The sequence below is a fragment of the Plectropomus leopardus genome, chromosome 17 (genome assembly GCF_026936395.1).
Source record: "Plectropomus leopardus strain MGB_pleo_1.0 chromosome 17, ASM2693639v1, whole genome shotgun sequence".
Lineage (NCBI taxonomy): Eukaryota > Metazoa > Chordata > Actinopteri > Perciformes > Serranidae > Plectropomus > Plectropomus leopardus.
This window is the reverse complement of record NC_142192.1, coordinates 4,395,723-4,512,672: the sequence shown is the minus strand read 5'-3', so window position 1 is coordinate 4,512,672 and position 116,950 is coordinate 4,395,723. Positions and strand designations below refer to the sequence as shown.

Genomic DNA, 116,950 nt, shown 5'->3' with positions numbered 1-116,950 from the left:
TAAACTGGCCCAAAGGAATGTATACTGTAATTCGTCCATTCTGTGAGAACTGACCTTGGCCTGAGAGATTTCGTAGTTTACAGCATTTCATTTGGAATGGGGTCAGTTTCCACAAATCATTGTAAATATACACAAACATACAAGTTACTGGTAAAGATACAAATGCAGAACGCAGATAATTAGTGCATTTACATAAGTAATATAGACACTGCTGTCCTCCAGGATTTTTAAACTAAGTAATAAGGAAATATAAAAAAAAGAGGCAAACAAACAAAGCAGAAAAAGCTCTGGGGATTTCTTCAACTTGGATTTCTTTTGTTCGTTTGTTTTTTTGTAACATAGGTTTTGACTGTGACTTTATCTAGCTGCTGCTTTAACATTGCATTATAGAGTGTTACAGCATTGTGTTGTAAATTCACAAGTACTGTTATCGACACCATGCAAGGTAAAGAAGTTCATCATGCATGGTCAGATTGTTTTCAGCTGCCCTATTTATTTTTTTAGGGAAAGGGAGGACGAGAGAGAAACTGATTCAGGAGCAGTTCTGGAGAGACGGGTAGGTTTACCCAACCTTTATTTGACCACAACAACCTTAACCCTTTGAAACCTCGATCAACAGTTTGTGTTTGTGTTTGTGTTTGTGTGTGTGTGTGTGTGTGTGTGTGTGTGAGAGAGAGAGAGAGTGTGTTGCGTTCCTTGACGATCATATGAACCTGAAACTCTTGTTTTTAAAACATGGAAAAAAAAGACTGAGCAACTTTGTGAGAAATGTCCCACAAATGGCAATAAATTAGTAAAAGGTACGAGAAAAAATGCAATCAAAAGAGAAAAGAGAGAGACAATTTATTAGAAAATGAAGAATGAAAAAAAATAAGAAAAAAAATGTCAGAAAAGGGTTTTTTTGTGATTATAATTATGCATTTAAGGGTGTTATTGGAAAAAAAAACTGTTTTTAGCTCTTCTTTTCATTATATTTTTGTTTTTTCCTTGTAATTTTCCTTTAATTTTAACTAATTTCTTGCCAATATTTAGAGTAATTTCTTTCAAAGTTACTCATTACTACTAATCCTTAACCAACTTTTACATGTTGCATTTTACCTGGATGACACTTAACTTGTACAGCTGCAGTGTTTGTTTTTTTTTTTAACTCTACCTTTCGGTCAGATTATTTAGGCCTCCTCAGCAGATCTGAGACATGGTGGTCCTGATGAAGAGATAAATCAGCACTCCTCTGTTGTTTTGGCGATTTAAGTGTCAAATGCTTTTTTGATCAAAAGAATATGAAAGCACTAATGTTTGTCACAGCTGCTACTGTCTATAATACTGCAGCTTTGTCTCTGAAATCACATGCTCACACTGTTTACAACAATCTATGAAAAACAGCTCGCAGCACACAGTCGCCTTGACTAAAGTCATAGATCATCTTGGATAGCACAAGTTTTCATCGAAAAGGAATAATTTTATCATAAAATTAATGACTTATTCTCTCTAGGCTCATCCTAGCTTTGTTGTGTGTGTGTGTGTGTGTGTGTGTGTTTGTGTGTGTGTGTGTTTGTGTGTGTGTGTGTGTGTGTGTGTGTATAGAGGTGTAATTTTGTGATGGTATTGTATTCGGCGTATAGAAGGGTTGTTTTTATTGATGGAGCAGCAGCTGCAGTCTCAGCAGTTCTACTGGCTCTAAAATCTGTCGGGACAGCTCTTCCGGCCGGGACACTGGTGCTACTCAGCTACTGTGTCTGTACAGATTCTTGTTCAGATAGCTCATGTTTTCTTTTTCAGCACAGGGACCAGTGTTTGGGGAATTTATTGGAATATAAGCCTAAGGGCCCGCTTTAATATTATACACACACTCACATAACTCTGTGCCCAAAATGCCCTTTTCAAAATCAAGCTTTAAGAAATATTATACATAAATATGATTTCCTACTTTCATTGAGTTATTTTTTTTTAAATCAGCATCAATCCTAATCATAAATATCAAACTTTTATTCTTTTTTTTTTTTTTTTTTTAGAATTTCAACCCTTTAAATGCCAGGTTTTTGTCTTTATGCCACTATGTTTTTAGATGGGGAAAAAAATACAAAAACTGAATTATTTTCAGTATGCATGCAGAGTAGATTTATTATTTATTATCGCAGGGATATGTCAGTGATTGTGAATCTAGTGGAAATGACACAGATTTTCTCCGTATGCCAAATATGGTAAAAATGATGTCATCAGGTGGAAGACTGAGAGAGAAAAATTACAAAAAATTACAAATTCCAAGACAAAAGTCTAGAATGATACCCAGAAATAAAACATTGCATGTTTTTATGCTTTGATGGCTGTGGGATAAAAAATTGCAGTTTGAATGGGTTTCAGTGGAGCATTTTTTGCACTTAACAGTCTGAATGTTACAATATTGTTTCCACGGTGTATTTTAGACTTATTGTAGGAGCTGAGCTGGAAACTCCAAGATTAAACAAAAATGCACTATCTTGCCAAAATGTATGCCATATGCATGAACACAGCCAAACTGATAAAAAAAAAAAGAAAGAATGAAAAGCATGTAAAATGCACCAAACAGTCTGTAAGGGTTAAATAGTGGTGGTGTGTTGTTGCAAAGACAGAGGACACAGAGTGTGTGCTGCAGAGTGAACTGAATGTGAGAATGCAGCTACAGTAAAAAAGTCTGAATTCTGTCTACAGTTGTGTCTTTCAGTCGAGGGTATTTAGGAACGTCTTTCAGCACACCTCTGGTATCAGAAGCTGCTGCCAGCTGCTAAAACAAACAGATTGAGGCTCAACTTTGTAAGAGGATTTGAGGAAGAGACTCACAGAGTGTTCAGAATCGTCACCAAACTTTCCTCCCTTGTTTGGGTAAACCTCTCCGCTATCTGACAGCCTGTGAATAATTATCTCCCTGAGAAAACTGAGCAGGAAACATGAAAGTAAAACTCTAGTCTTTCAAAGCAGGTACAGTTCAGAATGAGAATGATCTAGGTTTGGGTGTACCATAGATTGTAATTACACATATCTAAAGGTTTAAGTGTTGCAGTTAGATTTAACCAATTACTGATTTAAAACCATAATTACTGCTGTCATGGAAATTGTTTGGTTTACACAGTGAAAGAAGGCAATTATGGATAAAAGTTGGAATTGGTTTTGATGTTTGGAAAGACATGAACTGATTGAATGCTTTGGTCTTATAATGAAAATGTGTACAAGTAACACTGTAAAAAAAAAAACGGGGGGAGAAATAAAAGGGAAACGCAGTTGAAATGTTTCTTTGCAGCAGACGCAGCAAACATTTCTTAATTGTTTGATTTATTCATGAATGGGGAAAAGTGGGGTAGGTTAGGTCACTTTTGTTTTAACACAGAATGAGCCTTCCATGACTTACAGACTCCTTGAACATAAAAATAATATCTGCTAACAATGTATCATGAGGTTTTCAAAGTTCAACCCAAACCTGAAAGGCACTCTTTTGGTTAAATGTACAAGAAGCAAGGATCCAAATTATGTAATTTTGAGCATCAAACATAATTCCTTGCATTCTGGAGAATTTTTATGCACCACTTTGGCCGTTTCTCAAACAATTTATGCAGTTTAAGTCTTTTATTTTGTCAAAATAAGCTACATGCCTTTTTCTTTGCTTCTGAATGTGTTTTCTTTTGCAAAAAAAAAAAAAATATGCTTTTGAAATATTCAAATAGTTAAGCTGCACATTCTGACAAAATGATCAGTGGATGAACTTGGGACCTATAAGAAGCTCATACACACTTTAACATGCCATTTTAATTCAGCTCAGCAGTTTAAATCTCTTAATAGGATCAACAAACCTTAAAACAGCAACCATGAGCTTTAACTTAAAGCAAGTTCAGTGGAGACATTGTATTAATTTTAGCTGTCTAAATCTCTGGCTAAACATGACTCAAAGCATAGTGAACATGAGCTATAGAACAAGTTACTTGAATTATCTAATTAGGAAAAGCCTTTTTCCTAATTTTGTCTACTGTTTGTTTGCCTCTTTTGCCTAAAACTAACCATCTGTGACTTTGTTACCTATTCCCAACCGTCGTGACATTTCACACTGTTGAGTAAACATAAGGACTGTGCTGTGACATTGCAGTAATGGGGAGCGTCATCCCACCATGAAGTCATCCAACCACGTGCATTTGTTGACATCACTGTAACGGCATCCTGGAGCGTAAACAGCTGCCGCAGAAGGATACCTAAAACATCATAGGTCAGGTCCTGACAGCGCAACACCGTGTGACGAGTTTGGAGTGGCTGAGCATAAGCATGGTGAAAGGCTTGGCTGCTTACGAGAAGCTTAAAAGGCGCTTTCCCTCTGTCCCAACTGACCCTGCCACCCCTACCTCTCTCGTCAATAGACGTTCTCATCAGTCTTCATGGGACTAAATAAAGTCTACATAAGCTACTGCCATATGGTCAATACGAGAGAGTCTCTACTGGAGTTTGATATCACCCAATTTTTCAGTGATCAGAAGCATCAACCAAATCAGAGAGCTTCAGTCTAATTATTTCCCAACTGTAAACGTGACAGATTTTTGGAAAAGTGTTTACAACAAAACAGTGACTACATCACAACATGAACATCACAGACCTGATGATGTGTAGTCTTTTCTTTTAACGTGCAGAGTTATGCAGCTCATATCAGAGGAGCCCTCAGCCTCGTCTTTCTTCAGTCACTCACCTGGTTTCTGTCTCTCGCCGTGTTTGCTTTTCAGCGCGTGTTTGGATATCGAGCTCACATCTGTGCTGTCTGAAGCGCTAAATGATGATCAAGCTGTGAAAAAAGAACAAGAGCTGAAGGCACAGTGGACACTTTAATTACATCAACTTAATTATAAGGGATTTTCAGAGAATAATTACAGTGAAATATGTCGACAGCCCTCTCGCTCAGACCTTTATCATTTTGCATCTCAGGATATTAATGTGTACGTCTGTGAAAACTGGGTCAGTTTGGCTAGATTTCCAAGGTAACATAGGTCATACTTGCTTACTTCATCAATATCTCTTTGGCAGCCATCCCAGAATATATCAGCTTGTGTACGTCAGGCTTTATGGACCAAAAGGTTTTCGTCTTTTTCACCATCATTTTAGCCATCAAGCGTATGAGGCACAGAGGAGCAATTAAAAGCTGCAGGCTTCATTTAAAGTGTGCCGCATGTGCAGGGTTTTTTTTTGCCATTGAGTCCACTTCCAGATAAAATGGACTGATAGACTTTAGTTTAAGGAAGATTTCAGTCATGACATATTCCTGCTGTAAACTGTGGATCAGAATAAATGAATCTGTTTACCATCTTTTACACAATTTATAGCTGTGCAGCGCAGGCAGAGTGGGTGTTTAACAGCACAAATCAGGATAGATCTCAGCTCTGGGCGTTCTTCATCTCCGTACAAACAGGCTGTAATAAACTTTAAATCTCATTAACGCTGTCGACTGAAGTTAGGGTCATTTATTTACAGCATACAATTAAAACAAACTAAGTGCCTTTACAGAGAAACATTTTTGAAATAATCTTAAATTATAATCAGATAAATACAAGAAGGAATAGGCAAAAAAAATCACTGGATAATACAATTTGGCCAATCAAGTAGTGATAACATTATTCATAAAGCCGAAGAAAAAAATAGGATAAAGCTTCAGATATCCTGTTTGTCACATTCAGCCTGGAGCCCGTTCCTACTTCATACTGAAAATATTCATCTTTAAATACAGTAAAATCCGAAGACAGCTGGTCACTGAAGTTTTCAAATGTTGCTCATACATTAAGAAATTCTGCAGTTCTGAGGGACTGTTTTTAATTGATGACTAAGACGTGCTAATAAGCAGCAGGGCGGTGAACACTGTGTCATATGCTGCATTCATGTGATGTTGGAAGGTCGTAGTTTTTGAGTCGGAAGTTGTTCTTCTGGCTTTGTTTTGTTCATGAGCTTTGAGGTGGTAAAGTGGGAACAACATGAAAGCTGCAGAGAAGATGGGTTGCATTTTAATGCTTCAAGAGCTTGATAGCTACTTTCAATTTATTTTTATTTTTATGTATAATTTAATTTTTTATGTATGTTATATGTGAGGGGTTCCCAAACTTTGCCATGCCAAGGACCCTAAAATCCCATTTGCCGTTCGTGGGGACCCACTGCTGCAATTTTTTTTAAAAATTACATGTACATTATGATGGCAATTATCAAAAATCAAACATAAGCTTCTTATCATATTTTTACTTATTTTAATAATAATAATAATAAATAAATAAATAATATAGTTTAATAATTATCATTCTTTCTTCTGTTATAAACATTTCTTGTCATTTTATTTAACAGTAAGCATATTTTCTCATAATTTTTTTCTCTTTTGTTAGGCCTTTTTATTCATTACATTCAGTGTCATCTGTTATAAACATCCTGTCACTCTGTCTTAACAGTAACTTTAATCATTTTTAGAAGGATTTTTCTCTTGTTTTTCATTCAGCAGCAGTTAGCATTAATACCATATTACACTTCACATGTGATCAAAAATTGAAATTTAATTCATGTACATATTTATTTAATCATTATTTAATCATTTCTATATGACAAACTGACTGAATGACTGACTTATTGACTGAATATGATTAACTGAAACAGAGTGTTTATTTTGAGGTCAGCTCTTACTGGCTCTTACCATAATGCCTGTCATGTACACAAACCACCAAACAAGGTGGTGGTCTTTTTTTAGCGTGGAGGCTGGCTTGACTGCAGTAAAAACACTTACATTAGCTCATTTAACAACACTAGTGACAGAAAGCTAACTAAAGTCAGGTAAGTCACACACTGCATCCAAACAATTGCGTCCATCTGTGTGCATCACTATTAAGTGTCCTCTGGAAATACTTGTGTTGTGATATATTGTGGCACGTAACCCTTAAGAAATATGTGCATTTTATGTGCTTTTCATTCTTTTTTTCTTTTTTTTTTTTGATGTGACGCTTTGTGGACTTTGACATAAATATCGACTGTATCTATGTCAAGCTTTGGATGCTCACGTTTTTCCCTGTCCTTGTGATATGTTGATAATAAGATAAATGTAGACAAGCCCACACCAGGTCTGGTTCCTTAAAAAAAAACATCCTTGATACAGGAAAAGAATATGTATATGACTCTGCAGGTACAGGTGAAAATAGCGTGCGCAGGCTCCGGGTGAAATAAACAGGGAAAAATATGAATGAAAAAATCTTGTTGTATTGTTGTAGTCTTTTTGTTTTAATCTTTATCATCAAAATGTTATTAATCATGAAAGTCAGCGAGGAAAGCAATTGTCTGGACATTTACATCTCAAAATAAGTTTGGAGTTTTGCTATGAAGGAGCGCTGCAGAGTTTTCTTGTAAACAAAGTTTCTGTTTACATTCAGTATATCTTACCAAAACTCATTATGTGTATCCTCGAGGCTTAAAGAATGTGTCGAATGCATTTCTGTCCTCATGAAACATTTGCAAAGCTCATTTTTTCAGAACATTTTATCATGCATTCATGATGTAACAATGTTGTCCTTGCATATATAATGCAGTAATTAAAGCTAAAAGCTGTACACCAAAGATATCAGGAGATAAAAGGTTCTGGAAGAATCATGGAATTTCAAAATCACATTTTCCAGGCCTGTAAAAGTCATGGGATTAGTAAAAATCATTGAAAGTTTTGTAAAAGTCATGGAATTTTGTTGTGCGTAATAAAATTGTTACAGTACTCTTTCATAGATAACTGTCCAGGTAATGTAACCTAATGGCAATTTTATTTTCTGTGGCTGTCAATGTAATATAGCTCTAATATGTGATGATGTGTGAAAACCTTTTGTTACATACATTTCTACATTTTCTCCTTGTGTTCCATGTCCCTCTCTGCGAAAGCTAACTGAAATTACAATTACTGGCAAGTAGAGCAAGAAAAATACATATATTATGGGTTCTCAAAAAGTCATGGAAAAGTTTTGGAATTTTGTCCATGAAAATGTGTGGGAATACTGTATTTACTTACATGCAATGTGGATATAACAGAAACATGGACTGTGGAGAGTGTTTTGACTCCAGAAACAAAGTTATTATGTGTTGAGTTTATGGGAAATATGTGAAATAGAAAATGTACAAATATGGAGGACATATGTGTAAAAATGAACGGTGCTGCAGAAGTGAGAGAAGGAAACGCACTACCTGTGTGCTGCTTCATTATTTCTCTGTTCTTTACAGGACAACGCTATTATCCTTCTTCGAGCTTCACGTCCTGGGCCTGTTACGTCTGGAACCATGTGAACTTTGAGTCAATTTATGGTACGTCATCCCCATGTTTCTTGTTTACTTGCCTAAGCCTAACCTCCTTAACTTTAGGCTAAGTATGTAACATTGCATTAACCCTTTGGGCTAGCTTTAATATTACACACACTCATATTGCTCTGTGCACAAAATGCGCTTTTCAAAGTCAAGCTTTAAAAAATATTAGAAATTAATTATTTAATTACTTTTTTTCCCCCACCACCATCAGTCTTAATCATAAATATCAAATATTCATTAATATACTGGTTTTTTACACTTTAAATTCCAGGTTTTTTATAATGCCACTGTGTTTTTAGATGAGAAAAAGGTTATATATTTTACGTGCAAAGTAGATTTTTTTTTTGGGGGGTGAGATCACAGTCTGGGATATACTAATGATTTGCAGCAACATTGATGTGATTGTGATGTGATAGCATTAATTTTCTACATATGCCAAATATGCAAAAAAAAAAAAAAAAAATGCCATCATCAGGTGGAAAATAGTAATAAAAAAAAATAGTACAAACGTCAAATTCTAAGACAAGGACACCCAGAAATAATATAAAGCGTGTTTTTTGCAGGGATGGCTGTGGGATCAAAACTTGCAATTTGAATGGTTTTCAACAGCACATTTTTTGTTCAAATATTAAACAGCTTTTTGGGTGTTTTTTAGGCACCTGTTTACTGTATTTACAGAGCCTTTTTTTAGCCCCAGAACATGCTTTTTTTAGCCACCTATTGCTGTGTTTTAAGCAGGGATTGTGCGACAAAAAGTAATTGCTTTTTACTCAGACATTGCTTCCTTTCCAGTGGGGATTGTGCCCCAAAACTGGGGGCAAAGTAAGTCAAAAAGTGATCTTTCCTAACCATAACAAAGTGGTATTTGTGTCATGACCTAACCATAGGTTAACCAGAGTGTTGGTAAAACGTCAAATTTCAATGTAAAATCGTCATAATAACATGCAGATGTAATGTGTCTGTATCTAAATGTTACATTCCAAGATTTTTTTTTCTGGCAATTTGGCTGAAATGGGTAACCACTAGTGAAAACGTCACTCTGTGCACTCATGGTAAAGTGAAATGTGTTGTAACTGTCATTTTTATTATAATAATCCCATTTATTTTAGCTACGCCTAGATTTCCCCACCTCCAATGTAAAGTAAATCATGTCATTTCAATATGTACATGCTGGAATATATTTTTAACCGATTACAGATGATGCAAACGGATGATTGCAGCCAATCAAGTTTAAAATGACATTTCATATCTACCATATTAAAAAAAAAAGTACATTTATTTTCTTTTCCAAGCAGTTTTCACATATTAAACAGGGAGCCACAGCAGCTCTATTTTGGATCACTTGTGCCCGATGTAGCAGCTTGATGAATCGATGAATTTGCATCAGCTCCAAATAACATTAACCTTATTTCACCTGAGAAACTCCAATCTCACCTCTGTCTGACCTGTAATTTAACAAGTCATTCTGCTGCTGCTGTCTCTCTCTCTCTCTCCCTCCCCCTCCCCCTCCCCTTTTCTTTCTCACTCTTTCATTCACCCAAACACAGCACCCTCTCTCCTTTCTCTAAATGGCTGTCATGAGTCATGCAGTACATTTAAATGTTAAATACTAAGGTGGAGGTCATGAGCCATTTCCCAACACATTACCGGCTAATGGTTCATATCTTAATAACCTTACCAGTCTGGTCATATTCTCTTGGGTGGATATTAAGACCACAGAGTTTGAATGGAAAGCTCTGGAGCTGTATGACTCAGGCTTTCAGTGCCAAGATTGATCGTCAAAGTGCGAGTTGTTTGTTGGGGGAGACGGATTAGCTCTGCTGAGAAGAGGAAAAGCTTTTCTTTGGAAAAAGAGAAAATATTCTGACACCGTATAATAGAAGGAACAACAATCTGGAAGAAGTTTTACTCGGCTGTGCGGTGTGTGTGGTACACACTGAAACACACACACTCACACATACCACCTGGGGAGATGATGATCTTTGTCCCTGCATGGATTGTCTCGGGATGTTAGACAGCTTAGTTAAAAAAAATCTATTAAGCTGTAACAGTAAACAGTCATGACAGTCTGAAGTCGTGTAAAACATAAAAATATAATGCATTCCATAAACATGAGAATGTATTTTTTATGCTATAGTATGCATGTGTATGTGCTGTGAGTGTGTTGGTATGTATAAATCAGTGTGTGTACATATACTGTGTAGTCAGCTTATACGTGTGTGCGTGCGTGTGTTGCTGTGTGTCCCGACAGAGATTGTGGTGGAAAAAGCATTATTGGAAAAGCAGCATTGCCTGTCTCAGACTCACCCACACTGCCTTTAGCAAGCCATCAATTTACTGGCTTGTACTGTGCGAGCCTGAGTGTGACAGGCCCGCTGTTACACACTGCTCCAGTGCTTACTTAGGCTATTATAGATTAATCAATACATACATAAAAAACTCAATGTGTTTCTTGAAATTCACGATTCAGGGGTTTAATCATTATCTCTATCCACTTATATCTAATTAGGCCGACATATTGTGCACGTTATCAAGCACAGGTAAAGCTAATGACATGAACTGTGGCTTAATTCTGCTTATGTGTTCCAGTGTCAGAGCCCTTGTTGTCTGTGATAACTACTTCCTGGCACACATAAGTAAAATTAAGTCATTGTTAGGCCTCATGTTTTTTGATGCACCCCCACTTTGTTGTTGTGGAAAGTGCCTGCTACACAATTAAAGACTACATGGTCATGGAAAACAAACAGGGGTGTTTGTTCAAAAGTTTGTTTCTCTGATGTGATTGGTAGAGGTGTGGAAATTTCTCGATTCTAAGATGCATCGCTTCGGCATTGATACAGTGACAGAACTTAATCGGAATAACAGCCGACACAAAATTACAGCCTCGGACAATAAAGTTGTTAAGTTACAGTTACGTCGCTCACGCAGTTACGCAGCAACGTCACTCCCTTGCATTGAATTGTGGGAAACGTTAGGCTGTCTTTACTTTTAAATGTTGAGAGATATGGCAGAGGGAGGCACAGAAAAGCAGCCAGTGATAAAAAAAAACACACCCAATATTTTGAAAGCGGACATCTGGGCACATTTCGGATTTTATGAATTTACTAGGAAGCAGGAATTAGAAAAGATGCATTCTGTGTGTAAAATCTGCCGCACAAAAATTTAATACAACCAATTTGAAGAACCACATTAGCTGTTTTCTACTGTTAAATGTCGTGGAAGAATGGCAGCTAACAGATAAAGATGTATTGCTGGTGACTGACAGCGCATCTAACATGGTAGTTGCAGCTCAAGTCGGGAAATTCACAATTCAGATAAAGTGCTCCGCTCATACGTTGAATCTCGCATCACAGCGGGCACTTAAACTACCCATGGTCTGCCGGCTTCTGGGCAGAATCAGACGGTTTTGTTTTTGTAATGTTTATGTACTGAGGTGGGTCACACAGATACTGCTATCGAAAATATACAGCTTTTTATAATATAGACTGTAAGATTTTTTAATTGAAAACCTTATATAAATCACTGCAGAAGGATTTTTTTGTTTTGTTTTTGCACTGTATAAAGAAAAAGAGAGTTCAGATTTATCTGACTACTTGTATTAATTGATGAAAAAGTAGCCATGTGCAGTAATAAAGAAAACTGAGGATGTGATACATTGAGATGCATCAAGAAGATGCATCAAGATGCATCGAGAATGAGGATTCACTGGCCTCACGTTTGGTTTCAATCAGTTTTGGGTTTGAAAAAGGGTTTGACATGATGATTGGCAGCTGTGTGAGTCAGTGGATGTGCTCACAATCAATGGCGCTGAATGCAATTTGTCGGAAGGGTGTATGGGCGTGAACTTGATACCAGAGATAGCTATGGGGCAGACTCTGGCTCCAAGTGATGTCACCAGTACAAAGAGTGCAGTGGATATTTTGGCTTCATTTTTGTACAGCGGGAGGAAGTGGAGACGTGTCGTCCATTTTTATTTACAATCTGATTAAATCTGTCAGAATTTTATTTCAGCATTGGAAATTTGTCTGCAGCAAAACTGCTTGAAAAGTCTTTTGGTGTAAGTCCAGCATAAAAAATGTCTGTTGTGAGAACGTCTAACTCCTGGATGCAATATGAATAAAGATATATTATAAATATTTATATAAACTCCCTACAGACTGCTTCAGGAAATGACAGATTAATAAATAGATATGCTAGATAAAAAATTCAGATAACCTCCAAAGTTAATAAATTTCCTTCTGCCATTGATATGAGTTTATCGTAACAACTCTCATAGTAATGCATGCTGTTGAGATATTTGATATATGATGGAACAACAGACTGCTGTTACCATCCCTAGAGTCATGGTGCCTGTGTTGTCACATTCTGTCTCTCTGTCCCCTCCTCAAGCCACATCTCTACCTCCCCTCTTCTTGGCACTCTCTACCGATCCACCAGATGTCCTCAGTCTTTTCCACCTGCTACAGTCACCCGACTCCCTCAACCACATTCAATCTGAAAACACTGTGCAGCGTTTTGCTACAGATTACAGGTTGAACGACGTTTGCTTAAAAGAGTGTTTTACGGGCTGTGAGGCCTATTTTCTCTTGTTTGGTGGATGCATCAGAGGTGATACCCGATCAGCAGTGATGTGTATACAAACCAAATTGTAGTAGATCTTTACTAGCTGCAAGGTTTTTACTTTTATTTCAAACTTGTGCTGGTAATGCAAAAATATGTAAGAATGATATTGTTCATACTAAGAAACTGAGGCAAATTGGCTTGATTTCTTTCAAAAACATGGGAAGAATGCAATGAGCAACAAAACAAGAAATGACCCAAGCAATTAGTGAAAAGTGCAAGAAACATACCTGAAAATTTGTACAAATAAAGGTTTAAGAAAAAAAAGACAAGGAATTGACCTGGAACAATATGTAATGCTGATAATTATAAATATAATAGATTTATATTATAAATATAGATTTTCCCCAGCTTTTTTCCCTTTCCCCTAATTTTCCCCAGTTTAAAAAAAAAATCTAAATCTACTAATTTCTTGCAATTTCTGGTAATTACCAAGTTGCTCATTGCCCTTATCCCCAAGTTTTTGAATAAAATCGTACTAATTTGCTCAGGTTCAAAGGTTTAAAAAACTGGTGAAAAAGATCTTAAAGCAGCACACGAAAAGTGATTTCATTCCAGCTTTAATAGGGTTAAACCCCTCCATATTAAAAGACCGTGTGCCTGTGTAACACTGCAGAATGTTTGACTCACCACTGTTTCTGTTTTAATAAATGTTTTGCATCCTTTTGTCTGGATTGAACGCAGCTCTGTTTTCACCTCTCATTCTTCACTGCAGCAGCACCTTTCCCTCCAGTCTGAGTCACCTGACCCTCTCTGCTCACCTGTTTCCATTTTCCATTATCAGCCCTGCAGGAGGACCAGTACTTCTCCCTCCCTGCAGGATCATCTCAGTTGCTGTGTGCTTCTTTCCTTTGTTTCATGCTTCTAGAATCTGAAATTTGTTCTTTTCCTGTTTTGAAGCTCTGCCTGATCTTTTGGACTTTGGACTTCCTGCTTGGCCCTCTGGATCTGATGGGACTGCCGGCCTCCTGGATTCCTGTACCTGCCTGTAAGTCTTTGTATTCAGTATGCTTTCACTTTGGTAATAGTTTCCTAAAGTGTATCAATCTGTGGGTCGTATGTTCACTGCTCACACCAGCTGTGATAAACATGTCTTAAAAATTCACAGATATCAATTAAAAGGACAGTTAGGATATTTTGATTTTCTGGGGTAGTATGGGTTTATTTTTTTTTAATTTCATGTTAAAACATAAAACTGATGCCATACCACAGCATTAATAGCCTAAGCTAATTTGCAAATCCCATCCCTAGATGGGCCTTTAAAAAATTACATAAGACTCAACAACTACATAAAATACTGCACAAGCATGAGTTGACACAATATGAAACACTATAAAACTATAACACCAAATATTAATAGTACAAATAAATATCATAAACACAAATCACCAGCTAATTCATGACTACTTCCTCTTCAAAAACTTTCAGTTTGAGTTTATTCATAGTCACTGTATCACCTACATACATACATACATACACATACATACATACTTCTGCCTCTGTCAGTTTTGTTTAAGTTGTTGTGTAACTTTGGTGGGTCTAAACTGACAGCTTTAAACATCAAAGTCACACAATAACAAAAACTAGCTGTTTGAGGCAGTGGTAGACCAGCAGCTATTGTGTTCAGCAATGTTAAATCACTGTTTTTCTCAATGGAGTCTTGCTTTGAAGAGAGTAGGGCTGGGCAATATGGCTTTTAAATAATCACAGTATTTGAAGGCTATATTGCAATACACAATATATATCTCGGTATTCTTAAATGTCCTTTAAACTAATGCTAACTACTAGAATACAAAATTATTGAATGAACTGCAGTTATAATAAAATTAAATTAAGTAGATACTGTCATATAATAGAGTAAAATACACTACTGTTATAATAATGTTTAATAAAATACGGTTATAAGGGAGTTAAAGTACATTTTTTAATGAACATTTTAAAATTTTTGTTATAATTGAATAAATCAAAGCCATGGTACTTTTTTTTGAAAGACCTTGCTTGTCTCAGGCTGGAAATGTTGATGTTTTTGCTGTGGACTTAAGGCTTCCGGTCAATAGTTGGATGTTAGCATTAGCAAATAGATATCACAGTATTTTAACTGTGAGGATTTATTCACTGTGAGCGGGTAACAAACTAACAGCTCTCCAGTTCATATATTACTCATATTTGCAAGTTGCACTGGTGTTCGAGGTCGAAAAATGTGATTGAATAGTTGCATTCAGAGCTCTGCAAATACAAACACATGCCTCACCTGCTCACACTACTGCCACTACCACTCATTTAGTTAGACTGTTACCACAGGGCTTTTAAACTTGATGATCTATTCTCTGTAAGCTGGAAACAAAGTAACAGCTCTCCAATTCATATATATATATATATATATATATATATATAAGTATTTTCAAATCGCAGTAGTGCACTGTGTTTTTAAAATGTGAGTAAATAGTTGTGGTCTGGAGCTCTACAAAAGCCCTGCTCTGGGTGTGTGTCTGTGGGAGGCAATAATAGAGGAGAGCAAGAGAACCAAAATGCTGGTGGCTTTTGAAAACGATGTGACAGTCAGGGCGTATGGTGGCTCAGTGGATAAAGGCAGGCTCCATATATGAGGGCATTCTCCCTGCCACGATGGGGTTCGATTCCAGCTCACGGCCCTTTGGTGCATGTCATCCCCTCTCTCTCCCCCTTTCATGCTATCAGTCTTCTTCCCTATCTAATAATGGCAAAAATGCCCAAAAAATTATCTTTAAAAAAACAAAACAAAAAAAACCAACAAAAAACGCTGTGATAGATGCCAGTTATATAGTCATTTTATGTATCTCGTGGAACGAGCAGCGATACATTGAGTATATTCGACATATCAACCACCCCCAGAAGTGAGCCATACAATGACTTAATTTTCCCTTTGGAAATCACTGTCTGGCCTTAAGGTAAAGCGGTGAAAATACCCTTAATAAAGAATACACGGAAACTGATATTGATTTTTAAAGGTGGGACATTTTTTAAGTGGCTTTAATATGTATTGTTGCTGACCCTTCTGCAGTAGCAGCAGATTGCTTAGCTTCCTAGATGGACTCCAGTGTGCTTCTCCAAACTGAAGACCAGTCTATAGATAAGTACCTTATACAGCTCTGCTTGAAAAAATCTGAACAATCCCTTTAAATTGGCATGACAACATTGAATTTTCAAAATTATCTCAAAATGATTGTTGGACTCATACTACTTTTGACTTTTGTAACGGCCAACATCACAGTGTGATGTGTCATCACAGGTTCCATTTAGTTTCCACTGTCAGGGCCCAGCTTGCTCCAGATGAACCATTGTTAGAGTCATTATCTACATCTTTGCTTTGCTGCTAAGACGAGTTACATGTCTGCTGTGAGAAAGTTGGATTTGTCAATGCAAAGAAGGAAAAAAAACAATGCGGATACAAGAGAACAGCTGACCCGCTACTGAGTCAATGTTTACTGTCTGTAACCAAACATGAGTCATAATGTTATCTTATAGCAGAAACAGTAAATATATTGCAGGCCATTCATTGCATTTTCTGACTTTATCATAACATTATACAAACTTTGCATAATCCATAACTCTGGATAAAAAATTCTGAAACTCCTGTAGGAAGGAAAAACTTTTTGGGCAGCTGTGGCTCAGAGGTAGAGTGGGTTGTTCTCTAATTGGAAGGTCAGCAGTTTGATCCCTGGCACCTCCAGGCAACATGTTGAAGTATCCTTGGGCAAGATACTGAACCCCCAATTGCTCCCAATGCTGTGCCATCTGAGTGTGAGTGTGTGTGAATGCTTACTGAGTAGCAGGTGCCAACATGTACGGTAGCCTTGGCCACCAGTGTGTGAATGTGTGTGTGAATGGGTGAATGTGACATGCAGTGTGAAAGGGCATTGAGTGGTGCAGTCAATTCACCATTTACATGCACACTCATCTAATTATCTCTGTCTGTCACACAGCACCTGCATTTATTAATTAAGTTGTCCCGTGTGACAGCACAAAATAAAGATTCATTTTTATTTCACAATTTAGAGCACATTTTTTTATGTCACTAGACACAAGTAACAAACCAAAAAATAAAATATGATTAAACATCTATAGGAATAACACAAAGTTCAGTTTAGATTTTGACAGTAACATTATAAATCTAGTATATGTGAGAAATGTGTTCAGGTAGAATAATAAATGTAACAGACATAAAAAAAACATTAAAGACACAATACTGGAGCATTTTGTTAGTTCAGGCAGAGCACTGAAGCCACACTTTCATTAGTTACATCAGGTTTCACTATGGGTGGCTCATTCATCAGCTGCTCAGATACCAGTTCACCAGTAATGTCCAATGGTATTCATGCAGGTAAACAAGACAGCCTCTATAAAAACCCTATTCCAATCCTGCTCTTATGGTATACTTTACTAATATCTGTGGTTGATAGTCTTCTTTGTTTTGTCGGGGGATTAGCTCTCCTTGCAGACAAGCAAATCTAACTAAAGGCATTTGCTCATGGTACTGTTATCTTCAGGCACATAGTAATGGATGTAGCCACCGTGATGACACCCATGAACCTTTTTCACAGCACACATTATGACTTGTCATAGTAGGGAAAGCACAGGTGAAACTAATAATATTAACAGTGGCTCAGTGTCATCAACTGTGCCAGTAAGCTATTCCACTGAGCCTGCATATATCCCATAGATGGCATGCAGCTATCAGTGATGATATTAAATAAACCTGTTTTGTTTACCTACTGTAACAAGTCAAAACGTTTGAGGTGATAATGTCCATTGGTTTGTGGACTCCTTTTCTTAAGCATTGAGTTTGGCATTTTAACTGTCACCATCCTGGTTTTTTGGATCCAGAAATGATCATATTTGGATGTGAGGGTAAAGTTAACACTAATACTAGCTGCTAGCTTTATTAGCAAGTGCTTTTACAGCTATGATTAACTGCGATAATGCTGATGAATATTTTGCTTGCAGAAAAAGGGTTAAAACCATTAAAACAAAATGTTCTTACCGTAAAAACTGGTAAAGGATCTTTTAATACAGCCAAACACTGAGCAACACCTTTTTAAGCAACCAAAATGTTACAATTAACTCTCATCTGAGCTGAAAATACACTGAAATAGCAACAACTACAGCAGCATCTATACTGTGTGAATCTGGGGTTATGCCCTTGTTAGGTTGTTGGTTAGGTAATGGGCGACGAGTTCCCAGATTATCACCGAGTCACTGTTGAAGTGTTGCTCATACACTTGTTAAGAAAGTTACATCGTCATGGGTTTTGTGTCTACTACTTGCCAAAAAACATATCATCTGAACGTCATCTAAAATTTGTATTTGGTCAAAAAATATCTGTGTTTATGAGCCTCATTTTAACAGCTCATTTCACCGCCCCATTGCATCCCTATGTGCACCACAATTTACAGGAGGCTAGCATAGCATCAGCTAACTAAGCTATCACACAGAGTACCACAGCTAAAAAAATAGCATATGATTGGTTGATGCTTCAGTGTGTCATCGCAGCACTGAAAAAGTTGAGGCCAGCTTAGCTTTTGTTTCGTCAGTTTGTGGCTTCACAAAGCTGGTCAGCAGCTTCCATTGAAAATGAATTGTAGCCTGTTGCTGTGTTCCTCATTGTGTGAACACAGTATAAGTCATAGGCTAACTTTAAGCATTAATAACTGTTTGACAACCTGTACAGTTGTCATGAATGTTGAAATTGGCTAAAGAGACCAAAACATTTTTTTTGTTTGTTTGTTTGTTTTTCTAACTAGGCTGTAAATATGTTTATTTTTGCTGTAAAGTTGGGCATTTTCACGTGGGAGTCCATGGGGATTGACTGTGATTTGGAGCCAGCCTTAAGTGGCCATTAGAAGAACTGCAGTTTTTGGCATGATTGTATGTTTTATCCCAATTTCTGTCTCTCTATAATGTAATGTCTCTCTCTCTGCTATAAATGCAGCACAGTATCGTAAAGTGTAATTTGTTAGCAGGGAGTCTTTGAATTGGCTTTAGGCTGCTGTCAGAATGCAGCTTACTGATGCTCACAGAACTAAAAGCCACCGACAAGACAGCGTGTGTGTATGGGAGTGAGAGAGAGTTTCCCAGCATGCCTTGACAGCCCCGCTCTAATGGATGGCATCTTCAGATGTGAAAAGGTGAACAGAAGTCCGACTGCAGTTTGTCACTACAAATTGGTGTGTCCGTGTGTCCTTGTGTGCGCGTGACCATACTCTGTGTGTGTGCGCGTGTTTGTGTGTGCGCGTGTTAGTGTGTAAATATATAGTGTGGGCTTCTCAGAGTGTCTGCTCAACACTCCAAAGCTTTGCTCAGCGTTATAGACTGCTGTGTTACTGTATGTACATGTGCGTGTAATTTTTTCCTGCATTTGTGCTGAAAACAGAAGAGCCAGCTTAACTTCAGCCTCCAGTTGGGCTCATGGCCTTTGAAGAAATGAAGTGTCTACTCGCTTCTACTCACGCTGTGCCTCTAATCTGTTGTCTCTAAAAATACACATAAACAAAAAGCCACACAGCCCTTAAAAACATTTTTAAAGGGGTCTGTACTAAGAAGAAAGTTCTACATTTCCAGGAAATCTTTATTTTAATGATCTGTCTTGATTAATACCGTTTTTCCACCGCAATTAACACATACTGTATATGCAGGTTTTTCAAACAAGCAAAAAGCAGCTGAAATAGACAACAGACTCCTTTCCCCTAACCAGTCGACCAGGGTCATGTAGAAAACTGTGCTTTTCAGGGTTTTTTTAACCGATGTGACACATTAGGTGTCATTGATGTGCCATAAAACAGATTATTAAACAGTAGCATGCAGCCCAGTAAAAATGTCACAGAGGTTACTTCTTTTTTATATTGCTTACTAATTCAGTCTGCCTTTCACACTTGGTGCAGACTAATTTTGAATGGTATTTGAGAACTGCTTAGATGGAGACAGTTGTCTATGTGGGGGCGAATAGTTGAATTGTGCCAGAAAAAGCGCAAAAATTTGCGCTTTGACCCTGGTGTAGTATTTCCATCCCTGCTGATTGGAACTGATACAGATAAACTGACTACTGCAGAGTCACTTGACCTGAAAATGAATGCAATTACAACTTTTACCAGTAAATACAGATGTTATTCTGTGTTCATAGGTTTTTTTTATCCAATGGGAAAGAGGCTAAAGCCTAAAAAACTCAAGCATGCTAAGCAGCCACATGACAGCAGTTATCAACTCAGTGAGTCAACCCAGGTTTTTCCAATCTAGCCATGAGTGTGTTCACATAAAACAGGCGGTTTCAGGGGTGTACTGACCCATCGATCTGTGATCAACGATGCAATGTGATTGATGCCAGTTGTAAACTACATGTCATCATCTTAAGGACATGCCTTTATTCTGAAATTCTGTGTCAGTGTCAAACAGCAGCAGGTATATGATGATGAGCTGCTAAGAGAAAGATGATGGTGATTGTTTACATTGCAGGACCTTGCACGAACGAGTGGAATTTGTTCTTACAAATGTGGAAATAGCGTAGTCATAGCAGCAGGCAGCCTTGCAGAAGCGTCGCAGCCACAACGCTGTCAATGTACACACCACGAGTGTGAAACACCTGCAATTCAGCCAGGTGGCCTTCACACACTGCTTCCGCGTGCTATTTGAATCGGGCCTAAGAAAAAGTATAAATAATATGTGTTAATTGGTAAGCTAAACTCTGCTAGCTGCTAGTCTGATTAATGCAGTGTGCTTAAGCTAATATTGTGTGACTACCAAAAAACAGCAGTTTTATCTGTGAACCCTGATAGTTATTTTTAAGGCAAACTTTATACTTTTGTTCAATGGTTTTGTGGTTTATCTATGTTCAATGGCTGTTGGGGGAAGTTTGCCTTCAGGACTTTAAGCCAGAAAGTTTTAGGAAAAAGAACTAAATTTGTGATATAATGAAAACATTTCTTTCTTTCCTGAGGGAAAATCTTTCCAGAAGGTTAACTTTTCTCATGTGCTGTTTGATCTGTGTTAGTGCTTTCAGTTTAAAGTAAACTTTACTGCATGTAACCGGTTACACTTAATAACATTATTTATGTGATGTTTTTATCTTTTATGGCCAAAAGCAAAACAGACAGGGGTGGCAGCTTCTTCTGTAACAGATTGTGTAAAATGGGCATATGTTATCAATTTTATCATACCATGACAAAATTGATGATTTACACCCCTAGTTTGCAGCATTTAACCAAGTTGCAAACACAGACAAGTCTACTGGCGACAGATCGGCATATTTTACAAAGAAAGAGCAAACTATAAGACAAATGCAAAGAGTTTTAACACATAATCCAGGCTAAAAGCAGCACACTTGCAGTTGCCAAATGCAGAAAGGACAGCTGGCAAGAAATCACCACAGTGTGAATGTGTTAATTAATAAGCTAATGATACCCTGCCCATCAAAAGGGCATGAATTGATCTGAATGTAATTACATTTGTGTATTCCATCAAAATAATGTGTTGCTTAGATGTATTCTTATGGCTTTTGTGACAATTTAAGCCTAAATCTTTCAGCTGCAACTCCAGAAGTGTCAAATGGAGGAGGGAGAAAATGAAAAATAGCCTATAAAAGCATAATTCAAAGCAACACAAGGCTATGCATAGAGTCTCTGGGGCTGAAATCGCATAATTCCTAAGTGCTATACTGGCAACATACGGCTCAAAAAGCTGGCACGGATAAGAGAATCTGTATCTATCATAAAAAAAAATTGTAAAGGAAAGCCAAAGGGGTTTGTCTGTCTCTGAAAACCCTTGCCCTCTAAGGCACCCTTTAATGATCTGTGCATTGAGCTCCAATTCCAAAAGAATGGATCAGTCACACATATGTAACTTACTCTGGAGCCAGTTACATGTGGCATAGGTTACCAAAGCAGTGTAGCCGGTACGAAGTGAACCACCACTGGAATCAGTATTGGGTATTGTTAAAGAAATTGAGATACCAGTACCAATAACAGTACCGATACTGATACAAACAGAGAGCTTCAATTGATTTTTATTCCCTGTTATAGGGTTTTTTGGGGGGAATTTTTCTTAAGTCAATGTGAGGGTCTGAGGACAAAGGGATGTTGTGTGCTGTAAAACCCTCTGAGGCAAATTATGATTTCTGATAAAAGAAATTGGCTTGACTTGACTTGATACCATCAATGTGAATAGGGTGGCATGTAGTATGGCTATACTTTCTATCTTTTGGTGGCAACTTGGTCTCTCATCCCACACATGACCTTACCACACCACAGACTGTATTGCAGCTGAGTTGCAGCTACTGCTGCAGGAGTGTGAGCTCTGCAGTGGGCACACTTGTGATACTTTGTTTTGCTGCACACACAGTGATGGGCAAACTGTTAACATTAAATGGCAAATGTTTTGGAATAGTTACTAATGAGTTAAACAACAGAGTTGAACCAATTCTGTGTTTGTGTGAGTTTTTATGGAGGGTTTATTGGCTTGGTGTTGGATTTATTACAGTGTGCTGATCTGGCAGTGAGTTGGGACAATCAGGATCACACCCCTATGCAAAAAGGATTTGAATTAGGTATTGACCGGAAACATTTTGATACTATTTGGTACTGGTTTATTATGGTTGATACCTTAAAGGTATCAAGTACCAACACTCAGCCCTACTTGAATTAAACTTTTGAGTTACCTCAATAACCCTAAATCCAGCTTTGTGGTACAGGCCTCAGATAAACGTTGTGCTCTTATCATCTTATATTTTTCAGGGAACAAACTTCTTAAATTAGCAACTTGCTGAAATTCTCAAAGGTGCCAGTGCTGGATGTCTCCACTTCATAAAGAAAACTCTTTGTGCAGCTCCCTTTGGGTGTGAGTGAAAAATGTCAGGGAGTTGAATCTTCTCACTGTAGGCAAAAGGCAAATACCAAGGATAATGTAGATACTGTAGAAGATTTTTACACACTATATTATTGTATGTCCCAGTGATTCTAAAAGTTATGGATGCCTGATACAGTAAGACAATAAGCCTCCTGCATGAATGTTTTCTTATTTTCTCTCATATTTGTTCTTGCACAAAGTATTGACGGCCAGGTCTATTCCTACCCACTTGAGTGTGTCGATGAATTACTTTTGATCATAAATTGGATGATGTGCTGCACAATTAGCAGACAATTTATTGCAATTAGCACATGAAAACTCCCCAGTAAACCAATATAAGGGCAGCAGACATAAGTGCCGTTCTCAAACCACAAACAAGACTTAATCATGTTTGTACACTTGTAAACATTGAAAATGATTAATAAATACTCACTGAACATTTTATTCTTTGTTTTTTAAAGTAAACTTCTGTTTTCTTCATTATCATCATATTTAAAAACACAAAACTCAAGTTCACATTTGCCCATACTGGCTTATGTATGGTCTTGGGCACTTAAATTTTGATCTCATCCAGGAACAAGCAGGAAGTACTGGGGTCGTATCACAAACATTCTGAGAACTCTACCACTCTCAGAGAGCTCCGAACTTAGCCTAAACATTTCTAGCAAGGAGCCAAAGATTAGGAGTGATTTAGGAAAACACTAAGAGCACCTCTGAGCAAGGAAGGGATTGAAACTTTTATCTTAGTGAACAAGTGTTGTTGACCCTGTTAGCAGGTATGACAAATTCTTTTAACAGATGTGATAAGTTGTCACAGACATGTCGTTTTGTGAGCCTGCAAGGTGCAGACACCCAGTGGAAATTAAATGAACTGCATCACAACATGAGACCGTGAAAGCGCTTTTTGTGTGATCACACTGCTGCACTGTAACATTACACAAAAAACAACACAAATACAAATATCAACACAAATATCTTAGTGTTGTGATTACTTGATTTCTGGTGTTAAATAGTATATCGTTGGGTGGGAAATGTGTATGCATCTCTTGAAATCTCATGAAATCGACCGCAAACGATGTAATCTGTTGCATTTCATTACCTCTAAGGCTCTACCCAACACAGAAAACCAGTTGAATGGGATTTAGCTGTTCCATACAAATATTCAACAAGTAGTTTTGTTTTCCATGCGAAGTTTTAATGTCTGAACAGGCTCAGCAGGACATTCAGTTTGACAACAGCATTCACATCATAGTCAACAAGCTAACGAAAGACTGCAAATCAATAACAAACATTTTGCAGACACCAGATATCAGCAAAAGCCAGACTGTATTGTATTAACTTGATGTGAGTAAGTAATTTCCCCACTTCTTTGCCTTCACATTCTCAGTCAACTGAGGCTCTCTGTCTGATGATTTGAGCCAACGACTTTCAAGGGGCTGCCATAATTAACTCAGTGTCATTGAGTGTTTGGAGAATATTTCTCTGGCCTTTTTGTCTTTCCAACATTTTTTCCCCCTGCTTAAGAAACTTTTAAGCCTCTTTATAGTCGTCCTCCCTACTCCTATCAGATTTTCATCGTAGGAGGTCTCTTAAAGACTAAGATGCTTTTTGAATAACCTTTATCTTTGCCAGGATCTTAACTTTAAGGGGAAATTCTTAGAAAAAGTCAGAATCCAAAGGATTTTCTTAGAATTTGTATAAAATTTGTATTGTATTTGTATTTGTATAAAAAAAAAAGATGTGTGATGACAGCACCTAATTATTAAATGCCACAAAATTATCCACCCAAAATTTACGATCAAATCTGCACTTACACACAATTCATATGTGAGGCCCAGTGTTCACCGTAGCACAGACCACAAATGTTTCTCAGTAATAGAAAAGAAAGAAAACATGAAATGAAATGCCTTGGACGCAAAGTAATTATTAATCATAGTAAAAATTATAAACATTTCAGAATATAGACTTTAGTGCATAAATAATCAGTTTTGTGCAATTTTCCACAGTTGTAGTTTTAAATCAGAATTGATTCTAAATAAACACAATCAATTTTTGTATCACATTTCACCCCAATTTTCTTTGTTTATGCCCAAACAAAAAAGTAAATACAGAATAGTAACAGTTTCCTGTTCATCTTTCTCACTTGAAAGAAAAAAAAATTAAAAATTGCAGCCTTGATGTTAATACTCTCTGTTCAGAACTTACAAGACAAAATCCGAATAATAAAAATGATAATGTCAGTAGTCATTATTCTTTTTAATGTGCAGTACAAAACAAACAGTTTTTGATTTGTGGATTAATGTTGTAAATATTTAGCCTGGATACAACATTGATTGTTTTAAATATGTTAGTTCCACTCCAATGCATCAGATTATATTTATGTTAATAGGTCCACCATGGGAAGACAGCTTATGCTAATTCAGATGTTTTGTGTTTAAAATGCAGCACTCCTTGCAAACAATAAATAATTTGGGTCTGTTGTTGTCTGCTGCTGGGGTTTTTCTTTTCTGAGTTTGCATGTTCTCTCTGTGTGGGTTTCCTCCCACAGATCAGAGACACACAGGTCAGGTAAAAAGGAAATTCACTGGCTAAATAAAAGAAAATGATCATATTAAATAAGAAAAGAGATCCACGACCTATATTTATGAGGCGTCACATTTGCTCCTACAGTAATCAGTGAAACCTAAAACGTTCCCTTAATTTTCTCTTCCTCAACCCACCACCACCTCGTCTGCTCAGTAGGACTGTAATTCATTTAAAAAATAAGTAAACTGTATTATCAAACAAATTACATGTTTTAATTAAGGCAATACATGTTGTGTACTTTTCACCCAAATTCATCATAGATTAACTCTTAGGGAGTGTTAGGCGTTTTTTTTTCATTCTGCTTTTTGTTTAGCTTTGGTTTTTTTTGCATTTGGCTGTGTTCATGCATATGGCATACATTTTGGCAAGATTGTGTATTTTTGGTTAATCCTGGGATTTCCAGCTCAGCTCCTACATTAAATCTGAAATGCACTGTGAAAACAAAATTGTTTTATTCATATATCTAAGTGCAAACTGCAATTTTTGATCTTACAGCCATAAAAACACACATTCTATTGTTTCTGGGTGTTATTCTGGGCTTTTGCGTTGGAATTTGTCATTTTTACTATTTTCCACCTGATGATGTCATTTTTACCATATTTGGCATATGAAGAAAATATATGCTATTTTTACTAGGTGCACTATCACAATGCTGCAAATCACTGACATATCGATTGATTTTTTTTTATGAAGATTTTTTGGGGGGCATTTTTGCCTTTATTGGATAGGACAGAGTGACAGATGAAAGTAGGAGAGAAAGATATGACATGCAGCAAAAGGCTGTGAGCTGGAGTCGAACCCACAGCCGCTGCGGCAAGGAGGTTTTGGTTTTTTTTCATTTAAATTCTTCAGATTATGAAAAATCAATGATTATTTGATACTTGATTATGAAAAATGCGTTTTGTGTGCAGTGATACAAGTGTGTGTCATATTAAAGCGGGCCCTGAGGGTTAATGACAACACAATGCTTTGTGTTACATTTAGGATGATTTAAAGCTACAGGAATCAGTATGATTGTTTCAAAATTTGGTCAAATGGGTGTGAAAGTGAAAAAAGGTCAATTGTAGTAACAACACAAATGATCACCTACCTCCAGTTCTCCTCTATTATTTCTAGTGTTTTATCATCTTTCTGCTTCTTGGCTTGGCTTTATAGCCCGCAATTTTCATGTTTCTGTTCAGTCTTGCTGCCCTCCATTAACCTTGATTTCAGCAAAAAGGCTTCAATAAGTAAACTGTAGAGCACCTACCCAGCACAAACCAGCTACAGTAACAAAAAAAGTTAGCACCTAGCTTGTGAGAATATTTGTCAAGAATAAAGGGTAACTTTCGTATTCTTCATCCGAACCTATACATTTTTTTTGTGTCTAAGTAACTAATAAGGACAATTTTTGAAATTGGTCCAGTATCAAATGTGACTACTGCAGCCAGCAGCATTGAAACTGGCTGTAATGCAGTCCCAGTGGACAAGAGTGCACCGTCATTTACACCCGCTAAAAGTTTTGCCACTGATAGGTTCAGTTTCTAAGTGTCTGAGAACTTAAGTAAAGGATAAATACAGAGGTTAAAGTCTTTGTTGGAGACAAAAAATATTTTTGTTTAACCAGAAACAACCCTGGAATAGCCATTTCAAAACCCACCATCTTTAAGTAAACAGCAAGTGTATCATCTTAAGCCTTTAAAACCTGAGCAAATTGGGAAGAAAGTAATAAGCAGCTTAACAAGACATGGCTCAAAACTTAGCAAAGGAGTAAAAAAGAAAATTACCTGAAAACACGCTAAAAAAAACACACAAAACACCACACACAAAAGAAAAAACACAAAGAATGTGCCAAGAAGTGCTGAAAAACCCCCAAAAACACATGCATATTTTTTTTTCTGAAACATAATATAAGATATATACAATTTGAATAATTATAAATGTATTTTCTGGACATTTCCCCAGTTTTTTAATATCATTTTCCTGTATCCTTTAACACCTTTAAAAAGTTCAGGTAATTTTTCTTGTCACTTTACAGTAATTTCTTGAAATTTGTGGAAAATATCTTGCTAGCTGAATCGTTGCCCTTTTCTCCATGTATTTTCAAAGAAATTGAATCAATTTTCCCAGGTTTTATAGGCTTAAAACACACTTCATTTAAAGTCGACAGAAGCAAAAAGCAAGCTGTCAACTGTGGTTTGGTTAAAATAAACCCTTTAATAAAAGGTGCCACTATACACGCTGAAATTACTGTTTATTGAAATAGAGTTTGATTGGTTTGGCATTTTGCAATTTTCTAGTCCATTTCTGGTTAATCAAAAAGCATCTTACTCTTTAACTAAAAGGTCAACATCTGTATGGATCCTTTCCATTATATTGTTAGACTTTTACTTTTATTGGACGTAAATTGGCGATGCCCGACTGCCTGCAGGGTTTACATTGCAGCCTGTTATGGGGCTACTAGCTGCAGCATAGACCACTTTCATAAGTTGTTGTTACTCTTCTGTCACTTTAACACAAAATCATGAGAAAATAGGCTCCAGGTTGGAAAATACAGAGGTTATTCATAAAAAGACAGACTTATCTTAATTTTTTTAAGACCAAAACAAAATAAAGGGGAGAGAATATTGGATTATAAATGGTTCATCTGGTGGCCAGAAACAAGACTCAAAATGAAGACTAATATTGCTTTTTGTCTGCTTGCTATGTAAATAGGCAGCTGTTTAGCTAGCCAGTGTACTGCTTTAAAAAGTTTAACAGCCTTCACTTACTACTTCATTATTCTTTAACATTTGCATACAATTTGTTTCACATTTATTTCTGAAGATAGGAAACCAATCCCCACATTTCCATTTCATCTGGCTCTTAATTTACTCTCAAGCCAAAATAATCACCATTACATGAAATTAAAAGGAAGAGTCCTTTTATTCCCCTAATTCTGGTGGGTAGGAGTACTCACGTCCTTCCTCAGGCCCCATGTTGAATGTACTTGATCTTTCTCACTGGTGGTGGTGTCGTGTGAGCGTCTGGCCTCCCCTGCTCTGTGTCCAAAAGAAACCTGCTGCTCTGCAAAGCAGATGGATGCACACAGTCGTAGCTTCAGGTGTGAGCTGCCAGCAAATCAGCAGCATTTGACCCATTTAGCAGCAGCACTTCAGAGGCGTTCTCTCTGGCCTCTCTCCATCTTCTAACAGGACTCAACTCTTTGTACAGCTGTTGTTGGGCTCACTTCATATGTTTTCCTTGAGTCAGATATGGTCATTTAAACCTACAGTCTGCAGCTAACTTTTATTCTGGTGTGAAAAAAATGCTGACACTGATTTATTTCACAGATTAGCATTAATAAGAATAAATCAACAGAGTGAGACAGCAGAAACGTTCTCTCTTTAAACTCTTATTTCTATACAAGGGCAAAAAAACCAAAAATCTATATAATAATTATTTTATGGCATCAGAGCATAAACTGGCCATAATGTATTTTATTATGTAGAACTTTGCAAGGGTTGTTGATAATTAGCTCTGAAATTTCTTCAAATTCACTTTGAACCCAGTTTATTTCTATAAAACATGTAGTTTAAAACTATAAATTATGACTGGAGAACAGACATTTCATGAGACTTTTAATCAGAACATTTTATTTCTGATCATCAGCTAAATTCCAGTCAGCACACTAACTGCAAATATACACAAGAGGCATTCAGCTGTGCTATACGCATTTAAGAGTGACTTGGGAGCTTATTACAAAAAAGATGTTATGGATTTTTAGTATTACAAAAACCAAACTGCATTTGGGAAAAACATCCTCTTCTATCATAGGACAGGAATTAAGCTATTACCGAACTATTCTTAGGAAATTCCCAAGTTAGGAATCCTAAATTAGGATGGCCTGGACGAGGGACCCTCAACTTCCTTTGCCCAGGCACCAGATAATAAACAAACATTAATAATTATATCTAAATAATTAGCCTGGACTCTGTTGATGGGTCTGTTGTTTTTTTTGATAGTTAATTTTAGGGCTGCCCCTTGAAAGTTTGAGGCTCAAATGAACAGTCGGAGACCCTCAGTCGACTGAGATTGCTCAACTTTCATGCTATTCTTTGCAGCTGCAGACATGCTGCAGCTGGACAGAGGAAGAGAAAGATGCACCATAAGGTGAAAAAGTGGTGATTTCACAGCTCATAGTAAGTTAATATGATACTAGATCATAAATTCAAAATAACTTCCAAAAATGTGTCTGTAACACAGTGATAGTGAAGATGGGCAACAACACAAAATAACAAAATATAAAGACTTAAAGGTTATTCAAATTGTGAATTTCAATTATTCTAATTATTTTGATAATTTGATATAATTATAAAAAAATTACGAAGAAAACTTCTTGGAAAGGTGTGGTTTCCTCTCCTCCACAAACACCTTGTAGCTAAGAAGCCACAACCTCTGTGGCTGAAAATAAAGCCAACATTAAGTGCCAAAAACTGCATTTCCTCTAATGGCCACGTGAGGCTGGCTTCAAAATGGCAATGAGTAAATCCTCATAGACCCCCATGTTAAAATGCCCAACTTTACAGCAGAAATAAACAAGTTTACAGCCTGGTACAAAAACTGTTTTGGTCTCTTTAGCTAATTTTTATGTTCATGACAACTGTACAGGGGTGAATTGTTTTAAGTCACCCAAATACATTTCATTAAGGCTTTGAATTCTGCATAATTAAGGGCAGATCTCTTTGAGTGATAGGCTGTTTGCCAATAGTGTCCTCTTCTTCTTAGTAGGATCCACCCCTCGCTTTACCTCGGCTCCAGCCTTTGGCCTAAATATGGTCATTTCAGGCTCCAGAAAGCCAAAATGGTGACGACGTCTAGTGAGAGCTGTTGATATTCAGGCTTGTCTATCTCAAGGGCCCACTGGTACACTCAAATCAAAGATATGGGCAGGCTGTGTACATTCTAAACATAGATACCGCCATGACAGGACGAGTGGCGATTGGAAAAATCTAATTTAACCTTATAGTTGGGGTTTGTTATGTCCAGATGAGATAGGAGGTCTCAGTAGGACACAGCAACTGGTTTTATAATAGAGAGGATTTTTCTGATGTTTGAGGGTTGAGGTAGAAAAAGCAGGTGGGTATTTTTTCTGAAATGATGCTCCTGAAGTGTATTTTTGCACTGAAATTATATTTTTCTCCCATTTTATGCACAAAACTGGAACTTTGTTATACTTTGAGCCACAATACAGGTGACTGACAATAAAAGAAGTACCTGAACACACCCTTTGCTTAAAGATGTAAATTTTTGGTCTGAATTTAAACATTTTAAATGATTAAATGGCCTCAAAATTGAAATAAGTCACACAAAAAAAAGTTTTACTTCTCTCAGCGTTGTCCAAATGGCAAATATTTGATGAAATCTGTAATAGTAGAGAAAATGTTGTGGTTGTTTTTTCAAAATTCTGTCTCAATGCCTCACAGTTATGAGCAAAAAGGCAGTGCTCCACAGACTGTCCAAGGCCTACTGAATTATGTTATCTAGTGTCTGAGAGAGTGAAACACAACCTCTTTGGCGGACATACTGTCAAAGCAAACCTAATCCCAGTCAGAAGCTGAAGGCCTGAATCTGGGTAACAGAAGTGTAACTCACGCCTACAGTAGCGTCCAGTGTAAAGACTGAACACTGCAGTCTCGTACTTTATTGGAACAAAGACTCCCCACCCACTGCATGTTTGAGAATCAAAACTCCACAACTTTCAAGTGCTGTCTTTGTCCGCTGCTCAGTGCTATTAGTTAATGACACTTCAAAACATCTTTGCTGTACACATAAGACTCATGAGTCATTAGTGAGTGCCTGTCTATATAGATTTACAATCCAGTATTACCTAATTAAAGGTTTCTGTGGAGCCGTATAGCTTCCTGATGTGTTAATTTGTCAGATGTTATTTCCAGGCCACCATATGTCAAAGCAATGAAAGGTGTAGGAGGCTATCAGGGTCTGTGTCAAAGACTTGTGTGGGAGGATGTAAGAGATGTTGCTGCCATGCTGGTCACAGATAGAGACCCAACTGTATCTTTCCTCTTTATTTTTTACAGACAACAGTATGCCAATGACATTTTTATTTTATTTTGGACTATGTCATCAAGGAAGTAATGACAAGTGCGTTAGAAATATCAGTTTTGCTGTTGAGTTGCCCTTCACCACTAAGCAAAAGGAATAACAGTTTATCCTGTGGGCATCATTAAGTGGCACACAATGGTAAAAAAAAATCCTTAAATGAAAATAATTACATTGAACAACTGCTTTGCCGATTTCTACATATCTCACATAATAAGAGACCTTACTTACTGTAGGTAATGGCTCTCTTAAGATGGCAAAAGAGCTAACAATGCTTAGCCTTTTTTTTTGCTCACTTTCTGGTAGTCCAGTTGTCACTTGACCAGTGTTAATTCCTTTGATGAAAATTATTTGTCATCGACCTTTTTTCCCATGATCCAAATGAGACGGTGTCCAGCTAAAAATAGATCTTGATATTGAAAACTATGATGGAATCTTCGTGTCATTTTCATTGACGAGATGGGACGAGAAAAATGTTTCGCCAGGATGTTTTGCAGGTCTCCAGAAGAATAGAGCAGCGTCAGCTGTTGGTGTGGGTTGGGGCCGTAGTTGAAATAAGCAGCCGTGTGTGTCTGACTGTGGATGGAGGAGCTGTTGATGGATTTGTTGAGTTTGTTAGTGGCAACGGTGGCCGTTATTAGCTAATATTAGCTTCACTTGTTAGCTGATGAATGACAGCGGAGCAAGCAGCCACCAGCACCAGGTTCTCTTCTAGGGCTGGGGCGACGTAACTGATTACGTGAATACGGCTATTCACGTAACGTGCGTCAAAGCATCACACTGTTTCACACAGCTTACACCATAAGAGCGTGTTTTTTGTTTCAGCGCACATGTATCAAGTTAGGGCGTGCACACTGTTCACCCGAGCAGTGCTTGTCAGGCACGTCTGAGCTGCATGTCAGCTGCAGAACATCTAGAGAAACTAGATGTTATACTGCAGTTTAAAGTCTCTCTCTGACAGAGATGAGGAAATACAATGATGTTTGTTTTACCTCAACTTCCTTGCTTCCCTTTAAAAACAAAAGCTATCTGACTGTGTCTCTGTGGACATAATTCCATTAGTTGCTGATACAATGCATTTTATTTTGAAACATTTACAGGATGGGGTTGTCAGCTGTGCAGGAGCTTGTATAACTTTATAAATGAGTGGAATATGTGCTTATAAATATGAAAATACAGCACTCATATCAGCAGGCAGCGGTATGCCTGAAGGCCCAGTTAAGGCTGGACTATTTTGATGCAGAGAGAATGTAGTAGTTATAATTATTTGTCAGAGAAACATATAATAATGTTAAATTGCAGTAATTTTACAGTAAGATGTTTTGTTGGATTGCTAGATTTGAGGTTTGTTACTGTAACACAGAGTAACTGTTTTGTTACTCTTCCTAAAAGTGACTTGAATTCTACATTGTTTTATTTATTTACTGTTGATTTGCTAAATGTAGATTGTACTACATTCCTTTTACTTGAGTGGAACAAGCTCTTGCATTAATTTTATTTTGGAGAGACTTTATATCAGACTGTAAAACACAGATTACCAGTTAAGACAGGGCTATTTTTTGTTGGAGAATAATAACCTGCAGTGTATGACAAGTTTTAAGATGTTATTTTCGGTAAATTCGTTGTTGTATTAATCAAGTAATAAAAAAATAATGGTTAGATCAATAAAAAAAATAAGCGATGGAATAATTGATTAATCGAAAAAATAATCAATAGATTAATTGATAAAAAAATAATGGTTAGGTGCAGCCCTACTCTCTGTTCCCCACAGAAGTCCACTCAGATCCAGACTGTCTAGAGAAGGTTTATAATTTGATGCCTCTGTTATCTGTGAGAGTAGCTGTGCTGTATGTAAACAGTCGGAAGTCAGTGCAGTTTTCATTAACAGCCGAAAGTTTAGATTGAAACACTAACTCTGCGAGAGGAGCTAAGTTTCAACCTCCAAACGAACATGTTGCAGATTTAGAAAGAATTCAGGCTGAAATTGATTTATTTTTTTCTGCTTCTTCACAGTGTGATCAATAAGTCAGAGTTCACAGTGAACCTGGAGTACACATCTCAAGCTGTCTCAAATTAGCTGATTGTGGTGTTTGAGACCTTAAATAGAGAGATATTGAGCTTTTTAAATTGAATTTTAGACCTAATTTTTTAAAAGTATCTCTAAATATTTTTTTAATACAACTTATCACCTTGATTCTAATTTCTGGCACCTTGATTAACCTGTAGTCGAAAAACATCTTGACTAAAATGTCATGAAATTTCGTCGACATGCACGTTTTGAGTTTTTGTCAAAAAAAAAAGAACTAAAACTACCAAGGATAAAAAAGACTAAATGTGACTAATGCTAATAGGCATTTTCATCCCAAGACTAAGACTATGACTAAATCTCAAACCGTTGCCAAAATTAACACTTACTGTGACAGCTGGGTGGAGACTCTGGAAGTAAAGTGCAGCTTAGGCCACATATGTATGTTCGAACCCAACTGGAGTGTGATGCCACCGAGTTTGTTCCTGTCACGCAATCATTGTTACCGTGGTAACAGATTACACACATGGCACCATATAAATTAACACGCACGTCAGACACATGCATTATGCAATGTCATCACTTACTATCGGCATACAGTACTGTGCAGAAATCTTAGGCCACCATAGATTTTTTGTTTTGAGGACATAATATATACATGTATTGCTTAGTCTCTTTATGAAGATACAAAGAATACAGAGAACATATACAATGTTTTAAAACAGCAAAAGAGTCAAAACAAAGTGTCTTCATCTGACTGAAGTCAATATATAGTGTGAAACATGGAATCATACAACCATAATAAAAGGTAGCTCAAACAATCGGTATTGAGCTTTGGACATGTCTTGAATGCTACCTGGCCTAAATACACCAGAAGATTGTACTGTAAATCTCATATCACCTGCCTAAGAGAGCTCAAGACACGCCAAGTGGAAATGGAGGTCATAGTAAATATTTGCAGCTTAAGCCTGATGTGGTTGTTTTATTCTGAAATATTTGCATTTTTAGTACTGTATACTGGTTGTATATAAGGTTAGGTAATCCATCATGGAGGCCTCAGTGTTGTTCTCCTCTGTCCAATGGTTCTTTCAGCAATGCTAAAGTTCTGTTTGTTGCTGCTAGCTGGAATGGCCAGAATGTCTCAAGTATCCACCCCCCAAGTGACAAACTGTTGTGGAGGAACAAAAGAATTCATGGAAACTAGAAAGCAGCCTAACCCCTGTCATCGGCTACCTCCACACATACACTGTCATACACCGCCAAGTTTATAAGTTTAAATGAGAGCAGTATCATTTTTTTGTGGAACACTCTGCAAGACTGCAAATAAGTGTATTTCAAAGAATGTGAAATTAATACTTAAGCATTAAAGAAATGATGTGTCTTTGATGTCAGATAAAACAATGCATTATGCATAATGCTGGTCTGCTGTACTTTCACATACATATTAAGACTTTTGGCTTTACTGAAAACCCTAAATTCAAACTGTATGTACAGTAGGCCTATATACATTAATGAGTTGCAGAGCAATGAGCTGGAGGGGGTTAATTGTCTTTTCAAGGGCGCACAGCAGTAGTGTAGCACCCACAGCAGTGACATCTGCAGCCTGATCACAATCTGACACTTTTAGTGGTCTGGAAACCTCTGCAGGGTGCAGCACGAAGCAGGTTGTTGGTCCACTTCACCCTTTTCAATTTACTGCTTTTGTCAGCCATCCAAGTGCCAGTGGATACCTGCACTCCCTGAGCTGCCACTCCAAGAAATCAAACCTGTGACCTTCCTGTAACTAGTCTGCAGGTTGGAGAGTGTGTCTGTGTGGGACAGTGTGTGTTCATGCACTTTTGCATAACCGTTAATCAAACTTAGCACACAGCTTAACATCAGCAGAAAGAAACATTCGGCGCATGAATGTCTAAGAATAAGCATATCCTGGGAAGATCTTGTGTCTGGTGTTTGGGATTCAGTGCGTGCACTTTAATATCCCCATGTCATTCAGGTTTAGCTATATCTGCTATTTGGGGATTAACACCTCCTGACAACGGCAAACATTGTGTTTCCTCATCTTTAGCAGATCACACAGGGAATACCAATAAGCTTTGTTTGAATTTATCTAGAGGATGCATTCTGTGTGGAGATGTGATGTCCCACTGGCTTTAGGCGCCCATATCTAGTTACACTTGTTCCAGTCAGAGTTTTTGACTGTAAGGAAACACAATAAGAGTTGCAAAAGACTAGAAATACCACCATGCGGTTGTATGCTTCCATGCACCAGTCAAGCTGCAGTTACATCCATCTCTGTGAAAATGTGAATGCTTCACCCCCCAGCAGCATACCCAAGATTCAGTTCAATTCAGTTCAATTCAATTCAATTCAGTATCTGATCAAATATGTCCCCTTTTGTTCGTGACTCTTTCTGCAGAACACTATGTCAAAGTTGACCTCTGATCTCTTGGTGGTGAAGTGGCAGAACTAACATCATTATATCCTATTTGAAAGTTTGAATGTATGAATCCTTGAGATATGGCCAAAAACATGTTTTAGGAAGTTACCGTGACCTTGACCAATTCCAACCGGTCCAATTTAACATTTGTGCCAAATTTGAGAAAACTCCCTAAGGGTGTCTTCAGAAATTGCATTCACAAATATGAGACGGGTGCAAGATTACAGAGACCTTGTCCTTTGAACACCAAATTCTAATGAGTCCGAGTGAATACTTGTGTCAAATATGAAGAAACTCCCTCAAGGTGTTCTTGAGATATGGCTTTCACAAGAATGAGACCAATGCAAGGTCACCACTACCTTAACCTATGACCACCAAAATCTAACCAGTACATTCTTTAATCCTCCCAAAAGTTTTTGCTAAATTTAAAGAAATTCCCTTAAGGTGTTCTTGAGATATCATGTTCACAAGAATAAGACAGACAAGGTCACATTTACCTTACCTTTCAGTGAAATCTTGTGTCCCACTGGATCTTTGTACTAAATCTGAAAAAAATCCTTCTAGTGTTCTTGAGATATTACCTTCACAAGAATGAGACAGAAGAGGTCTCAGTGACCTTGATCTTTGACCTACGACCACCAATATCTAGTCAGTTGATTGCAAGTGGATGTTATATTATATTATGATATCGCGTTCACAAGAATGGGACAGACAACGGACGGGCAAACAGACAACTCGAAAAAAAACATAGTGCCTCTGGCCTCGGCTATCGGTGGTACGAGGGGATAGAAAACACATTTTCATTGTTTCCAGCTAGGAACCTTTGATGACATGACACACACGCAGTTATATATCACTATTTGAAGGGTATGTGTGCTGAGAGTGATATCTGCCATGAGTCAGTCGCCTGAGGGTGTAGAGTGTTTTTTTTTCCCTTTAATAGCACTGAATGTTACTTTGGTGCTGCTACTGTGACTCAAAAGGACAGATCACTTTGTTGGCCTCTGGATGGGTCTTTTAGATAAACGAAATGTGTTTTCTCTCTGTCTGTCTCTGTGGTGCTTAATATTGGCGTTTGTCTGGGAATATTAGAGCGGCTGAACACACAGGGTCATAGATGACAGAGACGGTGCCCCTGTTTTCTTCCCTCAGTTCTGGTTGCCAAAAGAGGCTCTGGACAATGTGTCTGTACAAACTGTCTGCTCTATTCTGTTCACAGGCGAGAGCTCAGATAAAATAAATGTAAGGGGTCAGAGAAAATCGCCTTGGAATCTGAAGTAGTCTGACTGTGCTGGTGTGTGATCTTTTTTCCTTTATCCTTGGAGAGAAAAATATGTTGTCTGGCTCTTCAAAATCAGGTCTCCTCATTTTTATAAGGAAATCATTGACAGTTATCACCTTAATTTAGAGTCAAGCTTTAGATTAGAGGAAGCCCTGTGGCGCATTCATCTGCACAATGCAGATTTAGAGCCAATATATCTCTATTATGTTCCTTTTTATCTGGGTCAAATAAATCTATTAAGCTGCAAATAATGCTTGGTCTCCTCTCTTTGTCGCATATTGAGCCTGGTTGTGAAAGCTCTGGTGCTCAATTGCTAACATTTGAGCATTATTACCAGGCCACTGGCATGACCCAAAATAAGTACCTGAAAAGATCATTACATCAACTGTGCAAACTTGCAATTTTAAAATGAAATATTTTTAGTTCACATTTAATTTTTTAATGAATTCAGGTGACATTGTTTCACTAGAAAACCTTAGGAGAAGTAGTTCCTGTGTTACATTTATATAACAATCTATTTAATACTGATTATATTCTTACCATTTGCTGTTGCAGATTTTTTTTGTATCCGTACAGACATTTATTATCCACAAATATTACCAGTACTAACGATCTGCTAGGGATGAGTGGATGATTTTATTGTTAAGAGGCAACAAGCAGTAACTTCTGTAGTTCCTCCATTTGCCACTAAAGGCTGGCTCCAAGTGTGAAAAAAAAAACAGTTTTGTTATACAAAGCTAATTTCAACATTCATGACAATCGTTCGAAATTTTTATGTAACTCACTGGTTTACATTTGTGTTTACATTTTAGTAAGGCTTGATATTATGCATGATTAAGAGTGGGGCTACTTTGTGTGATAGGCTGTCTGCAGGATGTCTCTCTGGCTTCAAAAGTCCAAGATTGCTACGGCCAAAATGCCTAACTCAAGGCTTCAAAATGGGAGTTCAGTAACTAATGGATGATATTGCATTGGCTGCGTCCATGAGAGGCAGCCAGGTCTCATAGAAATATGTAAAAAAAGACACAAAAATGTGGGCACAAAACAATGCCAATTCAAAGTAAATAAGGATCCTTCGTGACTGTGGTGACACCAAGTAAGTATAAAAAGTAAGAAAGCAGTGTTACAGTGTCTTGGTCTTGAGACCACCTTTTGGGGTTTCAGTCTTATCTTGGACTAAGTTTGTATTAGTGTCAGACAAAAAGGACCTTGGATTTTGTTCCAAGACCGGTCAAGACCACAACTGCATGGTTTTCTGAAAATGTGAGGAGTGAAAGGAGTGTTGATTGATGGTTAAATTGATTTCAGCTCCTCCATCCTTCTTTGTATTGTGTTATTTGTAAAAATTCCCACACATTAAATTCTACAATGCCTTTTGATCATTTTATCAAGACATTTCTCATGGGACACTTACTTATACATACACACATATATGCATGCAAAAAGATGCATGAAGAGGACTCTTCATTTGTTCTCTGTGGGTGTTTTTATTGGAATGTTGCTCTTTCATATCAATTTGAGGACAGCCCTTCGTTGGCATGTTCCTCATTTTGTTGTTTGTCCTGTAATATGGGATTCTTGCCGGTCCAATCCTGGTCTCTATTCTCTGGTCTTTGTCATGACTTAGTATCCGTTTCAGGGGTCTTGAGAACAATAGTGCAAGACAATCTGTGTTGGATGGGCGGGAGGTGTGTTGAAAGAGTCAAACAAAAATGGAGTTTCAAATTGGGGACTACTGTTTATGTCCTCTGTGAAACCAAAATTCAGCAGTTAAGTCAAACGATTTGACGTAACTACGCAATGTTCTTCACATAGGTACTTAATGTAGCTATGCAAAGTACCTAAGTTCACATAACTTATATCTGGTTCTTAGCTCAGCAGCAGTTTGTGTTGTGGGTTGGATAATTGATCTGTTGATCTGGTCAAAGCTGATCAGATTGACTGGTAAGAGGTGCAGCTTCTGCAGAGAGGCAAGGTAAAGTTTTAGACCAAGCACAATGAATGGTTAAGATTTACTTTTACTACACCTGATGAACTACAGCTACATCTGAGCCCAGAGTACAGTCTGCACTCCGAAAGTTTGCTGAAATCAATAATGGAATAGTACATATATATATATATATATATATATATATATATATATATATATATATTTCAAGAGCACTCTTAATGACCAGTTTTGCTCCACACAGAATAAATCAATATGTGACAGCAGATCTTTTAATAATGGTGGGCCGTCACAAATAAATAAATGCGTGGGAAACCCTGATGTAGTTATTTTAACCAAAACCACAATCTTTTCCTAAACTTAACCAAGTAGTATTTTGTTCCCTAAAGCTAACCAAGTGTTTGTCTTTCCCTAACTCTAAACAGACTGTGAGTGTTCGGAATAGACTTTGCATTGGCATTGTTTTCGTGTTGTTGTCAGTACATAACTTTATAACTTTACATAATTTTCTGCCCACTACCACATAATATGTTGTTAAATGTTGTATGCATTTCATGTTTTCTGTGAGACTGTGCTAAAGACAGCAACTGTGAATGGATGAATAAGTGGTCTGCTGTGTCTCACTTAACACAATATTGCAACGCAGGACAAACAGTGGAATGAAAAAGCCCGGTCTGAGTGATACACTGTTTGTCCTTGAGCCGGAGCTGCTTCTTAATTCTTATTCAACTGTTCAAGTCAGCATATGATTGTGGCTCACCGGGTGAAACTTTGTTGGAAAGGTCAGGACCAGTTTGAAATTGCGGTCCATGACTACGAACTGCATCCAGCATGCAGTTTGACACATAACAAACAACTCCAGTGGTGCCCTTGATGGTGCCCAAGGAATCAATGAATAGACCTTGGCTCCATTCATTGTACCGTGGCTTTTGGCACTCAGCCCGCCGTATCTGGTTACCCTCCAACTCCCAGTGCCTGAATGTTTCTCTATTAGCTGGGCTCTATTGGAGTTTCACGCCTCAGACTTCACTTTTTTTTTTTTTTTTTTTTAACAGCCTCCGTGTGACTCAAAGCTCAGCGTTCAAAAGAATTCAAATGTTAAACACTGATATTTTCTCAGCTTTTCTCTTTAGGATAGGAGGTTCAACATTGGGAAATGAATGCAAAAGATAAAACACTTGACATCTTTTCACTATCTGCCTGAATAGAGGAGTTCATCAAAGGGCGCAAACAAGATTGTGGAAAGTTTTTTCCTTTTTAATGTTTTCTGTGTGGGTGAGAGATGTGTTCGCTGTGTGAGAGGGCTTTTTGGCTTTTATCTTACAAGCAGGGAAAAAACAGTGTTGGTCAGTTTATCTGCAATGTGAGCTGTAATAGTGAAGGGAGCCCTCCAACTTAACCATTGGGCTTCTTAATGCTTGGAGATTACCCCATATTATCTCCTCTTAGAGGGGAAAAAATGACAGAGAGAATGTACACACTCTTGCACAAACACATGCTGGAGCTGTGTCGTTTATGTATGGGGCACAATAGTAAAACATGGCTCTGTAGGAAGGCATCAAAGAATATGATCACTGATGCACATGAGCGTGCCGTGACATGCATTCTGATCAAACACGCGTGCAGCGTGAGCGCGCACATGCACTAGGAACGCTCAAACATGCGCGCATACACACACAAGTCGTCGGCAGCTGCTAATGAGAAGCCAAAGGGGGCTCTCGCTCAGCAGCCAATTATCCTGTCCCTTTGGAGGAATATTCCACACGTGTGTGTGTGTGTGCAGATGTTTCGAGCCACAGCCACTCTGTTTTTCTCTTTGCCGATACGACAACAGTGTTATTTACATAATCTTTCAGCTCTAATTATGTCCATACATACCCCTTATGAAATGGTTCCTGCGCTTGTGCGAGAAAGTGTTGAACCTCGCTTACCAGAGCGTATCAGTTATAAACAAAATACAAACTACAGCTTCGGAAAAATTTAAGAGACCACTGTAAAATGATCAGTTTCTCTGGTTGATATGATTGAGTAAAATGATTTATTTTTAGCAAAAACCACTGATATTTGCCCCAAATTCTAAATAGAATAGAAGTGTTGTCATGTAGAACATTTATTTACAGAACATGACAACTGTCCAAAACAACATTAATGCTGTAACTTAAACTGAGTTCAGGAATGACTCATTTGACATTCCTGAATGCCGCTACTGACACCAGGATGTCAACAAAAGCACATGGAGGGATTACACTTCAAAAGCACTCGGTTACGTTTAGGCAGCAAAAGCACATGCAACTAGTGCCAGGATGTCAACAAAAGTACAGATGGCTAGCTTAAGGCAAAAAAAAAGACACATGGGTAGGTACAGGGAAAAAAAACATCAAATTCAGATTGGGAAGCGGACTCCCACATGAAAGTCCAGGGTTTGTTGGATCCATCTACTGCCCTTCCCTCCTGCCTGCACTAGGGACCTTCATGCCCCTTCATTACATCGTACTGGCAGCTTTTCAACCTGATGCTGTCCAGCAGTGTATCATGCAGATGTGACAGCTTCCATCCAGCCGCAGTCTCAATTGTTGCGGCCCGTTTACGTCATGTTGCGGCAGCAGGTGCCGTCAGGCTGTCCAGTGGCGTATCATGACAACGCAAGAGATTCTGTCTGGCTGAATTTTCAGCTCACAACACCTGGCGGTGTTTCTACAGCCGCAAGTGGTGGCTTTTAGCATTGGGATCTTATGCCAAAATTACTGCAAAAGCGGCAGTATTTGATGACTTTGGAATGAGAGCAGGCTGGACCATCCACCCTTCTTTTGATCACATTGCAGAGGTTTTTAATGGGGTTCAGGTCTGGGGATCAGACTGCCCACGACAGTGTCTTGATCTGGTGGTCCTGCATCCACTGACTGACCTGACTGTGGTGAATGGACCACTGTCCTGCTGAAATATCAATCCTCGGAGTTGGGGGACATTGTCAGAGCAGAGGAAAGCAGGTTTCCTTCTAGAATAACCTTCTATTAATTGAAATTGAAAAAGACAAATTTGCATTATTCCATCCTTGCGGAAGCACCCCCAGATTATCACTGATCCTCCACAAAATGTCACAAAGGGTGTGACACATCGTGGCTTGTAGGTCTCTCCAGGTCTTTGTCTAACTATTACACAGTCAGGTGTTGGGCAAAGCTGAAAAATTAGACTAATCAGAGAAGATGACTTTAATCCAGTCCTCTCTGGTCCAGTTATGGTCTTTTTTTTAACCTTCAGCCTGGATCTTCTTTGCTTTTCATCTCTTTTGGCATGGGTAGTAATTACTTTTTGTTTCCAATTGTTTATGCGGTGCTACTAGCACTATTTTGGAATCCGGCTGGTCTTATTGCAGGTGACAGTAATGACCCCAGCAGTAGTTTTTATACTTTTCTTTGTTTAATAAGGTTTGGTTCAGGTGGTTCACCTAATCAGTCAGTACATTTACATGCATAGTTGCACAGTAAAGCTGAGCTACAGTTACAGCTCAACTAGGCTATTTAATTGGACACTGTTGTTGTCCCAATGTACAAGCACCACAGGAGAGTCAGTTTACTGAAGGAAGTATGTCCAAGTCCGCCACAGTAGGTGATGATATGCCCTCTTTCAACTAGTTGCAACTGGACCTTCTTTCAGTTGACATTTTACTTCACATACCAAACAAGTCAGCAATCAGCAAACTGGTTGCATGTCCCATGGTGAAAACATGGATAAGCTTTTGGCTGTACATAGTCCCCATAGGAGGATTATGGAGCATGCGCAGAACATCTAGGCCAGATCAGGTCTGGTTAAGGCGTAACATGAAAGATTAGATTAGACTAGAAAGTCGTTATTGTCCCAAGAGGGAACAGTATTGAACACGACCAATTCACACCATAATAAATAAATACAACAAATACAGCACACATATAACATACTGCAGATGTCATCAAAGTTAGTTGTAACGAATATAAAACATCAACGGTTCATCAATAACAGTACATTACAAGACATTAGGGCCTAAAGCTTATTTCAAAACCCAATAGCTGAGGGAATGAATGATCCAAGAAATCTGTTTGATTTTACCTAGTAAGATTTCAGTTTTTAAAGAGTCCAGCTTTAGTCAGACTAACATAATCATTGGACTTTTTCGAACATCATGTAAACATACTGAGTGCCTCAATAAGTTGAATAAAAGCTGTGCTGGAATGGAATAAAAAGGCTGTCATACATGTAGAGATGCTGATTTTAGAAAAAAGTTGAAGTGGTCTGTTATTTTTTCTAAAACTATATGTTGAATATCTTAAAAGCCTGTAAGCTATAACTCTTTATTTCAGGCCTGCTCCCTTGCTTTGCGTCAGCTCTGTCATTGTATTATTCACACAGTGAATCTGCCTGTTTGATGACCAAATGCGTTGATCATAAATTATGAACAGAACGCATAAATAGGCAAAATAATTCAAAAGAGTGCCTGTCAGCGCTACAAAAGCTCAGTATTTCAGTCATGGTCTTGTGTTTTGCGTCAGCTGTTTGTCACTATTGTATCATACTTTAGTGATGTGTTGACTTGATACAGTAGCAGTGGAGATAATCCTATTCAGACAGGTGTTTGTGCGCTGTTTCCAAACGATCCTCCAAACCTCTTATAGAATAATCGCTCGACAGAAAGGATCATTCTTTCTTCCCCTCTGTTGCGTTTCTCATCCACTTAAGCTCATTTAGCCAAAGTGTTCCATGGTGAGAGCCGTCAATTTGACAGGTCTGAATGGAAATCTGCTTGAATGGGGCTGTCAGTGTGTGTGTGTGTGTGTGTGTGTGTGTGTGTGTGTGTGTGTGTGTGTGTGTGTGTGTGTGTGTGTGTGTGAGTGAGAGAGTTGTGGTGTAAAGGGCTGTGTGATAAGTGTAATTGTGTCACTCTGAGCCTGGCTTGCCTGGTTAGGGGGGTGAGCTACTTCACATTAATGCTCCCCTCCTCTTTAAATTGCTTCCAGCTGAATCATTAGCATATTCAGAGGCCAATTTAGGCCTGGCATAAAGACTCAACAATGTGACGGTACAGTAACGTTTTCACTGTGTGTGTGTGTGTGCTTAAACGTGTGCCACTCATGTAAATGTATGTATAAGGCTTTCGTGTGTGTGTGTGTGTGTGTGTGTGTGTGTGTGTGCCCTCTGGGCTCCGCAAGCTTGTCAATGAGAGTTAAAGGACTCCAGCAGAACAGATGATTCTCCAGGGTGTACAATGACCCTTTCAGCTGAAATGCAAAGTGTGTTAGAGAGAGCCTTCATAAGCTATCAGTCAACATGTGTGTCTGTGTTTGTGTGTATATTACAAACATGGCCCAAAAAATGCGTGCATGTGTCAGAGGCATGCATGTGTGTAAAAGTGTGTAAGTCATTGGTATTCAATCGCCCCTAGCAATCGCGGCCAAACCGATCCCATCATGTTTGTGTTAGGCAGACCAGATTCGTTCCCTCCGGGCTCGCTGCATGCTGATGCTCCTTTCAGCCAGCTTGGATGGATTACAGCATCCACTTCATGCTTTGGACCTGTGCTGGCGTCCGCGGCTCATGGTGTTTATTTGGAGGTTTGTTTGGATGCAGCCCCAGAATTGCTTTGGTTTCTTTTACGTGCTTCAGTGGTTTCAGGGAGGACTGGCTTCACTGGCCTGAGAGCAGGACTGTGATATAGCACGACAGCCAGGGCTGATTCAGGGAAGACACAGAAACTTTTAAATTCTGGTGTAGTAGTTTAATGACCAAGTAAAGAACATATTGCCACATAATGCAAGTAAACAAACAACAAAGCAGTGCTGAGAGGACAAACACTATTTAGCAGTTTCTACACTTAATTTTACAAAAGGCACATGTTCAGAATACACATGAAGCAACGGAAACGGAAAAAAAACATTTTTTCACTGCACAAAAAGGCTACTTTACCCTAGCTTGGATAGGCTAAGGTAAAAATGTATTTAGTCTGGTATATTGATAGTCAAGAAAAACTGCCCTTTTAACAAATTCTAAAGCAGTGTGTTTTCTTGTTTTTTTTGTTTGTTTTTTTTTTTAAATAAAGTCATCAATAAATAATATAAGAGTATATTTTTTAGGTTGAGCAGCAAGAAAATGTTCATTTATGAATTTCCCTCTTGGTGTACTGAATTTTCTCTAACTGATGAGACAGCGTACACTTTCTGCATACACCAGCACAACCTGTAATGAGATTATGACCTTTATACTGTACTTTTCAGGTAAAAGTTATAGTGGAAAACTACCCTGATATCCCTGTTGTCACCAGATCTACAACTTGAATATACTGTAGGGACCAATTGTGTGACTCATAAAATATTCGACTGTGCTTTGCACCCAGATGAGGTTTATTTTATAGAGATGCTATAAAGTGCTACAGTAGTGCGGTGTCTGCAACAAGAAAAGCAGGTCATATTCCTGGTGAAATATTCAGGCTTTTAGTGATGCATTCACACTGTGTTGCGTCAGGGAGGGGAGAAGAAGCTGTCACACTGATCGCCTTAAACAATCTTCCTTTGGCCACTGTCATGTCTCATTGCATACTGAGATGCTGCTCTGTGTGTGTGTCAGTGTGCAGTTTTGCAAAAATAGACGAGAGGTCGAACATCCCTCAAATGCTTTGTTGACCTTGTTAAACTCTCTCTCCGACTCTGTGTCTGTCCTTTTGTCTCTCTTGGTTCCACCACGCTGATGCAAAGTGGAAATGACAGTTTCCACTGGGTGTTTTCTTCTAATGGACGTAGTTTTCCAACTGTCCGTGCCCCAGAAGGTCTGCACAAATTTACACTGGTAATAGCCTTATGCTATGCAATCCATGTGTCTCCTGCTGTAATCTGAGTATCTGTGTGATTTTTTTCTCCTGCTGTAATCTGAGTGTCTTCGTCTTTCATTTGGCCCTAGACTCCTGCTCAGTAGTTTTTCACAAAGTGCGGCCATTTGCTCCTTTGTTTAGTTTGCTGTGCACACACTGAGGGAGGTTGGGATTTCTGTTTAACAAGTGTTTATTTGTACTCACCGAGGAGTCCAGCTAGGAAAACAGAAGGCGGTGCGCGACTCCCCCGGGAGAAGCCGAGCTCGCCAGATACAAGAATCACAAATCGGCGATGGAGGGGGAAAATGTTGATGCCATAGATCTTTGCAGACCGTTGCTGAGGGCCAGCTGAGGTCTGGAGTTTGCTTCCTCCCAGAGAATAAACAATGGGCTTTTACATTTTCCCTGTGAAAATAAGGGAATGTGTTGGCTGCTCACCTAACAAATCTTGATTTTCTGTCTCTGCAATGTGAAGGAATCAAACCTCACTTTGGAAGGTAACCACAGACTCTGTGTGGTATCCCTCACATGGTGCTGTTCTGCTCCAGCTCAATATCATTTATTCAGTCTATACAGCTTCACAGAAATGAAATAATATTCAGCTTGAGGGAATAATTTGACATTTGGGAATTCTGGCCTGGCTGATACTTCCTTCAGTCTTGTTGTCAAGCAGAGATTGCCACACATCCTCCCACTCTGACCTGTCACCAGAAAATAGTTTTGACAAAGCCAGGTTAGCTTGCTTCCAGCGTTTATGCTAGGCTAAGCTAACTGGCTCCTGTCTCTGCTGTAGCTCCATACTGACATACAGACATGAGAAAGGTTTCAATCTTCTCATCTAAAAGAACAAGCTCATTTCCCTCAAGATTTGAACTACATCTTTAAAACTGGATATCTTGATTTTGGCTCTTTTGAGCTCATCACATTCGTAAAGCAGTATTGAACATTGAATATAGAAACATGTCCCCAAACATACAATTGCGTCACACCAGCTTGACAAGAAGCCTCCTCCCACAGACTGCAAATGCAAAAGAATTGTTCTTCTCTGTGTTTTTATAGTTTTTACCTGCCATGACAACGTACTGGTACTGTTTTCACCTCATGAGTCTGTGTGTAGTCCTGGTGACACCTATTGTAGCAGGAACTATCGCAGAAATCATTTTGAGTACTTTGCCAGATGGTTATATGTCTGTTTATATCTGTGGAAAGTAAGTTTGTAAGTAAAGTTTGTTGATATACAACCTTTCACAGATAAAAATCACAAAGTGCCTAACATTAAAAACAGATACAAAACAAAGCAAACTAAAAATACAAAATAAAGGAGCAGTGATAATCCACACAGTGCTGACAAGAAAAATCACAGCAGCAACGAGCCAAATTATGGCAGAAACACACATATATAACAAGGAATAAAACATAATACATATAAAACATACCAACACAAGTTGGTAAATAATATGGAGGATGTGTTGTAACACAAAGTTTGTCGATATAAAAATGTTTTCAGCTGTTTCATAAAGTTATCACATGAATCAAGGGATCACAACGATAAGGGGAGGGCATTCCATAATTTGGGTCCGACAGCTTGAAAGGCGCAGTCACTGAGGTCAGTGGGTCTGAGGGACAGCCAGTAACTGTTGGATTACCTAGGTGACTGATGAGGTGAATATGGGAGGAGGAGGTCAGTGATGTTGTGTGGTGTTTGACCTTGCAAGGCTCTAAAAGTCATCTCAAGAATTTTAAAATGTATGCAGTATTTAATGGGAAGCCAGTTAACAGAGGATAAAAATCGGTGTAATATATGATCTCTTGTTGTGTCTTGTTAAATGTCTGTGGAAAGATCTTTGTCAGCATCACAGCTGTGCATGAAGCAACAAAAAAACGTAATAAATGTGTAGTTGAGAGAAATGTTATGACCACCTTTTGAAGATGGGTGTCGTCCTTGCGTGGAGGCTGGTATGAGGGTACTCCCATCACTTTACTCCGTGGGACACTGTTGATTCCTCGCTTTATAGTTACATGCTGCCCAAGGGCTCATTTATGCTCAGCATTCAATGTTCACAGACATGTATGGAGCCCTCTGTTTTTATTCCGCATTGATTTTGTCCAGATTTGTCCACTTTTTCTGAGGTCTTATGAATATCAGCGCAGTGGAGATTATGGGTGCAGTGGAGTGTTGTTTAAATGAGGACATGACGCATGCATTTTTAAAAACTGTTGTATGCAAAAAAATGTATAATATAGTTTAAAAAAATCACCATCCACATGTTGTGATGAATATAAAGGCCTCACACACCACGACTGTTTGCAACACTAGCTCATTTCAAGTTAAAGATTGGGATTTTTGAAGCAGGGCTGTATGAGATACATAAGTATAGCCGGTGTATTACCTACAGCAGCTGGCAGTCCGCACGCTCCCAAAGCAGGAGCACACTGACCGCCAGCTACCGTACGTAATACACTGACTATACATAAGTATCTCATTCAGCCCTATTTCAAAAATCTTAAACTGCCACTTTAGAAAGTAAAATGTCATCTGTCTTTGCCCTCTTGTGCCTTCTATTGGCTATATTTCTGCTTTCATAAAGGATGCATGGAATGTATTAGGGCAGTGACGTTAACAACGTTTAAAACGGACATATCGATTAAAGGATTTATAGATGAGCTTGAAATCAGACCATTTAAAGGATACTACATGCTGTTATCTTCATCAGAATTGATTATAGCAATGTTCCTCTAAAAGCTATGGATAATCTGTAGCTCATACAGAGCAGCACAGCACACATACTGACAAAGACCAGAGAGTTGACTTTACCCTTATTTTGATATCTTTATATTGGCTTCTTGTCTCTCACACATTATTTGATAGGTTTTAAGTCAGTGAATGGCTTAGCCCCACCTAACATATTGGAAATATGTGAGAGATATGTACCTGCTAGGTTCCCTATACCTTTTTAATTTTGCTTGGACTAGAACTTGAAGACACAGAGAGGCTGTTTTTGTCTGTAATGCTACTTAACTACGGAACAGTCTGCCTGAGGTTTAACAGGACTATCAATCTGTTGGCACTTTTAAACCACATCTCGGGACACATCTCTGTTACATGGCTTTCCTCCTGAAGTGCTTTTGCCTCCTGATTATTTTCTGTCCTTTTCTTTGGTTTAAATGTATCCTATTTTATTATCTTTGTCCCCGCTTTATTTTAAATGTCAGGATTATGTGGGACTTTGTGTTGCATTTTATGCTATAGAAATAATGTTTATTATTACATTGTAAAAAATAAAAACATAAAGTTACAGCAATGATATTCTTAAATTTTCTGTCATGCAATATCTTAAACCTATTAAAAAAATGTTTACTTAAGGGTGTAACCAAAGAAGCTATAGCAGTTTAGAGTACATCCATTATACACAGACATATCCAGACAGTATTGGATGGTGAGGAACAACAAGTAGAGTTTGACTCAGATCGGTTTCACTGTCGCTGGGAAGCTTGTGGGAGTGTCACTGCTGCTCAGTCTGTGGACAGCCAAAATGAATTCCTTATATTCACAGTGGACATTATGGATTAGTTTGTGTGACATGTTGTCAGTGTCAGAGGGGATTAGTGTTCTCTATAAGTCCACCTATGAGGAAATGAGACCAAGTGAGGCAGATTCTTAGACTATCACTTGGCTTCCAGGAGCAGCACTGCTAGACTGAGCCACCGGGAGCCAACTGGTACTATCAGCGCTCCAGTTTCCCAAACAGTGCCAGCAGCAAGTGAGTCACTGTGTTGTGGGGAGTTTCACTGTGGACTGTTTTTGTTGGACTCTGTTACTGCCGCCAACACGCAGAGAGTGCAGATGTGTGTGAATATGGGGCTCCAAACTTTTCTCAGAGACACTCAAGAAAAATATTTCCATATATCTCCAAATGAGAAAAAATAGCACTATATTTCTACATATAGTTATGTAACAAAAAAAGGGCCACGGTTTGGCAACACCAGTTTTTCTCTGAATGTAGTCCCACTCACCGGATGTAGACAGTAGCTATGAGCCTGCTATTGGGCTGCTGATTCAGGCCAGCATTCTCTCGGCCGTCCGCTATCTGCGTCTTACTGTTTACAAAATCCCTTTTGCCATGATAAACAACAGCTACCTTGAGCTAACAACTTGCATGCTGGCAGGTTTTGATGAAGATCTGGATTGTACAACAAGGTGCGCCTGCTTTGTTCTTTCAGTATAGAGGCACACCAGGCACTCCTTAACCTAACACTGAAACTGCATGGCGCAAAGTGTCTCTCTCTCTTACCAGATGTACTGAAACTGTTGGAGGTTGGGATCATATCTCTCCCTCACCTTGTCCATGAAGCGCATTGTCTCTCCCTCACTCACCTGACAGTGAAGCTCTAGGGCGCAAGGTGTTGGCACTATGTTTGTCTCAGTCAACACACAGTCAACATTTGACAAACTGTTACTGTTTGTGGCATCTTCTTTTGCATGTTTCTCCAAAAATAAGTTTCCCCACAAGGGTTTAGTGCTACCCAAGATAATTGTGATTGTTTACCTGGCTCAAGACTGACACCAATATTACTTTAAACTCTCTCTGATGGGCCTTTTCTCTGATACACACAAAAACACACACACTGTGTGTAGAAGAACAGAACATTAATTATCGACCCTGTCAGCGTGTCTAGAGATTTGGATAATCAGTGACTTTATACTGCTGTGCCTTGTGTGTAAATGCCCCCAGCATTTCTTTTAATGCCGCTGATATCACCACTGTTTGTGCATCAGTAATATACAATATTCAACATGGCATACCTCTCTAGCCAGCTTGGTCTTACTCACAGGGCACCAAATACTCAGCTAGGGTGGTGTCTCAGGCATCACTATAATGATGCCAGGGTCCACTTTAGCATTTCCATCAGACACACCGAGCTCTCCATAAACCTAAATATAAATTTGTCAGCATCATTGCTCAGAGCAATAGACTTTGTTTAAAGAGTGCAAAAGCCCACTTGGGGTGGGCAAGAGGGGTGGTGGATGGTTCTCACAAGCACAAGACTTTGACCTGGGAGACCAGTGTTTAAGACAAACAACACCACTGATTGTGGTCCCCAAACTTTGTGACACTCAGGGTGTCACAGGTTTTTTTTATTAGTGACATTTGTAACCTTTTCCTAATCATTACCAAGTATATGTATTTTCTGTCCAAACCTAATGCAGACCCTTCTTACTGCTGACCCCTCCTGCGTCAGGATACAGTGCAAAAAATGCAGTTTCATTATAGTAAAGCTGGGGCTGCTACACAAGCAGCAAAAGTAGTGATGAGATCTTTTACCTTTGCCTTACAAATTCTAATGACTTTAGTCGAAATGGACAGTTGGGCCATATTTTTAGGGATTCCCATATGGTGTTCTTGAGACATTTTGTTCAGACCTTCATCTATGACCATAATGATCTAACCAGTTCATTGTTGAGTCCAGGTGGACGTTTGTGCCAAATTTGAAGATATTCCTTAAGACTTTCTTGAGATATCGCATTCACAAGAATGGGATGGACAGACAGAGGCATAAAAAAATGGCCCCAGCCCGAATTGTCTCGCAGGCACCAGAAATGTTGAATACCCTCATGATCAGTAAGATTTCTTTCTTTTCTATTGCTGCTCTCTGGCATTCATATTTAAGTAGTAATTGCTGATCAGTGACTCTAGGATCCTCATTGAGTGCTATCCTTTTTACTGCTCACCACCTTGGGCCTGTTAAATTGCACTACGCTAATCCCATTACATCTCCGGAGCATTCCTGCTCCCTTGTTTCCTAGCTTTCCCGAATCCTGACCACAACCCTGGCTGTGCCTGATCATAGTGATATCTGTGCTGGCGCTGTGACCCTGCCTTTGGTTGTGCTCGTGCTGTGGCTGCACTGATACTGTATCCCCCGCTCGCCCTGATTGTGGTCTTGGTCCTGGTTGCACTGATGCCGTTATCATGCCTTTGGCCACCTCCCTATCAATATACACATGAGACTCTTATCAACACCCACAATATCATCATAGAGTGTATTTGATAATTTCACACCTATCGTTATTGTAATATGACATGCGTCTGTTTCCATTATCACTGTGCCTCTCTCCCCCTCTCTCTCTTTCTCTTTCCTTTTTGCCATGATTGTATTTCATTTGTTATTTACGACATCTATGGCATGTCTGTCCGTCCTGGAAGAGGGATCCCTCATCGTCCTCTGCCGCTCTTCCTGAGGTTTCTTCCTTTTTTTTCCCCTTATTTTTTGGGAGTTTTTCCTTGAGTGGCATTGAGGGTCTAAGGGCAAAGGGATGTTTACAGCGTAGTAAAGCCCTCTAAGGGCAAACCATGTTTTGTGATAATGGGCTCTATAAATAAAATTGACTTGACTTGACTTGACTTAGAAAAACCTTCCACGAATACAGTGAAATACTTCAAGAGACTTCAGTTGCTGAATTGAGACAAATTCAGCAATGTCTTCATGAACAGCAGTGGATGTCAAAATCCTCTCTTTAGCCTCAATTACCTTCATCAGAAGTCAATTTATACAGCTTTCAGCAAAAAAAGTTCCCTTTTCTCATAGGTTAAAATCATTTCTTCAACTTCATGCTGCTCACTAAGAGGAAACAAGATTCTTGACTTTCCTGAAATGAAAAGACCACCATTTGAGCACTATAACTAATGCCTCTATGAGTCATAGAAAGCTACATTTGAACAATAACCTGAATCAAATCACAGGCATTGTATTACTCAGTCTCTTCGATATGCAGTGTAGTTTCCACAACAAAACTCCACCCACACCGTCCATCCCACACACTTCTTTCTTCCTGCCGTGCCAACTCAATCGCTAGATGAACAAGGATGCCACTACTAATGAAACTTTTTGTGGGTTTTTTTTTTCTATCTTGTATCTTTATTTTCGGTGTAGCGGGGAGACTTCAGGTACGCCGGCCTGTTCTTTGTTCCCCCACACTGACTGTCACAGATTATATCTACCTGTTTTTCCAGCTTTCTTTGATGGCAACAGTTTTCTACCTCTTCCTCCTTTAGTTGCTTCTAACTCAACAATGAACACACACATGCTTGCGCGTACACACCTCTGGCCATGTGCATGCACACGCACGGCTCTTTTCCTGGCACTCAGTTGATGCAAGGTGTAAAACAAGAGATAATGGCAGCATTTCATAAATAATGCAAAAGAAGAGCCTGGTGCCTCTGTGTGTGTGTCTGTGTGTGTAGTATGTGTTGAGTGTGTGTCCATATCATGAGAGTGAGACTGCCCTGTCAGCACTAGCACTCCTCCTCCCCAGCGCCTCCCTGACATCCAAAAGAGACCCCCAGATACAGGTTTAATCCCCTCTCCCTCCTCCTTTCTTTCTTTGCTCCACACAAACACACACTCACCTCCACACACACACACACCCATAGCTCAGACACCCTCCATCAGGTTTTAATCTCAGCAGCAGAGCTCTTGCAGCGTGCTCCTCCTTCCTCACTGGCTGGGAGAGTGAAAAAATATACAGGAGACAAATGACTCATTTTATGGTGCAGGAAAATTACTGCCTAAGAGATATTACAAGGTGTATGTATACATTTATTGTAGGAGGAGATGAGATTTAGAGCACATTTGTGTGAGAGAATAACAAATAATAGGGAGGGAGATTGTGCATGTGTGGCTGTTTTGCAAATGAGAGAGTCTTGGCTGAATAACAGTTGTTCTGCGTCCTGTGCAGATGGCTTGACATATAGCATATAGTGTACTGTATACTGTCTCACATGCCTCCAGGACACGTTCTCGCTTGAATCGATCGAAAAACAGAGGAGGAGGAGGAAGCAACAGTGAGAATGTATTGCAGCGTGCAGGATATCTGCTCCCTGTATGAGAAAAATGCACTTGAGCAGCTTCTTGGTTCATTGGCTTGGCCCGGGAGGGGAGACATTACGGGTGTGATGCAGGACCTTTTTTCGATCGCTTCTGTTCACAATAAGCTCGCTCAGGCCAGCCCAGAAGGGATGCACAGATGCTCTGCAGAAGCAAAACACAAATGAAAAAAAGATGCAATGATTCAGTTTGCAAGTAGATTTTTTTTTAAAGACAATTTTTGGGGGGCTTTTATTGCCTTTTATTGACAGGTTGGCATGTTGGCATTGTATGTTTATGCAAACTCTGGATACTTGGGGATGGTTGATGGCGTGACACCTAGGCAAGATGCCTGTGAAGCTGCAGATCACTGTTTGAGACCAACAAACAACAAAACCGGTTCTTTTTTGAACGAGTCATTGCTGGGTTTCCAGAGGCTTTTTAGCCACCATCCAACAGGTTCTCACTCTGAACTTACCATAAAGCACGGCTTTGTCAGTGCTTTAGGCAAAGCCACCTTTCGTGTCCAACCAGAACACGGCTGAGAGCGCAGTCGGAAAGAACCAGTAGTGTTGTTATTATTAGAAATACAGCAGTCGTTTCCACGTGCAACGTGCATGGTCGGCATTACGTGACAACACGGCTGGACAGAACCGGTTGCGTGTGCATGAAAGACGCTGAAGGACAGCATCAGGCAATAGCGCTGCCAGTAACCACATAAGGACCCACCCACACCCACCCTATAAGCTTTTGAAATGTCATCGGACAGAAAGGATCAAATCTTGATGGTGAAAGGAGTCATTTTGCTTGGATTGTGACACTCAAAAAAATGAATCCACTGATGTCTATGAAGGCTATGAGAGAAAGTCCTTCTGGCCCCATGGCATCACGTGTTGAATGCAGACTGTGTAAATCCACTTTTGACTACAACGTAAAATTGGCTTGAAGCCCGCCACTGTTCCCGAGGGCCTACTTCCTAAGTACAAAATGCTCCACTAAAACAAGTTCAGCTCGGCACTAATTTGCATGGGCACAGTCATTGCATCCTGAGTTTAGTGCCATCCAAGACATTTGTCATTAGTTTAAAGAAATACACCCAAGTAGGAGCAATTTTCCCCCATAGCAGAACGATAATTGATGATTCCAGACCTTTCTCTAGCACTGACACATATAGCCCTGTGTTGATAGATCTGGCTTTGCAACTCCATGCAGGAACAGGATTTTTTTTAGAAAAGTTTCTTGAAACATTAATTCATCACCTATCACTGACAGCATGTTTGGGAGGATGTGTAATTGTCTTTGGGAACTTCATTTTTGGAAGGGAACTTCCAACTTCTTTCCGAGACAGACGCTTCTCGTCCCAGTCTATTCCATCTGTGTGATGCTTTCAAAGGGGATCAAATCTCTTCAACATTGCAACAAGCTGCACCTAATTTTGTGCTTTTAGCAGTGGTAGCAACTAGCATTTGCTTCCAGTTGAAAATAGGGCCTGCATTGTCTAAGGTGCCGTTCTACCACAAGCCACCAGACACCTTCAGTGCTCCTTGGCAGAGATTCTCTGAATGAATAAACAGCAGTGTGTCTAATAGGACGCTCCAGAATGAATTAGTTTAAGATCTGATGACTGTTAAGGATATACCAGCCCATTCTCATTCCAAAGTCATCAAATTTTGCCACTTTGTCAGTGCTTATGGCAAAAGATCTTGTCGCCAACACTCATCTTTTGCGTCTGCATAATATGCCACTGGATAGCATCAACTGAGAACATGGTGGTGTTATTATTTGCCGGCGAATGGGCAGACGGCATCTGCTGCGGCAGCATGATACACGGAGGGGTTGTGTCACTTGAGAACGCATCAGGTATAAGGAGTGCGAAGGTGTCTTTAGGGGAGAGGTGGTGGATGGACTTCATGCAGTACTTTCATGCAGGAGTCTAGTGTTCGCTTACTGAAACATGTGATTTTTTTTTACACCTTACCATTTGTCTCCTTCCTCTAATCCTAACCATCCATGCCAGTATGTGTGTTTGTTGATGTCCCGGCACTGGTTGCCATGTGCTTTTGTGGCCAAAACATAACCACCTGCAGCATAATCCCACCATGTGGTTGTGTTGGCATCACGTTAGCAGCATCCCTGAATGTAAATAGCAGACGCAGAAGGATACCTAGAGCGTAATACGTAGACATGTATGTCCACAGCAAAGTGGCAACACGTCGACTCGGGATGAGAAGCATTTTGGATGTACGTAAGCATCTGTATTTGTTGCAGAGTCTTGCACAGCTTTGGTTTTAAGACTGTTTATTATCAGGACTGAAATGACGCGTCATCAGACCTAAATTCCACAATTTCTAGCAATCGCTCCATGCTGCACCTGACCTGCATCATGAAGACAACTGCAGTATTTGCATGTTAAACGGCTGCAAAAGCTGATGAACAGCAAAGATGATGGAGAAGATAATGATGATGACGATGAGTGGCACTTGTGTAAATAATGAAGATGATGATGGCGTCGGGGCTGACAGTGCGGGCGACGTTGACGATGATGAGGGGGAAGTGGATGAAAATGGATGAAACAGCCCTGACAGCGGCTGCAGGTGATATCTTGAGTTTTCAGCCGGCGGCGGCACTTCCACCACTCTCTCTTTCTTAACATCACGCTCTCATCTCCCCAATCTGCAGACGAGGGGAATTGTCCCATCACTTCTGCTGAGTGGGCAGCCGTTTCAAAGTATCAATTGGACACGTGTCAGAGGAAAGTTTTGCTGCCAAAGCAGCACCTTTCAGAACATATGAGCCCTCGCGAATAAATGAATCGTCCCCTCTGTCTTCCCTTTCCCTCCTCGCTCGTCTCGTTCTCTTCATTCCCTTGCGCCACAGAGGAAGGAGGAGTGCTACTACGAACAGTTTGAGTGATGAGAGAGATAAGTGGCAGAGATGCTTTGGAAGTGGGGACGCGGCGCTTGCAGGAGAGTGTGTGTATGTGTGCGAGTGTGTATAGGTGTGTGTTCGGGAGAGAGAAGATGAAAGACTAGAGGTGACAGATGTCAGTAGCCTGACGATGAGGAACATGATAAGCAGCCTTCCTGTCATTCAGATGTACAGACCATGACATCCATCTAGCGAGCAGTTCAAACCGCGCCGTTGTTTGTACAAGCAGAGTCCAGCGTGTCTGCCTAAAAACTGAGGACAGACAGGCATGAAACCACCAGCAACTCGCCTGCTTTGCTGCGGAAATAAACTTTTCAAAAGGCTTTTCTTTCATTCGCAGATATATTTCTTCTTTTTTTTCCATTTAGTTCTGCAAAAGCAAATTCAGAAAGAGTCATGGAGATAAATGGAATTCAAAAGGAACCTTGTAGCGCATTCTTTTCCCGCGACTGCTAGATTAGGAGGTCGGGACCTGTTCATTTTGGCTCCTTTCTGTTTCTGCTGAGGCAGGATAGTGCTGTTTCTGAGCCAAATTAATCATCAGGGAACCGCAGAGCACAATATGGCATTTACAGGAGCTTTTTAATGCTCGCACAACAGGAACTGATGTGTATTTTGGAGTAGTACATCAAAATACTGAGGTGGCAACATGATATCCAGTGACAGCCACCGCAGCTGCAGTAACATTAAGCCTTTATGCATGCGTGTCAGATATTATCACATTGTCCTTTGAGTAAATCAATATGATAAACAGTGGCTTTCATGAATGTAATGGAAACTGCTAAAGGTTGGTTTAAATATAACTGCTGTGTGAAATCAATGACACAGGGAGCAAATGCTTCAATTTGATTGGCGCATGTGAGAGAATGTAAATTGGACAACAAATCAAAGGTGTCGTCTCATTTGCCCCTAGCTCAATGACTTTGGCCTGCACTGGAGAGTCATGATGTGGGTCACAGCATGGCATTATATAAAACTGGATAATGGCACACCATTTAAATAATGAGTGGTCAAAATGTAGGTCAAAAATGAACAAAGGTTAACTTTGATCTGCAAGTATGCTGGAGAAATCGCTGACACAGAGACTGATTGCAGAGCTTCCCAGAAATGCTATGAACAATAAAGACTGCATTCAAAAGGAGAGACTTCTTTATTTATTAAAATTCTTATATCTACACATGGTAACTAAGTATGGCTAAAATCTGGGAAAAATCGCGATGATGGCAAACTATGGTTAAGGTTAACATTAACGTAAGATTAACAATTTAACATAAGAAAAAACATATGGGGCAACTTACCACAAAATGTCCCACAAACTGCAAAAAAAAAATAGATGAAAACATAATTTTCTTGTTTTTTGATTATTAATATTAATAATCAAAAAACAAGAAAATTATGTTAGAAAAATATATATGAGATTATTATTATTTAAGCATTTTCTTGAAGTCATTTAGGATTTTGTTTGTTTTTTTACTTCTTTTTCCCCTTTCTTTAAGGTGATTTTCTTTTAAGTTTTTACAAATTTGGGCCATTTCTTGTTGCTCCTCACCCTCTTCCCATGTTTTTGAAAGACTTTACTTCTACTCTGAGGGAACTCTCTGGACCATTTGCTGGCTGTATGTCACTCTTGCAGAACATTATTACGACGATATCACGGAAGCTTTTGTGAAGTTGAACGGATGGTACATTGGTGAAGTCAGTGTCACTGATGCATGGCGCTGCCAGGGTTAAAAGAGACAAACTGTGACTGGCTGTAGCAGAAAGCAGATCATCATCGGGCATGAGAGTCCTGCGAGACAGAGTCTGGGCTTTTTTGAGATGCGTTCACAAGTAGTTGTTATTCGTTGTAAATCTTTACAACAATTCACCAAAAAAAAGCGGGCATGTCTTATTGCATGATCCAAATCTTCATCAAAACCATGCTAATTTTTAGCTTGAAGGTTGTTGTTTCCTGCAGAGGAGGGGATTTTGAAATGATAACACGCAGATAGTAGAAAGGAAGGAGAATGTCAATCTAAATAGCTGTCCAAAGACAGATATACAGCCATAGTCTGCGTCCTGTGTGTCAGACTAGTCCCTGCGAAATGCTTATCTATCACAACAACTACTACTGTAAGGGTTTCCATTATTACAACCTTCCTTATTCTGTTACTGCTCAAGCAATTAGAAAGGCTGTGTTCTGTTAGTTATATGGATTTGATCTCATAGTAATAAAACCACCACAGAATATGGAATGAGGTCACTACTGCATATATTTTGAGATGGAAATGGAAAATGTGCTGTAGTACTCCTCTTGACATGACAGAAAAGTTTTTTGAACCTCCAAATGATTTCACTAGTTGTCTGGCACAGTTTCTTTACAACGCAGCTTGAATTTGCGGAAAAGGTGAACTTAATCAATACTATGCATATCTGACATGGACTACTTTGTCCCAACTCACCACGTGCTGCTTTAAATACAATCCTAGTTCCAGTGTTGTCACTTTCTTTGCTTTTTACCATGAAACTCAGCAGTAGAAGCAGTGTAATGCAGTGAGAATGGATGCCTGAGGAACGGGTGAGTGCACATAGTTTTTATCTTAAACCTTAAACTCCTCAACTCTTTGTTGTTCACTTCTTGACTCACTGTTGCTGCTGACATTTCTAACAGGGTGACCTTAAGCCAGGAGGAATGTAGTAGTAAAATATATATTTTTTAGTTAATAATTGGCCAGACATCTTCATATGAGTTTAATTATGCATAATTAGGGTTACAGACTGGAATGCCATTTCTGAACCCTGCTGAGCAGAACAGCGCAGAGTCTGCAGTCATGCCAGTGGCTCTGTGAGGCTATTTAGGCAGAGCGATGCCTTGCGCTGAACTTCACTTTGCTCACAGTGATGACATGCTGAAGATTAGCAGGTTGAGCATGATCATCATCTCAGTTTAGTGTGTTAGCATGATTACATTTGCTAATTAACATTAAAGGGATACTTGGCTGACTTTTCATCGAGCTTTGCATCAAAACAATGTTGGTAGTAAGTGTAAATGAACTGCGGTAACCTTCCCTCCATCTCACCAGTCCCTAGATTAAATGGACCAGTTTGCGTTACGTCACCTACCAGCATTTATTAGTCTCCTGCAGTGCAGTGCATTCTGGTAGTTGTGGGTTTCCTACCCTTTGAGCAAAAGCAAAAGCCACAGTCATTTTTCTGTTATCTCTGTATGTGTAGCACCAATGACAAAAATATGTTCAACTTTCTACTGCATAGACAGCCTTGTTTTATTAACAGACCCTCTTCCCCATGGTGAAATACTTCTATAAAGAAGGGAAATACTTAAGTGAAATAAGCGAAAGACTTCTTTTTTATGTTATTATTATTATTTTTTTTGCGTTTATTAGACAGGACAGAAGATTGATAGCATGAAAGGGGGAGAGCGAGGGGATGACATGCAGCAAAGGGCTGTGAGCTGGAATCGAACCCACGGCCACTGCAGCAAGGACATTGCCTTCATTTATGGGGCGCCTGCTTTATCCACTGAGCCACCCGACGCCCCTGAAAGACTTCTTTGAAGAAGTATTATTTCTTCTTTATACTTATTTTTAAAAAGTATTTCATTGCCAAGTTTTTCAAATATAAAGACAGTCCTCACATAAAACTATGATGTCTCTGCAGTAAAAAGATTTAAATGCTCTGGAAATTGATGCTACTTGAGTTGAGGAAACAGACAAAAAGGACCCTTTTGCTCAAGAGGCAGAATACCTACAACTACCAGAAAGCATCACGCCTTACCAGACGCTCCTGCTGGTGGTTAACTTAATTACAGTTAAACAGTAAGCTAAAACATGTTTCTGAAAACATCTGAGGCAAGAAATATGCAACAGAATCTTGTTTTATATTTGGTCAGTTTTGCTCAGTTTTACTGTTTTTTTCTGTGTTTTTTCAGCCTCATTTCACTGTGCAGAAAGCTGTATGGCACCCACATCTTGTTCACAAACTTTAACTTTTATGGCTAAACAGGGCATTAAAATATGTTTCTGAAAACATTTTAGGAGAGAAATAGTCAGTGCAGTCACAGAACCCCTAATAATATTTGATCAGCACTGCCTAGTTTTACTGTTTGGTTGGATTTCGGTCCAGCTTTTAGAGAGAAAGAGACGCGGGTAAGCCTCTTGATCCAGTTCTGTACTTTTTGTGTCAAAGGGGGCAGGCAGTGAGAAAACTCAGAAGTACAGCCTGCAGTTATGTAATTTTAAGCAGGAGAAGAAGGATATCTAGGCACTGGTTAGATGGAGGGAAGTTCACCACAATTCATCTACACATGCTACCCACTGTTTTGATATAAAATCAGCTGAAAATGGGTGAAGTATCCCTTATTAGGTGTGACCAAAGTCATTAGGACACATTGTCAATGAATGTTTGTCTCAACTTTTTCGGTTTGGACCAAAGTAGAGGTCTGACAAACTGATGTGGTTATCCACAGAGCCATGCTGCTAGCATGGCTAAGATTATCAGTTATTAACATAAAAACAGGATTTTGAGGCTCTCAGTGGCATGAGGCCAGAGCATCCACCGTTCAGCCACTGTTCTGCAACCAACTGTGTTCCAGAGGCACAACTGCAGCGAAATGGCAGTCCGCCCTATACTGTGACAGTGAGTTTGCGACTCACTAAGCGTTAAATAAAAACAATAAGAACACCTAGACAGGTACGAGGAGAGGTTCATCAGGGCGTTTGAAACCATGATTGTCCCCGCGTAAAATACTGCGAGTCAATATGTTCATCTCCTCGATGGATGAAATGAAGTCACGCATTCATGCCCTGCACTGTCGCCTCACCTCTCGCAGGAGAGAGAAATGTTCTGACTTTCATTAACTCACACACACAAATACACAAACACACACACAAACAAACACAGTGAACTCAATAAGAAGATTACGATGGCTCATTTTCTGTCTCAACTCAGGGGGAAGATTACCAGATTCCCATAGCAAATTAGCTCAAATGAATGGTTCATTATCAGTGTGAAACATGGTGGTAGTGGGATGTGATCATTACGGTCGCTCTTGGTTGGCTTGATTAATCATGTAATCACTGAGACGAGCTCAGATTGCACTACATACCGCAATGGTGTGGAGCGCAATCTGTGATGCATGAATGTAGATTCACTAACCTGCTTCCAGCCAGGAGATACATTTTTAATGATTTGTTTGTTTCTGACTGTAAATAGCAAAAAACAAACTGGATGCTTTTGCAAAAAAAAAAAAAAAAAAAAAATCCCCTGCAGATATGTTTTCCCATCCCCGCATGGCTGTCAACAGCCGTCATCAGCTTCTTCCTCTGTCTCCCTGTCTCCCTTTCTCCCCATCTCATCTCTCTCAGGTGTTTATTTACAACACAAAGACGGAGCTTTAATGATGCCTCAGGGTTGTCAATATAATCAGAGAGCGATCCTCTTTGTCTACGCGAGCTGTCAGAAAACAAAGGCCTACAAGTTACAGTTACAGCGTCTGCAACATGAACTGGCACCCACGCCGAAGCTCTCTTTTCACCACGTTACCGGGACAAAGATACGAACAAAAGCTCTGTCAACACAGTCTGACATCGTCTTTGGTTAGATCCTTCTGTGTGTAGCGTGTTTACATCTGCTAACAGCCATCTCTTTTTCACAAGCCTCTCCGAAGTGGCCCTAATGATCGCTGCTGATGACAGATTTCGGTGCATTGTGGGAAATGGCTTGGAAAGATCAGCCAACTTTGGAGTAAAAATAGACACTCATTCCTTGATGCTATTTTAGTATTTTTGTTGTGAATAATTAAATCTTTGAGTTTGGCGGTGCGTGCGCACAAGCGTGTGTGTGTGTGTGTGTGTGTGTGTGTGTGTGTGATGGTAATTACTGGCATTCACGTAGGGGAGCATCTCTCATTACAGTGAACAGGCTCGCCGAGAGGACAAGGTCAAGGCTCAATTTATCATCGTTTGCTACTCAGGGTTCAGTGTGTTAGCAGCCACTGTAGCGGAAGTGAAGACACTCAGAATATGAAAATCTCTGTGCCTCCTACGCAAGGTAAAAACAAGATGGGAGCAGCTTCATTTCACACACCATCATGAGAGACCAAGCGGCACTTTGAGTGTATTTTTTCACTTTGAATTAAAGTCAAGCTGAAATTTGATTTCTACACACCTTTGTGTGAGGAAATTTGAACAAAAATCACACTCCCACTGCATCATTTTCCATTTTTTAAACTATTGTAGTGTTAGGGTTAATTGTCTAAGGCTCAGGCCTCTAGGGGTGAACATTTCCTATGTCAGTGTTTGGTACTTTGAAGTTGGTGTTGCTGTGAGTCAGTGTCCTGTCAGTTTCCATGGGGTGCTACAGATTGGATTGTATCAAAACCCTTGGCTACGAACATTTTTCAACAAGCACATAGCGTTGGTTGTGTACTGTTGGCAATTTAAGTTGACTGTCCCTTTACAACATTTGAGGGTCTTTTTTATAACATTGCTACTACATTTGTTTTTTACTTGGAAAGTGAAGGCTAGCAAGCTAGGCTATATACCTCCCTGCACAGCAAGTGTAAGCTAGTTAGCCTAGCTTGCTTATGTCAGCACAGATTCTCACTTGATGCTACTTTTTGATATTTTAACTCCTGCTGAGTAGGGCTGGGTGATATGGTTTTAAAACAATATCACGGTATTTTTAGGCTATATTATGATACGCAATATGTTTCTCAATATTTTGAAATCTCCCCTAAACTACTGTAAACCACTAAAATACAAAATTATTGAATGAAGTATAGTTACAAATAAACCAGGTACTGCCATGAAATAAAGTTACATAAAATACTTTCATAATAAAGTTGAATAAAATCCTGTTATAATGTTAAATAAAGTACTGTTACAGTAAATTTAAATAAAGTATTATTATAATTTTATAAAATCAAAGGGGTACCCATAGTGCTTTTATTTTGAAGGACCCGGCTTGTGTCAGGCCGGAGGTGTTGCTGTTTTTGATTGAAATGTTTAATCTTTTAGTCAACAGCTGGACGTTGATGTTAGCAGAAAGATAAACTGTAACCGCAGTGTGAGGATTCATCCACTATGAGCTTGAAACAAACTAACAGCTCTCCAGTCAGAGATTGTAAAGATTTCCAAGTCTCAGTGGTGCTCTGTGGTCGCAAATTGTGACTAAAAAGTCACGATGGGAGCTCTGCAGACAGAGTAAAACGAGGCCTCACTTTCTTACACTACCACTACTACCATTCATTTACGCTGTTACCACAGCGCCGTTAAATGTGACGATTTATCGCTCGATGTCAGTGTCTTGTGGTGAATCCCCACATTCAGTATCGCTTTCCATCTCCTCCATGTTCGTTTGTTTTGGTGCCGTGCATTATGTAAACCCAGGTATGAGGGAATTCTGGGAGGTGATAGTCCAAGATTTCACAGAGAAATTGTGGGTTCAAAAGTTCTGGATGATCTGCTCAACTTTTGAAGAGTTTTGCGATGCAGTAAGACCTCTTGAAGTGCCTGTTGCATCATGCCCAAGGGAACCAGTTCCCACAGACAAGTGCTGAGTCATAACATCATGTGACCTAGAAAAGACAAAAAAGTGTTTCCATTGCAGTTTTGCAAAATATGGCTTTTTTGAATCGCCTGAAATACCTCCTCATGCATGTGTAAAAACTTTTTGGGGATATGTGGAAGCTTTTTTTTCTAAATTGACATGTTTCCATTAGGTGTATTTCATATTCGCAATTACACTTTGTGCAGTTTTAGGGTTAATGGAAACCTGCCTACATAGATAGACTGCCTGATAGAGACATTAGACGCTATCATCGTAGAAAATACAATTTTAACCAAATAATTACATGAACACATTTCAAAACAAGGATATACATGCTGATTTATTGGCAAAAAAAAAATCAGATTTATTTCCATTTTCAGTCTGACTTCAAAGGAGAGTTTGTTTGCATTACTCAAAAATGACATGTTGAAAAACTACACACGGATCAACTGCCATCTCTTCGTGTAAAAGAAAAACAAAATCTCTCTCCACCTCTCTGAAAGTTTTCTCCCCTCCAGTGCCCATATCTTCATTAATGACCAGATGCCTGCTGATGGATCCAGCAGGGCTCTTCTGGGCATCTCCAGTCTCCAAACCGTTTCAGACCACGTCGCTCTGCCTACGCATCACACAGCTTCCATCAAATCAAAACCTGAGTTAAGACAAATATGTGACAGTATGCGATAATTGGAACTAATTGGACAACATTATACATTCAGATGTGCTGTTTACTTCCCATGTTTCGACACATCAACAACTTGTCATGTGGCCGCCGTCTGATATTGGTGCAAATGAGCTCATTTCAGCAGCGTGTTAACGACAAAAGCAACAGAACAGGAAAGGCAAAGTCAAAACTGCATTTCCGTTTTGCAACTATTCCAGAAAGTTCCCTAATTAGGCCTATAGGTGGTTAATAAATCAAAAGAGAGCACGAGCAAGGAGGCGCTGTGTTGGAAATCTCAGATCTCCTATGAATAAATGATGAAATATGAGACAGACAGAGCAATTATTAGCTTTCTTAAACATCGTTTACACACCAAACAGGCTCTACATAATGCATGGAGCTGTTTTTAATGGCACAGATCAAAGAGAATCAAAGCCCCAGCGGTGCCACTGTTAAACTGACTGCAATTAAATAAATCATAAACAAAGAACAGTCATGTAGCAGTCCATGGGCGTCTCGGAGTGTGTCCCCAGTGAAAGACACTCATAATAAGTGTGTGATTGGATCACGTTGCTCCCTCTGGATGGCAGCTTGAGAGTTGTAAATATTATGAAAACTCATTTGGAATAAAGAATATCATCAGGCGGTTCAATCACGTCGGCATTATTATGCCTATATTGCATCCGCATTATCCGGCCACAAGACGGGCGCGGATTCAATCACAGCCCGGCAGCCATTTTGTGTCAGTCAGTCAAACAAGTAAATTGCTTGTATGGCAATCAGCTCGCTCGGCTGCCAGCGAGCACTGACAGTGCCGTGATTACTCTCTCTGCTCATTCGTTTCTAATGCCTCGCCGTTTTACTGTCACCACGCTAACACCAATCACCAGAGATGGCAAAGATCAAGTGTGTGTGAGCGTACTCGTGCGTGTGTGTGAGCGCGGTGAATCAGAGCATTCTAAATTCAACACCTTTGACCCCGTCATTCTGCAACAGAGGTGATGCTGATAACGAAACCAAACACCGTCACTAAGCTGTCTTTTTCTGCACGCACTGTGTGTGTGTGTGCATGCGTGTTTGGGTGTGTGTGTGTGTGTGTGTGTGTGTGTGTGTGTGTGTGTGTGTGTGTGTGTGTGTGTGTGTGTGGGTGTGAGTGTGAGAGAGAGATGACAGTTGAGGGATTTAGGGAACAGTGGGTGAGAGAAAGGAGCCAAGTTGCGCGTTTTAAGCTGTGTGTTGGCAAGTGTGTGTGTGTTGGGCTTCCGATATTAGGACATGGTTTGAGAGTTGATAGGGCTTGAGATTACAACAGAGCTTTCAATTTTCTATTTTCTAAAGCACCCCCCTCTCCCTCACACACACACACCCCTTACACACCACCCTGATTATTTTCCACTCTAGCAGCATGAGCCCAGACTGAAACACATACAGTAGCAGACAGGTCGCACCCAGAGTCTCCAGATCTGACAACATCTCAGATACACGAGCAAGACGTCGGAGTAGCAGGATTCTTCCTTTGTGATTCAAAGGTTGGCTTATTGTTTTGTTTTTTTGACATCATTCAAAAACGGGGGACAAAAACAAAGAATGTGCGTGATGAGCCTTGCAACATTCTGCCTCTAAACATCATTATATTTTACAGCAGACTGTGACAAATGCTGTGTGACTGTGACGAACAAATCATGCTGGGCTTCAGGGAAAAACATGTTGAGTAAATGTGGAGGAGAAAACGCAGCAGTGGAGATACAGGACGGCCACATGCAGAATGTCTTTAAAAATTTACTGCAGACTATTACTTATATATAATATTGATAAGTGAACCATAGAGTACATACTGTATATAAGATGTATACATTAAACATGCATATATCCTGGATACTTGGGGATCATAGAAAGTAGACTGTTCCCATATGGAGCTCCTTGAATATATATCTTTTACACAAGGCCATAGGCTTCATTTCATCATTGATGGGGTCACACGTGAAGTCTGGAGGTCCTCTCCCAGGAAGTTTTTAGCATCACGCACTTTACGTCCTGCCTTTTATGGTGGAAATATCTTCATGTAAAGTCAAGCATAATTCAGGGACCAAATAACTATTCATAATATGAAATAAAATGGAATTGCAGTGAGGCTCATAGGTATTCTGTTTTGCAGAAACAACCTTTCTCTTTTTATTGCTATTTCTGCTGATTTGCTCTTCTGTCCTCTTTTGTGTCTTGGCAGCCCATTCCTATTCCAAAGTTGTCAAATATCACCTCTTTGACAGTGCTTTTGGTGTACAATCCTGATACCAAAAGCCACCTTTTCCATCCATATGATACACCACCGGACACCATCAGCTGAGAACGCTGCTGGATGTTGTTTTGATTAGGTAACAGGGGCATGGATGATTAGGATAAGGGGCACCTGGTAAGAGAAAAACAACATCACTTTAGCTCTATCTGCTAAGTTAGGCTAAATGTTAGCTCTACCTGTGGCAAGCTGCCTTTTAGTCTGCTTAGCTTAACAGGTAGAGCTAACGTTACCACAAGTCCTGTAACATCTATTTTTTTTTTTACACATATTTATTTCCCATTAAATAGACCCAACAGAGGTTTAATATGTATTGAGTAATTCCCACACCCCATGACATCACAGTTGAGAGGTTCTGCTGATTGGTTGGTTGTAATGTGAATCTGGACAAACAAGTTAGTCATTGATCCAGGGAAACACTTACTTGGTGATGTCAAATCATCTTTCAGACGGGAAGCAAACACCAGACTCCCCCATGAAAGTTCAGGTTTTGTTGGACCCATCCACTGCATCTCTCACCCACCCTATAGGGGCCCTTATGCTCCTTATATTGAGTTGTTACCAGCAGAGGTCCTCAGGTAACGCTGCCCGTCCGCATTTGATGCTGCCACAGCAGGTGTCACTGGAATAGTTCTGATCGATGGATTCTCAGCTGATGCCGTCCAGAAGTGTATTATGCAGACGAGAAATGTGCGATTTGGCTTTGGGATCTTACACCTAAAGTACTGGCAAAGCGGCGGTATTTGACGACTTCAGAATGAGAACTGGCAACACAGAGTCAACACATGTCGAAGGATGCACATTGTTGATGGCCAAACCAATTGGCGATATTGCGTTATAGGAACCAAATCTGTGAACTGTTTACCAAATACATTGACTGTGATGGAACTGCTATAACACAGTGTTATTTCTGGGGACAAGTAGTTGCAGGTTATTAGTGTTCCGACTGTCCCTGCCAAATTCTACACCAGGAACAGTCAACTTGCTTTTCCCGGAGGCCACTTTTGCAAATGAGAGAGGGCCAGAGGCCAGTTAACAAACAAACATTAATATTTAATATATATATATAACATGCTATACCAGTTGACAACAATGCACAGTGCTGTATTTTCTGCTTACAAACATATAGTTTTGATGGTGCTGTGAGACAAAGAAGACAGAAGAGCTAATAAACAGTGCGTTACTACAAATTTCACTAGTATTGATGCACAGAGCAGCTCCCTTGGATTTTGCTGTCGGACTTGGTTGGAGTTGGTCGGAAATCTGACTTCAGAGGGCATTCCAGTTAAAGTTTATGACTTATCAGTGCAAATGGAATACACTATTAGCAGCTGAAGCCACATTTTCCCCTGAGGAGCTGGTGTCACCTAGAAATGATTACTGGATGTTAAATTGTGGACTGACCACACATATGGTTCCAAGTCAGTGTTTCTTGATGTCTGCTGCATGTGTAAATAAGCAACTGTTTTCTCTCATGTTCACCACAGTAACTTTGATAAAATAATACATTAGTAATATTCAGTAATAACAACTAAGGTAATAATATGACAATTTTTTTTTCACAGCATGGTCTGCTGCCCTTTAGTGGCCAAAAAAACATTTAACACTGCTTTAAATACAATATGTGTATCTTTGCTACACTCATATTGTTTATGTGGAGTCAGGTGAGATTCGTTCATTCATTCATTATCCATAATTGTTTCTCCTTTTCACTGTTCTGGTAAGGCTGGATCCTATTCCAGCTGACATTGGGCAAGAGGCTTGGCACATCCTGGACAGGTCGCCAGACTTTCACAGGGCGGAGAACCCAGAGGAAACCCACACTGACACAGGAAGGGCATGAAAACACCACAAAGAAGGGACCCCGACTGTGGGTTTGAACCCAGAGCCCTTTTGCTGTGAGGCAACAGTGCCGCCTTGATTCTGGTAAGTTCCTGGTAATTGATTTATGCTTTTTTTATCCCATGCAAATGCTGACAGATTTAATCACAGCTTTTAAAATAACACACGATTGAGCTTAAGCGGTGCTGCCATTCGGCTAACATTTCTTCTGTGCTGAGATAATGCGATAACTCAACATGGTGTTAAGCAGAAGGATGATTTAAGTGCTACAAGGAGCAACAGACAGACCTCAACAAACTGTGTTAACTCCCAACCTTTAGCCAAAACTCGCAGTGCAGTTGATAAACTAAATGTTGTTATTTTGGCTTGTTTTCATCACCTTTCCATTCTTGCGAGGACACTGGAAAGCTAATAAGGACAAAAAAAAAAAATAGATGTACACACACACACACACACACACAGCTACTGTACCCTGCAGCTCTAAAAGAAAGAGCAATCAGGGGTGATACATTGGCAAATGTCAAACAAGGATTAATGGATTAATAACATTGTTAAGTATCCTCCGAGTAGTGTCTTGGTAGAAGTTTCCGATTTTTTTTTCGGCCCTCCCTCCGTCCTCTCTCTTCTTCACTACACTAATAAGGAGTGTGAAGGGAGCTGGGGACGTTAAGAACCAATCTCACAGACAAAAAACACTCGGCAGAATTTAATCTCTCCGTCCTCTTTCTGTCTCTATCTGACAGCAGCACTCTCCAGCTTCCGTGTGTGTGAGTGTGAGTGTGTGTGTGTGTGTGTGTGTGTGTGTGTGTGTGTGTGTGAGAGAGAGAGAGAGAGAGAGAGAGAGAGAGAGATGCTGGTGTGTTCTCCAGCCTGGGTTATTGGGGCTTCCATTAAGCCACACTCAGTGTAATCAGCAGAGAATTATGGGCGCCAGGGGCAAAAATACTCTGTAAGTCTTTTCTAGGTCTGTGTAAGTATATTAATGTGTATGCATGTGTGCATGTGTGTGTGTGTGTGTGTGTGTGTGTGTGTGTGTGTGTGTGTGTGTGTGTGTGTGTGTAGATATTAAGTGTTAGTATGCAAGTTTACAGAGACCCATGCATCCACTTCAGTGAGGTTAAAAAAGGACATTTTATCCAAATTAAGAATTCATTTTGACACAGAGTGGACCTCGAGCGGAAGCCTCCCTCGAACACACTTTGGCCTGGCCAATTAAAAACTCCCAGGGCTAATAGGGCTGCTGCAGCTTGTCAAATGATTATCTAGAAAGTGCCTCAGTGAGATACTTCCGATGAAATGCATGGGTGGCAATTCAGCCAGTGCCAAAGTGGCAGTCGCTTGTTAAAGTCTCTCCAGCACCAGATATTGTTTTTTTTCTCTCCACTTTCACATTTTATAGCTATTCCCCACAACTCCAGATGCCATTTTACTCACTTCCAGCAAAAGAAATTTTATCAACTCTGAGAAAAAACTCTGAGAGGACCTTTCTCAACCTCACGTCTTGCCTTAAATCAGCTGCAATATTGCTGACGGGACATTCTGCAAGCGAATATGTGAGTGAGTTATTCCTCCCCTGAATTCTATTAGCAGCTCCCTACTTAGAAAGGTCAGCCTTAATTTCCACAGGGAGAGATAATTACACGGGATTCCAGCTTCTCCTGCGGCCTACTCACCACAAACATCCGCCTCTACGGAGGTTCGCTTCACTGTATGCTTTTGACGTCATGCTAATCAGCTCAGTTTGAACACAAAGTTTAGATTTCCGTGTCTCTTTCACTCACTGCATTCACCTCGTTTTGATTTGATCCATCCCTATTTCCCCATTTTAACAGTGTAACTTTAAGAGAGAAGCCAGATGACAATGATGATTGGAACTACAACTGCATGATGATTGCCTGATGATTACAAGTATGCCATTTGCATTCAGGAGCTCGCCGCTCCATGGAAAGACGGCTCAGCACCTCAATCACTGGAGCCGTATGCCCATAATAAATACATGACAGGCCGTTAAGACAGAAAACCGGAGCCATGTCTTTTGCATACCAAACATGTGGAGGAGATGGAGAGCTGCGAGGGAATGATACACTGTAGTTTGGGGAGCTCGCGCTGGTGTATAACTCAACTCTCTTCACTCATCCACTGGGAAATTAACTGTGGCGAAGCAGCATTACATGAATTACCAGGGTAATCCTGTACTGACACTGCCCTAATCTGCACAGGGATATACGGGATCAAATCTCAGCTTGCATATTTCACTCTGTGTATAACAATACTGGCAGGTGGTTCAAGGAAATAGCAAAGCAATATACCCCAGTGTGACAGGCAGGTGAAGAAGTCACAGTTTGGTGAAACAAGACAAAGACTGCAGATACATTAGTGACTCTGTAAGGCTGTACTTAGGCTCATCAGCGACAGGAGCTAAAAGCAAATGTCCGTGTGTTCACAAATATAATGCTACCATGCTGATTCTAAGCAGTTAGTGTTTACCATGATCACAATCTCACTTTAGTGTGCCAGCAGTCCTGTGCAAAGAGTTACACTCAGAACATTTACGTGATGTTAGAAAAAGTCAAATGATTGTGTTACAGCTGAAGCTATTCCATACATAAAAACATGTTATTCCAACGGACATTGTTCTAAGTTGAGTTTCTTTCTAGACAGGTGCGATTAGGGGTTGATTAACTCTTTTATGCATATGCCTCAAATTGACATGAACTTACCTAGGTGTTCTGCAAATGTTCCATAGTCCCTGTGCTGGGCTTTAAACCCAGAAGACGAACAGCATATAGTCCAGCAGGACAACTGGACATCAATTCAAAATGGCTGCCAAACAAACCCCAGGAGCCATGAGTTGAACTAGGCAACAAGGCAAATTCTTAACAAGACAGCATTAGGGTCCTAAAAAACAGGTTTCAAATAAATGTCATTCGGGTACATGGGAACCTACTTCTCCTAATCGACTAATAAATTAAAATAGGTCAACCAGAGGAAGGTCTAATAGCAACAAGCTGAAAGCAGGCATAATGCCACTTACTATGGTGGAGTCAGACATACTTTTGTTAATACACTGATTCTCCCCCGGTACAGTAGTCCAGTTAAATGACCTAATCGAGCTATAACAATGGTTTAACTTAACTGTGCGTGTAAATGTACTTACTCTTAAAGACTGCTTATGTTTATAAGGTGACCTTTACCTCGGAAGAACTTAAATAATAGCAAAATATCTCTTATAGTTTGAAAGGAGGACCTGCAGAGACCTTAACATTCCTGTCCACATTCTTCCAGTAAAAAACTAATTTAATGTCTTATTAATTCTAGTCAGTATTCTCATAAGAAGACTCTGTTGAACAGCAGGCAAAGATAAGGCAGTAAAGGACAGACGCAAACACAATACTGATCTATCCGAAAATATCAGATAAGAAAAAAAGTGGTGAATTTACAAGTATTTTTTTATTAGAGTGCTATTAATTTTTAAGGCATGATGACTAATTCCATTATGTTATTTGTTATATTGATATAAATAAACATAGGAAATAGCATTCACATGTTCAAATATACATTTGGGATGCCCCCTGAAAGTCAATTTTGTTCTGATCCATCTGGCAGATGTTGAGATATTTTACAGATTAAGTAAAAACTTTTACGTGCAATTAGAAATGACAGAGCATCACTCTCGGAGCATTCATCCTCTAGGGACAATGAATGTCTGCATAAATGTTCAAGGCATTCTATCAAGTAGTTGTTTAGATATTCACTGATTCACTGTGATGTTATTTTGAAAAGTTAAGAAATCACCATAGTTATTGTAAATCACCCTCTGGGAATCATGAGTGTCTGTACAAAATATCATAGTAGTCCATTCAATAGGTGTTAAGACATTTTACTAAAAAAGCAGCAACCTCACTATATGGGTGGGCGATAAATTGAATATACTCGAGGAATCACCGCTTGTTCCACATCGAATATATAAAATGACTATCTTGAACATCGAGTATTAATTTGCACGTTGCTTTAATTAGCTACGGGCGTTTGGGTTCCCTCGCTCTCTCTTTAGTCTCTCACTCCCACAGACAAACACACAAAGCAGGGCCTTTGCAGGGCTCCGGATCATGACTATTTAGTCACATTTTCTGACCATGTAGCCCTACTGCGATTTGCAAATACTATTAATATATGAATGGGAGATCTGTTTGTGGGTTTCCAGTTTACAGTGAATTAATCATCAAGTTAAACGTCCCTGTGGTCTAACTAAATGAGTGGTAGTGGTGGTAGTGTGAGCAGGTAAGGCTTTTGACACATTTTGCAACCAAGAACAATTATTAGTAATAGGTGAACTGAAGAGCTGTTTGTTGTTCGCTCACAGTAAATAAATCCACACAATTAAAGGTGCTGCGGTATCTGTTTCACTGTCTGCTAACACTAGCAATCAACTGTTGACTGGAAGCTTTACTTTCACAGCAAAAATATTGGCACTCCCCGCCTGAAACAAGTCAGGTCCTTCAAAATAAACCTCTTTGATTCATTTAATTATAACAATCTAATATTTCATTATAAAATTGCTTTATTTAACTTTCTTAAACTGGTACTTTATCAAATGTAGTGTATTCAACTTTATTATGTGACAGTAGCTACTTTATTTAACTTTTTTGTAACAACAGTCAATCAATAATTTTGTATTTTAGTAGTTTGCAATACTTTAAAGGACATTAAAAAATATAGAGATTTATATAATGTATGGCGATATAGTCTTACAATGTCGCAATATTATTTTAAAGCCATATCACCCAGCCTTACCTCACTCTGATGCTAAATGAAAAGTTAAGAGGTCATCATAGTTATTTCAATTCATCCTCTTTGGTCCATGAATGTCTGTACAAAATATCAAGGTAATATATCAAGTAGTTTTGAGACATTTTACTAAAACTGGCAATGTCAACTTTACTGTGATGCTAGATGAAAAGCTGTACATGTTTAGCTCCACCAAGCTAAAAATCACCTTAGCTTTTACATTCCATCCTCTGTGGACCATGAATATTTGTGCATAATTTCATGGCGATCCATCCTGTAGTTGTTGAGATATCTCAGTCTGGACGAAAGTGTTGGACCATCTGGCTAAGCTTGACTTAAAATCCATGGAGACTTTGGATTGACAGCCACAGATACAGCTGGTGTAGAAGCAGCTTCACTTTCATGCAGGTAGAGGGGTGTTTAGCGGCATGTTGCGAGATGATCTAATCCAATATAACCATTGCTCTGGGCCTATACAACACAGATGGATGTGTTAACGATCGGCCAATCCCAGCTCCCTTGTCGCTGAGTCAATAACGAAAAACACTTCTCTTGGAATGAGGCATCCCTCGGCCCTCTGCCTCTCGGCTGATTGACGTCTAGTGCCGTGCTAATAACAACACTGGCCTGCGGCCGTGGCGTCAAAAAGAGCGAGTGTTGTTGAATGAAATCAAATACAAAAGTTTAGTGTGCGCCCGCCTACTGCAAAGCAAGGATCTAAAGTGTATGTTTCCATTTTGAAGTAAAGACGCTGATAGAATGGAATGGAGTAGAGAGACATGTGGGGAGATTATCTCATCTTACCACTGTTGGACTGATGCTGATTCAGACCCAGACATGGCGAGGGAAGGATTACTGCAGGCTTTTAGAATGTCTCTTGAGAAAGCTCTTCAAAGAAGGTATTATACAAAACATCCAGCAATATCTAAGTGCTCTTTGTAAAAGTCTTACTAGTGCCCTCCACTTTGTAGCACTTTGTGTCTCACCTCTGTGTCTCCCTCGCTCTCTGCCTTTACGCTGGGGAGACTCTAAACAAGGATTCATGAAGGACGTTCGCCAATTAGCATTCCTAAACACAAAAGCAAAGCAGAGGTGAGGAAGCCAAAGAGCTCGTGTGAAACAGGTGCCGAGTGGCGCAGAGGGGCGCCGCCGAGGCCTTATCGCTGGCACAGATGTGTTTGTCTCCTCCATGGCTGTGTTGTTAATGATGAATGATTTCCTCTCTGTCTAAATGCTTGTTGTCACATCCCTGTCAATGAGGCCGCGAGTTACAGTCTTGTAGGAGTAATAGGGTTGGCAAGGCTCCAGCCGCACGGCGTGCAGCAGAGGGCCGCCGACAGAGAGCCGAGGAAATGAGAACTGGCTTAAGATGGCATCCCCGAACATGTCAACAACCACCAGCCCCCCTTCACCCAGCAGTTTTTTTTAAAAAAAATTAGTGATGCACAAATTGCAAGTGATTTCCTCAACTTGAGCAGCTCATTTTAATAACTCCAAGGACATCCTAATTTACCTTTAACAAAATTGCTTTTTTTCTACGGAGACTCACTCATGCACACTTAGGCCTCACTGCTATATGCAAGTGCTCATGATAATGTTTCAATAATTACTATGAGCTAGAGGGAAATATTATGCCTTTTACTTCACTTCATCTATCTGATAACCATAGTTACTTGTTGCTTTGCAGGTTAAGAGTGCTTTCGCATCTAACCAGTTTGCTTCGGTTAACCCTTCGGGACCATTTTAATATTACACGCACTCGTATCACCTTGTGCACAAAAAGCCCATTTCAAAATCAAGCTTTAAAAATGCAATAATATTTCTGTTTTCATTTACTTAATTTTTTAACCAACATCAGACCTAATCATAAATATTAAATATGCATTCATTTTCAGAATTTCAACCCTTTAAATTCAGAGTTTTTGTCATGATGCCACTATATTCTTAGATGAAAAAGCAACACCAAAAATAATTATTATTATATTATCAACATACCACATGCTGAGTAAATTATTTTTGATTATCACAGCCAAGGATATGTCAATGATCAGCAGCAAGGTTAATTCTTATACATTATTATTTTTTGTGCAATGTTAAATACTCTAACTAATACCGCTCTGCACACGAAATGCACTTTTCAAAACTAGGCTATAAGAAATATTATGCATTCATGTTATTTTCTACTTTCATTGAGATATTTTTTGAGCAACATTAGTCCTATTTAAAAATATCAAATATTCATACATTTTCAGAATTTTAACCCTTTAAAAAAATGCATCATTTTCAATATACTACATGCAAAGTAGATTTTTTCCCCAAAAAAATTCTGTATTTATTTTATGGTTTTAAAAAAAGATGTCACAAGGTGGAAAATAGTTGAAAAATGACCAATTCCAAGGCAAAAGCCCAGAACGGCACCCAGAAATAATACTATGTATGTTTTTATGCTTTGATGGCTGTGGGATCAAAAATTACACTTTGAATGGGTCTCAGTGGTGCATTTTTTGCACTTAACAGTTTGAATGTAAAAATGTAGTTTCAACAGTGTATTTTAGACTTATTGTAGGAGCTGAGCTGGAAATTACAGTATTAAACAAAAATACACAGTCTTGACAAAATGTAGGCCATATGCACATGACCATGAACGCAGCCTAATTTTTTTTAAAAATTAGGAATAAAAACCCTGTAAAATGCACTAAACAGCCCATAAGGGTTAAAACAAATTCCTGTTTGTTTACATGGTTAGTACAGTCGGTTCAGGCCAATGTGAAAGCTGTCAGTCTAACCCTGGTGCGGATCGCACAACCCGGGACGAGACCGCCTGACACCAGACAGTATTATGGTTCGTTTGTGGTGTGAGAGAAAATGAACCGACCACAGGGTTTTATGATTGCAGATACATGATTTTTGCATGATTTCAACAGGTAAACCAATAATAAATCCATCTGTTGATGGTGAAATCCACTGCAGCTATGGGCACACGCATCAGTGCAGTCAAAGCGCACTTTTGCGTTATTATTGCAAACAGATAGTTAAAGACAGTCAGTGGCTTTTAAAGTTTTTCAAAACTTTAGTCTAATAAAACACACCTGCCTTCAACAATGGAAAAGGAAAGTCTAACTGATATTGCTGTCATCAGTATTAATGCAGAACTGAAGAAGCTGTCAGTTAGTCATGCCGTGTTACTTTGAATTTGTAAAGAAAACATGCCTCCATGGAGATAGCAGACATATTGTTTTACAGATTGATTGGGGACCATGTTTAACCACAGCTAGACTATCAAAACATCTGTTTATAAACTCTAACACAACTCTTGGAGTGAAACCTGAGTCTCATTTATTGTAGTCATATGCTAAGTGCTGCCCAAACACATGCATTTCCACTAAAACATTACTATTTGAAACAGATCTGATGGTAAAACTTCTCTTGGAAGCCAGGCTCCTTAGGTATTTTAGTGAAAATGCATGTGTTTGAGAAGTACTGAACATACAACTGGATAAATGAGACCTGGATTATAGTTCTGTGAGTTTGTAAATGGATGTTTTGATATAGTTTTGCTGTTAAACATGGTTGACAAAAAGTTGTTTTCATAAAAGTTTCCAACTATAGCTGGAAGTCATAAATAAGTAATGTTATGGGGGAAAACTTACGTTTTAAGAGGCTTTTAAATGCTTCTTACATATTGCATTGGTGTTAATAATGCAATATAATACAACTCTGCTGCATAATGCAAACTTTTACTTTTGATACTTTATGTGCATTTTGCTGATAGTACTTTTACTTGAACATGAGTTGAAATGCAGGGCTTTTTCTCATAATGGATTTTTTTTTAAAATTATTATATGTCTCCTTTCATATTAACACATGATCAGAACATTTCTTTCACCCAATATTCTTGTTCTATTTTTCCATTTTTCGGTTATTATTCCATCAGTCTTTGTTGTTTCAGAAAGTCTGCTGCTATATCAAACAACATTTTAACATTGGGACAAGTTAAAACTGCAATATATCATTCTTTTACTACTACATTTACTGTAATGCAGTTTACTACAGACAGCATTATCAAGATGTGTCAGTGTGCAGGTCTGTGTTAGTGTGTAAATCCTAGTAGTTGCCTAAACTATTAGGTTAAGGTGCATAATTAGGAAAGTAAAAAGAACAAAGGAGAGAAGAAGCATGAAAAGAAGATGCAATAAAGCTACAAATGAGGCAGACAAGCTTCGTTAGGCCAGTTAGGTGCCAAGGCAAAAATCTAAGGCATCATTGAGGTTTTAATATTGCATGAAAAGGGTGTGATTTAATGTGTTTTAAATGCCTTTTATGACTTTCTCCTCTTTGCCTGACTTAAAGTGCTTTTTGCACTTTCATTCTTCTCACTCATTTTCTTCCTCTTAGTCAGTGATACTCAGCTTACCACCCACAGGCCAAATCTGGGCCCTGATAGGGTACCAGGTAGCCCCCCCCTTCCCCAACCACCAAGTCACAATTTTAGAAAAAGAAGTGATTCACACTGGGAATTGTTTCTGTAATTTGAGCGTACGTAACACGTAAGAGCGCATAAGACAGCATTGAAAAGGAGCTTGTTTATCAAAAAACATGCCAATGGAGGATCCCCTACACCCCCTGACAGACGTCCTAGCTAAGCCCATAATGTCCTTAAATTCTAGAAAGTTTCTAAAATCCTAGAAATGTCCCTAAAATCTCAGAAATGTAGAAACAATCTAAAATCCTATGTCTTAAAATCCAAGAAACGTTCTATTAATACTAGCAATACCAATGTCAATGTTCTAAAATCCAAGAAATGTCCAAAAGTCATAGAAATATCCTAAAATCCTAGAAATGTCCTAAAATCCTAAAACATCCTGAAATCCTAGAAATGACCTTAAATCTTAGGAACCACCTAAAGTCCTATGAATGTCCTTAAATCCTAGAAACATTCTAAAATCTACTGTAGATCTCAGCAGACCATCCTGGTTAAATAAATTCATGCATTTCTGCACACGTCTATCAGTAAAAATGTATAGTTTGCATGCAAAGTCTCATTTAATTAACCGACTCTCAAAGCAGGACTTTACATCTTGAATTCTGTATTATACGGAGCTCATGATTGGCTGCTGGGATTGTCTGCAGTTGCTCACCAGCCCAATTTGGCACGACATCCCGACAACTTTCAATCTGTGAGTAATGCCCTTGAATAAGAACTACTCTGAGATAATGAATGTACAGAGCAGAGTAGACAAAAAATAAATTGAGAAAGCTTATTCCAGCCTCTATCTGTCTCTGTGCAATAACAGTAACTGGCACGCTATACACTTCAACATGAAAGGTAAACAAAACATTCATTTGGGAGGTTGTATTTCAATGTCGTTCACTTCGGCGTCCCAGGTTGAACATTATTATGAAAAATAATAATGAAAAACGGGGTTGGGGTGTCATTGAAAAGTAATAAGGCTGCATTTAAAACATACACACACACTCTCTCACACACACGAAGGATGATCCTCAAAGGAAATATAACCATCTCCCTCTTCACTTCTAACTAGAATTTCAGGGTTCTAGTTGGAAGTCACCTTGAGCTGTGTTTGAGCGTGTCTGCTTGTATGGACACTAGAGACAAATAGGATCAGGTGGGACCCGGTACAGAGCCCTGTTGAACACCTTTTGGTACGAAAGGAAAAAAAACTACCCACAAGCTCTCAACGTCTTTTACAAGGACCATAAAAAATAACGAGCCATCTTAACCTTGAGGCCAACTGGGGAAGTGAACACTCAGAGTGCACTGAGCTGATCAAGGTGATCTTTTATTTCTTAACCCCCCCTTGTTCCCTCCTTTTCCTCCTTTTCCTTTTATTGCTGCAAAATGTTTCTGCCATTAACAAAGGAACTGTAGTTCTTTATAAAGAGAATACAGGTCAGCTTTTTCTCTCCGGATGTCCTTCTCAGAGCTATGAATATGGATCTGCAGTTTTGTTTTGCCTCTGTTCCTCGTTTCGATGGTGATGGATTGTAGCAGGTATGCGGGAATGTTACAATTAGCGTGCTTCATGTAAAGCTTAGCACTGACCCCGTGTCTGCTGCCTGTAGCGCTATCATTAAGCCGAGCAGCTTGTGTTGCATTGTTCTCTATCTTTTTTTCATCACTCTGTCTCTTACCTCTCCTTTTTCCTCTCCCGGCCATGTCTCTGTGTTTTTATTCCTCACAAGCTAATGATCAGTTTCCAGTGGTGAGAGATCTATTCAGATCCTCACAAATGGGTAAAAGTACCAATACCACACTGTTAAAATACTCCCCTGCATTTGAAAGTCCTGAATTCAACCCCTAAGTACTTAAAGGAAAAGTATTCATTATGCAGTAAAACATTCCCTGTCAGTGTTAAACTATTGTATATGATGTTTTTTGGTTTAATATTGCTGCTACATCAATTTATATGTTGCATTTGACAGGCGTAGTTGTGTAATCAGGGGCCTGTTAATCCTTTGAAACCTGAAGTGACATCACTTTTCTTGTGCTGCCTTCAGGCGCCTTTCACAAGTATTTAAACCTTTGATCCCTGAGCAAGAAAAATTATTTAATTTAGTAAATAATTAGAAAATTATTGTTTAAAAAAGCTAGGAAAAAATGTATAGTGACACGAGGAAAAGCTAGGGAAAAAATAATGATTATTAGCGTAACATATTTAAAATTATGTTACAGAAATATTGTAATTTTTTACTTTCTTTTTCGGTGTTTTTGTTTGTTTTATTCTGTATTTTGTATGGTTTTTTTAAAAAATTTTTTACTAATATAGAGTAATTTTTTGTTCTTTTTATTCACTTGCTTACTTTTGGGTCATTTATTTTGTTCCTCATTGCCTTCTTCCCATGTTTTTGAAAGAAAGCAAGCCAATTTGCTCAGGGTTAAGCTCATTTACAGGTTTGCCAATTAGTATTTTGGGTTTCTACTAGAACTTGTTTACATGCTTTAATGGTCAAAAACATGCTATTTGCCTCATACTGTCTGCGTTGTAGCAGCTGTATTTACTCTCTGACCAAACACTGTTTTAGCGTCTGTCTCTCTAAGCCCCCTCTGAAAAAGCCCAGTTTGCTCTGATTGGTCAGCATTTTCTCATCTCTGCATCGCCCCAGGAAGTGTGCCAGGCTTTGAAGCCAATTTTTGTAGTGGCCAAAAAGAGGTACTGCAGTTTCCAAGGTCCATTACCTTATGCCATTGGGCCTAAAAAGACTTTTTCCTGTTGACTCACACAGGGAAAGACATCTGTAAATCAATGCATACATTTTTTTGAATGTCACAACCCTGTCGAAATGACTCTTTGAGAATTTCATCCATTTAGTCTAATAACATGCACTACTGCCATCTTGTAGTGGTGACATCAATTGGAGCCAGAGTCTATGACCAATCGTGAGCAGCACAGTTGTTCATGAGTACACTGATAAGCACACACAGCTGTCAATCATGACCTTAATTCCCACTTTTTTGAACTTTAAGGGCTCCCTTTAATATTACACACACTTGTATCGCTCTGCACAGAATATAATTCTTTTTACTCCACTTCATCTATCTGATTATCATAGTTGTTGTGCAGATTAAGGGTGCTTTCACACCTACCCTGTTTGGTTTGGTTAACCCATAGCACCCGCTTTAATATTATCCACACACAGAATCACTCTGCGCCCAAAATGCACTTCAGGCTAAATAAAATATTACATTATGTGATCTTCTACTTTCATTGAGTTGATTTTTTAACCAACCACCATTAGTCCTAGTCCCAATCATAGGTTTCAAATTTTCACTAATAATCAGAATTTGAACCCTTTAAATGTCAGGTTTTTGTCATGGTGTCACTATGTTTATTAGCAGTGACATTGATTTTGACAGTGTGCCTAATGAAAATAGCATGTATTTTCTCCATATGCCCAATATGGTAAAAATGATGTCATCAATTGGAAAATAGTAGAAATACAAATTCCAAGGCAAAACTCTAGAATGACACCCAGAAATAATGCAATGCATGTTTATATGCTTTGATGGCTGTGGGATCAACAGTTGCAGTTGAATGAATGTATGAATGAAAACAGTTTTGTTCACACAATTTATTTAAGATTTACCGTAGGAGCTCGGCTGGGAATTCCAAAATTAAACAAAAATACACAATCTTGAGAAAATGAATGCCGTATGCATGAACACAGCAAAAATTATGAAAAATAAAGAATGAAAAGTGCGTAAAATGCACCAAACATTCCCGAAGGGTTAATATCAAATGATGAATTTTAACCAAATATTAAAAAACAAACACTTGAACATGGAGCAGAGCAATCAGTGCAACCTAAAATACAGAAACCACTTTTGGGAAGAATTTATTTGGCGTGTACTTGTGTACTGTCAGAACCAAGAACAGCCCTGTGGCTCAGCAGCTAGAGCTGGTTGTCGGCTAATTGGCAGCTGGGCAGTTCCATCCTCGGCTCCGCCAGTCCACATGTTGAAGCATCCTTGGGAAAAATACTGTGTGAGCATGTGTGAGTAGTTGGGTGAGCAGCTGGCAGCTTGTATAGTAGCCTCGGCCATCAGTGTGTAAATTTGTGTGAATGGGTGAAAGCTGTAGTTTGAAAGTGCTTTGAGTGGATGGAAGATCAGAGAGGCGCTATACAAATTCAAGACCATTTACCATTCACCTTTGTGATATTGCATTTTCCAGCTGATCCAAGAGGTTTTTTAAGAATCTTTATAGCTCAAGAAGCAGTAGAGTTTAAAGTACAATATTTGCCTCTGAGATGTAGTAGAATATAAGTATAAAGTTGCATGAAAATGGAAATACTCTGTTATTTTAACACTTCTACCTAAGTACAGCACTTGAAGGTAAATAAGTACACTCCATCACTGCCAGTATCCCAGCACAGTCCTTCCATCTCAACTCACACTTTGTGCCTCCTCAGCACGACCCGCCACTCTGGCATCCTTTCAAGACAAACTATGACCACTGTAAACAGAAATATAAAGTTCAATTTCCTTGATTCTCTCAGAAATCTGCATTTAACATCTGAACTTGATACAGAATATTTTATCACACGGAGTAGATTAATAATTAATAACAAAGAATTGATTATGGCTGCTGGCTCCCTCGAGTTGATCTCAGCGCTGATGTGATTAGAAATAAAAGCGGTTCCTGGGAGCCGACAAATTGACAGATCGACGGCGAGCTATAAGATTTAAGAGAAGCGAGTGAATAAATCTTACCGGGCATCTTTAAAATTTTCTATAACAACTTCAAAACAAAAAAGCGACCAGTCGCATGCAAACTTCTGTTCTGTAAATCAGCATTCTGAGCAGATTCTTAATAATTGATGTTTGTCAAGGCCGGTGCACAGCTATATCCCCTCCAGACCTCCCCCCAAGACAAGCATGAAGCAGAAAAAAAACCCAAATGAAAGCTAAAGCCCTCCATCTCCCAGGCAAACACACGCAGTCATTCAGCAGAGCATACACACACACACACAGCACACACAAAACATCTGCTTTCTTACACACACGCTGAAACACGTGCAAAAACAAAAATGTAAACAAACACACACATACAAATGCATCGTCTGCTCAGCCTCTCAAGCTTACACAGGTACTGTAGGTGTGCAAACAGCAACACACAAATACACACCCTCGTACACACACACTCACAAATAAGCATCAATGCCTGCTCTCTCTCTCTGTCCAACCCAACTGCAAAAATAAATGTGGGCATTGTACATTTCTGCAAACCACGGATGTTAGATTTTGATATTTCACACATAGCAGACATGTTGAAACTTATACATATTATCAATCACAATGACCCTTAAAGGAATTTTAAAAAAGGGCTTTTTTGCTGGAAATTTAATTATGATTTATACCATTTTTTAAAGACATAAAGTCTGTCATGCAGTTGGAAGGGAAAGAAATACACACACACAGGTGAGATTCCCTTACCTGTTGCTTTTTTTTTCAATAGATAGATAAGCAAAAAATGTTATACTACGGCACAGGAATGAAATATAAATATTAGTGCTGGGCCGTTAACGGCGTTAACGTGCTGCGTTAACGCGGGATTCTTATCGCGCGATAAACTATTCACTAAGTTGGGTCTATACAGTGAGCAAGGCACCAATTTCACTTTGTTGTTTAAGCGCGGATGTATACCTGGTCGAATTACGCGGAGGGGGCGTGAACAAGGCGGAAGCTGGTCTGCCTGAGTGACTGGAGTGATTGGCTCAAGCCGTGTCACAAAGCTACTGACTGTTAATGGTCTTCTTCATGACCTCTAATGTAGGCCCACAGTTCAGTTAGGGTCATGTTATCAGAGGCTGCGCCCTCTGCTGTTCATTCCAGTTAGCAGGAAAAAGCTTTTTCCACATGGAGACAGAACCTGTGTTCCTAAATGTCTGTGTTTAACAAAATAAAAAAAAATTAAACACCAAAGTAAATCTTATGGAACATTATTTTTCTTTACCAAATATTATAGTAGAACAGCTTTCTCAAGCATTTTGTGATGCATTTTCATCATTTAGATAGATAGATATTATTTTGAATGTCTTTGGCAAAATTCAAATCTATAATTTTAATCTAGATTAATCTAGATTAACTACAGGATTGCAGTGAGATTAATCTAGATTAAAAAAAATTAATCTATGCCCAGCACTAATAAATATATATATATACTTCATTCCTGTGCCGACCAGGACAAAAGAGGCTCATTGACTTTGCATCGGCATTGTTTTTGCGTTGCCAGCATGTAATTTGAACACAGTTTGTGCCCATCAACAAACTGTTGTTAACAGTTTGTATGCGTCTCATGTATTTCATGTAATTAGAATAACATCTCTTTAGAAATGCTGATATGACACTTATGAAACATACACATGTAATATATCCATATTTTGCAGAAGTGTACGGAGTCACACGGAGTAGATTAATAATTAATAACAAAGAATTGATTATGGCTGCTGGCTCCCTCGAGTTGATCTCGAGCATTGAAGTGTACAATGCCAGCATTTATTCTGGCACCTCGGCTGCTCTGTCTCTGCTACACACTCAGCCGTCTGGCAGTAGGTCCAACATGTCCGTTACCATCCCTCCCTTGACCATGTTATGAGTCACACTGGTGTATTTATAAGAGTCTTTGGTTTGAATTTCAGCTTGTTGGGCTGCAGGCACACAATAACACAAGCTTGAGAGGATGATTGCACAGATCAGTCCCTCTGAAGCTCTCTTATTGAATCTGTTTCAAGGATTTCTTGGATTTCAAGTAGGTGTCAAACAGTTTTTAAATTAGATCCAACAAAAATAAGCCTCTAAAATCTTGTGCAAGGAGTGCAGTGTCTTCAAATGCAGAGCACTTGATGTTGTCCACACATGAAACTGAGTGAAAAGTTTTCCTGAGTTTTGTTGGTTAGACAACTTGTAGTACGAGTCACTATTTAGAACCTTTTTTTGGTATATTAATTCTATTAAATTAATTGAATTAATTTTCTAAATACTTCTTTAAGACTATTTGGTTTTTGTTTTTGCCTTTGGCAGATAACAGACAGTATATAGGCAGACAGGTCTACCTATGAGGACGCAGTGATCACAGTAGTAAGGTTGGACACTTAATCATTGCTTAACATTAACTTTGACTTAATGTTTTGGAAAGAGAATGATGCATTAATTGCTTTACTTCCAATCCATCTATACAGGGAGCCCTGTGCTTTTGTAGTCTGAGCAGTGTGCATCATACCAGTATAAATCAAAATAACCCTGGAGCTTCACAGTGTTTTTACCAACACACAGCCCTCCAAACAGCCCAGTGGCCACAAGGAAATGTTGCCATTGTACATTTCTGCAAACCACAGATATATTACATTTGTCATTTTCATAAATACCATCAACGTCTAAAGTGACGTTGTATATGAGCTGAGTTTGACATCTGGAGGTGGAGGGCTTAGTGAACAGCATGCCACTTATGCGAGATAAGCTGCAGACCACTGTTCAAAACTAACAAACAGCAAACCACCAGGGATAGCCCCACTAAAACAATGTTTTACAGAGACATCACTGCATTTCTAGTAGAGATTGTGCCACCAAAAGAAGGTATTTTAAGTCAAAACATGATCTTTTCATAACCATGACACAGTGTTTTTTGTCTCTAAACATAACCACAGATTAACACACCATTGTTGAAATTTATTCTTTATATAATAATGTACAAATGTTCAAATGAATGCCAACATTTATCCTGGTGAGTGGGTTGTGCCAAGTCTGTGAATCTGGAGGACTTGTATGGTTTTTATACTGATATACACAATATTAAAGAAATAAAGGGAAATACAGACTCCCCAAAAAGATAAAATAGTGTGCTGAATGTGGAAAAAGATTTGGTCATAGCCAAAAAGTACCATACGCCATTCCACATAACCATTTTCCTTTTTTTTTGAGTCCTAAAACCCAGAAATTAGTTAGAATTTCAGCATCTTCCGGTTCTCTCGTCTCAAGGTCAATGTTTTTTTTAATGGGTTTTTGTCTAGATGCCTGAAATAAGGTCTGTTATCAGTACAAGCTGAAGAGACTTTCACGTTTCGTTCTGCGATAAATTTGTTTCGTTCTGCGATAAATTAACCCCACTCACTGGTTTTAACAGACGACATCACATCACTCCAATCCTGGCTTCTTTCCGTTGGCTCTCTTCGTTTTAGAATTGATTTTAAGATTTTACTGATCACTTGTCTGGGTCTGGCCCCAAGCTACATAACAGAAATGTTGATCCCTTTTGAGCCAGTTGGCAGCCTTAGATCCTCAGGTGGGCCCTTCTGGCTGTTCTGAAGTCGAGGCTTAAAACTAAAGGTGATCGTGCCTTTGCATCAAGGCCCCCTTGACTTTGGAACAACCTGCCTGAGAAGATAAGGCTGCAGAATTGCTGACTTTTTTAAAATAACTTCTAAAAGCCCATTTTTATAGACTTACTTTGTTATGATGTTATCTTATAATTTATCTTTTTATTCTGTCTTGGTACTTCGTAATATCATTATTATAATGTTCCGTGTTTACTGCCTTTATTTTGTTATTGTATTTGTCTAAGATTTTTCTGCCTCTAATCTCCTGTTTAATTCTACCTTAACTCTTGTCTGGCCTTTGTTTGGCCTTATTGACTAACTTCTATTGTTTTATTGCCTCTGGGTTGTCTTGCCCCTGCTTTGCTTTGTTTGTCAAAGCACTTTGTGAACTGTGTTTTTAAAGGTGCTATATTATAATTTTTTTATTACTTGTAACCTTTGAAGCTTTTAGGTACCTTAAAAAACGGGTTGTTAGGAAGTGGCTCAGTGAGCCTACAGAGTGACTTCACGCAGAACACAGCTTTACTGCATCTGGTGATGACTTTGGAGTCATGTGACCATAGTGCAGTTTGTCTAAAGTAGGGGTCGACCAGTATTGGTTTTTCAGGACTGATACAGATTATCAGTAGTTAATGAGACCAGTAACCAAAATATGGAACTGATATGCATTTCGTTGCACTTTTCAATCCCTTAATTTTATCATTGATTATTAAAATAATAGGCCGATACAGACGGTCAGCAAATTGCCAAATATCAGCCCCGATAATCGGCAAGGCCGATAATCTGTCAAGCCCTAATCTAAACCCTGACATTAGCTTTTTACTTCTGGTGATTGCATATTAGGCATCAAATATACTAAAAGTGTTTAAATTAATATGTTAGTATCATAAACATTTGTTTTCCACAGGGTACATTTTCTGCAATAATCCAAAATCCAAAATCCAGTGGAAAAAATCAGTCGGCTTTTTGATGAGGGAACCAGGATGATGCTAGCTTCCATGTTGGCCTACAGAACGTTATCCCGGGAGCACTCTACAAATATGCTGCAAATGTATCCATTATGGTTGTAAAACACAAAAAATGTCAGCAAAGCAATAAACAATATGAGAAAGGAGGTCACTAAAGAACAGAACAAATGGATGATGCACCACTTCTGAAGCGCCTCATGAACATTAGAAGTTTACAGAGAGATGAGGCTGTAGCATTAACCAGAGCTGCTGCACACAGAGCAGTGGATGAGTGAAAACATTTGCCCTAATCTGCTGGAGGACCATAATGTTTGTGTCTTTTGTGTGCACAATCCATAACCTGCATGTATACTCGCTTAGACTGTTAGTAGATTACTTTATCTTTCTTTTCGTATCTGACAAGCATTCTGTTATGTGCGCAGTAATTTGCCTTTGCATTTGGACATAACAGACTCACTGGGAGTGTTGCTCTGATAGACGTGATATAGAGAAACAGACGGAAGACCGAGACAGAAATAGAGATGCAGTGGAGCTCTGAAAGTGATAAGGCAACCATTTTGGAGCGAGTCCAAAGCTCTCAGCTTCCTCATTCATATGCAGATAAAAATCTCAAAAGGCATCTGTCTTTTTTTGGTCTTTTTTTTCTTTCTGCACAGGCAATAACAATATCATCTGCAATCACCCCTGTTGAAACTCGGTCTAACCGGCCTCCGTCCATCACATCTATGGCTGCCGTAATGTCAAACAAATGTTCTCAGAAGGGTGTTAACGCCCGCTCGAGAGGGTGCAGGGGTTTTTTTTTTGTTTTTTTTTTCCAAACCGCTCAGAGTCATCTCCTCCGAGGCTTTCTATTGTGCACCAAGGCAAGAAGTGGGTTATGGTTGCGGATTTAGCATCTCTCATTTTCCAGAGCAAAGAGGCCATTCATGTGTGCTCGGCCAAAATCTTCCCCGCAATGGTGACGGATAAGCTGTTGGTGAAGACTAGTAATAGGCTTTTCACACCACAATGTTAGCTGGGCTGAGGGCGAGTGGAGAGGCGGGGGGGTGTTTTCCTCTGCCTGTAACGAGCGCCAAGGATATGCATTCATTGGGTGCACACAGAGGGTGCTGAATGAATAATGTCAGGGTAATTAACATGCATGCGCTTTGCAATTTTAGCCTTGATCAAGGGCATCAGGAGCTCTAGTGAATACAGGGATATCTTATTTAAACATGATTGTGACTTGGGATGAATGACGTGAGCACACTTCCTCCCTCCTCTCCCTCCCTAAATCTTTCATTCCCAAGCTTCCCGGCGACTTTTCTCATCACCTCAATCCCTTCCTGCTTGTGTAATCGCATCTCTTCCACCTCCACCCAGCTGTCATTACTCACCGCTTCCCATCCCCTCCCTCCTTCCTGCATGCCCCACTCCCTAACCCTCCTCCACTTTCCCTCCTTTTGATTACATTGCAAAATCTAACTCAAAAACCTGCAATCTTCCCCTCCCCAGCATCTCGCCTTCATTTTTTTCCCCTTCAACCAACCCCACACATACAAACACCCCTTCCAATCTCTCTTTTCAATTGCTCTCCCCCTTTTTAGTTTTGGGTGCGCACAAAAACTATCTCTTCTCCCATCCCGGTACGGCGTAATGAAATTGCTCCTCCAACGCCATTCCACACCCCCTCAACCATTCCCTTCATTTTTCCATCAAGTCGCTTGCCACGTGCCTCCGAACCAGGAACCCTCTGCAGACTCCACCTGTGCCTTTCATTTCTTCCCCATCTCCTCCTCTCCCCTCGTCATTCCCCTTTGCTTTGCCTCCCTTCACTCACGCCCTGACCTTCATTTCCTCCGACTATTCCCCTCCCCCTCCAGAACCCTGCTGCCCATCACTTTAACTACTTCTCCATCCCAATTACCAGGTAACCCCCTGCTGCAACCAGGCCCTTACATGCTTGCTTTTTTTTTCCTTTCCTGACCTGAAACCCTTCCTCCATCCTTTTTTTTTTTTTTTCAAGCGGCACCTCATGGCGGCTGAGTTTGCCTGATGTTTGATAGCTTGTTAGCATGCATCCAAAGAAGACTGTGATTTATTCTGGCATTTCAGAGGGAGTTATTTTGTATTTACCTCCATGTCCTGCCCCCATAGCCTTCTTTGCCCCTCGGGTAACTTGCAAGAGGGCAGAAAAAGTCCTTGATGTTAATATGAGAAAGAGGAGGTTAGTGATGTTGGTATATCAGCCTGGGTGATTGGAGTGGACAGGAAGCACTTTGGCCTTGCAGGTTATACAAAGATCAGTCAAGGATGTCTGGTCTCCTGAGAGGCTGCGGCATTTCAATATGAGAGACGAGGTCGGACAAAAGCAGGGGATTGGTGCTATCTGTTGGCGCATGATGAAGGCAAAGTTTCTTGGATGCATGTTTTTAAGGCATTTGTTTAATTTTTGCCTTTTGTTAAAGGGATACTTGACAATTCTCAACAAGCTTGTAGCTTGTATCAAAACAATAAGCAGGATTCCTCAAATTGCACAAATTGAAATTGCGAATATAAAATATGCGGAATGGAAACATGTCAATTTCGGGAAAAACTCCCATGTATTGCAAAAAAGTGTTTGCGCTCCCATGAGGTGGTATTTCATTTATTTGAAAAAGCCATATTTCACAAAACTGCAATGAAAACTTTTTTTTTGGTCACATGATGCTATGGTTATGTGCTTGTCAGTTGGAACTGGCTCCCTCATTTTGCAGCAGGAGCTACAAGAGGTGTTATTGCATCACATAACTCTTCAAAAGTTGAACAGCTCACCTGGAGGTTTTGAATCCACAATTCCTCTGTGAAATTGTGGACTATCACCTCCCACAAATCCCTCATACGTGGCGGCTCCCACTTATAAGGGGCTCACTTTTCCATGATCGCTCCCATAACACGCCTACGATGCCTCGTAATGACGGCTAGTGTGGTGGCTGCAATAGAAAAGTAGAAAAGCTGCTAATGATCTGAACATCAATCACCATGCTTCTTGGAGTGTAATCACCAGAGGAGAAGTCACATATCATCACTCAGTGGAAATGCAGTCATCTCACAATTTCAACAAAAGTTTTTATCGACATTTCAAAAATATTGCTTAAGTTTTGCGTAAATCTGTACTGGAAACCCAACATGTTCTCATCCCAAGTCATCACATTTCGGCTTTGAAGTGGACATTTTACGTTTTATGCTACCTACCTGCGCCTGCGCTTAACGTTCAAAAATGCATGTTGGGATGACGCAGCACGTGGTTATGTTTAGACACCACAAGCACAAGGCAACCAACGGCAGAATGCCAACAAACACATGTTGGCACAGATGGTTAAGATTAGGGGAAGGAGGTACATGGTAACGTGTAGGAAAAAAGCAAAAACACATCTGGACTGCACCAATTTACCACGCAACTAGAAATGAGGTGCAATTGGTTACTTGCTTTAAATTTTATACATCCAAAGAGCTTTTATCTAAATGTCTCTGGCTAATAACAGGGAGCTTCTACTCAAAAAGCTTTTATGCACAGCAACAAGGAATGCCGCTACCATCAGCTCTCACCTGTCTCTGTCTCTCTCTTCCACACTACTGATGAAGAGCCAGGGCTAAGCAGCGCCCAGCAAAACATCACACACCATACATGAACACTGTGAGACTTTTATATTGTGTTATTTATCAAAGTTACGAGCACGGTGTTTACAGTGTCGCGTGTTTTCTATGATGCATGGTTTTTCACCTGTGGCAGTGGAGACAGCAGTCTATAACACTCATCACGTAAGTGAAACAGAAACCTCGAGAACAAACGGCCAGTAAGAGTAACATATTAATGTTGCTTAGTTCACACAAAAGATGAGAAGAAACCAAAATAAACACTGACAATAAGCTCTTAAAGGGACAGAGGAATCCCCTCCGGACAGCAACAAGGACAAAAAGAATACAGAGAGGCTCTGTTATTTTGTACTGGTAAAAATAAATAAATAAAAATAATAATAATCTTTGTTTATATAGAACTTTTTATACAAGAATGCAGGGAACTTTTTTGAAAAGGGATAGTGTGGGATTTTTATAGTGTGGCTGTATTAGATACTGATGTATAATCAGTGTACTACTTACAGTAACTGGCAGTCAGAACACTACCGGTTTGCAGAAACAGAAAGAGCATGCACCCCAAGGCTCAGCATTACCCTGCTGTATAAAGACAAATATATAATAAAAACAATATCAGTGTATCAATATCAAAAAATGAATATCAGTCCAAGTGGACGCTACATTGACAGTGTTATCACTGCGTTACCTCGCCGTCACACAGTGCCCTTTCTTTTGGCGCTACATTTTTCAATCATATAACTTCCGTATTCCTGCGCAGAAGCCCCGCTTAGCTGTCAGCAATATTATGCTGCCAGTCACTTGTTTGGGTCAGAAAGTGTTGGTACCAGCTATTAAACGATTTGGCTGACACAAAACATAATGTTTTAAAGTATTTCAAATGCATGTGTTTTTCCAGGCTGTTCAAACTAAGGAATGAAAACTGTGAAGCCAGTTACACTGAATAGACATCAACACTCCACCTGCAAGACTGAGACAACTCTGTGAGCAGTGAACATTTCTCTCACGAGGATTTTATAAAACCACTGACAAATATATAAATAGAGACACTGGAGAGCCCTGCTGTATCCAACCATCAGGTCAAATTACGTTAAATACCTACAAATAAAAGAAATGACTCACCAAACAACCCTTAAAGTGTGAAGAGCTGACATCCTCTGATTCAGAAAGATTCTGAGGTTGTGTTGCTACCAAGTCCAGGCAGCAGCAGCTGTCTTTGTTTACAGTCCACACTAAGTTTGTGCTTCCACACTTTCCACAGAAATGTTCCCTCTCTGTTTAATTTTTCGGCCCCCTCCCTCTCCCTTCTTCTCTGTACTCCAGTTCGTTAAAGTATCCCTCTGTCTCCACGGTGAGCACCAATTTGTCATTGCTGTCATAATTACTCTTTAATTTGTTGTCTCTTCCATAAACTGCTGAAAGTTTTACCCTAACAGCCAACCAGTGCCTTGATACCGTGGGCAGCTCAGCCGGCCTTCTGTGTAGGAATACCAAAATTATATGGTTGAAAAAGAAAAATGGGAGGTTTTCTACCCCTCTGGTGCAATTTTCACATCAGCAGGGAGAACTGATTTTCTACAATTAAACCTGCCAGCTTTATTATTACACGTATGTAATGTTTCTGAAATGTAGTGGAAGTATGGAGTTGAGTTGAATGAAGTTGCATGAAATTTAAAGGAGCTGAAAATGGAAACACTTTAGAAAAGTGCCAGTACTTCAGAATTGCTGTACTTGAATAAATGTACCGTGTTACACTCCATCACTGGATTTTGCTTATTCAAAATGCATGTCACAGTGTTGTGGCTATTCAGAAGATTACTGTTTTGTCATAGAACAAAACAAATTTCATGAAAATCGGTTCAGAGTTAAGCGAGTTACACTCAATTTTGTAGTGAAATCTGCATATCTTAATACACATTTATTTACTTGCGGTCTTGATCTCCCCAATATGGCACTGGAGACGTCAAACTGGGAACACGGTATCTACGTTTCTGTATCTATGACTGCATGTGCGTTAGCCCCTCTCCCAGCTCTGCCCATTTCTGATGTTGTTTTCATACTCCAGGGAGGAGGCCCTCAAGCCAAAATTGGGGGTTTTAGTCACTTTTCAAGGAGATCATCACTCGCTTAATTTATTGGGCTACCTTGGATGGCCTTTTGTTGAAGCTTGGATAAATTCCTCAAGTATTTAATATTTTTTAACAGGCAAAGAAGTTCCTCATGCGTCTGATGTTGTTTCAGCTCTGCTAGCAGTGCAGTGTCATTAGTCACAAAAATGGAGCTCTAGTTGGTGGTAGTTAAATGAAAACTAGCAAAAGCTCTTATCCATCTCTCCTTAATATTATCGCGCATTATAATTCACATGGGTGCCCTTGTTTTCATCATCCCTCCGCTTCTATCTCCAACATCCACCGCCGTTTATTCATCATTGTTTCATCTTCGCTCGACTTCCCAGTTGGTGTGGAGCGCAGGTTCACAAGCCTCGTGGGTAATGTGTGTGCTAAACTAATTAGCACCAGCCATGCTGTGAGGAAACACCGGGGCTTTTCAACCACTGATAAAAAGACAAGACATCTCACAAAGCTCTTTGCCAAAGCTGCCCCCTTCTCAAATGGGAGTGAGGAGGGGACAGGCTGGGCGCTCCTTTCAAATCTTGATCTGCGCGGCGCTTGAACTGCTGAAAGCTCCTCGCTGTTATGTCTCCTCTCCCAGGCCTCCGATGTCACTCTTCAGAAAACTAAAAATCTAAAAAAGAATCCGTCATGTTCTCATGTCGTCCTGGTTGGATCCTGGAACACGTTGCGAGAGGAAGCTCCAAACTTTTAATGACTGTTCTCAGGTCTGTCTTTTTTTAGTTTGCTAGTTCTTCCTCTGATTTTGTTCTATAAATGAACGCTAGATATGATGTTATTTACTATAACAGCATGGATATGACCCTGCAGTTACTTGAAACTGGAGAGGACAGCTTGTTTTCATTCCCTGGTCATCAAATACCAACGCTTTGTCCCCCATTTGGTGTCTCATAGCAGCACACAGGGCACCCTTTAGGTCTCTATGTGACGCACAGCTGAAACACTGCATGCTTTATAAAAGTGAAGCATTTTAATGTGGTAACTATTCCATCTGTTGTCTTTAAGACATGGTTGTCTAAATATAACCACATGCCACGTCATCCCACCATGTACATTTGTTCAGATAACAGTAGCGCCATCTGGGGAGTCCACTGCAAAGCGGGAACGTGACAATTTGGGATTTGAACGTGTTGGAATCTACACATACAAAAGAACATTCTTAGGCACATTTTGTGCTGACAAGTTTGTGTAGAATGTTTTTTGCAATTCAACAGTTGTACAATATGATAGGATTTATATTACAACACCGACATACAGCGGCACCATTCATGGAGGTGTGATACGCTGATAGGCGGTGGCAGTTTATAACAGCTGGACAGAACCTTTTGCAGCAGTTTAAGTGTGGTGTCACTTTGAAACGCTTTCAGTAACAAAAAGCCCCTATAAGGCGGATGGGAGGGGATATGGATGGGTCCAACAAACCCTGGACTTTTACCCGGGAGCCCGCTTTTCACTTCTCATGTTTGATCCAAACCATGATTTTTTTCTAAACCTAACCATGTGCTTGTGTTGCACAAGTAAATACATGTAAATTTGAGGTGTTTTACCAATGTTGTATCTTTTTTTAAAAAAAAAAAAAGACTGTACATCTATGAGGAGAAACTGTACATGGGAAAACATGAGTGCATTTCAGATGTATTACAGATGTGAATTGACACACCAAACCCCGGACATCAACAACAGCCCAAATGAATAAGTTAAAAACATTTGACCTTTGTACATTAGTAATAACTAGAAGTTGACAAAAATGTAATGACTTTTGGTCAACTAAAACTGTACTTAATCGTTTTAGGTGTCATCGACTGAAACTCAAACGACTAATTGTGACTAATATTGATAAGCATTTTTGTCTTAAAATTAAGACTAGCTTTTAAATCTTTTCCAAAATTTACAGTGATGTGCTTCATTGTTAAAATGAAAATATTGATAATAGCCTCAAGTCATTCCATTAGCATAACACATTCCTTTGTAATACATCACAACCCAGCAGAGGCTGAATCACATTAAAATCCTCTGAAGCTCAACTGGGAGATCCACGAGCTTATCCTCTCAGCGTCTCTGGATCCACTCTGTATGAGCATGGATCCAGCGTTTACCATTATACAGCAGCAGGTACATTACCTAGCTCCATCTCAAGCCCATTGCCGTGCCCTCATTAGTGGCATTAATAAGTAATTCAGCTCTCTAACTTCTATCTCCCCTTTCTCCTTGTTCTATAACTGTACACGCCCTGCCTTTGAATCCTCATCCTTTTCCGGCCCGCTAATTGCTTTCCTTCCTGCATAATTCCCCCCGCAGCTCCCAATATTGCCGGACACATTGTCACTGGTGGATATGTCTGACACGCGGCTGGTGAGAAGTTAAATGGGGAGGCTAAATGATGCTTCGTGGCCTGGGTGATGATTCGGATGATAATGACCGCAATGATAAAGGACGCTTCTCCGGTCTAATAGCATTTGATTTCCCCGTTGGCCAGCGAGGAAAGAGATAGGAGGTATCAGGGTTGCTCATCCAGTGAGAATGACCTTTAATTTCACAACAAGGCCCCGCAGATAGCAGGCGCATCTCACTCTACAAACCCTCATTAGATCGCAGAGCTGGAAGCACAAGTGAAACTTTACTTGGCTGCAAGCTAGAGAAAGTTTACAAGGTCAACTGCCATCACTCGCTTGCAAGTGTATGAATTTTAAAGGATCTCTGTCTCTCTTGAAAACATGATCTCCCTAGAATAACTGAGCAGGAATGTATATACAGAGTGAGGACGTGGTCTGAAATCAGCAGCCTATATGTCAGTCTGAGGGGAGCAAAATTGAAACAAAAATAATCTATAAAATGAACCCAAAACACCAACATGGTTTCTTGTGAAATAATCCAACTCGGAGTCATCAAAGCTCCCTCAGAGAGGTGCTGTCAGTTTCATATTTACCCTCTGAAATGGTTTTGAGTGTGACTTAAAAGGAATAGTTTGGATTTTTGAAGTGGGTTTGTATGGGGTGCTTAGCCATACTAAGAGTATTACATAGTAGATGACCGTCGGCAAGCCCACAGTTTGGAGAAGACTGGAGTCCAATATGGATGCTAAGCAATGTACTGCTGTAGATGAAGATAAGCTACATAACATATTTCAGCAACCTTAAAAAAAAGTTCCTCCTAAAAAAATCAGTATTAATCTAAGCGTAGGCTTTAATGGGAGTATTTTCACTGCTTTACCTTTGTGTCAGACAGCCCATTTTGCCAGGGAAGCTGTTAATGGCCTCATCTATGCTTCCATCAAAGCCACCAGACTCCATTGCGAAAAAGAGTCATTTTAGCTCACTGAACACAGGAACTGCTGGTCTAACACTGCTTGTATCAGTTAGTTAGTTTGTGTTATTGTGTGAGTTCAATGAATCCGATCTAACTCTTCTTAACACCAAAGTTACACAATAACCCAGAAAAAAAATAACTGTTTGAGGCAGCAGCAGACCAGCAGTTGCTGTGTCTGACGATGTTTAATCACATTTTTTCTCAATGGAGTCTGGCTTTGAAGACAGCGAGAAAATAGCTTCATTTTTGAAATCACTGTTTTACATTAAGGTGAAGCAGTAAAAATACATTCAATGCAGCATACCCTTAAACTGATATTAAGGTTTTGAGGTGGGACTTTTTTATGGTGGCTAGAATACCAACTGACTTTCATCCCACATGTTGCTGCCTTGCAGTGAACTACCGCGTCTACGCTCTAGGCATCATTTTGTGTCTCTTAATTATGTTCTGGGATGTCGTTTCTGTGCAGTCAACAAAAGCACATGCATGTTGCACGTGGTTATGTTTAGGTAACAAAAGTACATGGAACGATGGGACGTTGACAAAAACATTTGCTGGCACGGATAGTTAGGACTAACGGAAGGAGACACATGGTAAGATATAGAAAAGACATCATATTCAGACCGGAAGCGAACACCGGACTCTCTTGTGAAAGTCTGGGGTTTGTTGGATCCAATCCATTAACCCTCCCGCCCACCCTATAGGCACCTTTGTGTTCCTTATATGACATTGTTACTGGCAGCGTTTCAACCTTATGCCGTCCTGTCGTGTTTCATGGTGACACAACAGGTTATGTCCGACGGTCCCGCCGCCTGTTAGCAAATCACACAGACATGGCAGGTGCCATCTGGTCATCCACAGGCTATAATAACGCAGTGACCAGTTCTGTCTGGCCGTGTTCTCAGCTGACAACATCCAGCAGTGTTTTATGCAGATGTGAAAGTTGCCAACTGTTGTTGCTGACACCCCTCCACAGCAGTACGCTGCTTGGCTTCTATGTTTGACTCCAGTCTGCTTCTCCAAACTGGGGCTGTGTGGACTGACATCTACTGCATTAATACACCGTCTATCGATGAGTATGCCATACAACCCCACTTTTTAACTATCTCTTTAACTGGTGATGACAAGATATGCCACTGAACACTGGGAAAATATCATTTCTCCACAGTTTATTCAATTACAGAGCGACCCAGGACCAAAATAAATCTTCCTCTCCAATATTTTACCCAAAGAAAATGTCTTGTCTTCTCTTAGATCTGCTCCTGAGAATCTCAATCCTGTGCCAACTGAGGCTATATGTGGGTTAGCTTTGCTTCACGGCACTGAAGCAGAGAATGAGGCCATGAAGCTTGTCCCCATCCTCCCTGCGTTCCTCTCCTCTCTTGACAAAACCCAGTAACCACCCTGTGTTCCAACAATAGGCTTCAGATAAGGGAAAAAGAAGACAGAATAATAATGCTGAAGTGCCATGGAGGGAATCTGTTTTTATCAACCCAGCACTCCAGAGGACGGCCTCAAAAACATTTGCCAGAACGTGTGTGTGTGTGTGTGTGTGTGTGTGCCGAGGTGTGTGTGCCAACTCAATGGCAATGAAAAATACAATTTTTTATCTGCTACCCGCAGCTGCCCCTTGTGACCCTCACCGCAGCTGCAAAACACCAAAAAACTCTCCGATAAGAGCGGCCTACAAGGGGAGAGTGAATTTTAATCACTTAAGAACATGTGTTGTGGTGATACTGTCATGTTCCCTCGGCAGAGGTAGTTAGTATAACAGCACAATAGTGGAAGGACTCCGCAGGGATGCCTATATAAATATGACAGTGTTGTTTATGCATGAGCTCCTCTTGGCAGGGAAGTGAATATCCAACACTGCTGTTTCTACAACACAGGGAGCTCTGCCAGATATATTTGGACACATGCTTTCTGTCTTGGATATGCTGTCAATTACCTGATTGTAGTAGTTTCCTGGTTGTCTCCACTGTTTCTTTCACAATAGCTGTCGGTACCTCTGAGAGGATAGAACTGTCTTATGCAAAGTCACACCGTGTTTGAGTGCAGATAGCACAAATGGTTTTAGAAACGCCGTCACACCGCAATGTCATTCTTCGCTGTTTTCTTCTTTTCCCTTTTATTAACCGACGGCTATTTCTCAATTTCATTCTGTGCCTCTTTCTATCTGGAATATGCAAATGAAACCATTCGGTGGCACAGCGCAGCACGTCTCAATGAAATTAGTGTTCTCGAGAAGTCATCTGCTTCTGTTCATGTAACCCTTTATAACCTGGTCCGACATCAGTTTTCTTGTGCTGCGTTCAGACGCCTCTCGCAAGCTAATAAACCTTTGAAACGGAAGCATATTGGTTTAATGTCTTTCAGAAACACAGAAAAAAGGCAATGACCAACCTGGCAATAAATATCTCACAAATTGCAAGAAAATAGTAAAAAACCTGAGAGTTAGTTTAACCCTTTAGAAACCTGGAGCAACATCACTTGTCTTGTGCTGCTTTAAGATGCCTTGTATAAGTATTTAAACCTTTGAAACCTGCACAAAATGATGTAATTTCTTTCAAAAACATGAGGAAAAATATAAATAGCAACTTGTTAAGAAATTTCAAGTATTCAGTAGATTTAGAAAATTATTTTCAAAAAGCCAGGGGGGAAAGAAAAAGTTAGGGAAAAACTATATTTGTAATTATCATAATTACATAATCAAAATTATGTTACAGAATGGTTATAATTTTTAAACCCCTTTTCTGGGTCATTTACTTGTTTATTTTTTTTACTTTCTTTTCTTTTTTAGTACTTTTAACTAATTTATTGGTAATTATTTCTTTGGTAATATTTCGTAGGCCATTTCTTATTTTATTGTTCATGGCCATCTTTCCATGTTTTTGACAGAAATCAAACCGATTTTATCACGTTTGGTGTCAAAGGGTTAATAGAGAAGGGGTGTTATTTAAAAAAAAAAAAAAAACTTTTTTAAAGACATCAAACCATTTTTTCTCAGGTTTCAAATGGTTAAAGAGACAGTTTGGGTTTTTTGAAGCGGGGTTATATGGGGCACTTAGTCAGTGTGTTACCTACAGCAGATGTCAGTCGACTCACTCCCAGTTTGGAGAAACAGGCTGGAGGCCAAAGTGGAAAGAAATGTTTTGCTGTGAATGGGGTCAGAAACAAATGAATTTTAGCTACCCAAAAAAGTCCTAAAACCTAAAAAAAAAACCCTAAAAAATCCCTATCAGTCTAAGTGTATGCTATATTGAGTAGGGTTGCGCTTAACGATTATTTTTTTACTGATTAATCTATCAATAATTTTTTCAATTAATCAATATATCTATTATTTTTTTATTACTCGATTAATATAATAATGAATTTACCACAAATTACATTTAAAACTTGTCATACACTGCAGGGCATTATTCCCCAACAAAAAAATAGCCCTGTCTTAACTGGTAATCTGTGTTTTACAGTCTGATATATACTCTCTCCAAAATAAAATTAATGCAAGACTTTGTTTTACTCAAGTAAAAGGAATGTAGTGTAATCTACATTTAGCAAACCAACAGCAAAATAAATAAAACAATAAAACAATGTAAAATTCAAGTCACTTAACAAAACAGTTACTCTTTGTTACAGTAACAAACCTCAAATCTAGCAGTCCAGCAAAACATCTTAAAGTAAAATTAGTGCAATTTGAATAACACTATAACTTTTCTCTAACAGAAATAATTATAACTAGTACATTCTTTCTGCATCAAAATAGACCAGCCTTAACTGGTCCTTCAGGCATACTGCCGCCTGCTGATATGAGTGCTGTATTTTCATATTTATAAGCACATATCTATAAATATATCATTTATAAAGTTATACAAGCTCCTGCACAGCTGACAACCCCATCCTGTAAATGTTTCAAAATAAAATGCATTGTTTCAGCAACTGATGGCATTCAGTCCACAGAGACACAGTCAGATAGCTTTTGTTTTGAAAGGGAAGCAAGGAAGTTGAGGTAAAACAAACACCTTTGTATTTCTGCATCTCTGTGACAGAGAGAGACTTTAAACTGCAGTATAAAGTGCTATAGAGTCAACAAATGCGAGCGTCGCATAAAAAAACGGCGAGCAACAGTTTCTCTAGATGTGCTGCAGCTGACTCGCAGTTCCGACGTGCCTGACAGGCGCTGCTCAGGCCAGCAGTGTGCACATCCTAACTTGATACACGAGCGTCGAAACAAAAAACGACACGCCCGCCGCTGCTCACGCTCTCTCCCATGAGGCGTGCTGCGCCGACACATGTTACGTGCATCGACGTATTCAGGTAATCGATTACGTTGAGGCGTCGCCCTAACCCTGACATTGAGAGCATTTTCCCTTTGCCTTTCAATCAGATGGCCAGTTTTGACGGGGAAGCTGTTGACAGCCTCAATTCTCCATCTACGCTCTCGTCAAAGCCACCAGCCTCCACTGACATTTTAGCTCACTGAACACAGGAGATGCTGGTCTACCACTGCTTTGATCACTTACTTAGTGTTATTTATGACTTTGCTGAATCCAAACTAACTTCTTTAAAGTCACACAATAACACAAACAAGATAACTGTCAAAGGCAGCGTTAGACCAGCAGCTCCTGTTTTTCAGGGCTGTAAAATCACAGTTTTTCCAACATGTTCTCATCCCAACTCATCACATTTTGCAGCTTTGTCAGTGGACTTCGGTGTCACATCACATATTATGACTTATATGTAGACGTATCTGTCTGTGTCTGTTGTTTACGCTCCGGGATGTCACTACCATGATGTCACTGTCAAGATGTCAGCAAATGCACAAAGACTGAAAAAGCGGAGGTATTTGACGAATTCGAATTGAGAATGGGCAGTTTTTTTTCTATGGACTCAAGCTTTGAAGAGAATGATTTAACAGTGTCATTTTCCTTTTGGAAATCAGTATTTGGGTTTCCATTAACCCTTAAATTGCACAAATTGAAATTTGCTAGTACAAAATACCCCTAATGGAAACACGTTAAATTCAGAAAAACTCCCATGTATTGCAAAAAAGTTTTTACACGTGCATGAGGTGGCATTTCAGACGATTTGAAAAGCCGTATTATGCAAAACTGCAGTGGAAACACCAGACAGCAGTAATGTGACTTTAAAGAAGCCAACCATCACTAAACCCAAAAAAAGAAGTAAAAGTTCTACAAAAAATGGCTCAGTATGCGTGAATAGAGGAAGAGGCGGAGATCCTCGTAACTCTCATATGAGAGAAAGATATTTACGGCGATATACACTCAATGGATATGCAGTCATCAAGCAATTGTGTTTTATTGACGTTTCGAAAATATCGCTTAAGTTTTGCGCAAATCTGTAATGGAAACGCAGCTACTGTCTGACATTAGAGAAAAGCAGTGAAAATACTCTCAGCATATCGTACAAACTGATATAGATATTTTTAGTGGGGACTTTTTTAGGTGGCTAAAATAGATTTTGTTACTGACTCCTCCACAGCAGTAAATTGCTTTGTTTCCATGTCAGACTCAGTCCTGCTTCTCCAAACTGGGGGCGTGCAGACAGATATCTACTGTATGTAATACACTGACTATGGATAATAACCTTATACAACCCCACTTCAAAAAATCTGAGCTATCCCTTTAAGGATGGTGGTCTCTGCGACCCTGACAGAGGAATCAGCGCCTGGTTACTCTGACACGCTACTCAGCTCCTTCCTTAGGCCCCATCTGTCACCGCAGAGACAGGAAGCAGATAGAAACAGGAAGCAAGACCATAGTGGAGACAAATGACAGACAAGCTTGTTGGGTAATCTGACACTGTCTGATTAGACTGCCCCCCGCCAACCCCCACCACCACCCCCACCACCTCCACCTCCCCTCACTCGCTCATGTCCTGATGGTAGATACAGCCAAGATGCCCTCCTTTGCTATCTGACGGTTGCGCTCATTGCTTAAAAATGCTGTAATTACGATCTCATATGACTCTATTTGTCCCTCCATTAGGGGGAACTCTCAGCGGACATGGTGAGAAAACAGAGACTGGATAATGAGAGCAGAGACCATTAAAAAGCTTGAGGCTCCTTACATGATAAATTATACAGCGCATGCAAGACATACTTAAATTCTGCTTTGCTGCCCGCTCGTCCCAGCCAATACACTTAGGCCTGTAATGCATGCTTAATGGGAACACTGGGAATATCTTGAGAGACAAGGAGTTATTTGAAAGTAGGCACTTCAAAAAAGCGTGTGGTTGGAAATACACGCTTTTAGCTTGGAGAGGTCAGCAGCTCGGGGTTCATTTATCATGTGGAATACATGGCGGAATGTCAATTATGCAGCTTTTTTCACCAGCTGAGGAATCAGCCGATGGTTCAGTACAGAGCTCGCATTGTTCAAGAGACAAATGAAGAAAAATGAGGCTCTGATGTCAAATATTATCAGATGCTTTTATTGCTGGACCAGGGTTTTTTAGAGAGACGCACCAATTGAGGGTACAGTATTGCCCACACGTTGTATCTGAGTCCAATTCAATATCTCATTACTTTCGGTGTGAATAGGTTGAACCGAGACGATGGTCGGTGTGTCTTGACGATACGCCAGAGTACATACAGCAAAAGGCCAGCGCTTCTTTCTGATATTAAGTATTGATTTGGAAGGATTGATCTAAACTGTATTAAAAGAGCGCTGAGAGAGAACCAGTCAAGCAGATAGAGTAAAAAACAAAAAAACGCCACTGGAGACCAAAAGGGAAAGAAAAAAAAAATTAGGAAAAGCGGCAGATACCTGTGTATGTACGAGTGCGCCCGGGGCTAAAAAGATGGGAATTAAAGGGTGAGAACAAAAAGAGAAATGGAAGGAGAAAGTGAGCCATGTAGAGAAATGCTCCAGACTCGAGGAGGTGACACTAATTGGGGTGTTGGCAGCGTGAGCTTGAGAAGGATCCACATCTTTTTGTTGAGCTGGATTGAGGAAATGCTCACACGGTTGTGGCAGATGTCAGGAACGCTTGTTTTCATGTCAAATCTTCACCGTTCCCATGTAGGAGAAGTGCTCTCGGTGTTAACAAGAAAGACAGAAAGGAAGAAGTAGGGACGGTAAGGAGAGAGAGCAGTGGGGGGGTTGTCAATAGTACTGTTACATTTTGAAATATGATTTACCTCCGTGCTCTTTTTCTATTTGGTTTCCAGCATTCACTTTGGGATTCACACATTCTCTACATGCTGTTGGCCAAAGAAAGTCTTGCTAGAGGGAAACATGAAGTTTTTATTTATTCATCTACTCATAAGTTTCCTTTTGGATGGTTTCATAATTTGTATTGTCCAGCGTGGACTACAATTAGTATTATTGGTAAACCCAATCAACAGAAAAAATGTTGGCATTGTACATTTTTGCAAAACATGAATACTTTACATGTGCACATTATCATGTAACACTGTGGTAAACGTGGGGTTAGATTGAGGCAGAATAACCTCTTGAATATGCAGAGTTTCCCACACTTTCATTAATTTGTGGCAGCCCACCACAATAAAAACATCTGCAGCACAAATTGACTCTCTATTTTTGGAGCTGGACTGGTCATTTGTAGTGCTATTAGAATATCAGCTAGTCCTCATTCTGAAGTCATCAAATACCACCACTCTTGCAGTGCTTTTGGCGTAAGATCCCAACACCAAAAGCCACCTGCATGATAGGCTACATCGGCAGAGAACGTGGCCAGACACAACTGGTTGCAGTGTTATTATTATACGCCACTGGACAGCCGGACAGCATCTGCTGCGGCAGCATGATATGCAGTCTGTCTGCATCGGTTGAGAACACGGCCGGTAGGAACCTGTCGCATTCACATTATGTGCTGCTGGACGATGTGAGGTTGACACACTGCTGAAACAACATAATATTAGGAGGGTGAAGGTCCCGTTGAGGTTGGCAGGAGGAACGATAGATGGATCCAGCAAACCCCAGACTTCTATGCGAGAGTCTGGTGTTCGATTCCTGTCTGAATGCGATGCTGTTTTTCAACACTTCTCATGTGCCTGTTTTCCCTAAACCTAACCATCTGTGCCCACATGTGCACTTTTTGTCATCCCGGTGTTGGTTGCCATGTGTGTCTCTTGTCTTAACATAACCATGTGCAGCGTCATCCATTCATGTGATTTTTTTTTCTCGACATAACGGTAGCGCCATCACGGTCAGAACTTCACCAGCAGATGCAGAGGGATACCTAGAGCGTAATATGTAGACACGGAAGTCCACTGCAAAGCTGCAATGTGTGACGACTTGGAATAAGAACATTTTGGACAGTTGGTGTCATCGCTCAAGAGACACAAACACATTTTTTTAAAAAAAGTTTGCTGCTGCCCATTTCACCCTCTGTTACAGCTACCTCCACACCTACACTCTTAACCCTTAGGGACTGTTTGGTGCATTTTATGCACTTTTCATTCTTCATTTTTTGATAATTTTGGCTGTGTTCATGCATATGGTATGAATTAATGTGTAAAAAAAAATATTGTTGCATTTATACTGTTAAGTGACAAAAATGTGCCATTGAAATGCATTCAAACTGCAGTTTTTTGATCCCACAGCCAACATGCTTTGTATTGCTTCTGGATGTCATTCTGGGCTTTTGCCTTGAAACTCTGAATTTTTACTGTTTTTTCCCTGATGGCGTTGTTTTTACCATATTTGGCGTATGGAGTAAACACATGCTATTTCCATTAGGTGAACTGTCACAATCAATGTTACTGCTAATCATTGACATATCCCAGGCTGTGATCATCAAAAGAATCTGCTTAGCATGTAGTATATTGAAAATTTTTTGTGGAGGAGGATTTTCTTCTAAAAACATAGTGGCATCATGAAAAACATTATAAGGGTTAAAATAAAAAAAAATAAAGAATATTTGATTATATGGACTGATGTTGGTTGAAATAACCTAATAAAGAAAAAATTATATTGTAAATTATATGTAGAATACTTTTAAAGTGTGATTTTGAAAAAGTGCATTTTGTGCACAGTATGAGTGTGTGTAATATTAAAATTGGCCCTAACGGTCAATTCTATGGGAAACGCTGACTTAAGATAACATATATATGTGTTTACATGTAGTTTAGGCACTAAAACCACTTGGTTATGGTTCGGAAAAGATCATGTTTTTGCTTAAAATAGGCTAGTAAATATCATACATGCTACAGTGACTTCTGTCACTAGTGGCTCAGCTTGTATAAATGTATAAATACATACCACCCAAGCCTATGTGTGGACACGTGTTTCGTCCTATGGACTACTCAGATGCAGCTTGATGGTGGCCATTTAGGAGGCAAATAACCTTACTTATTCATTTTAGCCACCCACATGTTCCTAAGCAGTCTGCAAACCATAACCAGCAGCTGCCCCGTCACCAACCTCTTTTTTCTTTTTCTTTCTTTTTTGAGGAAATGGGACTGCAGAAGTTTCTCATTGTTCCCCAACAATATTTACTTAAAGAATATACATTTACAAAAGCATCTACCTGTGTGTGCTGGTGTGTTTAATATTTTTAGCACACAGACAAAGCAAACTTTTCTTTAATATGGGTCCGTATGTGCGCACATACCTCAGGGACTGTATGATATATGGCGGGGCTTTTTAGCGGGTTCTGTGTTTTCTATCTTTGCCTATAGATGATCCATGGAAGTGCTTTGTATGTGTGTGTGAGCGGGGAGGGTGCGTACATGGCGTCCTTGGGGAGTAGACCTAGCTATGCAGGTCAGGGTGGCTGTGATCTGAATGGAGAGCATTAATATTTAAACACAGGCTCCTGAGGGAAAGAGACTGTAAATGATTCATGATTTATACTGTGGGCTCTCGGCAGCAAAGGCTGGAGTTCCGTAAAGATTCACTGATTCCTCGCTGCTTGTGTGCCCCGCTCTGTCCTCCTGTTCCTATATGGGATGCCTTTCATCTCGCATTCAGTCTCCAAGGGTAATGTCTTCTTCACTTGCTTTTCTTGATTAATTCATTATTTTTCTTCTCACTAACTTTCCATCATACTTCCTCGCTGTCAACTTTCAGAGCACTTTTGACCTAAAGAGAAGTATGTTTTTCAATGCGCCATGGCCACCACAGCAGCAGAAAAATAACTTGTCGGATATTGACTTTAAACTGTACAGTGAAGTGCCATACATGGAGGGAGGGACAATCTTTAAGGCAGCAATACTGTCCACTGTTGCAGTATAGATGTTACTGATGTCCTCACAGTAGAGAAGGTGTCCTTATTAAGTGCACTTACACACTCAGTAAAGCTAGTCTGTAATTTGAATTATCCTTTCTTCTCTTGTTTGGAAATATGAACTGTATAACAGCTATAGTGCATATTTTTAATTTTTTTATTTTGAAAAGATAGTAAAGGTTTTGGTGGGTTTTTTGGAGGGAGCTTCAGAGGTCCAGTGTGTAGGATTTAGGGAGATAAATTGGCAGAATTGAAATATAATATATTCAGTATTAGGGCTGAGCGATAAATTGATTTTATCCATTGATGCGAATTTGTGGATGATTTTTAAATGAAAATCTATATTTTCACTCCAGCTTCCTCCACTGCTCTCTTTGGGCTTCTGTAGCTCATAGTGGGATACGCCTTCCCCGTGGGTTTACCTCCTGGAGATACACACACACGACAGCATGACAGCGAGTGTTAGTGACAATGAAGATTACGTTCCCAAAAAAACACAGTCTTGTTAGTCGTTCACCAGTTCAGTTTTGCAGCGCCAGATCTGGAACAAACCGCAGTCCGCTGCAAAGTTTGTTTAAAGGGTGTTGCAACTGAAGGCAGCAGCACGACTGATTTATTTATCTCAAACAGAGGCATGCAGCCGAGAGGGAAAAATGTGTCTCACTGCGAGATTCACAAGATTGCATCAGCCCACAAGCAGCCGGTAAAAAGCAGCCGACAGTAGTGGAATCATTTTCTCATTGTGTCCAGTATGACAGGAAAGAGAAAACGCTGCAAAACTGTTACTGATGCAGTCGTGCTGCAGATCGTCATCAGTGGAAAAGTAAATAAGAATCTTTGTGTTGTTGTTACTTTAGATTGAGCAGTTTATATCTACAAAGGGAGCAGGTCCTTTTCTACAGAGATAGCCACGCTGCACCGCCATGTTTTTATAGTAGCCAAGAACAGGCAAACCAAACACCGGCTGTAGATAGAGCCAGTCATGTCTTTGCGTTGGCCACAGTGTTTAGCAGCCTCTTTGTGACCAGCGTGTCAGAAAAACACTGATTTGTAATGTGAAACTGCTTTATTCAGTGTTTTTACTGGTTTTAATCATTAGAAACCTAGATCAACATCAGTTTTCTTGTGCTGCATTCAGAGCTTGTGCTGTGCGATTGCGCCATTTACGTGTTTTATGAGTGCAGATCATTTGTCCTGTGCAGTTTAAATTTCATCAACAAACTCTCCCAGGTGACCCATGGTCAAAATACTGGCATGGAGTGTGAGCTGCCATTCTTAGCTCAGCTACCTTGTCAGAGTGGTCAGTGTGTCTGTCAAACATTTTATGTAGCGGACAGCTATAGAAGTTAGCTATGGAAAAAGTTACAGCTTTTTGCTGGGATTTTATAGATCACTGAGGTGTGCAGAAATCTGGATCCCACTGTTGGTCCATCTGTCTGTGTTTTCTTCCATTTTTTGGTTATGAGCTGTTATGTTTTTTGGCAATTGTTTATTACGCTGCGAAAGGGTTTATTAACCCTTAGGGATTGTTTGGTGCTTTTTTCGCACTTTTCATTTTTTGATCATTTTGGCTGTGTTCATGCATATGGCATACACTTTGGCAAGACTGTATATTTTTGTTTAATCTTGTAATTTCTAAATCAGCTTCTACAACAAGACTAAAATACACTGTGTAAACAAAAATGTTATATTCATATTGTTAAGTGCAATAAAAAATGCACCATTCAAACCCATTCAAACTGTAATTTTTCATCTGATAGCCATTAAAAGCATTAAAAACCTGCATTTTATTATTTCTGCGTGTCATTATGGGCTTTGACCTTTTTACTATTTTCCACCTGATGATGTGATCTTTACCATATTTGGCATATGGAGAAAATACGTGCTTTTTCCACTAGGTGCACACTCAATGTTGCTGCTAATTATCTCCCAGGTTGTGATCACCAAAACAATCTGCTTAGCATATAGTTAATTAAAAATAATTAATTTGTGTTTTTTTTAATGTCATATAAATACATAGTGGCATCATGAAAAAAATGGCCTTAAAGAGTTAAAATTCTGAAAATTAATGAATATTTGATATTTATGATTAGGACTGATGTTGGTTAAAAAAATTAAATTAATTAATTAAATTGTATAATGTTTTCTAAAGCATAGAGCGATACGATTGTGTATAATATTAAAGCAAGCCCTAGGGGTTAAAAATGGCGCTTGACACAGGTGCTTACAAAAGTCCTTCAAAACTGTGTTCTAAAAACTTCCATCATCCCTTGTTCTCGTGGTGCAGACTAGGAGTGGTGGATTGATACCAAAGTTTCAATACTCTTGCTATGTTTTCATTTTAAAGATTGACGTAGCATCAATGGGATCTATGACAAAAAAGGGAATTTGTTTCTCTCTTCTACATCGTACCACTTTTTATTTTAACTGTGCAAACAACAATTTGTTGTCTTGAACACATCGAGCGAAAGTTCTTCACTGTGTTTGTGTTGTCTGCACTCAAACATCCTCCAGACCCAGCAGCGTCTTCTTAGTTACACTTTCACTCGATGTCATGGGAGGATGGTAAACTCACATCCCAGCCCTCCCATTTACTGCTGGGGGCTGTCACGGACCCTCAGTGCTACTATAAATAGACCTGCCTGCGTGTCCACAAAGACCGTAGCTGTCCGCAGACGTTCAATGCAGAAAGTATGTGTGAGCCAAGTGTCACACGTGTGCAACAGAGCGTGGCGTGCACCCTGACTAGTTTCATCTGATCATACTAGCGGTGATGGCTTAATAAAAGAGGTATAAAACCACAAGAAAGAGAGAACGTGGAGCTGCAACAGAAAAGAAGAGGGGACGAGGGAAACACCTCAGCATCTTTTCAGTCTTCTGACATTTGTCTTTTCAGAGAGGTTCATGTGAGGAATATCCAGGTATATAAGTGAAGTTAATATTTTACCCAAATCAGATCTTCAGCACTGGTTAATGTGACATTTTCAAACTGTAATTGGTCATCATTAGTTGTTACTGAAGCAGACTCATTATTCAGCTCATAAATCATCAAACACTGCTCTCCACTCCATAACAATGTTAGGGTTTGGGCTTAGCCTCTCCCTTTCCTTGTGTTTTCCTGTTGTTTTTTCCCCTCCCTATTGTGTCATGTTTGTCTCAGTCTGTCTGTGTTGCTGGGCGTGGACTTCTGGCTCTCTCCTCCTGCCTCTGTATTGCTGGGCGTGGACTCTGGGTTCCCTCCTCCTGCCTGCCCATCTGATCTCCTGCAGCTGCTGGTTCTCCTCACCTGCACCTAATCTCCAATCAAGCCCTGCAGTGTATATAACCCTGGTTCAGACCTCCAGACTCCGCCAGATCGTTCAGTCTCTGTAGCGGTACAGACATCTAGGCCTCCTTACCTATGATTATTTGGCTCATTTGTGTTTTTTCCTGGACAACCAGTTTACCTGTTTTTTCTCTGTGCCTCAGATCCTCCATGCCAGCTCCACCACTTTACAAGACTCGACCTGCCTCACCTCTGTCTTCAGCAGCCAATTTGGTTTCTCCACCTTCCACTCCACCGCCTGCCCTGCTCCACCGAATCCAACCTCCTCAGCCTGTCCACTCCAGCCAAGCCTTCAACCAACTTTCCTTTTTCCTAAAATAAACCATCTAAACAGTTCAGTCTTCTGGTGTCTAGTGACAACATCAGCAACATCTCCGAGCACTCTCCGAAAGCAGCCAAAGCATGGTAAATCAAATATCTGAACTTACACACCAAGTGTCTCTACTCACGTCTCTGCTCACTCCTTCAGTGACCCCAGCTCAACCTCCTCAGTCCGTTCCACCTGCTGCTGCTCCTACGCCACCTCCACCTCGGGATTCCTATGCCACTGACCCAGAGCCCTTCTCCAGACAAATGGACAAGTGCCGAGGATTTCTCCTGCAATGTGCCATGGTTTTCCAGCGACGGCCTCAAGCATTTACTTCGGACCAATCTAAGGTACAATATTCACTGGGATTATTAAGAGGAAGAGCTTTGGCTTGGGCGGAGGCAATTTATTCAAGTCAATCTGTGGGAACCTGGTCTTATGAGGGTTTTGTTCATAAAATGAAAGCTGTGTTTGATCATCCTGACTATCAAGGCAATGCATCTAACCGCCTGTTGAATCTTCGGCAGGGTAACAGGAGTGTGGCTGATTATTCTGTTGATTTTTGGACCTATTCTGCTGATGCCAAGTGGAATGAGGAAGCTTTGCGAGGAGTATTTGTTAAAGGTTTAAGTGAGCAAATGAAGGATGAATTGGCAACCCGTGACGAACCTGCTGACTTGTGTTCTTTGGTTTCTCTTGCCATTAGGATCAACAACCGTCTATGTGAACGTCGTACAGAAAGATTCAGACGTTCTCAGCAGCCATCTGCTTCTCGTCCTCTGCCCTCAACATCTACAAGAATCCAGCCTTCTGTGAGTTCCTCTGTTAGTGCCACTGTTTCACCTCCCGAGGAGGAACCTATGCAGTTGGGGCGTGCCCATATAACGCCTGAGGAGCGTCTTCGGAGAATCAGGGCTGGTGTGTGCATTTATTGTGGCCAAACGGGACACTTTCTGGCAACCTGCCCTATTCGGCCAAAAGACAGGGCTCATCAGTAGAAGTGGGGGTACTGGTGGGCCAGACAAGATCTTCCTCCCCATCCAAGCCACGATTACAGATACAAGCCACAATCTGTTGTAACCAACTAAACTTGCCTCTTTTCGCCTTAGTAGATTCTGGTGCGGAAGAGAACTTTCTGGATTATGAAGTAGCCATTCAGTCTGGAATAGCCCTGGAACCTCTGGAAAGACCCCTCACTGCCAATGCCCTGGATGGAAGATTGCTGGCTCATGTCACCCAACAAACTGAACCCATCACCTTGGTACTCTCAGGAAATCACAGAAACAATCAGGTTTAACATTATTTCTGCTCCCAAAACACCATTGCTGCTGGGACACCCATGGTTAAAATGTCATAACCCCCACATTGATTGGTCTGCCGGGAGGATTATGAGTTGGAGTTCATTTTGCCATTCATCATGTTTGCAGTCTGCTTTGCCTCCCACAGAGGGTGCTGTGGTATTACCCGGTCCTGAGCCTCCAGATTTGTCTTCCGTACCTGCTGATTACCATGACCTTGGTGAGGTTTTCAGTAAAGATCGTGCTCTTTCTCTGCCTCCCCACAGACCTTACGACTGTGCCATTGATCTCCTCCCTGGTGCTCCTTTGCCATCTAGCCGCTTGTATAACCTGTCTCAACCCGAAAGAGAGGCCATGGAGAAGTATATCAAGGAATCTCTGGCAGCTGGCATAATCCGCCCTTCCTCCTCCCCTCTCGGTGCTGGTTTCTTCTTTGTGGATAAGAAGGATAAGACCTTACGCCCCTGCATTGACTTCCGAGGTTTGAACAATATCACAGTGAAGAACAAGTATCCCCTGCCATTACTCACGTCTGCTTTTGAACCTCTCCAAGGTGCCACCATATTCACGAAGCTGGATCTACGGAACGCATATCACCTGGTTCGCATAAGAGAAGGAGATGAATGGAAGACGGCCTTCAATACTCCACTGGGCCATTTTGAGTACTTGGTGATGCCATTTGGCCTGACAAACGCACCTGCCGTCTTCCAGGCTTTGGTGAATGATGTGTTGAGAGATTTTCTAAATCGCTTTGTATTTGTCTATCTTGATGACATTCTGGTTTTTTCCAAGACCCAGTCAGAACACATCTTCCATGTCCGTCAGGTTCTGCAGCGACTTATGGAGAATAAACTGTTTGTCAAAGCAGAGAAATGTGGATTCCACTCCAGCTCTGTGAGTTTCCTTGGGTACATTATTGAGAGCGGGCAGGTGAAGACGGATCCAGAAAAGATCAGAGCAGTTGCTGAATGGCCACAACCCACCACCAGAAAACAGCTTCAGAGATTCCTTGGCTTCGCAAATTTCTACAGGAGGTTCATTAGGGATTTCAGCCGTGTTGCTGCACCACTTACTAGCCTAACCTCCTCTTCAGTTCCATTCTCCTGGACTCCTGAGGCAGAGGTTGCCTTCAAGGAGTTGAAGAATCTCTTCACCTCTGCGCCTGTCCTGATGCAGCCAGACCCATCCCGGCAGTTCGTTGTAGAGGTGGATGCATCCGACACAGGAGTAGGGGCAGTCTTGTCTCAGCGCCTTGAACCAGATCAGAAGCTCCATCCCTGTGCCTACTTTTCTCGACGTCTGTCTCCAGCTGAGCGCAATTATGATGTTGGTAACCGAGAACTTCTGGCTGTTAAACTTGCCCTTGAAGAATGGAGACACTGGCTGGAGGGGGCTGAACAACCATTTGTGGTGTGGACCGACCATAAAAATCTTGCTTACCTTCAATCCGCCAAGCGACTGAACTCTCGCCAAGCTCGCTGGGCACTGTTTTTCAGCAGGTTCAATTTCACTCTTACTTACCGCCCTGGCTCCTGCAATTTGAAGCCCTCTCACGTCAACGCATGGAGGAAGACGCAACCTGCTGTCCAGACACAATTCTCCCAGCTGAATGTGTTGTTGCTGCTATAACTTGGGAGATTGAGTCAGCTGTGAGAGAAGCTCAGAAGGATGAGCCAGATCCAGGAACTGGTCCCCCTAACTGTCTGTTTGTCCCAGATTCTGTTCGTTCACAGGTCCTGCAGTGGGTGCATGCTTCACGGTTCTCCTGCCATCCAGGGATTAATCGTACTCTCACGCTGCTCAAGATATATTTCTGGTGGCCCACCATGGACTCAAGACACCCGTGCCTTCGTCACTGCCTGCACAGTTTGTGCCCGAGGAAAGTCTTCGCACTGCCCCCCTGCTGGCCTGCTCCGTCCTCTACCTGTTCCCAGTCGCCCTTGGTCACACATCGCCTTGGATTTTGTCACCGGCCTACCCCCTTCCAATGGTAACACTACTATACTGACCATAGTTGACCGTTTTTCCAAGGCAGTTCATTTTGTTGCTTTGCCTAAACTTCCTTCAGCCAAAGAAACTGCCGACCTTATGATTAATCATGTTTTTCGTCTCCATGGTATCCCAGTAGATATTGTATCTGATCGAGGCCCTCAGTTTATCTCTCAAGTTTGGAAAGCCTTCTGTCAAGCCCTTGGTGCATCAGTTAGCCTCTCCTCTGGATTTCATCCTCAAACAAATGGCCAGACTGAGAGAGCTAATCAAGATCTGGAGTCAGCACTACGCTGTGTTGCTGCTTCAAACCCTGCTGCCTGGAGCACCCACTTAGCCTGGATTGAGTATGCGCACAACTCCCTGACCAGTGCAGCCACAGGTATGTCACCTTTTGAAGCTTCTCTTGGTTATCAACCACCTCTGTTCCCTTCCCAGGAGAGCGAGTTGGCTGTTCCTTCTGTGCAGCATCATCTTCGCCGGTGCCGTAAGGTCTGGAAGGACACCCGTGCAGCACTCCTCCAAACCTCCAGCAACAACAAGCGCTTGGCAGACCAGCACCGAACATCAGCTCCACGATATGAACCAGGTCAGACTGTTTGGTTGTCCTCAAAGCATATTCCTATAAAGGCAGATTCAAAGAAGTTGTCACCTCGTTATCTGGGCCCATTCTCTATTGAGAAGGTTATCAACCCTACCGTTGTCAGGTTACGGCTCCCCAGTTCAATGCGAGTCCACCCAGCTTTCCATGTCTCCCAGCTTAAACCTGTGGTTGTCAGTTTTTTCCCCTCCCTATTGTGTCATGTTTGTCTCAGTCTGTCTGTGTTGCTGGGCGTGGACTTCTGGCTCTCTCCTCCTGCCTCTGTGTTGCTGGGCGTGGACTCTGGGTTCCCTCCTCCTGCCTGCCCATCTGATCTCCTGCAGCTGCTGGTTCTCCTCACCTGCACCTAATCTCCAATCAAGCCCTGCAGTGTATATAACCCTGGTTCAGACCTCCAGACTCCGCCAGATCGTTCAGTCTCTGTAGCGGTACAGACGTCTAGGCCTCCTTACCTATGATTATTTGGCTCATTTGTGTTTCTTCCTGGACAACCAGTTTACCTGTTTTTTCTCTGTGCCTCAGATCCTCCATGCCAGCTCCACCACTTTACAAGACTCAATATATATAGTCATTTTTTAACAACAAAAAGTGTTGTTGCAATATCAGCGATTCTGGCCCAAAACTACTTGTTAAAGGATCGAAACTGAATTTTGTGGCAATGGGGCAGCTTCTAGCTCACCTGCTAGAGCAGGCATGTCAAACTGGTCCACAGGGGGGCCGGTGTGGCTGCAGGTTTTTGTGCCAACCAACCAAGAGCACACAGTTTGACCAATCAACTGTCTGAAGACAGAGATCAGTTGATTAAATGAGTCAAGTCTGGTGTGCTGCTACTTGGTTGGAAACAAAACCTGCAGCCACACCGGCCCCCCTGTGGACCGGTTTGACATGCCTGTGCTAGAGTGTGCACCTCATATGCCAGGACCTTTGCAGCAGCTCAGGTTCGATTCCAGCCTGTGGATCTTTCCTGCGTGTCATTCCCCCTCTCTTTCCCACAGCTCCTGTCATTCTACACCTGTCCTATCAATAAAGGGAAAAATCCCCCAAAAACAATTAAAAAAAAAAATACAAATAGTGGTATCGCCCTCCCCTAGTGTGGACACAATAAAAAAGAGTTCTCAGAACTAGAAATGAGTAAGTACACCACATCTGTAGGCAGGTTTCTAATAACCCTCAAATTGTGCAAATTGATATTGCGGATATAAAATACGGCTGAAAAAACTCCCATTTATTGCAAAAAGTTTTCATGTTGCATGCGGTGGTATTTCAGGCGATTCAAAAAAGCCATGTTTCACAAACACTTTTTTTCTGCTTTTCTAGGTCACATGATGCTATGGCTACGCACTTATCAGTAGGAACTGGCTTCCTCATGATAGAGCAGGAGCTACAAGAGGTGTTGTTGCATCACATAAATAAACGTTTAGCAGATCATCCAGAAGTTTTGAATCCACAATTCCAATGTGAAATCGTGGGATGTGAATCTGTTATTGAAACCCGCCTTGTATCTGTTTCTGTTCAACCCACTAAATTATCTGTATCCGTATTTGTACTCAGAGTGAGGATTTTCCTTCATCAGGAATGTGGTTATTGATAAAGTATATGCAGATGATACTCGTACTCATAAAATGTACATGTATATGTATATGTACTGCATATTTGCTTCAGCCTGGTACCCAGCTCAGACTGGTTCAGACAGGTTCTCTGGCCGAAAAAAACGAACAAGAAAATACAGCGTGTATGTTTAACCCTTAGGCCTCTCTTTAATATTACACACTTTTCACTATTCAAAAGTTTAAAAAAAAATACACATTAATATTATTTTCTACTAAATTGTAATTAAATTGTAAATTTTAACCCCTTAGATAACAGGTCTTTGTCATGATGCATGATTTCAGTATACTACATGCTAACCAGATTCTTTTTATCATCACAGTCAATGATATGCAGCAAAATTGATTGTGACTGTGCATGTAGTGGTAATATCATGTATTTTCTCCATATGCCAAAAATGGTTAAAAAATAAAAAATAAAAATGACATCATCAGGTGGAAAATAGTAAAAAATGAATAATTCCAATACAAAAGCCCAGAATGACACCCAGAAATAATACAATGCATTTTTTATGCTTTGATGGCTGTGGGATCAAAAATTGCAGTTTGAATGGCTTTTAGTGGAGCATTTTTTTGCACTTGACAGTCTGAATGTAGCAATTTAGTTTCCACAGTGTATTTTAGACGTATTGTAGGAGCTGACTGGAAATTCACAGATTAAACAAAAATACACAGTCTTGCCAAAATGTATGTCATATGCATGAACACAGCCAAAATTATCAAAAAATGAACAATGAAAAGCGCGTAAATTCACCAAACAGACCCTAAAGTGACGGGGGGGAAGCAGTTTTTGTCTCGTGTACACTAAATCAAATGTGGGGTATTTTTAACCTCGCTGTCT

General features: G+C 39.9%; 1 long non-coding RNA gene across 1 annotated transcript; it reads left to right on the top strand.

Annotated features, from left to right (window-relative positions):
• Positions 1 to 499: 499 nt before the first annotated feature.
• Positions 500 to 71,671, top strand: LOC148186585 (uncharacterized). Its single transcript, XR_015779440.1, has 5 exons — positions 500 to 556; positions 8,227 to 8,307; positions 13,828 to 13,915; positions 69,014 to 69,214; positions 70,963 to 71,671. It is a non-coding gene; the product is annotated as an uncharacterized LOC148186585 (long non-coding RNA).
• The last annotated feature ends 45,279 nt before the right edge of the window (positions 71,672 to 116,950 follow it).